The sequence below is a fragment of the Euleptes europaea genome, chromosome 6, assembly GCF_029931775.1.
Source record: "Euleptes europaea isolate rEulEur1 chromosome 6, rEulEur1.hap1, whole genome shotgun sequence".
Taxonomy (NCBI): Eukaryota; Metazoa; Chordata; class Lepidosauria; order Squamata; family Sphaerodactylidae; genus Euleptes; species Euleptes europaea.
In genome coordinates, this window is record NC_079317.1 from 35,129,082 (window position 1) to 35,254,940 (window position 125,859).

Genomic DNA, 125,859 nt, shown 5'->3' on the forward strand with positions numbered 1-125,859 from the left:
CAAGGTGCTGTGTAGTTCTCCCTCTTCTTTTTGTTCCATCTCCATGTACCTTCAATTGCAATAAAAAAAATAAAGCTCAAACACACTAACTGCTCATTACGAAGCTGTGCCAGCGGCCAGGACGAAAGTCCTTTGGAGGTCGGCGAAGGCCTGCACCAGCACAAGGGCCCACAGTGCCGACGTCCGGGCAGCGTACGCCAGCGTTTGTGGCCCCAATGCCAGCATGAAGGGCCGGACGCTGGTTGCTGGCCACTGCCGCAGCAGCATAATTCAGCTGTCATCATAATTCAGCTGCGGGCCAGGACACCTTCAGAGCCTTCTGCTGGCATCCGGAAGCCAGCAAAGGCCGCGTCAGCATCCCAGGAGGCGTTCCCGGGGCGTCACTTAGAGGAGGAGGAGGAACTGGAGGTCAGGAAGATATGAAAGGAAATAAGAGAAAGGAATGTAAATGTAGTTTACATTGCTGACCTGAAGTGATAATTCATTTGGTGGAAGGCTTAAAGTAAGCTACTTTTACATTCCCAACTTAAACAAGTTTCTGTTGTCATAGATTCATGAGAATTGTAGCTGTGTGGGGGTGGGCGTTGAGATTTGTATGGAAAAGGTGCACCTAGCCCCTTCACAGAACTACCCCCAGGTTTCCTTCATGCATCATGAAAACTTACACCGCAATAAATGTGTTAGTCTTTAAGGGGCCACATAACTCTCTTATTGAGGTTTCCCAGAAGTAAATCAGGAAACTAGTTCAATTGCTCATAATTTTTATTTATTTATATATTTATTTATACCCTGCCTTTCTCCCCAGCGGGGACCCAAGCGGCTTACATCACCCTCCTCTCCTCCATTTTATGCTCACCACAACTCTATGAGGTAGGTTAAGGTGAGAATGTGTGACAGGCCCAAGGTCCCCCAGCGAGCTTCCATGACAGAGTGGAGATTCAAACCTGGTGTTTCCCAGATCCCAGTCCAACACTTTAACCACTAAACCTCACTAGCTCTCAAATTGTGCCTTTCTTGAGAAAGGCCTTTTCTTGCAAGTCAGGCTTGTGCATAAAACTTTTACTCTGTCCCTGGTTTCCTTTACTTTAAAAAAATTGCTACAGGTGCTTCTTCCAGATATCTGCCGGTCCACCAATCACATCTCAGCCTGTATCCATGTTTACGATATGTGTGAAGCTGCCAAGTTCTAAGTGCTAGGTTATAAGGACCATAAGTTGGGTGCTCTATGTTCAGATTTTAAAAAGATGATTTGAAGACAACTTCTTACCAATCAGCCCTCTTGAGCCAGAGTGTATGGATAGATCAAGGGAGTCTGTATTGGCATGAACATGTAGGGACAAGAGAGGCCTTGTTGGCCATTCTAGTAGCTTTGTCATGAAAGGTGGGGAAGAACTATGGTGTCGGTCCTCTGCAAGAACCCCTGATGCTTTTCAGCAAAACCTTTCAGGGGTTAAAAAGAAAGATGGAAGGGACAAGAGACAAAGGGAGGAATAAAGTTAAAAAAAATGTGCCATGAAGCTTCTTGCAGCAAAATGCAGAGAAAGTCATTTCCAACTTCTTTCATCTCGGAGATGAAGCCACTAAATAAAAGGGCAGTGCAGAACACAAGGGCTTTTAATCTGTCTCATCTCCTTCATAATAACTGCAAATTTTCCCTGGGCTCCTGGGAGTGAGCCTCTTTCCTCTGTCTTTGCCTTATCTCCCCCCTCCATATTTCACAGCCGGCTCAGCTCCCCTCACTCTGCTGCCCCCGGCCTAGTCTCTGCAAGGCCTGTGGGAGCCGCCAGCTCCTAGGGCCTTATTGTTCCCGGCTTGGGAGGAAGCTCAGAGAGGGAATTGAAGGCAAGTCAAAGGGAAACGGCATCATTGCTGCTTCATTAATAGGAGCCTTTCAGCGGCAAACATATCAGAGAGAGGTCTTTTCAGAGGCAGTAATTAGCAATTTGGAGCCTTCCCCCCTCAGGAGATGCAGCTGTGATCTAACGAGCAGGAGCAGCACTCGCCTCCTTTTACACTTCATATTTATTGTTTTTCATTTTCTCCATCTTTCTCCCATTGTCCAGACTCCTCCTCGTTACCAGATAAGGCCCTTTTATTAATCGCTCCCTTTTAATTCTTCATTAATGATAATAACTTTCTCTGGCGCACGGAGAGGAGTTAATCTTTCCTGGGTATTGAGAAGGACAGAGCTGAAAGAGAGGGAGAGGGAGAAGGAATGAGTGAGCACTGGACAAAGCAACAATTGCATTTCTGGTTTCTTCCTCAACACCCTAAAGAAGTTTCCAAAGTCTTTGGATACTGAATGGCAAGTGGCCTGTCAGAAACTCATGGACAGACTGCCTGGCAAAGTTTTGGATTTGATGGACCATGCTAGACTCCTGAAGTGGATGGTCCAAAAGGCATCTTAGCAGAAGGGGGGCATTTGGAGGAAGAGATGTTTTGGGAAAATTCATAAGAATGTTTTGGTTTGTCAGCAACAGCTCAATCTGATTCCCACAGATATACAGGTATTGAGCAATGCAAACAGCCAAGCTGTGACAAATGAGTCGCTGTTCTTCACAGGGCTTTGTAATGGCATCGTGACATGATCCAATCAGCATGGTCATGAATCGATGGCTGCATGTACCCTGAAATATAGTGCATCATTTTCTTATTAAATGCTCTGGGTGCATCTTGGTCATGTTTCTACACCATAGAACTTAGATAGTTCTTCTAATCAGACTTGGATGATGTTTACCCTTTGTATCCCTGCCTCTTTTTAATCAGAGGTGGCACTCAACATTCCTGGTGCCACTTAAAGCCTGGCGTGGTCTGTGTGGAGCTAACCCCATCTGCACCTTGAAAAAAATCCTGCTACTTCTTTCCCGTCTGGTTTGTGCTCAGGAAGCAGTGAGGCAAAAAGGCATATTTGCTCATTTCTCATATGTGTGCCTGTATGTTCATCCGTTGTGTGAATGGTTCATTGGCCACTATTACAGCAAAACCCCATGTAGGCAATAGAGAGCTCTGTGGCAAAGAGGAGGCATTAACTGAGCAGCGGCAGGATGGAGCTACTGTGGGAGGGGAAGAGAGCAGTTTGACAATCTCTTTCGAATTATAAACATATCCTCTTTAAATACATTTCTAAGGATAACATTTGTATTACGGCGTCCTGTGGTTGCTGATAGGGCCCCGCTTATCGCCTTGGTCTCTCCTCTTTTCTCTGGGCCCTGCTGGGAAAGGTTCCTATCTGGATCTGAGCTGGCAATCCTCCACTAGGCAATTGTTTCAGTCCCGGGGAAAAATTAATTTCTGCCTATCGTTAATTGAGAGAATTGTGCGGAAGGCTGGGAGGGGGCTGGAGAAGGAGGGAGATCGTGTTATTAACAGTGTCCCTTTCATAACCAAATACCCTGATTTCCATCAGCAAGATGAGAGACTCATTACAGCAGGAAGGTGATTAGAGAACTTGAAAGAACTATCGGGCTGAGCAGCAGAGTGGCAAGGAGGAATTTGGGATGGACTCCCCGTACCAGCCATTGCACTTAAGGTTAGCTACCATCTCCCTCTTAACCGAGTCTAGGAGACCCCTCTGGAGTCACCATCCAAACTTTCAGTACAGGTTGAAGTGGGAAGATGCCGTTGGGAAATCAAACAATGGGCAGGCTGCAAGAATGCATGTGAAGCCTGCGCATTCATGGTCCCAGAGAGTACTCGGAATAAATAGTAGTGCAGAGACAATGTATTTTTTTGGGGGAGGGGGCAAAGTGGAAAGTAGGGTGTGTCTTTGCTTTTATGCCTAGATAAATCCAGGGGAGCTTGGCTCAGTGGTAGAGTGTCTGTTTGGCATGCAGAAGGTCCCAGGTTCAATCCCCGGCATCTCCAGTTAAAGGGACTAGGCAAGTAGGTGATGTGAAAGACCTCTGCCTGAGACCCTGGAGAGCCGCTGCCAGTCTGAATAGACAATACTGAATTGGATGGACCAAGGGTCTGATTCAGTATAAGGCAGCTTCATGTGTGTTCATGTGTGATCACAGGTTAATAGGTTTGTGAGTCTAGTAGTGCCATCCTATGCAGAGTTGCACCCTTCCAAGTCTATTGAAGCTTAGGATGGCACTGTAACAAACCAAGCCCTACATTTAACCCAGGTTGAAATATGGAAGAGAAACAATGCTGTTCCAGAATGCATCCAGAGATCTACAAGTGCAATAGAGAGTTGTTTCACAACAGACATCTAGTGGTCAGGTTTGGCACTGCCCAAATCCAGGCCCATCCCTTCTATCTTCCTTCCCATTGGGATGGGAGTACCTGTGTGTTACTTCGGAGAGTTTGCATATGCCACTAAAAATGCTTTCCAATCCTGGTGTCATCTGTGAAAGAAATGAAGTTTTAGTTGCACATATCCAATACTAGTGGTATTTAATATTATTGTTATTGGAATAAAACTACTGGTATATGTTGGTATGCCTTGACCTGGATAGCTCCAGGCTAGCCTGATCTTGTCAGATCTCAGAAACTAAGCAGGGTCGGACCTGGTTAGTATTTAGATAGGCAACCTCCAAGGAACACCATGGTCATGAAGCATAGGCAGGCAATGGAAAACCACCTTCCAACATCTCTTTCCTTGAAAACTCTATGAAGTAGCCTTAAGTCAGCTGTGACTTGACAGTACACACACACACACACACCACACATATGTTGGTATATGTTGACTCAATAAAGGATGCCACACACTTCAGTTTCAAGACTTCTGCTAGGCTGTTAATGATAGGATATTTTGGAGATCATTAATTCACGTGTGTGTGTGTGTGTGTGTGTGTGTGTGTGTGTGTGTGTGTGTGTAAAGTGCTGTCAAGTCACAGCCAACTTAAGGGAACCCTGGCAAGGGACTTTCAAGGCAAATGAGAAGCAGAGGTGGTTTGCCATTGCCTTCCTCTGCAGAGTATTCCTTGTTGGCCTCCCTTCCAAGTACCAACTCTGCTTAGTTTCCAAGAGCTGATGAGATTGGGCTGTACCATGCTGTCTTCCCTCCCCATTAATTCATAGGGTCGACATAAGTTAAAAGTGACTTGATGGCGCGTAACACACATATGTTGGTATACAAGAAAGTGGATTTACAACTGCATTTCACATTTCTAACATTTTACATTCTGCCTGTACAGAATTTTTTCCCCTCACAGTTAACAATTCCTTCATCTGGTTCCCCTGCTTTTCCACGATCCTCCGCAGCTGGGATAGGGCCATTTCCTTCCTCAGTCACCAATGAAGCTGCCATGGTCAGAAGAAAGCTGAGTCAATTTCATTAGCAGCATGATTCCCCCCATCATTTTCAAAAGGGCACGTGTGGTCACCAATGCTAGTGCACATACTAACATTTTAATTTTTAAAGATTAGTGAAACTGATAAAGTTTTTCCCTGTCTTGTCAGTTTTACCCAAGATTTAAAAAGAGAAGGGGAACAGAAAAAAATCCAAACAATCAAACCTTCCCCTCCCCCCAAAAAATATTAAAATGTTCTTTCGTCTGTAACTATTTCAAACATATGCTTTTCTTCCAGGGATATTTGCATATATAAAGTTATTGTTTATGCCTACAATAAACAACTTTCAACAATACCGAAGCAGTTAAATAAATGACTACTATCTTAGTTTCATTCCTATTTTAAAATACACTTTTACTTATATCTATGCATAATTTATTTATTTTTTATTTTATTGCATTTTTAGCTCGCCCTCCCCAACCCAAAGCTTAAACATGAATATAATTTTAAAATTAGTATCATTTTTCTGAAGACCAGGGAGGGGGCAGTGCCATTATGGTGGCTTCCCACACAGGGACAAGATTTTTTGGTTCCCCATTGCTGGTGAAGCTGCAGATGAAGCATAAAGCACAGCAGCAATGGGGCTGCCACATGTCAGGTTTCTCTGTCCCAGTGCCCAGACGTTTCTCTGTCCCAATGCCCTCCTCTACTGGGCCACCAAGACTTATGGAATTTTAAAAAAAGAACCAGAATTGCAACTTATAGGTGTAGCTGCGCAGGTTCTCTGAATCCCCAGCTTTGTTTTGGAAAAAAAGTGTCCAGCCCCTTCCTTTGTGAAGATCAGAGAAAAGCCAGAGAAACCTCTGGAGGTACACAAATGTCCCACACTGCTGTGGAGAAGCAGCAAAAAAGCCCATTTCCCAAAAGCATTGAACTCAGGGCACATAACCCATGTAGAAATAGCCCATGTGACGGTGGGCGTGGGCAGGGCAGATAATAAAGAAGTTAGAAACTATCTGTTTGTCATCAACCACACCACGATGATGGGATTTCCTCATTCTACTTGTGGGACAGCATGGGGCAGCCTCTGAATAGGGAAGCGAAAGTGTGCCGTCTCCCATATTAGATTACCTTAAAGTGGGGAACACTCAATTTGTGAGTAACAATGTGACTTAATTGAATTTACAGAACATTCATTGAGCCTTACTCTCATGAAAGTGTTCTTAGGAGGATACCATTACATTCTACTTTTCTTCCATCATGGAACTCAAGGTGACATACGGTACATAGAGTTCCCAAGAGGCCTCCTATCCAAGAACTGACCATAATCAGCCCTGCTTAGCATCTGCAAGAGCTTTTGTAACAGACGCCATTCAACTAAATCCAGGGACTGTCTAGTATACAGTACACATGGAGCCAGGGCTTCTCTTACTTCTTAACTTGGTACCAAATCAACTAGATAGTTCTCCTCTGTACAGACATCACTGAAATAAATTGGAGCAACACCCAAGATATCAGTGGTTTCTGCTAGTGGGTCAGATCTGCCCATCTCTCAATGGCACCCGAAATCTGTTTCTTCACCTTGTCTCACAGTTGAGTCAAATCTGTATTTAGCTCCTGTACCTTTTGCAGTTTTGCTTCTAATCTAGACTCTAGAAAGTAATTCTGCAGACGCAGGCAGGTGTTTAGGTATGACCCTATGCCATAGTCATATGACCCTGGCCAACAAGCACCAGCCAGCAGTGCCTTTTATGATACCCATGAAGCAAATTGCCCACTAATGGCACAGAACACAGAAAATGTATTTATACCCCACCTTCTTTCCCCATGGGGACCCAAAGCAGCTTACGTTGCTCTCCTCCATTTTACCTTCACTACAACCCTGTGAAATAGTTTAGTTTAGGGGTTTAGGCAAGTTCAACCAGCAAGCTCTCATGGCAGAGTAGGGATTCAAACCTCAGGCTCCCAGATCCTAGTCTGACACTCTTAACAACTATAGAACACTGGTTCTTCAGCTAAACTAAATAGCTATAATACTGCAGTTCTAATCAGAGTTACACTCTTCGAAGTACATTGGGCTAGTCACTGGGCTTGGAGAGTGTAGCCCTGCTTAGAATCATACTGTAAGGGAGCAAGCATAAGCAGGTCTACTTGGAAATAAGACACAGTCTATTCAATGGGGCTTACTCGTAGGAAACTATTCTTAGGATTTCAGCCTAATTGGAATGCCTGACAATGAATCTAAAAAAAAAAGAACCATAGCCAGCCCAACCTAAGTATAACTATAGGATGGTTATGTAATTCATTAAATAGTTTTATTCTTATCAAATATTAATACAATCAAAAACAATATAATAGTACAATATATAATAGATTATAATACAGTACAATATTAATACAATAACTGAAAAACGTGATCATGTTTATTCCTGTTTATTCAGCTAAAGTATTGCCTCCATATTTTCTCTGAGATCTTTCTAAGTTGTTATAAGTTCCTCACTTCCTCAAGCAGTGAAAAGTTCCAAGGGCAGTTTTACTAAGGTTTGATTTATTTTGGATGAGAGAGCGCTAGAGACTTATGAGGTTTTTTTTTGGGGGGGGAACATTTGCTTCATAGATAGAGGCAAAAAGGAGGCAAAAAAGAATAACCACAGGGATAACCTATCCCTAAGTATGCCAAGTGCCCGATTCAGGCAGGCATTCTTCTGCTGATGGACCCTCCCGTAGGCCTCTGGGGCCAGTAGGAGAAACAGCATGATGTCATGCCTCATGCCAACATCACATCCAGGCAAAAACCCAGACGTGACATCAAACGATGCCGAGAACAGGGGTCCCCAATGTAGTGTCTTTGGGTGCCAGGGCACCCACCAACACATTTCTTGGCGCCCACCAAATGTTTTGAGAGAGTGTGTGGGACCAGGTGAGTCTGTTAACTAGCAGAGCTTCTGATTTACCTCTCAAGATGTGGTTAACTATGCAGATTAAAATAACATTGTTTCAATGAGAGCTGTCACCACAGTGTTTGCTTTAGTCCCTCTCACCCCTCTTTCCCTGTATATTTGTACATTACCCCTCTTCTCCCCTACACTTCAGCTTCCTCTGTGTGTGTGGCTCTGCCTCCTGTGGCAATCATTTTTGTGGTTGGCTTCGCCTCCAGCAGCAGCCATTTTGTGGTTGCGCCCATCACCCTGTGTCACAACTCCAAAGGTGCCCACAGTTTCAAAAAGAATAGGGAACCCAGCTCTAGAAACTCATGTGATACCATATAGTTTCTAGAATGTTGGCTGATGCCCTGCCATCACCTCTGGGTTTTTGCCTGGATGTGACTTCAGCATGTAGCACAATGTAACATCTACCCCTTGCCCTACCCCGCCAAAGTTCCTACCCCACATCAGAACTCTAGAGACCCTACACCCTTAAGGTGCTTCACCTTCAGCTAACTCACAGTCCTTTTTGTCTTCTCTAAATTCAAACTATCCTTTCTTCTCCTGCATGTACACTATGCTCCCTTACCTCGGCTGAAAGCTCTGGCAGATCCCTGAAGAAGAGAATGAGATCGAAGGACTCTCGTCTGACAATTATCTCACATTAAGGGAACATCTACAACCATTAAGGAGCATTAATATTATTTTGTCAGAGGCCCTGGCTCCAGTTATAGACCCCTTCACTGTACTTAGTAATCTCAGAACAAAGTAAAATGCCAAGAAACCTATTTGTAAAATATAAAGAAGAAGAAGACTTAGAGGGGAAGCCTTCCTTTGCAAAGGAGGCTGAGGGTGTAAATGGTGTTGAGAGTTTGCCTGTCTGATTACCCTGCTATGAATGGATCTGTCACTATGATTTTGCCTAAAGTTACGTCCAATGGGAGTCAGGGAATTAACAAAAGAACTTGAATGTTCCTTTGATGGGTGTATATGTTTCCTGAATAGGCAATTTATCTGCAGGGGTGGCAATCAAAGACCAGTGCTCTGCAGGGTATGTTTGTGTGAAAGAGAAAGAAACAGCAGTGGGCGCTTTTTTAATGGACAGAAGCACAAAAGCAGCTAGACTAAGAGTTTCAGACTGTCTAGCTGGAGTTAGCTGAAAACTGCAGCAGCCCTGGTGGTGGTGGTGGAGAATTGCTCAAGTTATTCCCTGGGGATCTGCTCCCCGCTCTAGGAGTAACTATTTGTCTCCCCTAGTGCTGCACTTGTAAATAAAGGGAATATTACAAATACATCTCAAGTTATCACTGCTTTCATAAGCCAAGGAATGAAAATCTTACAGAAGGACAATTCTTACCACTTGGAAAGAGGCATGCCATGAACTTCACAGTGGGCAGGTTCATCAGGTAAACGTATCACCTTTGATAGCTGCAGCCACTCATGAACTGAGCCTCAGGTCTCCTCACCTTGCCACTGTCAAACCTGAGCAACTGCCGAACAGCTTTGTGGATGTATAGTAGCTGTGGTGATTTTGTTTCATTTTCTTCTGCCTTGCAAGCTGCTTTTTGCATCTGTGAAATAGGTGAAATCGATCCTTCCCCCAGGGTCATGAACGGTTGGGTCAGGTCAGTAAATGACATGAAGGAGTACTATGACTCCCATAAGGCTGTGCAAAAACATACATGTGCGAAAGAACCTCAGTGATAACATGCACTTAAATGAACAACAAACAGTAGGATGTAAAAGAAAAAGTATCATCAATATATCTGATTGTCAATGTGGTCCAGTTTGTGGATACTTAAACCCAGAGACTGGAACCATGAATAGACAATACAGATCTTTCTACAAATCTGAGGAAAAAATTAATAGAAGCAGTGCCTGAAACTTTAAGAAACAATGCTCTCTGTGGCCATTGCTATCCTTCTCGGTCGTGGCCCAGGCCTGGTGGAATGCTCTGCCTAGTAACATCAGAGTTCTGCTGCGCCTGTAAGACAGAGCTTTCCCACCATTTATATGCCTCCATCCCTCTCTGAGACTATCTCTAAACCCTTATGGGAACAACTAAATGGGTATTTGGTCACAATAATAGATAAATTCCCGGGGGCAACCCTTCTTAAGGTTTGTGATTTTAATGCAAGGCTAGGTACAAATAATAATGAGTTGGGGAAGGCTATGAACTGGTATGATGAAGACTCTATCCTGTTGCCACATGCACTGCCTGACCTCTCGCCCTGGTCATGGCAACCACACCAGAGACTCACTGTACTGTCTAAGCGTTAAAGCCTGCTGCTCTGGGCTAGTGCTCTGCTGCATTACCAGCTGTCCAGGACAAGAGACCGGGTCACCCCTGCAGAACCAGCCAAAGGGAAGCCATGATCCTGATTGTCTCCTAATCCAAAGGGAAGCCATATTGCCGAAGCGAGAGCATCACGTCGCTCTCTCCTGCTGCCCCCCCCCCCCGTATCCTGTGAGAAAAACATCCGCCACATCCCTGGAGTGTAAAGATTCATACCTTCCTGAGGTACTGTTGAACATGAGAAGATCGAGTCAAGACATCCCGGAGATATGTAAATCATTGGTGCCAGCTTAGTTTACAAATTGTCACTTTGCCCGATCTCTGCAGCCGAAGTCTTTGATCCCTATTGTTTTAGATAGGAGCCATATGGGGAATCTCAACCCCCCCACCCCAGAGAAGGGTATATTTTGCCCTCCCTGACAAAGCAAGTAGTTCTTCTTCTTCTGTCCTACCTCTCTTTTCTACCATGTGTGTGTGTTGAGTTTTGCGGAGCTCCACACCTCCCTCCCTCCCGGTGACTTGGCTGGCTCAAGGCTCCAATACATCCCTCTCCCATTCCCTGCTATATTTCATTTTGTACCTATATGCCACGGATTTTGGACACCCCCACTTCTAGATCGGTAACGTATTACCCAATCAACAACATCCTCTCCCTTGAGAAACGTCTCTAATCCTACCTCCTTTTTATTCTTAGTTTCTTGTATGTATGCATTTGCAACACTGAATGAATGAATATATAATCACTTTTAATCTGGAATTCCTTGGTCTGTCGTTATTCTGAGATTCACTGAAAACAACCTTGGTATACATTGGGTGATTCCGCTATATAAATAAATTAGTGACGCTGCTCGTGCTAATTTCCCCAATCAAAGAGCAGTTTTGGTAACAATCCTACTTCCCTTTTTAATATCAAGAGAATCAAAAGATCAGGTCATAAATCAGGCAGGACATCACCTAGCGGATCTTTGTTTTAATTTTAATATCTGTATTTTAAATGGTTCTCCCCAATTTGATCCCCACGGCGGATATACCTATGTATCTCCTCGCAGCTGTAGTGTGGTGGACTATGCAGTTACCTCAGTGGATTTGAGGGAACTTATTGTTGATTTTGAGATAGAAGACCAATCGGAAAGCGACCATCTGCCAATCTGATTGTCTTATAAGTTTAGTAGTGTCCTAGAAGCATCCCTTCTACCCGACACAAATAGCGAGGGCCTTCCCCATTTGAAGAGGATAAAGTGGACAATCGGTTCTCAGGAGCAGGTTCAACAGTGGAAGTAATATGGATAAATAATATTGACTGGAAGGGGTGCCATCTATATGGTGCCCACAGTTTAGCATCTTGTGCACCATCTTTGATACGGGGTTTTTAGGATTTTATTGGTTTTTTATTGTTTTATATGATTATTGAGTGTATGTTATGCTTTTAATTATGTTACCTACCCTGAGCCGGCCTGCTGGAGAGGGTGGGATACAAATGTGAAAAATAAATACCCCAACAGTATTGCCACCTGAAGCCTTGGTTTCTGCTAGTAAAAGGCAGGAGAAGGAGATGGGCCCTTTCGAAGGCTGTTTTGACCTTTGAGGGTGGACTCATTGGATCCAGTCCTGGCAGCAATCCCCAGGCAACTTGATCCTACACAACTTGCATGACTTGCCCAGGACTGGCTGCTTACTACTGTTCTACAGCAGCCACCCCACAAAAGCCAGCGTGGTGTAGTGGTTAGAGTTTCAGAGTAGGATCCGGGAGACCCAGGTTCAGGTTCCCACTCTGCCATGGAAGGTTGCTGGGTAACTTCAGGCCAGTCACACACTCTCAGCCTAACCTACCTTACAGAGTTGTTGTGAAGATAAAATGGAAGATAATGATGGAACCTGCTTTGGGTCCACATAGTGAAGAAACATCAGTAGGGAACCAAGCAAGGAAGGAAGCATCACTTTTGAGCTTGGATAAGCTTAGGCAGCTCAGTGGTATAAAGTCACTTGAACTGCAAGGGCAAAAAAATGCAAAAGTATCCTTGTCCTGTTTCTATTCCATGTGAGGATTTTAAAAAAACAGCTCCCTAATTATGCTAGTATTTCTAGTCTAACAGCTTTTAAAACCACTAAGATTATAGGGTATCTCACCTTGCCCCTATCATTTTACAACACTGCCGTGCAAAAAACAGCAAGTATACCCTTACAGATAAGGCTGACGACCATACCAGCACTCTTGCTAAGAGACTCCACCTCTGCCCCAGAATTTTTTTTGGGGGGGAGGGGGGGTTGCTAGAGGTTTCAGTAGATCTACACCCTATCTATTACAAAGGTATCTGAGCTTTACCTTTGTGTGTGGTGTAGAGAACTTTGTGTTTATTTGAGCAAGCAAAGTGTTGCTTTTATTATTATGAACAGTGATTTTGGGTATAGTCCAAAGACAGCTGAAGCTCTCTGGGCAGCTTTTGACCAGTCACTTTCTCTCAGCCTAATTTCCCTCACAGGGGTTGTTGTTAGGATAAAACGGAAGAGAGGGAAAGCATGTTTGCTGCTCTGAACTTCTCAAAGGAAAGGTGGGATAAAAATGTGCCAGAGAGATATTTTTAGATCCCATTGAAATCCAAGGGACACAAGGTTCTATTCTGAACATATTTACTTGGCAGCAAAGTCACATTAAGCTCAATGGCACTTGATTCCTGTTAAGTATATTTTGGACTGGAACCTGGAGTGCTCAAGAATGTACTTAGGTTCTGTTGAATTCAATGGCAGTTAAGTGTGTTTGACATTTTCTCAATTGTGCTCATTATTGAAAGCCCATTAAATGATGAAATATAGCACAGGAAAGGAGAACATCTATTAAGTCTGCCATTTACAGCCAGCTTTCTCCAAAACAGTTTTAATATACTTTGCTTTTAAAACTAAAAAATGGACTAAAATGCATAAACTAGTTCATTGTCCCGTCCCCCACCCCAAATCCAGACCCTGAAAATATAAGTAAACAATGTAAATAATAGCCTGATTACTATCTGAAGCATACTGAGTGGCAAATTCAATCGTACTTCAATGCAAACACAACAAATGATCTGAGAGCAAACTGAACAGCATTCTCGGCTGCTGCATTCACCACCATCAGAGGCACTTTTCTCTTAGCATCAAAGTTGCGCTCCTTTTCAGCATCAAGTCTAGCTGAGGAAAAAAAGAGTGTGGGCAATGGACTGTGGGGAGGTAAACCAAGGGAAGTTTCCATTCCCGCCAATTGCCCATAGAGAGTAGACCCCCCCCACACACACACACATTAGAATGAGAGAGGCCCATGTACAGACAACAAATACGGCTGCCGTCATCTTGTCAAGTTTGGAACTGAGGCTGAAGTTGGTTCCCAGTTCGTTCCCTGTTCCCAGTTCCTTATTCACATTTCCTATATTCTTGCAGGGAACAGTCTCTGGAGTGTGGGGATGTGTGATGTGGGGTGGTCCACTAGGGTTGCCAACCTCCAGGTACTAGTTGGAGATCTCCAGCTGATAGAGATCAGTTCACTTGGAGAAAATGACCGCTTCGGCAATTGGACTCTATGGCATTGAAGTCCCTCCCCTGCCCAAACCCTGTCCTCAGGCTCCGCCCCTAAAACCTCCCGACGGTTTCCAAGAGGGACCTGGCAACCCTATGGTCCACAGATTGTGTTGGGGTGCAGGTGAGCCTCAGTGTCTGTACATGCATTTGTCCTGGGGGCACCCCACTTGGGAACAGCTGGCACAAGAACTGGACTTTGGACTAGGACCCAGTATGCGCCCCCCCCCAGAGGGCACAGTGCCCTGAATGTGGGGGTGTATGATATGCACACCTTCTTTTGGTGTGCAGAGCTTTTAAATTGTCCTCAATATCATTTAAGTAAGGTAAAGGTAAAATGTAAGGTAAGAAGCTAAAATGACTAAACTGAGGCTGTCATATTTTGGTCACGTCATAAGATGACGTCACTGGAAAAGACAGTCATGCTAGGAAAAGCTGAGGGCAGCAGGAAAAGAGGAAGACACAACAAGAGATGGATTGACTCAATAAAGGAAGCCACAGCCTTCAATTTGCAAGATCTGAGCAAGGTTGTCAAAGATAGGACATTTTGGAGGACTTTCATTCATAGGGTCGCCATGAGTTGGAAGTGACTTGACGGCACTTAACACACACACACACACAAAGGTAAAGGTCCCTTGTGCAAGCACTGGGTCATTCCTGACCCATGGGGTGACAGTTTACAGGGTGGTTTGCCAGTGCCTTCCCCAGTCATCTCCTCTTTACCCCCAGCAAGCTGGGTACCCATTTTACCGACCTCGGAAGGCCTGAAGGTTGAGTCAACCTTGAGCTACCTGTAACCAACTTCCGTTGGGATCGAACTCAAGTCGTGGAGCAGAGCTTGGACCGCAGTATTGCACCTTACCACTCTGCGCCACCGGGCTCTTTCAATAACATTTAGGAAGTAGGGAAAAGTGAACGAGGATCTGGGAATAGGGAAGGAACCGGGAACCAACTTCCGCCTCCTGGTAGGGCAGGCAACGGGGTGCTTTCGGCTGCCTTGTCCACGCAAGGAAAGCACAAGTTTCCCCTGCAAGTGAACCAGGCGGACCTCTTGTGACCAAACCTGGCCTATTCCTGAGCTCTAACCGTTAAAGCCCCGGCGAGGATCCAGGCTCGGGCTTCCCCGCAGGCTGAGTTCCGTTCTGCAAATGCCCCAGTGGGCTCTTCCATTGAGCACGAAAGAGTGAGGAAGCAGAGCCAGAGGAAGAGAAACAGTGGTGAAGAGTAGTGACGGCGGGCGGGGGAATACAAAAGAAAGCCAGCGCAGATGAGACTGGGCGAAAACGCACGGTCGCCTGAGCCTCCTTTCTTCCCTGTTCCAGCCAGGATCGAACGCACGAACGTTCTTCCCTGTTCCAGCCGGGATTCAGCCAGGATCGAACGCACCGTGCGTTCGATCCTGGCTGAATCCCGGCTGGAACAGGGAAGAACGTTCGTGCGTTCGATCCTGGCTGGAACAGGGAAGAACGTTCGTGCGTTCGATCCAAGAACGTTCGTGCGTTCGATCCTGGCTGGAACAGGGAAGAAAGGAGGCTCAAGCGCCCGTGCGTTTTCGCCCAGAGATGGAAATACCGCGAGGGAGAGGGAGGCGTCGGAGGCGGGCGGGGGCAAGGTCCGTCCGAGGTCCTTGGTTGGCGGGCTCAGCGCAATCTCCATTCTCTACGGCACTTTCGGTTTCTAGAAAAAAAATAAAAAAATAAAAGGAATGATGGAGATGGGGAGAGAGTCAGACAAGTTTAATGATGTGTGTTCAAAGCTCAGATTGGAAAAATGACAGAGCAAAGCAGCCTGTTTCGGCTCTAATAAATTGTTCTTTGCTGTAAGAGGCGCCTGTCGCGGCATTAATACAGGCCCCTAATACACGGGTCAGGGTTAAGTAATTTTCTCCGGCAACTTAAGCGAATAATGAAGCTGGCAGCGGCTGGCGGTGCGGCGGGAGAGAGGGGCCCGGGCCGCCAGCACTTTGTCTTCATTTATTATGCCAGCTCTCATGATTTGGGTCCTGGCGGCGGCGGCGGGAAGCCTCCGCCGAGGAGATATCGCTTCATTTCGGCAAGGTAATGAAAGCCGAGATGGGGGGGAGGATAAACCAATTTGCCGGCTGACATGGGAAGGAGTGATTTGCGAACCGGCGAGGGGCGGTGGGGGTCCCAGGGAGAGGGCGCGCGAGGCCCTGCCTGAAACAATGGCGCGCGCGCGCGGAGGGTGTCTTCATTACCAGTAACCACCAAGTAACAACAAAGGGAAGTGCCTCTAAGCACATGCAGCGTGCACACCCTGCGTCACCCAGTTATTGCACCCTTGACGTTCATCTTCGGGGTGACTATGGTTGCCAGCTCCAGGTTGGGAAATACCTGGAGATTGGGGGGGGGGGGGCTGGAAAGGGTTTGGGAAGGGAAGGGACTTCAGTGGGGTATAGTGCCATAGAGTCCACCTTCCAAAGGGACCATTTTTCTGCAGGTAGGATTGCCAACCTCCAGGTACTCAATTATAAAGAACAGCACGCTGTGCAGAGGAAGGCACTGGCAAACCACCTCTGTTAGTCTCTAGCCATGAAAACCCCCAAAAAGGGGTCGCCAGAAGTTGGCTGCGACTTGACGGCACTTTACACACACACAGGATTGCCCACCTCCAGGTACTCAATAATAAAGAACAGCACGTAGTTCCAATTGCAAAGAATGAATTCTGCAATTCAGTCAACATACAGTACAGATAAGAATGACTAATCTAACCCTAGTGCTAAATATCATGGCGAATGATACATACACACTAACATCAATTACAAATACAAAAATGACAATAACGACAATGCTCATTCAATAATAGTCACACCCCTCTCTCAGAGTCCATAACCTGATCCGGTGACGTGCAACGCAGCTTGGTTATCGGTGACGTTTCAACAGAATCATCCGTGGTCACCTTGTCACGTCAGGAACTCCGTCTTGCAACACTTGTGAGCTTGTTCAGTTGATGCAAAAATCCAACCCTGTATATAAGTTGGTTTCACTGGGGTTGTGAGCCAGTAATGAGCAAAAAGATAGGCCCAGGTAGTTTGGCACGTTTCACCCAAAGGCTTCTTCAGCCTACCGCATTGTATATGACCAGAGTCGGTTCTCCCAGCCCAATGAATTATTGCTTCAGGAAAACCTCTGGGAGAACTCAGGATGGAGGACTGACAGCCCCCCCCCCTGCTGGGATCCAGCCGACAGCCAGGGCAGAAGGAGGCCAGGCTAGGGAGGCAGATGGCTGGAGGCATTGAGGCTCAGGGCCAGGGGAGCCAATGGAAGACAGCCTGGGTGAGTGGTGTTGGAACTGCTTCCTGGCAAGGTGGGGGGAAAGCTGGGAATAGATAGGTGGGAGTTGGGACAGGAGGAAGAGTGGAGACAATAAAAAGAGGGTCTAAGAATAGGCTGGGGAGGAAGTAGTTGCAACCCCTCCCATTCTGAGGCCTGTGGGAGCCTCCCTCCGGAGCGCATGCAAGACAGCGGACTATGGGCAGCACCATTCGGAGCAGGCGAAACCTCACATAAATCAATTACCTTCTGTTTAATGCTGCATTTGTTGATATGGATTACAGAACAACAGTGTTGCACAACGAGCTCCATATTAGAAGAACATCCTACTCAGCATGTTCTGAACTATTGTGGGACTTCAGGACTGTCCCTAGGGAAATTTGTGAGCATGGCTGGATTAGTTTCAGAGGGGAGTCATGTTGATCTGTGGTAGAAGATCTAGATTTGAGTCCAGTAGCACCTTAGAAACGAACAAGATTTTCAGGATATATGCTTTCAAGAGTCAAAGCTCCCCTTGTCAGACACAAGTTTGGATTAAGCCATCTTCCTATACCTAGGGACGCTTGAACATCCACCAGTTCAGTTTACATCCTGTTAACCAGTCACAAACAGGGAACTGATTTTCTTGATAGACTTCATGATCCTCGACCCGTTCATGGCAGCTCATCAGATTGCTTCACCATATTTCCTTGTAACAATGAAAAAGGCACATAAACATACTCACATAGCCCACCTGAGTTCTGCTGACCTCATCATTTTTTAAAATTTCATTTATTATATCCCTCCCTGCTCCCCAGAGGGGACCCAAGGTGGCCGACATTGATCTCCTGTCCTTGATTTTATCCTCACAACACACTCAGTGAGGTAAGTTAGGCTGAGAGAATGTGACTGGCCCAAAGTCACCCAGCAAGCTCCCATGGCATGAGTAGGGTTTTGAACCTGGTCACCCAGATCCTAATGTGATACTCTAACCACTACACCACACTGGCTTTCATCCTTGCAGTGCCACAACTCTGTTCAGCAGGTAACTGTTTGAACAGACAATTAAAATAGTCACAAATCATACAAATCAACCATAAATAAATGCTCTGTTTTTTAAAAATCTATCATTCAGTGTTCATCTAAGTAGTGCTTAGTGATATTAATTGCTGCTAGTTTGTTTGGATCTTGCAGCATTTAAATACATATGCAGGTTGGGGGGTGGTGATGCAAAAAATGATGCAAACCTGTTTGACAGGCATTTGAACCGTTCAGGGCTGAACCAAACAGACCTGAAGATTAGTTCATATCTGATCATCACAGATAAACATGGTAAGTTAAACTGTCGAACATATTTGCTGTGAAATTCATAGCAACCCTACATAAAACCTTCCTGAGAGTACACAAATTTCTGTCCTGCTCAGACATGCTGTGGAATATATTAATGTCTGTGAACCTAGAGATGCCATGATACTTTTCTTCCCAAAAAGCTTAAAATCACATACATCGTTCAGGAAAAACCGCACATGATTACCCTTTGGAAGAAGACACATCTCTGGCCATCTCAACAATTCTGCAAATTGAACAACTATTGTTATAACTAATAAAATGAGTCCATGCATTAAGTTTGTATATCAAAAGCACAAATCTCTTAGCTTTAAGGGGCGTGTGTAACATCTGTATTACTGACATGGCTATAGTTATGATGTATTAAAAATAAGCACAGTAAAAGCTATTAAAATATACTGCTTTTTGCAATTATATTTCATAATACACAGTAGTGGGATTTGTCAAGGAAAGTGTCTGTTTGCTAGCTACTCATTATGCATACATGTTTTCTAGGTTGCATAAACTTTTTGCAGAAGTTGCTAAAAATCTTCTGCAGGAGTGTGATTAAAAGCCAGGTGTGACACATCTGTATTCCTAGTTTTCTTGTAGCATGTTGCACTAAGAAGCTGTGTAAAACCCAAATGAGGGTCAGAGTCCCCTTACCAAATGTCCACTTTGGTTAAAGATTTCCAATAAGGATCAAGTATTGGAGGCTTAGCACTGCAGTCTCTAGAGAAGCAGGCCAATTTCACACTAATCTTTCCCATGAAGGGAAAGAGCATCAGAAGCGAGAATTACATCAAAGAGAAGTTAATGCCGAGAAGCGGAGGACATAAAAAGGAGCTGTTTTCAGTTTCAAATGAATGAACACAGCTGGATTAAGAGATCAGGCTGTTCAAAGCTTGTAACAGCAGCTTTGGTACCAGGATTTAGCCAGTAGGGAGAGTCCTGATCTGGAGGTACTTTTAAAAAGGGAGAGGATTTGAATTGTGGGAATTTGGGGAGGGGATAGTTACTTTTCAGTGTGGCATTGATTCCTCTCTTCTAATAAATAACAACTGCTCCCAGTAGTAGTGTGGTTAGTGCAGGACGGCACGGCAGAAGGCTAAGTCTGCTTAAGAACATCTGTCTTATTTCATGGTCCCCACTCAACAGTAGCCTAGAATAGTCCAGTTTTCATCTTCATAGATGTGAGCTGAGAAGAACCATTCAGGGTTTTCCTAATGCACTCTACTCCTCAGTCATTGGAGGCCTATTCTGTGTTTTCCCTTTAAGAGGTTATGGGGGGTAGAGATGTTCTCTTTTCGGAGACTTTAAGATGGTGTTGCAGAACCTTCATTGCTCACAGTAAATGTGATCACTCTTTAAAATTTTACCTGATATAGTCTTTCATGAGAGTTTGGGTATTTGTATAGTACTTCAAATAACATACCGAACCCTGGTTCAGCCCAGCCCATGAGGGCCAAATAAAAGGAGAGAGAAAATGTTTGTAGCGTGAGCAGTGAGGGCTCTATTATGGTGACTTCAAACTCTGAAATCAGAGATGGCCCACAACCATTTTGGCACTGAGGAAGAAAACTCAAATGCTGCCTCCTGTGGTAGAAAAAATATAGTATACTAATTTGTTGCTCTTTTACTCCCAAACCTACTGGCTGCCTTGCTTCAGTCTGCCTAGTATTTGGGTCGGCCCTACCTGAAACAGCACTGTTTATATTCTTGGGGATACAAAGTATGAACTTTGAGGGAGGAGGGCAAGTGCAGAACCACGTGTGCTTCAGGAAGGAAGGCATGTCACTGTTGTCCTATGTTAAGCGGTGCTGAAGTGAGTGCCATCACTCCCCCCTCTAGGAAGCTGACAGGTGTAAATCCCAGGATGAATGAAGGCGCTGAGCCCTATAAAGCTGGTGTCTTTCCACGCGTCTCTGCTCTGATTGACTTGTCGTCTTTCTGAGGCTGACTATCAGTTCCTCTCTGCCTCCAATTCCAGGTGTGATTTAGTTTAGAGATGAGAGGTGACAGTTAACATTGGTACTCGTCAGAGTAGATCAGACACAGTCACGCTGTCTTCCCTTCACCCATGCACTCACACCTCCCCTCCTTCACAATCTTACCCCCTCCCCACCCAGGAGCTCCCACTTCTGTCAATTGTTCTCATTTCCCCTGCCTGTTCTTATCCAATCCCTTTTTCCCATTGCCATGGCTCACCCCCCCCCCAATCCCTGATTTCCATTTCCAGAGGTTGTTGTCAACCATTTCCCTCCCTCCTGGCCTCTGTTGTTTCTCTCTTTTTTCCCTTTCATCCAGTTGCTAATGTATTTGCGTCAGTGAGCATCGCTTCTCAAAAGATTGGGAACAGCCACTTTAACTGTGTCTTTTCTCTTCAAGGGTTAAGCCAAACATTCCTGGTAAATATTTTGACAGAACAAACCTTTACTGTATGTGTTCTGGGATAATTTATAAGCTGTTTGTTTTGAGCCAAAGTGCCAAGTTCAGTTTTTGTTTTTTGATAATGGAAGTCTTCAACTGATTTAAAGGAATGAGTTGAGGCCTAGCTGTGGTTTAGTTATTGCTCAGAGAATTTGAAGTCAAATGCATATTTACTTTGACATGACTCAGCCACATGACACTATGTTTTGCATTGATTGGATCAATGTAATTTTAGAGATCGCTTTCCAGTGCCAAAATTAATTCCTACAAGTATATAATTTGGTGCTCTCTTGCTTTTAGAGCATTTCTACTCATATCCTTACTAACATCTAATATCCTTACCAGCAGTAGGCCTTCAATTAATGTATTTCATTCAATGAATCGAGAAACAGATAGCAAAGATCACGGAAATTTAACCTTTATGATTAGTCTTATTATACAACAATTTCCTCTGACTTTTTTCTCCTTTAACTTACAGTCCACAAGCAGATCCTGACAGTAGAAAATTGGTGAGATATAAATAAAAATACTTTCTATGATATTAGCCACTATTAAGCAACTTCTAGGTTTTGAAGGATCTATCCCGACTGGCCATATTAAAAAGACAAGCGTTAGCTGCAAAGAATTACATAAATCCAGTTACAGTTCACCAAAAATTAAGCATTGTACACATTCCACTGGCTTGCAGAAAATGTAGTTGTTTGTTATAAACATGTTCCTTGACTAGTATCCCCAAAACTATTTGAGGCCCATGTTCTACATCTGTGGCAAACTGAACTAATTCTATCTGAAGTTATAAATAATGGTCATACATGTGTGGAATATCTTATGAAAATTGACACTTTTTGTGATGGTGTTAGCCTGGAAGAGTGATAGCTGAAAAACAGATGTTGCCAATGTATTAATCTCCGACTAAAACACTGCATGGCATTACCAATCCCACAACATAAGAACAAGATAGAGCACCACTAACAGCTTTTGAAAAAATAGTACAAATCCAATAAGAGATTGGCCTCAAAAATCTGTAAATATCTAGTTGAAATTAGCTACAGTAATGCTAGTGAGGTACATCATGACTAGGAAACAGATCTTAAAATGGAATCCTATTCAGAAATCTTTCCTATTAAAATCTATTACTGCATCAATCAGGAAAGGCTGATTTAAAACTTTATATGGGAGACTGCCATTATCAGTACACATTCATCATATTTATTAATCCACCTCTACATAATGTTGAAGGAGCTTCCCTGCAAATGGATGTATGTCCATGTTTGGTAGAAATGTAGCATAATTGTCTTCTGGAATTTCATATTTTCAGAATTTAAAACATTCTCAAAAATAAAATTAGCACCAAACCCTCAATTAGGATTATGGGATTATTTTAGAGATAGTCAACAGTTGGCATATAAATCACTCATTATTATTTTTTGCCTGCGTACTCTGTTATGCTTGCTTACTTTTTTTGCTTGCTTACTCTGGAAATCTTCTGTACAATTGACAATGTGTGCTATGAATCAGTGTGGAAGATTGCTTATTTAGAGAAACTATCCCAGTAAATGAAATTCAAACAAGTGCAGAAGCCTTTTTTCTTCTGTGTTATTTTTCTTTTCCCCCCAAATTTGGAACCCATCCATTGAACATATTCATTTGGGCAATGGTGCCTCACCCACCACGAGGGGTTCGAACCCTCTGAAGTGATATGACAGTATCACTCCAGAGTATGCACAGAGTGGAGTTAATTAATTGTAAAAATGTGTTGTAAGATATTTATTATGTCTTTCTTGCTTTTTATGCTTCTCATGTCCCTGTTGATGTATTACATCATTCTGCCACTTCATCTTTTCTTCATATAATCAGTAATTCAGTCAAATACAAAGTTTTCTACTTTAAAAAACCACTACTAGTTGTACAATAGTGTCAATCACATTGCTTGGGTGACATCAACAAATCATTAGCAGTAAAGCTAATAGTGGCCCTGACCTGGATGGCCCAGGCTAGCCTGATCTCGTCAGATCTCAGAAGCTAAGCAGGGTCAGCCGTGGTTAGTATTTGGATCGGAGACCACCAAGGAATACCAGGGTTGCTGTGCAGAGGAAGGCACTGGCAAACCACCTCTGTTAGTCTCTTGCCATGAAAACCCCAAAAGGGGTCGCCATAAATCAGCTGCGACTTGACGGCACTTTACACACACAAAGCTAGTAGTAATCAGTGGCTTCATACAGTTGTTGAGTTCTGTGCAACTGTATAGGTCACTCCTTCACTTAACTATGAAAAGAATGAATGTGCATATCACTGAAAAGGTTCCATATGTTTAGTACAACACTTTTCCCTAATCAGTGTTACAGTATAATCCTGTGTAGAGTTAATCCAGTCTAAATGAATCCACTGGAGTCAAGCTTTTTGAATTCATATTAACCTAGGTTCAAAATATATCTTTCTAGAATAAATATTATCTGGTTGATATATATTGGTGTCTCAATTACTATGTACTCATGGTTTAGATGTTGCAACATCTTACACTCATAGAAAAATAAATCATTCAACCACTTACTTTACCGTGGTCCCCAACATGGTCCTACAAATTCTGCTCTTTGTGCCTTACTTTAACAGCACCTTGACACAGAAATTAGGTGGATGACGGTATTCATGGAGACAATGTGATGCCAAAGCTATACCTGCTAAATTTCTATGCATCAAGCTTGCTGGTTAAAGGTGCAGGAGCAAAGGTAAAGGTAAAAATGTTGTCAACCAAAACTCCAAGGTTTGAAAAGCAAATTGAAACTTAAAAATATAAAGGACACATGTACACAGACTGGGGATGGGATTTCTTTATTTTTATTATACTTTATTATACTTACTAGGATTCTTGATTTGATTCTTTATTTGTATCCATTGGTTTCAATAAAAACTCAGTTCCACCTACAGCTTTTTTGTTTTTCAGTTAACTGGAATGAAATTCTCCCAGATTTTATCCTCACCCAGAAAATTGTCCTTGCCTAATGTCAGGCAGAATAAGTTGTGCCTGTTTTATAACCAGAGAAGAAGAGTTGGTTTTTATATGCCGACTTTCTCTACAACTTAAGGGAGAATCAAACTGGCTTACAATCACCTTCCCTTCCCCACAACAGACACCTTGTGAGGTAGGCAGGGTTGAGTAAGAGAGCTGTGACTAGCCCAATGTCACCCAGCTGGCTTCATGTTTAGGAGTGGGGAAACCATCCCGGTTCACCAGATTAGCCTCCACCGCTCATGTGGAGAAGAGGGGTATCATACCAGTTCACCAGATTAGAGTCCACCATTCCAAACCACCACTCTTAACCACTATACCACGCTGGCTCTTAAATCCCTTTCTTGCAGTGCAGGCACAGGGAAGTGTGAATTGGAGTGCAATTGGGTTTCCCCCCTCCTTTCTAGGGTTCTTCAAGCCAGGGGCAGCCAAGGTCTGATTTTAAACAAAACTGAACTTGTGGGTTAGGGAAGCTAAACCCTTCTTGTGCCTTGCCTCTCTGCCCTGTAGTACTGGAAACATTCTTTTCCAGCCAGTAGTCTTTCACAGTGTTTAATGGCTGCTGATCAGTTGTTCAATGTTGAACCAAACAGACCCAGTGCACAACTTATATCTGATCAAACACGCTAAGCCAAACATCGTAGATGTAACTTTCAAACACATTCACTGCAAAATTCACAAGATCCCTAGTAGAAAGAGTGTGCACAGAAATGCATAGAGAAATTACCTTCTTCATCAGGAACATCTGCTATTCTCTCCCCTATCTGCCCCTCTATCTATGCTTTTCAAACAGCAAGGCATTAGAGTAATAGTCATTTTCAAAGATTTTTGGAGATTAATGAACACCACTATTATTTAGGGACTGGATAGTAACATTAAACAACTAGACCCCTTTTGCTGGCTCTACTCGCAAACCTAGGGTTACCAGGTCCCCCTGGCCACCAGCAGAAGGTGGGGGGCTAGGTTGCCAGCTCCAGGATGGAAAACTACTGGGGATTGAGGACAGGAGTCTGGGGAAAACAGGGAGTTCAATGGATACAGTGCCATAGATTGTACCCTCCAAAGCATCTATATTTTCCAGGGGAACTGATCTCAGTAGTCTGGAGATGAACTGTAATTCCAGGGGATTTCCAGATCCCACCTGGAGGCTGGCATCCCTACCAACCACATAGCGCAATGTGCTAGCAGTATTGCTTTATAGGGGCTGTTTCCCTGCATGCTGTCTGGGCTAACCCCCAAAATGGTGTTGACCATATGTTCTCCTGTAATTACAAGTATTTCAATACAGTTGCTTGCTTCTTTGCTGCTCCCTCTCAAGTATTATTCCAATATGTATCATGCTTAAGAACACCTATTCCTTTGCAAGTTGTCTGAAGGTTTCTTGTGTAAAAGAGGGCATATATTCTACCCTCTCTGTCTGTGCTGCCTCCACCTTCCTGGCTTCTTACATTCTGGCCCAGGTTATCTCCAGAAACACCTACCCTCTGGCTACCTGCAAGGGACTCGAGCTCAATTATTATAGATTTACATTTATACCCCACTGTTCTCACCAATGGAGACCCAAAGCAGCTTACAACATTCTCCCATTCACCATTTTATCCTCACAACATCCCTGTGAGGTAGGTTACACTTGGAGAAAGAGACTAGCCCGAAGTCACCCAGCAAGATTCCATGGCAAGGTGGGAATTTTAATGTGGGTCCCAAGATCATCCTGATGCTGGTGGCCAATTTTGAGACTCCCATATATATTTTCTGCTTTGTTATACCTGCCCGAAACAGGCACCCTTTACTTCCATTGCAAACAGCACAGGAAGGGTTTTCTGGATACATTGTGGCCCAGGATATTCTGATTCCTTTCATTTTTGGCATTGTAAATGACACAATCATCCTGAAGCCAATGAACAATTTTGCAATGCCTAGCTTTGTTTTGTGATGAATTGCATCAGACAACCTTAGCCTCGATTGCAAATGGGCATGTGTGATTGTGTGTAGAGATAACCCTGGCTAGGATGTTCCGATTTCCTTTTTTTTTTTTTTGGCACTGCAATTGCCATGATCATTCTGAAGATGGTAACCAATTTTGAAATGCCTAGCTTTGTTTTCTGACGAGTTATGCCTTCCACAGACAACCTTGATTTCCTTTGCAAATAACATTGAGGGGCTTCTGGAGATAACCTGGACCAGGATGCCCTGATTCTCTTCATTTTTGGCACTGCAACTCCCATCATTATTCTAAACTTCATGGTCAGTTTTGAGGTGCCTAGCTTTACATCCTTTTATTATTATAGATAAAGGGGATTCATTTCAGATTTTGATTAGTTAATATTCTAATGCACATCTCTGCACAATAACCTTAGCATAGTCGTGTTTGAATAAGCACAAGATCAAATAGGCATCATTGCTTATACAGATTTTTCTTCTTTTGGAGGAAAGCACTTTATCTTAAAGTCCAATTGGTAACATTCTAAAAATTATCTTTTCCCCTATGCTGTGAGAGAGAGAGAGAGAGAGAGAGAGAGAGAGAGAGAGAAATCAGCTGATAACCCTCAATGAGTCACTCTCTTGTAGTGACTCTTTTGGCCTTGAAAGATCCAGAGAAATTGTAGGTGAGTGTTTTGAAATGGTAATAAGCCTAGTCCATTCTTCTAGTGAGGCTGGGGTGACATAAGAGACCCATCTTGACATAATTCTGTCTTGATTTCCCCCTAATACTTCATAGCCCAGGAAATATAAAATAAATGGCTACTGATCCATCAGAGAAATTCTGAACAAATGTTAATGATAACACACAAAGATTCCAGACAGGAAACTGTCATTATCACAACAGAGCTTTCAGTAATTTCACTCATGGCCATAAGCAAAGACCTATAAACAGTTCTGGAAGTGATCAAACAAGATTTTTGAGTATACCATATTGGGATCAAGCTTTGATTTGTGCTTCATTCATTTACAGCACTCCATATTTTTAAAAATTGATTTTTCTTTGCAACAAGCCTGACAAAATGCAAAAGCAACATAAACAGTTTCTCTGTTTATATACAGTTTCTCGGAATATACAGATCGACTGATTGTCCCCAGCTGAGGTTGCCTCCTCACTTTGGATTGGGCAGTGCAGATCTCAAAGGAGTGCTGGGAAGTTCATGGCACATGTTTTTCTAGAGGTAGCCCCAGCTTCTCTAGAGGTAGCCCATTCCTACCCACCCATCTTCTCATCTCATATCCCATTCAAATGTCTGCTGTGCAACGTATCTAGTTTACTAGGCCAGGGGAGAGGATGGGAAAAGGACTGGGTGGTGGTGGTAGAAATAGGAGAAACAGCAACTACTTCATCTTCTGTTCCATTAGAGAATTTAAAATTATACTATCAATATTTAGTTTGCAACCCAGGAATCCCAATAAGCAGAAAAAGGTTTTCCCGTGAAGAGTGATGATCCCTAAAACTTCTCAGTTTTAAGGATCATCACTCTTCACAGGAAGACTTACACAAAAGCACTTTTTTTCTTTTTACAAAAATAAGAAACCCCTGGGAAAACCTTTTGTGGAACTTATGCCTATGCCCTTTGGTGGATAGGCTAATGAAATACTTGAGAGTATGTTCATACCGCCCTGACCTGGATGGCCCAGGCTAGCCTGATCTCGTCAGATCTCAGAAGCTAAGCAGGGTCAGCCCTGGTTAGTATTTGGATGGGAACACCAGGGTTGCTGTGCAGAGGAAGGCACTGGCAAACCACCTCTGTTAGTCTCTTGCCATGAAAACCCCAAAAGGGGTCGCCATAAGTCGGCTGCGACTTGAAGGCACTTTACACACACATGTTCATACCAGGGAGGTTTAAAAGCCATGGAATATGAGTATATTTTATAGTTAAAATAATCAAAAGCCATTTTGGTTAGAGAGGTCACCCTCTATGCAGATATTCTAATTAGCATCAAGAACTTTATTTTAAATTATCATTATGTCAATGTTTAAATCTGACTCCCAGATTCCAGGGACTCATTGATACTTCATGCTGTAAATAAGCCAGTCTTGGAGAAAGCCTACTATGGGCTGTACATTTTGAAATGGCAGGGCTAACTGGCGACAACAACCAGGCTATTTTAATCAATCCTATGAAAATCAGTGTTCATAGCAATGCATCTGTGATGGATTAATTACAGAAATGAGCCTTAGGGCCACCAAGACAAAGACATTCCAATGCAATGGGAAACTTCTTAGACTGTGTGATGCCTTCTGGGTTTGGGGCGGGGGGCGAGTAACCTGAGGGAGTTCCTTCCGTGTAAACATTACCATAAAACAATTCATATGAATTGCACCACCGCTGTCTAAAGCTTTTGCGCAAAGCCCATGATTATGAGACTAACACATACACTCCAATATTTCCCTTCGACCATATTCTTGCTGACAAACAGCAGACCCCAAAGGTTTTTCTTCAACCGTTTCCTGTGTCTGTCCATTTCTTAGACCCTCCTTCCCTACTCCCAAATGTGTGCTGATCCGTTAAAGCCCTCAGCAGTATGTCATAGGAATGATAATTACATTCCACACTCCCATCATGCCGTCTGCTGCTGACCTCTCACCCCTCCTCTCTTTTAATCACTTCTTGGCATCACTCACTCTGACAGAGCAGCAGCATAGCCCATGTGACCTGTCAGCCTGGGGACATGACTTATAGGGCCCAGCTAGTGGACAAAGGGAAGGGAGATAGGCAGCATAAATCTCTGGGGCAAATAAAAGAGAGTGAAAGGGTGCTGGGGCCAGGGCTTGCGCTAGCAGATTCTCCAGCCTCTTGTTATTCACCCTAGAGTTATGGTGATGAGGTAGTGGCCTAGAGTGACACATGCTGGTCCTCATCAACCTTGCACATCCTACGAAGGCCTAGAAGAGCCTTAATGTCATGCTTGGCTGACAAGAGTCCTAGCAGGGAGGGTGAGAGCCCGTGGAACCACGAAAGCAGTTTTTGGCTGAAAAGCCACAGACATATGACCACAAGATGTTTCTGTCAACAGGTCCAACAAGCAGCGGGCAAGAAAAACACAGCAAGGAAGTCAGATCCTTGGTTGCCACATTTTACTTCGGCACAAAAGGGAATAATTTTTTCAGTGGAAGATTATGTAGCCCATCTGGCCTCTAATGTAATCCAGGTCACAGGCCTCTCATCTTCTGAAAAGGAGGCTCATATGGGTAGCTAATAGGGTTGCCAACCTCCAGGTGGTAGCTGGAGATCTCCTGCTTTTACAACTGATCTCCAGCTGATAGAGATCAGTTCACCTGGAGAAAATGGCCACTTTGGCAATTGGACTCTATGGCATTAAAGTCCCTCCCCTATCCAAACCCCACCCTCCTCAGGTTCCACCCAAAAAATCTCCCACCAATTGCAAAGAGGGACCTGGCAACCCTAGTAGCTAACCACCCTAAAGTAGCTTAAATATCTGAGCCATCAGACTGGCTGGATTGCACTATAGTGATCAAGCCAAAAGTGCTAACTCTGTGGCATGCCCTGCCAAATATTTTCAAGAATCATCCTAACCTTTTAACTGTGGGTCTCCCTGTAAAACCTTTTTTCCCTTTTAGTTGTCAAAAAACGGCATCTTTTTGTCCTACGACATACCACTCCACAAGTACTCAAATATTCAAAGCTTGAATTCAAAACACAAAGAAAACTGAGAGATCCAAAAGGAGTCCAAATGTATGTTGCTAGTCATGGCAGAAATGTCAGTTACCATCCAGTAACATGTACTAATTCAGAATTACCAAAGAGTCATACCTATATCCATTTAACTCTACTATTTTATCTTACCATCTTCTAAGTGCTCCAAGTGCTTTAAAATGTGCAGCATTATTACAGAAGGGGAGGGAGCAGACAGTGACCTTGCCTACAGCCCCCTGAATGTTCATATCTGAGCTGAAATTTGAACTTGAATCTTTGAACTCTGTCTTGGGAAATTCCAGGAGCTTTGGAGGTTGGGCCTGGGGAAGGCAGAGTTTGGGGAGGGGAAGGAGGTCAGCAGGGATATGATTCTATACAGTCTTCCCTCTGAAGTTCCGGTCGTTTATACATGGGTACTTTCACTCAGGTTCGCACCCCCGGTCTGTCTCAGCTGTTCCTTGGAGTTATGCATGAGTTTTCCGTCCATTAGAGATGACCTAGTGGCCAGCCCTCACAAATCCAGGGACTTCCCGTTCCTCTAATAACCTGAGTCTTCGATCGCCCCTGAGATCAGCCTGGGTGAAATCCCCATGCATAAGGCAAAGTGCAGGACACAGAAGCTTGGGGGAGTAATGTTTCTCTCACAGAAAACGCTACAGCCAATTACAAAGCAGTGTGTCAAGGGGCGGGGATTCAAATGCTTCCTGCTTCCTTGGAGTTCTTTCTGAGCAGACTCACACTAGAAAGGGTTTTAAAAACAAGGCTTGGGTTTCTCCCCTCCCCTTCCTTTTAGAGAGCTCCTTTTTGTTTGTTTTTGTTTTAAAATGCTTTTTAACACTGCACTTGGGTTTCCACGGGGGGGGGGGGGGCTTTTTTCTCATAGTAAGCACTACAGCCAACTACAAAGCAGTTTTTCAAGGGGCGGGGACTCAAATGCTTCTTGATTTTAGCTTGGAGACTGCTGGTGCATAGATTCACAACAGGAAAGTGTCAGTCCAGTGAGCAACAAACCTCAGGTAAAACTCCTATGCATAAATGAACTCATCCCAGTAGCCAGGAGATCAGCTGTGATTCTTGGAGAATTCCTGGCCCCATCTGGATGATGGCAACCCTCAGCTCATGATTCTAATCATTATGCTTTTTCAGTTTTTCAGTTTTCAATAGATACAAATGAAAATTAGGCAGAAAGTTTAGGTAGCCAAAGCTGGCTGGAAGCTGTGAGCTATAAACTATAACTACCCCACCCCACAGAATTATAGTCAAGATGTGGGTTCGGCCCATCCAATTCAAATGGGTAAAATGTGCACAGCATATTTTTAAAAATCTGCTCAACAAAGGGGCTTCAAATTCTTCAGCTGTGGTGCAACTTTCCCTCAGTATTGCAACTGAAATGGCATGTAGGCCCGCCAATATCACAGCTGTCAGATTTGCCCCCTTTATGTTTTTTCCAGTTTTAAAAAGCATTAGATGAGCACAAGTGAAGCCCTGTGTATCTTGGTGTGTGTGTTTCTTGGTGACATCAGGAAGGCAGCCGGTAAGCACTGTACACAAACAACTTCTGTAGCAAGTTGGCAGCACACACACACACACTTTTTTAAAAAAAGATCTTGGCTTTGGAGTGGGAAAGTACCCTTGGACTGAAAGCAGTGAGGGCTTTGCTAGAATCCTCCCACTGCCCTGAAAACACCACATATATTTTCACCTGAAATCAAGCAGCTGCTCTTGGTTTTCTTCTTCCTGTGTATCACATCCTCCCTGTTGCCAGTGAAAGGGAAAAGAAGGCTGCCTAGCCAGTTGTGAAGATAATAAAAGGAATGTTGAACAGGCAAGAGGACAAAATTAGACAGTCTCTTAGTTTGCAGACTTAAAAATAAACAGATTAAAGAAGGCTCTCTCCCTTTTCTTTTGCATCCCTCGTAAACAACCTCCTTATGTTAACTCAACAATCAGCACACCTATTTTGCTTTAGGGCCAGGGAAAAAAGAATCCCTTGGAGTCCACGGCTTCTTGCAATTCCCATCCCCTGACCAGCAAGGCCCCATCCTTTGAGAGAACCGAGTACGCAGCTCCCTGCCCTCCTCCCCCCATCTGCCATTTAACGATGATGGAAGTTGCTGTCAGCACACAGCGACAGTAATAAACACTCTTCTTAATAACACAGGGTGTCCCTCTTATTAAAATGAATAGACTTCAGTGGCGGAGCCGGGGCCGCCAGCCTCGCAGCCTGTTGGGGACTGCAGCTCTCAAGCAGAGCAGTTTATCTGCTGTAATTGCTAGTATAATGCAGCAGCTCGGGTTCTTTACTGTTTTTACCCCCCATGGCACCACACCACGTTGGCAGAGGAAGCCATTTGCCATGCACTGGCAAGAGGCACATACTTGCGCAGATGTGAATGGACAAACACAAGGGGAAAAAAACTGGCAGGTCACCTGTGAATAGACAAACACATTTCATTTGTGTTTTGTAACAGTTGCTGAGATGTCTTTAAATAACCATTAGTAAACAGAGCCTTATAGAACCCCATAAAGCTCTGGCTACACATGCCCTATTGGTACCAAGCTCTTTTTTTAAATGTTTTTTTTATTTTCAAATTTATAATCCAACATATATAAACAGTACAATACAATACAAACAAAATTTCAATACAGATGATACATAAACACTACAGACTTGAAATCTCCTACATTTAATGACCTACATTCTCTAGATGAGCATAACCAATTTTAATACCAACTTATATTCTTCCCTTTATTGACTATAATATCTTAATCACATTGAATATATACTACTTAATATAATAACATTCCCTCACATAATTATATACCTTTCTCTAGCACAAATAATAGCATTTAATTAGCTGCATCTTTAATAATCACTGATTAGTTATTTATTAATAACTAAATTCCACTATTCACATTTTACTTAATATACCGGTAGTTTATAAATCCTTATAGCTAAAAACATTTTACCCAGCTATTTTTACTGGATTGGGGGGGGGGGGGCTTTGTGGTTTTATCTGAACTATAAAGCTGCCATATACTGAGCCAGACAGTTGGTCTTTCAAGTTCAGTATTGTCTGCTCTGACTGTCAGCAGTTCTCCAGGGTCATAGGTGGAATTCTTTCACATCACTAACTACCTGATCTCTTGTACGAAAATATGCCAGGACTGAACTTGGGATCTTCTGAATGCAAACAGGTGCTCTGCCACTGAGCCCCTCCCATATACCTTTTGTGTTTTTATTACTTTGTATTTTATTTTGATTTATTAGTGATCTGCCTTCAGCAGGATTGTTGTAATGATAAAATGGAGAAGAGGCGAATGATATAAGCCACGTTGGGTTCCCCACTGGAGACAAAGGCAGGGCATAAATCAACTAAGTGAATGTATTTATTTATAAGTAGAGCCTATAATCCATTGCTTTAAACATGGTTATAAAAGAGCTAGAGCCAGCATGGTGTAGTGGTTAAGAGCAGCAGACTCTAATCTGGAGGAACCAGGTTCAATTCCCCACTCCTCCACATGAAGCCTTCTGGGTGACCTTGAGCCAGTCACAGTTCTCTCAGAACTCTCTCAGCCCACGTGGAGGCAGGCAATGGCAAACCATCTCTGACCATCTCTTGCCTTGAAAACCCTACAGGGTCCCCATAAGTCAGCTGTGACTTGACAGCACTTTCCACCACATAAATAAGCTAAACCTTAAAATAGCTGCAGAGATCAATATAATGAGCAGTTTTACTTGTAATTTATTGGTACTTAACCCACCTCTTTTTACCCCCTATATACAACAGAGAAAGCTAGTTTGTTTCTTCCTGGGCCCAACGCATAACCATAAAGAAATTAGGAACAAGCCAATCAAATACAAAACCGTAGAGCATCTTCCCTTTGACAAGGTTGTTTTGCTTCTGGGCTCACTATCTTGCTCCTTGTACCTGATAATATGGAAGCTGCTTTCTGCACTACAAGCACTCTATGACTGCTTTGCTCTCTGTATCCAAAACAGACTCAGAGCCATTTTCTAAAACTCCAAACCATCTGTTTGTAAAAATAAACAGATAGCCCAGACCTGACAGGATGGCAGCAGCCTGTGGACTTAAACACAAATCGACCTCATTTAGAAAGAGTCAGGGGGAGGGGGGGGTCAATTTTTAATCATAAAAATGGCACAAGGGCAAAAAGTGTGGGCATGCGCACACCCTTCCCCAGTGGCTCTCTTCAACCACTTTTCTGCCAGTAAAGTTCGCTCCCAGGGATGAAACTCAGCCCTGACACTGGCAAGGCAAAAGCACTCACCTGTGACACTTTGCACTCGCACAGTCTCTCATTTAAATCGGCTGCTACCCATACAAAGTCCCAGAGGTAAGTTCTTTTACCTCAGCCAACATCACATTTAAAATCAGGACTCAACTGAGGAGAAAAGCGTTTAGAGAAAGACTGAGCCACAGGAAGAAGGAGGATTCTGCATTCCTCACCTGTACACCCCTTTCTTCCTTCATTCCAGGCAAAATGTCATACTAGTAATAATTTAACATCTTCTTCCAGTTTCCATCTGCTGGTGTTATCTTATTAACGGCATGGCACTACAAGCAGAAAAAAGTGACCCTTCCGTCTTTCCCTCCACTAGTATCAAGGCCTTTTGTGTGGTGGCACTCAGTTTGTAGAACTAGCTCTGGTAATATTATTGCTTCAAATAAGGTTCATCTTTTCACTGTATGTATAACTTTGTTTTATTGTGAGTTGCTTCTTTTTGTTGAGAAACAGTGTAAAATATATTAAATAAAGGGCAAGGGTGTTTTCTTGGATTACTTAGACATATAAATACATTTCTTTAAAAATTCAGTCCTAAATACATCTGTTTGGAAGGAAGTCCAGTTGATTTCAATACAACTTCCAAGCAGTGCTTTATTGTTTGGTTTGGTTTTTAAGTGCCAGTGTGCATATATAAGGTTGTGCTGATTTCCACCAATTCCCCCCTCAGGACTTGGCAGAGCCATGAAAATGGTGCCGGTGCTCAGTACTGGTGAATACCATCACAAATAAAGTCCTGTTTCCAACACGTTTTAGGATTGAAGCTACATTCCCCTCCATTCCTGTTCAGTCTAATTTGTCATTGCGTTTGTTAAAAAAAAGGATAACTTTTCCCTCGCAAAAGCAGAAAACTTGTTGACAAGAGCGTGCCTTCCCTTCAACTCCATTCTGTCGCATGAATCTCAGGAGTCTCCACCTCTCCTCCCATCCCTCTTGAACATGACAAGTTTCATTCTAGACTCCTCAATCTTCCCCATTAGGAGAGATTGCAGGTTCAGGGGACAGACATAGGCACCTGTCACAGCTGCTGCGTATCACCTCTCAGGCAAGCAATGGCCTCATCTTCTTCAATCTATCACCCCAGCTTCATGCCACGCTGGCTCTCATCAAGCGCTGCGAGGTTCCCCCGAGAGCCCCGAAAGATCTGCAAACAACTCACTCTTCTTTGGTCTTAGATTGATCCTCTCAAGCCTTGTGGCAGGCTGAATAGATTGATGATGATTGCAGGGGATTCAAATGGTGACTGAAGAAATTGCTGACTGGGTGGCATAAAGATGGTGGCACCAAGGTTTCACAAAAGATGATGGTGTAACTAAGTTCTTTATACAGGAAAGGACTTGTGAAAGCAGTCCTCAGAAAGTCCTGGGCAAACAGGTTTTCTTAGCACAATGACAATTTTGGGGCACTTAAACAAGCTGCTGGCTGCCAGGGCAGGAAATGTTGTTGTAGCATTTTTGATCCCCATACAAAAGGAGGACCTGTGCTGGTTCCTGCAAACCTGCAAGGCCGGTTCATCACTCATCTTTCAAGCGTCAAACGTCTGGCAGCAACTAGTATGGAGTCACAGGCTGCATCCACACTCCATTGAATACTGTGCTAACATTGCACTATAGCAGTCATTTGTAACTGGAGTGCCTCGTCCACACAGGAAAACCCAGTAGTAAATGATTACTAAAATGCAACAACAGCAAAATATCCAACAATGTGTGGATTCAACCCCAGTATGCATGGCTGGCTTCCTGAAGCAAGTAAAAGGAGGAACTAGAGTACATGATAACCGCCTTTCTTTGGAACACCTGTGGTTAAGTACTTCAAAGTCTCACATGGAGATTAGAAATCTGCCACCTGGATACACTTGGGGCAAACATAAATTCGTGATGGTTTAGTCAGTCAAAACATGTATCTCTAATTAGTTATACCAGAGTCATTTTGCATTCTGTAATCCGAAATCAGGCGAGGGTGTCAAGTACCTGTCAGAGTCTGTTCCTCCAGCCAGAGGCCTACTCAAAACAATCTTTGATATATACCTGCTCACAAGCCATCACTGTACTGAAGGCTCTTCCCTTCATGTGTTTTCTGCCGCCATTGTTAAACCTAGTTACTTGTGTAATTGAGTTGGCACCTGTAAGAAATGAGGTTGTTAACCTAAATAATCACTGGGAACCTTGGATAATAACCACCTCTGCTTCTCACTTGCCTTGAAAGCCTCTTGCTGGGGTTGCCATTAGTTGGTTGTGACTTGATGGCTCTTTGGTAATTGGCCTGAGGCGGCACTTTTTTGTGTGAGGTAACTGGCTGAGGAGCCTGATTGTTCATTGTATGAATGTTAGTTGATCCAGAATCTATGAAAAATCAAGACTCTACTTGGGACTGGTGTTGGTTTGTTACTCTAGGGAAAGACCCATTTCCCATTTGGGGGGCATATTTTCTGAGGTAACCGTACTCAAGAATCCTTATTTTATTATATTTTCTGTTTTTATGTATTTACTTCATTGGGGAACCAAAGTGGCTTATATTGTTCTCCTCTGCTCCATTTTAGCATAACAACCCTGTGATGCAGGCTCAGCTGGGAGTTTGTGTCTGTCCCAAAGTCACCCAGAATCCTGAATAATGCTTTTTGGGTTTAACAACTCGTGATCTGCAACAAAGGGTGAAAACGCATGGTCACTTTAGCCTCCTTTATTCCCTGTTTCAGCCAGGATCGAACGCATGCATTTTGCCAAACATGCGTTTGATCCTGGCTAAATCCTGGCTGAAACAGGGAATAAAGGAGGTTAAAGCGACCATGTGTTTTCGGCCAAAGTGTTGCTAATTATAATTTTCTTCTCATCTGTTCTTTAAATTTGGCTCTGTGTGCAAACTGGATTTTGAGACATGGCTTATGGAGTAGTAAGAAGCAAGCTAGAAACAATCGATAACAGCTCCCCACATGAAAGACTGGATTAATTTCAGAGTCTGGGGTTTAGAGAGCCAATGCCAGTTTTCTGATTTGAGTTGTGTGTTTCACAATCATGATGTGACAGAAAATATCCAGTTGGTGTACATGAGGCTGCTGCTGCCACCACCTTCCATAGAGTGATCACAGTAGCAGTAAACAAGTCCTTTCCCCAGCTACAAAACACTGTGCATTGAAAGCTGGGGAAATGTCTCCACAGTTGGCAGGCAAGATGTGAGAACTGAACTCAGCACACGAGAAATGCATATGTATTTATTCTGCGTTGAACCAACTCTACACTGAGGCTCTCGCTCACCTTGGACAGTGAGGTGTGCAAGGGAAGTTATGTAGCAATTACATGCAAAATGCAAGCCCCGAGATGGGGTCATTCCCTGTCAGTTTGCATCTGGCAAAGCACTGAACCACAGAAACACACCCCTCTAGGCAAGCTGGATTTGTGCTCTCCAGAAACCTGGGAGATGTCAAGTACCCAATGAAGAAGTTATTGAGAGCAAATGTATTTCTCTCCCTTTGCCCTCCAGACAAGAACTCACTGGTAAAGAGAGACCTCTAGTGATGCTGGAGGGAGTCTGCTTCTCCTCTTCAAATCAGTTCCTTCCTCAAGCCTGAGAAAACTCAGTACTACTCTATCAGAGCTGCCAGCCAAAGAGCTCCATAATAAGGGATGCTTTGTGAGCCTGTAAGAAAATGATGTATTATACAGGTCAGAACATTAGAATGCTTGAGAGGTATTAAAGTTGTTCTTTCTTTCTTTCTTTCTTTCTTTCTTTCTTTCTTTCTTTCTTTCTTTCTTTCTTTCTTTCTTTCTTTCTTTCTTTCTTTCTTTCTTTCTTATAAATAAGGAGCACTATATTGAAACAAAGACAGCTGGCAAACCTAAACTCTTTGCATATCAAAATGTCAACTGATAAAACCTGATGAGACAGATTTTTAACCCAGCAGGAGCAGGGAAAAACTGAACAAGTAATATAAAGTTGTTTCATATGTACTCTGAAAAGAAAGCTTAATCAGTATTTCCATGCACTGGATATCTAATCATTTGTACTGTTCAGAGGTCTCTATCTGAATGAAAAAGGAGTATAACTTTCATACCACTTGAGCAATGAATAGAGTGGCAGACAGGCTGAGCAGGGACTTGGTTAAAATCTTCATTAGGCAAAAAAGTTCAGAGGCTGATTTAGGGCCAGTCCACATCTCTCAGTTTAACCTATCTCACAAGGTTGTTGCGATGACAAACACCACATAGGTGTGTTATGACACACACAGCTACCAACTCCTTGCATGATAATTGCTAATTGGATACAATATGATTTCCAAGTATGCTTTGGGGGTGGAAATAAATTATGAATTTAATAAGTCTAAATTGTTACTATGAGAGGAAGAATGCCCCAGGGATGGACATAAGAAAAGCTGTGCTGGATCAGACCAAGGCCCATCAAGTCCAGCAGTCTGTTCACACAGTGACCAACCAGGTGCCTCCAGGAAGCCCACAAACAAGATGACTGCAGCAGCACCAGCCTGCCTGTGTTCCACAGCACCTAATATAATAGGCATGCTCCTCTGATACTAGAGAGAATAGGTATGCAGCATAACTAGTATCCATTTTGACTAGTAGCCATATCCTCCATTAACATGTCCACTCCCCTCTTAAAGCCTTCCAAGTTGGTAGCCATCACCACATCCTGGGGCAGGGAGTTCCACAATTTAACTACCGTATGCATTGTGTGAAGAAATACTTCCTTTTATCCATTTTGAATCTCTCACCCTCCACGTGATGATGACCCCACGTTCGAATATTATGAGAGGGGGGGGGATGCAAGTTGACATGGTGATGTGAAATGGTCACTGCAGAAAATTATACATATCCATTTGGGGAAAAGGCTTTCTGCTTGGGCTCCCATTATTGTGCTGGAATGTTTTATTTTTCTAAGGGGAATGAAGAGTAATAAGGGTGAAGGGAAGAGGGACTAAGCACGTGTGCCAGCAGCCAGGTGGATGACCTTGTCCCACAAGGTTACGGATCCATTTTAGCTTAATTAAAAAAAAAAATCCCTCATGGCAACTGGGGATTCATAAAACAAACAAGAACCAGCCCCCTTGCAGCAGCTGTCTGTAGTCTGAGAAGCGAGTCGGGCACATTGGATGAACTGTTTGTGAGCCACAGGGAGCGCTGGGGAGATGGGAGAGACACCTTGGGAAGGGGAGGGTGAAAAGAGAAAGTGGCCTGCAAACATACACAGAGGCTGCTTTCTACAGCTTTGTGCTGTTTTTTATGAGACTCAGCATCTGTGACTGGTATATCTGAAGGCAGAATTCTGGCAGTGTTCAGTTCCCAATATAAGAAGGGCTGAGGTCCAGGCATATGGGTAGAGCTGGCCAGAGAGTGGAACAATTGAGGCAATTTACCCTAGACCTCCACAAAGCCAAGAGGCCTATTACCTCAGTTCCTGTGCCTCCCATTGCCCTAGTCCCCGCCCTGCCACACTGCTCACCAGAATTTATTTTATTGTACTTCATTTATACCCTATTCTTTGCCCCAATGGTGACCCAAAGGGGTTTATATTGTTTTCCTGTCCTCCATGTTATCGTCACAACAGCGCTGTGAGGTAAATCAGGCTGACAGTGTATAATGGCCCCGAGGTTACCCAGCAAGCTTCCATGGATGATGAAGAAGAAGAATTGGTTTTTATACCCTGCTTTTCTCTACCTTTAGGAGTCTCAAAGCAGCTTACAATCACCTTCCCTACTCCCCTCACAACAGGCACCTTGTGGGTTAGGTGGGCCTGAGAGAGTTCTGAGAGAACTGTGACTGGCCCAAGGTCACCTGGCAGGCTTCATGTGGAGGAGTGGGGAATCAAACCTGGTTCACCATGGGCAAAAACACACGGTCGCTTTAGCCTCCTTTATTCCCTGTTTCAGCCAGGATTCAGCCAGGATTGAACGCATGCGTTTCGCCGAACGTACGTTCGATCCTGGCTGAATCTTGGCTGAAAACAGGGAATAAAGGAGGCTAAAGCGACCGTGCGTTTTCACCCCATGATTACAGTCTGCCACTCTTAACCACTATGCGACACTGGGGATTTGAGTGGGGATTTGAACCCATGTCTCCCAAATCCTAGTCTGATATTCTAACTACTGTGCTACACCGGCTCTCAGTTGTCATTAAAAAAAAAAGGGAATGGTTTATTTGAGTGTCAGAAGACACTGAATCTCTGACAAAATGGGACCGGTCCCCCACCATGACGCAGTAAAAATTGATCAGAGTTGTGTAAAAAACAGAAAATACGCTAATTTGAAGCTTAAGTCATTGTTTAAATTAACTTGATGTGCAGTAGATTCAGGACGGACAAAAGGAAACACTTCTTTACATAAAGAGTGATTAAAAAGGGGAATTCCCTGCCAGAGGATATAGTGATGGCCACAGGTACAGGCGACTTTAAAAGGGGATTAGACAGATTCATGGAGGATACTAGCCATGGGGACTAAAGGGAACCCCGATGTTCAGAGGCAGTAAACCTCTGAATACCAGTGCCAGGAAGCAACATCAGAGGAAGGCCTTGGCCTCCATTCCTTGTTGTCAGCCCACCAGAGTAACTGGTTGGCCACTGTGTTAAGCAGCATGCTGGACTAGATGGACCAGAACTGCTCTTTCTTATGCTTGAGGGAGAGTTGGTTGAAGCTGAATCCTTCTAAGACTGAAGTCATGTGACTAAGGGGGACTCTGTGTCTTTGGGCGGCCTGACTCTTTATGGGGTCCAGCTTCCTCCAGTGGATTCAGTGAGGAGCCTTGGGATTTGGTTTGATGCTTCGCTATCATGGGACAAGCAGCTGTCCATGGTGGCAAGATCTGCATTCTTCCATCTTTGCCAAGCACTTCTGCTGGCCTTGTGTTTGTCTCAGTTGGACATGGCCATAGTGATTCATGCTACAGTCACCTCCAGACTGGATTATTGCAACTCGCTGTACACAGGGCTGCTCTTAAAGATGATTTGGAAACTGCAGGTTGCCCAGAATGCAGCTACCAGACTTTTGACCAGTACTCCCTGGTCTATGCATATTCAACCTATCTGGAAGCAGCTGCACTGGCTTCCAGGTGGTTTCCAGATCAAATTCAAGGGACTGGTTCTCACCCTTAAGAGCCCTTAACGGTACGGAGCCATATTGTTTGAAGGACTGCCTCTCCTGCTGAGACCCCCCTCCCACGATGCCTGTGTTTGACACCTCATGGCTTGCTGGTGGTGTCTGACACTTGATTAACTCATCTCTCTGCCACTGGGTCCAGGGCTTTATCAGTGGTTGCCCTGTATTTGTGGAATGCCTTGATCAGAGGAGATTCATGCCCTGTGCGACCTAGTTAGGTTCCACATGGCATGTAATAGTGAACTTTTTTTTGTCAGGCTTTCACCTGATAGTGTTTATATCAGCCAGTCTCTGTTCAGCTGTGGTTATTTCTCCCCTCTAGTTTTCAGATTTTTTAGGTTTCAAACTTTTGATACTGATGTTTTTAGAATTTTATACTGATTTTATTGTTGTTTGATTATATTGGTTTTAAATTATGTTATTCCACATTGCTGTTAGCTGTTATATGGTATTTAACTTTTTTTAGATCATGTTATTCGACATTGTTAACCATCAATCCACATTTGTCGTGGCAGGGATGGGGTATAACTATTAAAGATAAATAAATAATAATAAAATTATGTTCTTACAGCCTGGTTAAGAGTGGTGGACTCTAATCTGGAGAACTGGGTTTGATTCCCCATTCCTCCACATGAGTGGCAGACTCTAATCTGGTGAGCCGGATTAGTTTCCCCACTCCTACACATGAAGCCAGTTTGGTGACCTTGGGCTAGTCACGGTTCTCTTAGAGCTCTCCCAGCCCCACCTACCAGCGTGGTGTAGCCAGCGTGGTGTAGTGGTTAAGAGCTGTGGTTTAGAGCAGTGGACTCTGATCTGGAGAACTGGGTTTGATTCCCCACTCCTCCACATGAGCGGCGGAGGCTAATCTGTGAACTGGATTTGTTTCCCTACTCCTACACACGAAGCCAGCTGGGTGACCTTAGGCTAGTCACAGCTCTGATAGAGCTCCTTCAGCCCCACTACCTTACAGGGTGTCTGTTGTGGGGAGGGGAAGGTGATTGTGAGCCGGTTTGATTCTGCCTTCAGTGGTAGAGAAAGTTGGCATATTAAAACCAACTCTTCTTCTTCTTACCTCACAAGGTGTCTGTTGTAGGGAGAGGTAGGGAAAGAGATTATAAGACAGTTTGATTCTCCTTAAAAGGTGGAGGAAAATGGCATATAAAAACGAACTCTTCTTCATGTTTGAAAATCCTCATGGCCGACTGCGGTACGAGGGGGTTAGGAAATACAAGCCAAGTATTGCAGGACACTGTTTAGGTAATTCTCCCCCACCAGTTTCCCAGGGGTTGCCAACATGCATGCGAAGGGAGAGAAGAGGCCATAGAACCTGTCATCGCTAGTCAGGAGCTCCTGGCAAAAGGCCGTGAAAAAATGGCAGCTCCCTAAGGTCTTGCCAGCCAGTAGGAGGGACTCTGCGCCCCATCTGTGGGCCCTGACTCATTGGTGAAAGACCACAGAACTAAAGCATAGCTGTTACTCTCCTGCAGTTGCACATAGCAGGGTAAGAGCAGTGACAGAAGGCAGAATGTCCTTCAGAGAACCTCCTTATGGATTTTTCTCTTGAGGAATCCCTGATAGGTTTCCAAGGCAATGCTGAGCATTATTGATCCTATGCTTATTCCTGACTTCAGGGAATGGCTGTTTTCCACTGAAAGGAATTTGCCTCTCTGTTCAGGGTGCAGAGAAATTCATTGAGACCACCCATTCTCCAGTTTCTGCAATATGCAGGCCCTTCCACTGGTTTTAGGGTTGCCAACCTCCAGGTAGTAGCTGGAGATCTCCTGCCATTACAACTGATCTCCAGCCAATAGAGATCACCTCACCTGGAGAAAATGGCCGCTTTGGCAATTGGACTCCAAGGCATTGAAGTCCCTCCCCTCCCCAAACCCCACCTTCCCCAGGCTCCGCCCCCAAAATATCCCACTGGTGGTGAAGAGGGACCTGACAAACCTAACTGGTTTCCATTATTAGAACAGCCATTTTGCTAGTGAACAACTCTTGACTCCTGTATGGGAAAACCCCTTGGTATCAATTTTATTCCCAAGAGCATGAATACAAAAATAACACTTAGCCCTTTTTTGTTTTTGTTTCACTGTTGCTCATTGGTCAACAGTTTTCTTTTTGCTCTTAACAATTTATTTATCTGGTGCAAAAGTTTGAGTTCCTCCCTTCCCCCATCTCCCATTGCCATCTGGCCATTCCTTTGGAAATCTGTTCCACTTGACCTCTAGCTGACCAAAGTTCCCCTCTTCTCTCCATCCTGCCACAGGCTCCTCCAGGCATTCCCAGCTCAGCTCTGGCACTTTTAGCTGAATATGCAAATATCCCCCCAGCCAGCTGGTGTCTGCCTCCCAGAAACACATGTTCACAAGCTCACCGAACTGCTGAGGAGAGGAGGGAGCAAATCTCTGCACCCAGACCTGGGGGCTGCAGAGAGAAAGTGACTTTAGCTAGGAATTATACAGAAAACAGATGGGAGGATAGGAAAAGAGCAGAAGCAAATTGGGGGGGGGGCAGATTGTGTGTATGTGTATACTGCTTTTATACTTTTAATATGTGTGAATTGGGCAGTCTGCACATCTGTAAGGGCTTTTATTTTTATTTTATTTTAAAAACTTTTATACCACCTTTCTCCACAACGTGCAGACTCTGCAAATCAGGGGTATCTATAAAAAGGCTATTTAATGATGCATAAGTTTGAGGGGGGAAAGAATCAGAGGAGCACAATACATAGACCATGGATAGTTTTCTCTCTAAATATAGGAAGAAGAATTGTGGTATCTGCTGGAATTTGACTATATTTTGGGTGGGGGGCAAACTATATGTGATTCTAAGGATCTGCAGTTGGATCCCCAGATATGTAATTTACAATGCAATTCTAAACAGTTACTCCAATTTGATCCTATTGAGATCAATGGGCTTAGTTATGTTGGAGTAATTCTGCATAGCACATTTTGGAGGACATTAATTCATAGGGATGCCATGAGTCAAAAGTGACTTGACAGCACTTAACACACACACACACACACTCCCATCCAAGTACTAACCAGGGCCAACCCTGCTTAGCTTCTGAGATCTGATGAGATCAGGCTAGTCTGGGCCATCCAGGTCAGGTCAAGAAAAGCTTAAGGGCCTGTAAAAATGTAAAATCAAAATAGAGGATTCTTAGGTTGATCGAGTTCATTCTTAGGTCAGTCTACGCTTAATCTATTGAGACAGTGTTTGTAGAGACTGGTCACTGAATGTACTGCCAGCTCAGAGTCATATCTGCTGAGAACTATTGTAAAAGTTTTCTTTTCCCCTCATTGTTACAGTATAGACTGGAAATTAAAGCAGATATTTCCTGCAATGTATAGCAAATGCTGGAAATGTGAATATATCAAAGGAGTCTTCCTAGGCATGTTTCAGATGTGTCCAAACATTAAGGGTCTTGGAGGGGGGGGGGCAAAGGATTTCAGTTTTTATTAATTGTATTATAAGCATTGTTATTCCCATGAATCTGATCATCATATTAATTAGTTGCACAAAGGCATTGAGGTCCAAGCATTGAGGTCCTGATCCCAAAAAGAGATTATTTTATTTGCTGGCCTGTACCAAATTACTAGTAGCTAAAACTTTGCTTTAAAAAATACTGCCAGTAGTAAGTCCTTTGCTATGTAAAGTTTGGGAAATGCTGAAGTCAGTTAATCATGCATATTTCCCTTATTTTGTTCAGAACAAATGTTTTTGGCATTTATTTACTACTATTTTTATTCTTATGTAGAAAATCATAACCCATCTTTCCAAAGGTGTTAAGTGGCTAATGATAAATAGCAGGTTATAATTACAATAAAGTAGCAACAAAATAATCAGGAGTCCAGCACTGTAAAGATTAGCAACATGTATTTCAGCATAAGCTTTTGTGAGCCAGAGCTTAATTCATGCATGCATCTGATGAAGTGAGCTCTGGTTGATGAAACCTTACAGTGGAATAAATTTCGTTAGTCTTTAAGGTGCCCCTGGACTCCTGCCTAATTTTGCTGCTACAGACTAACCCAGCTATCCATCTGGAATAAAGCAGCAAGGATCGATTCCCAACTCCTCCACGTGAAGCCTGGTGGGTGACCTTGGGCTAGTCACAGTTCTCTCAGAACTCTCTCAACCCCATCTACCTCACAAGGGGTCTGTTGTGGAAAGAGGAAGGGAAGGCAATTGTAAGCCAGTTCGACTCCTTAAAGGTAGAGAAATGTGGGGTATAAAAACCAACTCTTCTTCTAAATGTATGGAATTTTTTTTAAAAAAACATTAAAATATCATTAGAGTATCAGGCTATGATGTATGAACCTTGCTTATAGGTTAGAGATTACATAATTATTTTGTGTTGTATCCAACAGACTACTCACAAAATGGATCTTTACTGTGTGTGTTTGTGTCCCCAGCTGCATGTCATTGAACCCCCCCAAATTCACTCCTGGGGTTAGAGGGGTCTCCCAAAGATCACAGAGATCGAAGTAGAGCTGTGTAGACAGAGGGAATAATCCAAACAGTGCACTTGTGTTGGTAGGAACCCGCAGTGGATACAACTCATTTTTAAATTACTGTGGCCTTGTTAATACATATGTATGCAAAATGGAAAATATGTTATTTATTTTATTTATATGCAAAATTTATATCCTTCCTTTCTGCCCTCACCAGGGCCACCAAGGCAGCTAACTATGGTAGCCAGGTCCCTCTTTGCCACTGGCGGGAGATTTTTGGGGTGGAGCCTGAGGAGGGCGGGGTTTGGGGAGGGGAGGGACTTCAATACCATAGAGTTCAATTGACAAAGCGGCCATTTTTCTCTAGGTGATCTGATCTCTATCGGCTGGAGATCAATTGAATTAGCAGGAGATCTCCTGCTACTACCTGGCAGTTGGCAACCCTACAGCTAACAGATTATATATATATATACATATATATAGATATAGATAGATATAGATATATACATAGATATATACATAGATAGATATATATACATCTTAAAAACACATTAAAATATGGAATACAATAAAACACACATGCATAAAAACAACAAATAAAAGCAGGGCAGGAAGGAGGGATCAATGAGGGAAAACCAGATAAAACAAAAAAGGCTTCACCCGCTGGTGCAAGATGGCAACAGAATGGGACAGAGTCTCTCTGGAGAGAGAGTTTCAGTGCTGTGACCTGGGTTGACGCCTGCCTAATCTCAGAAAGGGGGCATCCAAAGTAGGGCCTTTCAAGATAACTGTAGCAGTCATGTTGGCTCGTAAAAGAATAAAGACAATCCCAGTCTAAAGTAAACTCATTAATAAGCATTTTACACACAAGGGGGACCAGGAATGGGATGAAAATCCAATGCCATATATACTGCAGAGTCAGAGTGTGGTTGTGGCTACATTGCTGGACATGGAGTATGGAAACCAAGCTTCAAGCCCCAGCCATTAAATTCATTGGTTAACCTTCTTTCACTTTCACAGAGTTGTGAGGGCAAAATCAGAAGTGGAGAGCTGTGAACATAATCCTGAGAAAGGGCAGGATACAAGTCTAATAATCTTTTTTAAAAAAAGAAGCAATGGAAACCAGATAATTGGATGGAACAATTTCAGTCCAGAAAGTATGGAAAAGGCAGTCTTTGACTCTATGAAAATTCTACCATCAACATGGCTACAGAATTAATTTACAGTCAAACATGTTTCCCATATCTATCCTGCTTTCAAGGTTTCTTACAGGAAGATGCAGAAATCCTGAATTCAGCAGGACTTTCCCCCTGATGTCACCACCAAAAAACTAGAAGCTGCATCTGCCATCCCACCCTACCTGTGTGACAGCTGGATGGTCCTTTTCACAGAGCCCTTTGGGCTTCATAAGCTTCATGGGAACATGGGCGGGAGGTTCAGATGTAGCTAACATATGCTGTCCTTCATTTTGGCCACAGGCAACTACTGTGGACTCAAATATCACTAACTATGTATATGATAGGAAGTGGGAAATGCAGATTAAGTAATGTAAACTGTAATTCGAGGGATCAGCAGATGCAACTTTCTTGTTCTGACAGAGAGTGTCGATAGATTGTTTTCCTTAGGCTACTATTAATTAAAGTGTAACAGCAAATAATGAACAGCATAGAAATATTAAGAAAGTTCCTTCTTCCTGGACAGTACCATTGGCACCATCATATTCTGAATTAAATGTGTCTCTGGAGGCTAACGGAGGGAAATCAGGACTGGTTTAAATAAACTGGGAACAGATGGCCTGTGAAGTCTTGTCTAGCTCAGGAATTCTCAGACTTCTCCTTAGTTAAGAGAGAAGGAAAAGGAAAGCTATACTACCTTCTGGCTTACTAGGTTGTGACTTAAAGTTGGAGAGGGTTCTCCCCCCCCCCCCACTTCTCTGTCCCAGTAGCTGTTGGTGCACCCTGAAACAGGATTGCACCCAACACCATGTAATCCAACTAAGTCTGAGACATATCCAATGTTCCATTTGAAAATCTAAAAGCTGCAGTCAGGGGCTTTTTTGCTATGCCCCAAACACTGCCCCAACACACACCCCTTTATTGTCTTGTACTGAACACCTGGCCTGATTAATAGTTCTAGGGAATGTGAAAGTATATACACACTTTTGTGATGTTTTGGCTAGTCCTAATGACAAACAAATCACGTGACTTCTGTTCTGTGGACCAAAATGGCTACTTACACGAAGGGACTTAAGTAAACCCACTGATTCTCCATAGCACACTTAATATTTCCACATCATACTTTGGAAGCCATGCACCAGCTTCGTTCTTCATAGCAGGCTCTTTTAAGACTTTTATGCATCGCTGTTTCCTTCGCAGTCACCCCTCTGACTACTTTGGGTCTGTGTTTTGATTATGCATGCTATTTCTGACCCCCCGTCGGAGGGGTGACTGTGAGGGAAGCAACCATGCATAAAAGGCCGTAGTGGTTTTGCACCTTGTTGAGATGCCATGGTTTCTTGCTTGTGGCATCAGACTGCCAGAAGAGGTACAGCGAATCTTCTCAGTGCCAGTCTTCAGCAGGGCTTGCTAAATAGACTGCTTTTGTAGAGCCTTTTAAACATGGTTATATTTTAACATTTTATCTGTGGGCACTGGGTATTTTTATTATGGGCTGCTTAACTAAATGTTTGTATGGCTTTATGGTTTTTGACTGATCTGCACTGTTTTTGATGATGATGATGAAGTCGCTCTTGAATGTTAAATAAAGCTCAGCATAAATTGTTAATAAATATAAATTCTACACTGAAGTCAGATCATTGGGTTGCACTATTGGGTTGTTTTTGATGATGATGATGAAGTCGCTCTTGAATGTTAAATAAAGCTCAGCATAAATTGTTAATAAATATAAATTCTACACTGAAGTCAGATCATTGGGTTGCACAGGAATCCTGCTGTCACGGTTATAATTTAGAATCATAGAATCATAGAGTAGGTAGGGCCAAACAGCCATCTAGTCCAACCCCCTGCTCAATGCAGGATCAGCCTAGCCCTAGAGCATCCCTGACAAGTGTTTGTCCAGCTGCTGTTGAAGACTGCCAGTGAGGGGGAGCTCACCACCTCCCTAGGCAGCCAATTCCTCCGCTGAACTACTCTTATTGTAAATAATTTTTTTCTAATATCCAGCCAGTACCTTCCTGTCTGTAATTTATACTCATATCCTCTGCTGCCAACAGGCTAAGTGTAATAACATTGCATACAGCTTTCTCCTGACGGTTTCAGGAGTCGACTACTCAGCTATGAGGGAGTGACTCTTCACATGTTGCGTAGTAGTAGCTCCTACAGCCAAACCAAGGAGGGCAAAATATTCAGCAACATTTCCAGGAGAAAAGGATCCATAAAAGCTGATAGGAGGGAGCTCATTTCAACTCTCAGTTCAATTAAAACCAGAAACCATATCAGCTGACACTCTTTAGGTATACCCACAGGAAAACAGGCTGCTTATGATTTTGGGAAGTCTTATAAGTACAAAACATGACTCAGAGGATAGCCACAGAAAGACTGGCGTGGGAGGTCCCGTTCCCTCATTGCAGCTGCCAGCACTACCTTGCCCCTCATCAGGGTAACTAATCCTCTGGAGCTGGCAGATCCAAATGTGGTCCCACCTCCCACATGAAAAGAGATTTCTCTTTCAGGCCCTCATAATTTCCACTGAAAGGGCTGTGAGGCAGGGGGAGGCAGGGAGAAGCTGGCCGGGTTGCTGCGTCTCATGTCTCTTCTCCCTTTGTATGTACCTCCTGGAACGATTATTAAACACAAATTACAAAAAAGAAGTGACCTGGACGATCTTTATTTCTTCTTTCAACAAGTGCTGCCTGCAGGGTCCTGATTCTGAATTCTGTTTCAATTATAGCTGCCATTTTAACACAAAGGGACTTGTGTCTGCAATTACTGGCACAGAAAGCAAGAGCAAAGATGGCTGTGGTAGCAGAACACAAAAGTCATCTGCTGCTTGGGAAACTTTCTTTTGCCGTGATTAAAGGCATAAACAGAGGTAGCGGCAGTAGTGCTACTACTCATATTAGCAGTGAGAGTCTCCCAAGGGTAAACATCCAGGAGAAACAAGCCCTCAGTGGTGAACATGCCAGAGCAATGACATCCCTCAGTTCTGTACACCCAGAGGCATGAATCAGAGGAACTGCTAACTGGTGGCTCAGGGCCAAAATACCCAATATGTGTGACATGAGTTGGGTCAAGGGTACTTGACCTGACTAGTAGTCCCAAGAATGATTGAGGGAACTCACCTTCAAAGTGCTCCATTGCTCTGTTTAGCTTCGGAGCACTGTGAATGGAACAATGGAATGCCTTGAAGGTGAGTTTCCCCTGATCATACTTGTGGCTAGCATGGTGTAGTGGTTAAGAGCGGCGGACTCTAATCTGGTGAACCGGATTTGATTCCCAACTCCTCCACATGAGCAGCAGACTCTGATCTGGAGGACCAGGTTAGTTTCCCCACTCCTCCACATTAAGTCTGCTGGGTGACCTTGGGCTAGTCACAGTTCTCTCAGAACTCTCTCACCCCCACCTACCTCACAAGGTGTCTGTTATGGTGAGGTGGGGAAGGAAGGTGATTGTAAGCAGCTTTGAGACTCCTTAAAGGTAAAGAAAAGTGGGGTATAAAAAACAACTCTTCTTCTTGTGCCTAAATTTGGGTTGGACACATATCAGTCATTTAGTCCTCAGACTAGGGTTGCCAACTTTGGGTTGGGAAATTCCTGGAGATTCAGGGATGGATCCTGGGGAGGGTGGGGTTTGGGGAGGAGAGGAACTTGAGCTGGGTTTAATACATAAACTCCATCCTCCAAAGCAGTCATTTCTCCAGGGGAACTGATCTATATCACCTGGAGATAAGCTGTAATTCTGGGAGATCCCCAGGCTGTACCTGGAGGTTGGCAACCCTACCTCAGATACTCCTTTGTCTGAGGATACAAATCATGCGCTTGCTCTCCAACAGTAAACTGCCAGCGCTTATCCAGCTTCCAACATCTTTTCTTGCAATGGTTCATTTTCAAATGAGGGGTGTCAGGACATACCTGGCAGCCATGCCCTCTAGCTTTAAAAACCTGCCTTTCCCAAGCAGCTTTGGCTGGAAATGACTTTGATTAGTAATGTTCATGGGTGAAGGAAAGACTGCCTTAGTGCACAAGCTGAGAGTTACTCTCTCAGTCACTTCGTATATTCCATGGCTGAACTGTGGGATGAAAAATAGCAATGGGTTTTGTGCACACACCTACCGGCCAGCTCTGGGTTGTTTATTGGGGCCTGATAATGTGATGAGGCTGTATTCATGCACCTGATCCATTCATGATATACCAGGGAATGGGTGTGTGTGTGTGTGTGTCTGGGTTTTTGTTTTTCACATAAAAAGGAGCTAAGGGGAATTAAAGCTTTCAGCTCCTCCATCTTACTTCACCACACTCCGTCATTTGAAGTACTTTTCTACCAGCCCAGCTCTGGTACATAAAGTGAGTCAGCGAACAGAATGCAGGGAATTATAGTGAAGGAAAGGGAGGCTTTAGCACCCCTTACCTCTAAGCATCATTTCAATCACAGAACACACAATTTTGTTTGTGTTTAATGAAATCTCCCTGCACAGCAATGCTGCTTGGTTGGTCGTAGCGTTAAACAACAAGATCTTCAAAGAAAGTTTTTTTTAAAGTATCTTGCTAGGGCCCTGTTGCGGAATGCCCCACTGACCTGTAAACACTATTCTCCTTTCAGCTCTCCAAGAGGTTGAGACACTCAGTAGCCATCCCAGGTTTCCACCCAGCAGCCCACTGCTTTCCCGAGCCCACCTGATTCCCAGAGGGTATCCTCACTTCTCTCTGGGACCCCATGTTGCCCCCAGCTGGTTGATTACAGTATTTCGCACTACGAGGGCCACCTAGTGCCTGGGTCTCCTGCTTATGCTCCAACTAGCCTTAGCAGGGATGGCTTACCACACTTGTGCACTCCTGGAGATCTAGCAATCTATTGACCAATTGTCTCCCTTCCCCTGGTGCCTGTAGAGTAATGTGTTTGAGTGGGGCTTATTGTGATTACAGAGAATAAACTTCCAACATTTAAATCAATAAGGCATTTATTAAAAGGAAAATGTCCACTCACGTACTGTGCCCAGCAATGGATCTAGCAAGGTTGCCAAAAGTAAAGGTGCATACATGAAATCCTCAGTCCCTTCTCTCTAAACATACCCTTGACTGTTGTTATTCTAGAGTAGGCACCTTACTCTAAAAGTTACAGCTTTCTGTCATCCATCACCAAGAATCTTTGTTTGGGCTGCCTGCCCTTTGTTAGCTCCATGTGGTCACGGTGGCCATCAAGATGGAATCTGCTGAGATGGACCTCAAAAAATGAACCCAGGAAAATGGACCTCATTCCCCTCGTATCCAGGGAATTTAACTCCTCTTCCCCCTCCCCCCCAATGCAGGTCAGTCCTTCTCTTCCTGTCCTTCCCAGGAAGAGATACCATCTAACATTTGGCCTCTCCGCTCCCCTCCCAGGTGTCACATTTCTACCAGTATGTGAGATCGCCCTTTGATTGATTTCTGATGGCTAGAAGCACTTGCATTACCAAGGGTGCTTATGAGAACCATCAATAGGATGGAGGTGCTTGAGAGCAATTAACTGCTCTCCTGTTTTCTGTCCTTGTACCAACAGAGAGACTTCCTGGAATGCATTGGGGGGGGGGGCATTGTAACCCAGAAACCCTCAATAGTCTGATGTAGCTCCAAGTGGTGTGTATTTCTTCACAGGCATGTGAAGAAATGACTGACTATACAAAGGGCAATGGGAAATGTCATCATGACCACCATATTAAAACTAAGAGATATGTCAGAGCTGTGGCGTATGCTCTCAGGTCTGGGCCTACCATGTCCTTGAATTAAGGGCCTGTGCTTCATAACAATGGACCTCTTGCAAAATTTTAATCATCTTCCAGGTATAACAATTCAAGGACACTGAATATGTAGTGTATACGTACCAGTATGGTAGTGGTTAAAGTGTCCGACTAGGATCTAGGAGTCTCAGGTTCCAATCCCCACTCTGCCATGAAAGCTTGCTGAGTGACCTTGGGCCAGTCACCCTCAGCCTAACCTAACTCATGGGCTTGTTGAATTATGTTGTAAGCTTAGGGTTGTCAGGTCCCCCCTGGCCACCAGTGGGGGATAGGGGATAGGGCTGCCAGATCCTGGTTGGGAAACTCCTGGAGATTTGGGGTGGAGCCTGGGGAGGACAGGGACCTCAGTATGGTACAATACTATAGAGTTCACCCTACAAAGCATCCATTTTCTCCAGGGGAACAGGTCTCTGTAGACTGGAGATGAGCTGTAATTCTGGGGGATCCCCAGGTCCCAGTTGGAGGCTAGCATCCCTATGCAAGCATGGGTCTCCAATGAGGAGAGGGTAAAGGGGAGAGGTTTTGGGGGAGAGGCCATGGCTCAGTAGTAAAAAAAATCTGCTTGGCATGCAGGACTCAGGAGGTTCCAGGTTCAATCCCCAGCATCTCCTGTTAAAAGGATCAGGTAGTAGGCGAGGTGAAAGACCTCCATCTGAGACCATGGAGAGATGCTGCTTGTCTGAGCAGACAGTACTGAATTTGATGGATCAATAGTCTAATTCAATATAAGGCAGCTTCTTATGTTTAAAATATCTGAAAATTAAAATAAATATACTTCTAGAAATCATATCAGTGAAAGACAGGATAGTGTAATACTTTTTATTGATTTAATTGGGCTGAGAATGTCCCCTCCCCTTTATCAACCCACTTTAGAGAAGTAGTCCCCTCCCCTGTTTCAGCCATTTCAGTTCTAAGCTGTTATTTAAGAGATCTTTGCTGGCACCCATTCCGGCAAATATGAACCATGTATGTACTGTAAAGAAGGGGAAAGTTTTAATCTTTGCCAGGAAGGAGAACCAAGAAACTAAAATTCTACAGCCAAATAATTCTTAGTGTGTGAAAGCCTGTTACCTAGTTTCAGTGTTGCTGTCTAACAGCCCTATTCTACAGACCCTTTTAAAGTTATTCATAAATGCTATGAAAATAACTGTGTGTGGCATTTGTTCGTGGTCATGGGCACTAATTGCTGGTTGCTGTTTGTTGGTGTGATAACAGCGCTGGATCTAGTTTCTCTAGGGTTGCCAACCTCCAGGTAGCACCTGGTGATCCCCTGCTATTACAATTGATCTCCAGACAACCCAGATCAGTTCCCCTGGATAAAATGGCTGCTTTGGAGGATGGACTCTATGGCATTATAATCTGCTGAGGTCCCTCCCCTCCCCAAACCCTCCCCTCTCCAGGCTCCACCTCCAAAATCTCCAGGTATTTCCCAACCCAGAGGTGAAAACCCTAGGTTTCTTGCACAAGAACATGCCCTCCTCACCCAGTTGTGCTCTTCCACCATCTCCGGGAACCTAAGAGCAATGCCTTCCTCCTGCACTGCCATGACCACCGACTTCCAGCTTGAAGAAGGTGAGCAGGGGGAGATTTACAGCCATGGTTATGGAGTGGTACATGAGCCATTTGTCACCCTGAGTCTTGGCACCCTGTCCTACCTATGTTGTGCGTATTTTATTGATGTTGAGCCAAAGGAGTCTAGAAGGAAAGCCACTCATGTGAAAAATGAACCAAGCCAAACAGGATTGAGAAAGAGAGACATGTAGTGGAAGGGGGTGAAAGGGCCAGATTATAAAACACAAGACAAATGTCCCCCCTGGCAGCAGAGGAGAGAAGAGATGGGTGAGGCAGACAGAAGAGAGATGTGGAGTCTGAATGGAATCAGAACTGTTGCTGGACTTAGAAAAAGAGCTCTCACTTGACCAAAGCAAGAAGGAAGGAGGAAGGGAGCATCCACACAGAAAGGGCCTGAGGGTGACTCATCTGCTGGGTTTTTAAGCAAAGCCCTTCTTGGCCCCTTCCTGTGCTCACCTGGGAGTATTCCCTCCCCTTGGCCCCCTTGCTCCACCATTGCCAGCAAAGGACAGACAAGATGAGAGAGAACAAATTCTGTTTAGAATTTTGCATGCCTTCCATCTCCCAGAATGCTAAACTTTTAAGGCAACCCTCCCCAACCCCAAATCAAGGGGCTTTGTGGTAAGGCAGATCCTGAGATTCCCTGTTAAGCAGAAGAAAGGAAAGAATGAGGGAGAAAGAGAGAGAAAGAAAGAGGGCGAGATGGAGGGCTTGCTTTGTGCTTGCAACAAGCCACTAAAGGTGCATTTTTAATTAAATTTATACAAAACGTGTCAGTTTTATCTCTGTGTTTCAAACCTGACTCTTTTCTATCAAAGTAAAGTATTGATCTTCACTGCCCTGAAGCTACCTGACTGAATTAAACAGAATAAATAGAAGGAGGACTGAAAGGGCTTCGAAACTGCTGCAGTGAGAGAGGCAAATGTTTAATGGCTTGGCAGTCATTTGCTGCAATTAAAAAACAAAACCATTTAGAGGGGGCTGTTAACACCTTGAAGTCTGGAAAATCCTCACTTCAAAAAAGAGAAAGCCCCCAAACAGCTCCCAGGCAAAACATTTTAATTGCCATAAATACTTCCAACCTCAGCCACGGCACCGGCACATATGCACACGGCGGAGACAGACAAGCAAATGAAGCAAGATCAAGATGGGCCCAGAGATGTGCAGGACCAACGGGAGAGGGAAACAATCATTTGTCTGATGCAATAGAGACAGAAGAAAGGTGTCCGATAGATGACAAACAGATGTATACAAAAATGTGGGTGATCAGCCTACTGTGTGGACACAGGAATCATATGTTGGATGCTGAGCGTAGATATATGCAGTAACAGTCAATGTAGGAACCCACATCCACCAGAGATCTCGAGAGTACAATCTGAAACAGAATTACACCCAACTAAGCCCATTGTACACACGAAGCTGCCTTATATTGAATCAGACTACTGGTCCATCGAAGTCAGTATCGTGTACTCAGATGGTGAAGAAGAAAAAGAGTTGGTTTTTATATGCCAACTTTCTCTACCACTTAAGGGAGAATCAAACCAGCTTACAATCACCTTCCCCTCCCCACAACAGAGACCCTGTGAGGTGGGTGGGGCTGAGAGAGTATGACTAGCCCAAGGTCACCCAGCTGGCTTCATGTGTAGGAGTGGGGAGACCAACCCGGTTCACCAGATTAGCGTCCGCCACTCATGTAGAGGAGTGGGGAATCAAACCTGGTTCTCCAGATTAAAGTCCACCACTCCAAACCATCGCTCCAAACTACACCACGCTGGCTCTCAGGTCTTTTGCATCACCTCAGGTCTCAGGTTTTTTGCATCACCTACCGCTTGATCCTTTTAACTGGAAATGCCCGGGATTGAACCTGGGACCTTCGGCATTGACTTAAATGGACCTTGATGGTTGTAATTCTGTTTAGGATTACACTGCTAATGATCTAACCTAGTTTAGAAGGGCTGATTCACGTATGCATTTATAATATTCAGGGACTTAATACTCAATGGCTGGCAATGGACTGTGTGAACAGCTTCCACAGTGGGAAAGTGTTGCAACATTAGCATTCTGGGAGATGGAAGGCATGTGGCATTTGAGGCAAAAGATAGTGACCGTGAGGTTCAGTCTGTGATAGGTGTTTTACACGTGCAAGTCAGCAGATGTGCTATTTAAAGAGGACTAGGGAAGGAGGGGGGGCTCTCTCCATCACACAATTCCTGATCACATGTGATGGTTTCTCAGGAACACCTTTATTTCTGGTGACTATGTGGTACAAAAACTACAGCAAATGTTCTTATACACTTTCATTTTAAATATAGTTCTTGGGACTTTGAATCTTGCTGTGAATCAGCCACTGTATCGTCTCCTAAAACATACACTGAATTTTCAGAGTTCGGCCCTAACAACTGCTGGCACCACTGAATAATAAAAAGGGACTCTGCGGCCCAACAGCACCCTTCGTCCACAGGACAAGGAGGGCCACGCAGCCAGATATGCCACATGGAAAGGAGTGGTCTCCATTTCTTTTCCTAATAACATACAAAACCATGCGATGATGGGGTTAAGAAGAGGCTCCATCTACCCTTTTGGGACTGTAGCAGGCCTTGGTTGAAGGTCCTGTCAACTTTACTGTGAAGAACAACAAGGACCATATAAATAGAAATAAATAAATAGGCAGCTCTAATTGTGTGTACGTGTATACACACACACAGGGATCATTCAGGCCCATGTATATGGTCTGACCATATACATTTGGCCTTCTTTTAATGTCCAAGTTATGTATCCGCCCTGCAGAACAAAATGTTGCCCACTGATTTGCCCTTTACCCTGCAAACCTCCCTACTTATCAAGAGAAGCAATCATCGTTATTTGTCCTTTGCATCGGGAAGAGTAGGCAGACCAGATTTTTTTAATTAAAAGAAATAGGATCAGGTTTATTTCAGATAAGCATGCCGGATTAAAAAAGACAGAAATAATAGACAAGGGGCAGCTGTCAGCACTCTGACCAACCCAGAATGATTATTAATAATGATAAGTGGAAGAAGAGGAATAAGAAAGGGATAATGAAGTGGTCCTGAAAGTGACAGGAGATGGGCCTCGAGACAAGACCCCGTAGCCCTGCCCCTGAGAGGCCTGTGCATCAGTGAAAGAGGAGAGAAAAGCGGGGTGGGGGGCTGAAAGGAGAGGAATTTCATATCTGGACATTCTGCCTATACCATTTTTTAAGAAAAAACAAAAACCTGAATCCTCTGCCTGTGACAGAAGCCAGACAGTCAGAACTTTAGCAGGCAACGCTTCTTCTGTCACAGAGAAAGTGGAAAGAGCTTGTAGGAGGCTGCATTGGTCCCAAGCAAAATCCTGCAACAAAACCCACATAATATATTTCATTGAGATCAATGAAAATAGCACAAAATAGTGTGCAAGCCTCCAAGTTAGCATAGTCAGAGTATCTCACATACATTTCTGTGTTGGAATTGAACTGGGGACCTCCAGATCCATGGTGACAGAGTTACCTTGGGCCAGTCTCTAGAGCCCTTTTTGATCATTACATCGGACTAGGCCGAATGTGTTTCTGTCTATGGTTACCGAAGGACGCTTTGCAGGCATTCCCTATTCAGATAGATGCTGCGTATGTGGGGATGGCCATATAAAGTTTATACCCTGAAACTCTTGTTGATCTCTAAGGAGCTTATGACCTGCTTATACCCTGCAACTCGGTTTCCAAGGTGCTGCTGAACTCGGGTCTAGCTGTTCTGCTACAGACCAACCCAGGTTCCCCCTGAAACTAAACCAACGTGGTGTAGTAGTTAAGAGCAGTGGACTCTAATCTGGTGAACTGGGATTTCCCCCCGCTCTGACACATGAAGCCTGCTGGGTGACCTTGGGCTAGTCACGGTTCTCTCTGAACTCTCTCAGCCCCACCTACCTCATAAGGTGTCTGTTGTGGGTCGCTGAAGGGAACGAGATTGTAAGCCAATTTGATTCTCCTTAAAAGGTAGAGAAAGTCGGCATATAAAAACCAACTCTTCTTCATGGAAGGGGACATTAGGCACCTCAAGGGATACTCATAATTATCTAAGAAGAAACACTTTTCAGTTTCCCTTTCAGTTCAGTGTCAGTTTCCTGCTCCCCCCCCCCGCCCCCCAATATGGTGTTGTGCTACACTGGCTGCACTGGACAAGCCTCAGGCCGCCCTACCCAGTTAGTGAGCAGAGGCTGCAAGCCAGCAGAAGAACAGATTTAGGGAAATGCCAAGTTTTGGCTCTCGCTCCTTTGCCCTGTGATCCTGCCACTCCAGGCCACCACAACAGCTGCTGGGAGCATATGCCATGAATTAATTCTGTTTCCCCTGAAATGCTCCAGCATGAGGAATCAGCAGAGTCTTTCCAACTTATTAACATAGGAAGCCCCCTAAGCTCCCATCACTTTGTCTCACTTAATGATGCAACCATTTATGAGGCTCCAAGCTGGCAAGAGACTTTCCTATGTAAATTGTGGGGAAATCTTTCTGAATTTTAGTCCTAATGATCAGATTTCTTGCTAACACTTCCAATGTATAGTTGGCATGTTATTACAAAATCTGTCCATTGCTGCTTAGGCTGTATTTGGAAGGACTGCTAGCATTAATAGTAGACACAAGTCAATTTCATACTTTCAAAGCGCCGTACAGCATCTCCCAGCCTGACTTCTAATGTATTTTGGGGTCATTTGATTGGGTTGGTAAACCAACTCCCAATGCAGTGATGGACTGAAATCAAAAGTTGCATGTTATCAAGTGATAATTTCATTTATCACATGATGATCATAACATGGGACCTCCATTCTCCATCTCCTCATGAACACATAACATTAGCTCACTGCTAGAAATGGAAACCAGAAACCTGCATTTTAGAGCTGGAATAATTTTAGGTTTGTACATCCCTCCCCTAACCTGGATAGCCCAGGCTGGTCCACTCTTGTCAGATCTTGGAAACTAAGCAGGACATTTGGATGGGAGACCACCAAGGAATACCTGGGTTGCTATGCAGAGGCAGGCAATGGCAAACCACCTCTGAACGTCTCTTGCCTTGAAAAGCCTATGGGGTCACCATAAGTTGGCTGCGAGTTGATACAAATCCCCCCCCATTTCTGTCCTAGCCACAAGAACACCATGGTGCATTCTAGCACATAGCTGAGAAGTTGTTTGGTCTTCCAACAGAACCTTGCTGTTTCCATTTGCTTATCCAGCAATAGCTCATCCTGGGACAGCAGGGGAAGAAGCAACTTCCAGCCACATTCCAAAGGTTGCAATGCAGCCCAAAACAGAACCCTGAAAGAAGGGACACATGTCAGAGAAATCTCAATTTTCTCCTGCAGTTAATTTTGGTTACTGGAGGACTGGAAGAACAGGGATGCATGGACTCAGCTGCAAACTGCAGGTGCCGTAACTCATAATGAATTATACAACTCATATATTTGTATGCTTGTATGTGACTTATTTGGATTATACCATTTGGTTTGGGCAGAACATTATGGTCAGACTGAGGTGGTAGAACTTTTCCTCTACCTGGTGCAGCCGACTGAAATATATTGTGGAAGACCAACAGAGGAAGAAGGTGCAGAAAAAGGTGTAGAACAGAATCGAAACAACCAGCAGGTCAGTACAGGGGTCAGATTTAAGGATTCTCTTTTTCTTGTATGGGATGAAGCAGCAGCAGCCCTTTGTCGCTTTAGTTTTTCTAACAGTTAGAGCGGTTCCTCAGGGAAACAGGCTTCCTCAGGAGGTAGTAAGCTCTCCTTCCCTGGAGGTTTTAAAGAAGAGGCTAGATGGCCATCTGTCAGCAATGCTGATTCTATGACCTTAGGCAGATTATGAGAGGGAAGGCACCTTGGTCATCTTCTGGGCATGGAGTATGGGTCACTGGGGGTGTGGGGGGGGATATAGTTTGAAATTTCCTGCATTGTGCAGGGGGTTGGACTAGATGACCCTGGTGACCCCTTCCAACTCTATGATTCTATGATTTCCCCTCCCTACCCGCACCAATTGGGAGCCCTAGTGAATGCAGCTCCCTTTCCCTTTCCAGTTGCTCCGTATCGGAATTCCTGTGTTTTTGTGCTGAAAATGAAACACAGGCGAGTGTGTGTGTGTGTGGGTGTGATATCACCAGAACATTCAGAATACTTTGTATAGAGTAGTCTGGGGGTCACCGCACTGGCTCACTCCAGAGGCTAAAAGAGCTTTCTGTCCTCATTCTCGAGGCAGAGATTCCCTTCAGGTTTCTGAATGCTAAGAGTTGGGAGTGACAAACAACAGCCAGCACAGCCGCAGCAGGATGCCAGCTAAACAGGAGTGTGGAGTACGCCTGAGCTTGACCCTAGTAAAAGAGAAAGGTAGCGTTCCACACCTGTAAGTCCCACAGCTTATAATTAAGAGCTGGAATACACATTTTTTCTCTGTGTAGAGCTCTGAGGTTTCCAGGTGCACATCTGAGGGACTCAGCCACTTTGTTTTTCTGAATTTTAATTAAAGGCTTTTCAAGTGGGGTATGGACGGGGGCCTATGTGGGTCTTGGTGGAAGAAGGGGGAAAGGCCTGTCAGTGAACAGCAGCCCGTGCAAAACAGCTTGCTGTGCTCAGAGACAGACTTGTTTTTCTACCACATTTTAAACTTTGTATATGCAAGTGGAGGATAGTTCAGATCTGATATCACCTCCCCCCTCAATGTTTTGAAGGGACAAATACCTTGATTAAAAAGTGACACTTCTAAGAATGGAGACTGTCAGAATGTACAGCCTAGACAATGGGACCTGGTCCATGGGGCGGGACACACTCTTAATGCACAATCCGATAGATATACCAAGCAAAACAAACCCAGAACACCTGGCAAGAAGTCTTGCTGAACCACAGCTCTTTCACAAATGCAACATTTATTCATTTATTTATTTATGTTATTTATAGTCCACCTTTCCCACTTGGACACAGAGTGAGTCAATACAATCGACAGGATAGGAACATTCAATGAACAATGCAATAGGAATAACTTGAGGGTTTTTTCCCCTTCACCAACCTTTTTCTTATTTTTCTCACAGACCACCAAGGGCTCTGGGTACAGGGCATGCATTTCTGCAGTTCCCTGGGGAACAGAGGCTATGCTGGCAGCTTCCAGAAGGAGCTCACTTGTTGTAACAATTGTAACCATCAAGACTCCACTTGTTGGAGTCTCTTTCTCCCATTCCATCTTAGTGATTATCTCCTTTCTGCCAGTCACGAGGCCCAGAATTCCCCCCACCATTCAAGCCTCTTATCCTATCACTAGAGCCAGAATCTGTCCCCAAGTTGTGTTCTGCCTGCTCTGTCTTGCCTTGTACCCTGAGTTGTGGCTGTGCTCAGTCCTGTTGTACTTTTACCTCCATAGATGACTTTTGCCTGCCCAAGACCATCATGGTTTTGTGACAGGGAAAATGCTCTTCCTGGCATATGTTACATGCCTTCTTGCTTCTCTTCCTCTCTGGATCTCTGCTTGGATTATAGCTTGGGTTGCTGTCGTGGACTCTGGCTTGTATACTTCTGGTCTGCTCCAACCCATCCTTGTCTGCCACAATGTTACAGGGATCTCACCCTCTGTCTTTGGATTTGCTGGCTGCCCAGATGCTTGGGACTCCTACCCAGAACTCACACCGGTGCCTGAAACCTGCTAGGATAGGTAGTTATAAGCCCCTGATTCACCCTCTGGTTTTACCTCTTTGGCTTTTTACCTTCACTTCTGAGTGATATACGTTACACAGTGTGTGTGTGTGGGGGGCATCTGGAATATCTATCTTATCATGGACAGGAAACTATAGTATAGATGTATACTATCACTTTATGCTTGATGTTGTGATACCCCAGTGTGCTAATTAATACCCTCAATAAAATCTTCTCCAATTTACCCTATTCAAGACGTTTTCTGAAAGTTTTGTTAGATCGCTTTGTCAGATCCCTTGAATGCCACTTGTGTTGGCCTTTGCCTAGATTGGGAACAGCCACTTAAACCAAAGCTAAGCCAGCAGCTCCTAAGAGTGTGCTTTTGAGCAAACCAGAAAGTGGTCTCCATGAGTGTGAGGGCATGTGTCCCCTGACTACACATGGTAGCACAGGCAGACAACTGGATCATTCATGATCAGCTGGGGATCATAACAACAGTGGGGGGTCATAACTCAAAAACATCTGCTACTGATTTTGGGTCTTAATGCACAACCAAAGCTGAGGAAGGACTCTGCCATGTGGTACAGCTTTTGTTGCATCCGCATTCCGGCTTCCTCTGATAAAGACTGTTCACAATCTGTGCATGGTCTGCACTTCCCGGCAAATACTTTATTTCATGTGTAATTTATTGTGTGCACTAAAAATTTTTTTAGAGAAAAATATATCAAGCACAAAATCCCTGACAAGTTCTATTAAACCAGCCTTTTGAGGAAGCCAGTGCTTCCCTTTATTATGTGGCCCAAAATAACACCTCAGACACAAAGCATATATTTTAAAAAGGTGCTTATATTCTGCAGTTGTGCCTTTGTACAGAGCCTAAGTGGGGGTGAGAGCCTCCTCCCTCTCAGCCTGCCCCATGTCCCACTCGCTCAGGAGCTCGGAAGACACCTCTGTGTAGAGATGATCCCAGTCCCAGCCGACGTCATCCTGTCAAAAGAGAAGAAATGCCGGATGGAGAAAAGTTTCCAAACAATGCTAAGCAGACCAAAGGGGCAGAAAGGAGGGCATGTCTTGTCAAAGAGGTGCAAGAACCCAAACTCGGCGAGAAGGCCTGAATACTGCACAGTGTGGGTTTCAGACTCAGCCATTTTCAGAAAATCCTGGCTGTTCAGCTTTTCGACTTCATATTTAAAATCCACTTTCTTGTTTTACACACTTCAGCTAGTTACATGCCACGACAGGCAATAATTAAGATGACTTCTTCCAAGCTTCTACAGGGTAAAGGAGTTGACTTCGGTATGTAATAAAATGGAGAGGTGTCATATCCATGATTGGAGTTTTACCACATTAATTTTATTTATTTTATTTAAACATTTATACCCTGCCTTTCCTTTTGGCTCAAGGCATTTTACAAAAACAATGTAAACATCACAACTTAAAACCAAATAGAATAAAAGACCCCAAATACCTCCCCCTCCCAAAGATGTCTGCTGGTCACAGCCCCTCAGAAGCCCTGGCAAACAGGTAAACCTTGCAGCGCCTCTGGAAGGTCGCCAATGAGAGGGCTCCCCTCACCTCCTGAGGAAGCCCATGCCACAGAGTGGGAGCCATGATGGAAAAGACCTGCGATCTGCTCAATGCAAGGTGGGCCACTCTAAGTGGGGGAACAGCTAGCAGGTGGCAGCATGCAGACCACAGTTGGTGCACAGAAACAGAGGGGGGAAGCCTGCCCATTGACAAATAACACCACCCCAATGCCCCCCCCCTCAATTGCCTCAACTGCTGAACACAACATAGGGGGCAAAGCAGGAGCCCTTCTTCTCACGCCAGTCACAATCAGAATTGGGCCCACCTACGCTTTTTACACTGGAGGTTTTTTTAAAATTTACTCAACTGGAAGAATTGCACACAATACCAGAAAAGGAAGTTTGTATGGGTAGGAAACATGCAAACAGCAATATAGAGACAACCAGGGAGAAAACAAAATAAATAAAACTGTGAATAACTGAAGCAAAGCAGCAGCAGCGGTAAACAAAAGTCTCCTGCCTTGGTCTAGAGCAAACTTACCTCTCGCACTTCCTGCTCTGGAGCCAAAACTTTAGTAAGGAGCTTTAGGTCAATATCTCCATCCTGTGAGTATATAAGAAACCAGAGTTCAGTTCCAACAGAAGGAAGGGATGGACCTAAGGGTACGCACGCTTATAACCATGAAAGCTTACACAGACAGTGGTGGAGTAGAACTGTTGAGATTCATTGCTGGGAAATCAGGAGAACAACTCCCATAGAAATCATGGCATGCTACTATTTGGAAAGCCCTTTTATGAAAGCTCTTTGGTTACAGTGGCAGGATAGCCTCTTATCTGCAAGTTATGGTGCCCAGCCTTTGCTCCTAAGTACAAACCTAAGGGTACTTAATCCCAGTATGAATGGGAGCTGTGGTTTAGTGGTAGAGCATCTGCTTGGCACACAAGTTCAATTCCCCACATCTCCAGTTAAAAGGATCAGGCGAAAGACCTCTACCTGAGACCCTGGAGAGCTGCTGCCAGCCTGAGTACATAATATTGACTTTGATGGACCAAGGGTCTGATTCAGTAGAAGGCAGTTTCAAGTGTTCATGCGAGCTCTGCTAGTGAACTGGAATAAGCACAACACTTTGGTGAAAGAAGGGTGGAGAGAAACACTCAAAGATGCCCCAACAGGCACTGCTGAGACTATAGCAAGCAGATAGGCCATATGGACACTTCTGTATAGCTTTCCAGGAAGACTGAGGGGCCGAACACAGGTATGGGCAACATATCCACATACTGCACTGGTACTGTTGCCCTACAAAAGAGTAACATCCTAGGGGTGCTTGGATGTCCAGCTTTGGGGACAACAGTTGTGTTCTTCAAGGAGGATTTAGTCAGAGTGTAGATTTCCATTTGGCTGCACTCACCAAGGTTTGGAAAGCAGCATATTTCATGAGGTCATTGTCCAGGTCACGGTAGGTAAGCACTCTATTCACTTGGATACTGCAATTGGGAAAGAGAGTAAGAAACCAGATTGAATGCTCCGTGTCTTCTCCTCCCCAGACCCACAATCCACAACTGAATTATGGACAGACCTTACCTTAATGAAAGGCCTCTTAATTTTTTATGCACACAAAACCCATGGCAGCTGTTCCCTCCATACAGGCAAAACAGTTATCACTTATAAAAGCCCCATCTACCTTCTCAAGAAGCCACAATGCATGGCACTACAACTGAATGGAGCAGAAACGGATACACTTAATAAATCTGGCTGAGGATTCCTGTGGCATCTGGGGCCTTGTTGTTACCTGGGTGGAGCCGCCACCTGCATGGCCAGTTCTTCCTCTTGAACGTCTTCCAAGTCAGGGATCACTGGAATATCTGCAAGGAACAGAAGAGTCATGAGAAAACAGAAAGACCTCTACTCTTTCTCTCTTCCTCTGTGGGGAAGAGGCATCTTCCTACGAAAATACCAAACAGCATTCTATCCCCCAGCAAGGCTACACGGTTGCTGGCACCTTTTTCTTCTTTTTCATAAAATGGACTGCTATGTGCTTCAGTGCTAGATGGGGAGACTACACAAACCCTAATAAATAGAAGATGTCCAAAGTGGCTGGATGGGGTGGGTGGAAGGTTAGCATTACTGGCTGGCACCCAGCAACATGTTTTAACAGTACCCACCCTGAAATGGTGTGGCAAAGTAGGTCAAAGCTTGGCCAGGAAAGAATGAGGAAGACAATAATGATATAAAAAAACTTAGTGGGGGTTAATATTGAGATTAACAGAAAGTTTCCTGTTAACAATGACACACTGTTAATATGTCTTCACACTGTTTTTGCAGAGCGCAACAAAGCATCACCACCAAATAGCCTTTTTAAAAAAAATTAAATACTTGGGGTCACACAACACGGCAAGGACGTGGTAAGAGAAAGCTGTGCTATTTGTTGATGGCCACACACTATAATCAACAGGGGGTTGCGACAGTTATAAAAACCACATTCCAGTCAGTAGAACTGAATGTGCTAATTGACGGGAAGAATCACATGTTCACAGTCATTTAAAACAAACAAACCTGGAGTCAACATACTGGCAAAACAAGGTATCGCTGAAAACAGACTTTTACAGTGTCAAAGGAAAACATGTGTGCTGTGCACTGTAAATGAAAACATAAACCTACAAATCCATATTTAGTTTGTAAATATGGATTATGTGGCACAGGCCCCAATACAGACAGCTAATCGTTTTATTGGTGTGTGCAGTTCAGTTTGTTCTACAATAATTTTGTTTTCTTTATTATATTGCAAACACCTCTATGTTTTTTATTCGAGACTGAATTAGTTTCCATTGGATTCTATGGGAAATACTTTCAACTGTAGATTCCCACCCACCCACCCAATTGAAATGACATCTTCGAGAACTGTGCCTGCTAAATTTCAGACAGACAGGAGAAAAGAACCATGTTTTATTGGCAATTATAGTTCTTACTTGCAGAACAAGCATGGAAAGGAATATGGCATGCCAAGCAGAGCCTGTGTGGTGTATTCGATCTGGACTGTTCACACATACTCCCCCCCCTTTAATTTGAGGATTTTAACTTTTGTTATTTTCTGCATGTTTTTTTCTTTCATTCCAGACATCATAAACTAGCTTAGGGCATCCTAATAACTATTTTCAACAAACCAAGTTTTGAGCAGCCATGTTCAGCTCCTCAGGTTTAAGAGGCAGACTATTCCTTGTCCAGTTCCATAATCCTACATTCCTCAGGAGGATAGGAAACCAGATGGGAGAGGTCTTCAGAGATCCTTTGCCCAGAAACCATGAGGCGGAGGTACTTCAGGCTGCTTCCAACTCCATTAGCAACTGCACTGTTTAAACAAAAAAAATTGGCTGTTTGTGGCTCTGCCCTGTCTGTAGCCCCTTCTGAAATTAATATTCAAGAGCTGGAAAGACGCCCTGCTTGTGGAGTTTGATGTCCAAGACTGGGTATTTTTTCCCCCCAAAGTGAATAAATTTGCTTTCCTTTATGGCACCAAAGTGCACAGTCCCATCTTTCCATCCACTCTGCCTCCCTATAGGCTCCTCTGACCCTGGTGGAGGCAGTGCTAGCCCATCTGCAACAGGTCAAGGGTTAGCCCAGACTTTGACAAGAGGGCTGTTTGGAGCAAACCACACAGTGGGATTTCTCTCTAATTGGCTGCCTGGTAAATGGGCTGAATCAAACAGAGGCTGAAGCAAGAGCCAAGCTACAGCAAAAGGCAGCATCAGCTTGGACTACCTCAGCAGAGCACTGCCTTCCAGGTCCCTAACAACCCAAGGAACTTCTGCCTACAATGGAGTGGCTTTCAGACAGCAGTTAATAAGAAGAGGCTGAAGCACCCATGGCTGGCTCCATTTTCAGCACAGAGGAAGCTCATGATATAGTCACCATATCTGTGCTCTACCCTAGAAAGGCCTGTCACCAATCATGGACTACCTGCATAAGTGCAGTTCCTAGTAGCTTCTGACTAAGCATCTCATGAAACAATTATTTAAGAAAGAGACCATGTTGGAAAATAGCCCAAGGAAGAATCTTAGAGCTGACTCACAGGAAGCAGCAGACCTGATGTTCAAGTCCTTCTCAACTGTTGCATATTTAAAATATTGTCGAAGGCTTTCACGGTCAGAGTTCATTGGTTCTTGTAGGTTATCCGGGCTGTGTAACCGTGGTCTTGGAATTTTCTTTCCTGACGTTTCGCCAGCAACTGTGGCAGGCATCTTCAGAGTAGTAACACTGAAGGACAGTGTCTCTCACTGTCAAGTGTGTAGGAAGATATAGTCAGAAAGGGGTTGGGTTTGAGCTGAGTCTCTATAGTCAACAATAGCCATGGAGATTAGCTTTGGACTTCACACATTAACAGATCACTTCAGGATACAATGGTTCCATATTAACATACCACACCGTCATTAGCACATTATCTTGATACTTACAGGACAATGATTAGCACATTACTTTTGCAGGACAATGACTCAGCTCAAACCCAACCCCTTTCTGACTATATCTTCCTACACACTTGACACTGAGAGACACTGTCCTTCAGTGTTACTACTCTGAAGATGCCTGCCACAGTTGCTGGCGAAACGTCAGGAAAGAAAATTCCAAGACCACGGTTACACAGCCCGGATAACCTACAAGAACCAATGTTGCATATTTACTTGGGCTTCTTTTAGGGCCAAGTTCTTGCACAGAGACACTTTGCTCTCCTGATAGACTATGAATGTGTTTCTACCGATGCTAGGCCTATAATTTGTAGAGGATGGATCCTACCAGCTTGTGCAAGAGGGAAGAGAGGCTATCTTGCATAATTCTGCTTGTCACTGCAGCCCTGTCCAATATGGCTTTTTGGCCATGACGATCATAGCAAAGGGAAGGGGGTTGAAGTTTAAATAATGTTGAAAAACAATAACCTAGCCATTTATTTTTACGAGTTCCTGGGAATTCTCCCAATCTTTATATTTTCACTTAGTCCTGCTAGGCTGGATAGTTTGGAAGGCTGACCCTGCCATATTCAGTGACCACTTAAGAATGGAAACTCCTACAATTATAACTACAATGCACACCTTTGATGCTGCACAGATACAAAACTGTAACAGTAGTATGTGCATTAGGTTGAATTTCAGAGGATGGAGAGATAGGGTTGCCACACTCCTCCATGAGTCTCTCTCCTTCCTTAGGTTCTCAGTGCAAAGTGTTGCAGGCCTTGATTGTACATTCTTCATACTTAGGCTCTTCACTGGTGTACAGTCCACCTAGTTCACCAGCAGAGGCGGTCTCAGGCTTGGAAATTCCCAGGCTAATTGTTCTGGGGGACTTCAACATCCATGCAGATACCTTTTTGTTGGACTATGATTACAAAAGACACATGCTGGATTTAATATTTTGTATCCAGTATCTGTCTGACAGTCTAGGATAGGGGCTAGATATTCAGCCTGTGCCACAGTCAGACCACTATCTGCTAGCAGCCCCACTCTGACAGAAGTTGTGAACCAATTAGAATGGCCCATCTCTGGAGACTGATTATCTGTACAGCTTCGAGAGGGTCTGGGGGAGCTTTAAAGTTGAAACAATAACTCTGAGGAAGCTTTAGCAGGCAATAGACAGGGCTGCTCCTTAATGACCTGTCCCATCACCTTACAATAGGCTTTGATCACCATGGTGTGCTGGAGAGACATCTAGAATGCCATTGGTGAAAAATCAGGCTGAATCCAACACAGCATACTCCAGAGGCTCATTTACAGGTCTATGAGGTGGTGGTGATAGTGGTGAAAAAGTGTACTTTCTCTATCACTGTATTAGCAAAATCACTTCTAGTGCAACTGATGACTCTAACTGTAGAGTCTCGAAAGAAAAAGAAATTGGTGATTGGTTGTGATATTTTTGTATGGTTCTTTGCTGATAAATGCTCAGACCTACTCTGATGCTTGTTTGCAAGAGAATCAAGCAGTGGTGGCGTCTATCTCTCACTAGAATAGGGTGACAGAGCCCTCCATGAAGATCACTTAATACTTCCTTGTCAAAGAGGATATTTCCTAGATATTTGAAGGAACTTATTTAAAGAAGGCCTCTGGGCAAGAAGGTAGTGGCCAGATTGTTTTCATGACTATTCTGTCTTCATTTTGTGGTCTGTCTTCACCTATTATCCTATTTTGGAGAAATCTTGCCCACCCTTGTCTAAAGGCTTATTTACCAAAAGAATTAGGTAAGCCTCACTTAGAGGGTGTGTGTGAAAAAGGAAATTTGATTGGCTAGGTGAAAGGCAGGAGCCCTGTGGCACAGAGTGGTAAGCTGCAGTACTGCAGTCCAAGCTCTGCTCACAACCTGAATTCGATCCCAACGGAAGTTGGTTTCAGGTAGCCGGCTCAAGGTTGACTCAGCCTTCCATCCTTCCAAGGTCGGTAAAATGAGTACCCAGCTTGCTGGGGGTAAAGGAAAGATGACTGGGGAAGGCACTGGCAAACCACCCCGTAAACAAAGTCTGCCTAGTAAACGTCGGGATGAGACGTCACCCTATGGGTTAGGAATGACCCGGTGCTTGCACAGGGGACCTTTACCTTTAGGTGAAATGCAGGAAAAGACTGTGCTTACATTACTGAAAATCAGTCGTAGAATATAATGACCAGGTAGTTTGGCTATGGAAATGTGAAGTCTTGGCACAAAAGGGCAAATCTAAAGAGATGAGTCGATCAGGATCAGTTTGGTCCATAGCTACTGTTCTAAGAAGTTTTGATCCAGTCAAAGCACCACGCCCAGTAACTTGGTCTGGATCTAGCCTAACAAAAAAATCTTTGGAAAAGCTCAATCTGTAACTAACAGAAGGTCACTCCCAATAGGTCCTAACTCTGGCATTCCATATTTGGAAGGGTCTGCTTTGGTAAACCTTCCTACACATACCTCCTTTCTACTTTAAGCCTGCTTCTTTTCTCCCCTCTCAGCCAATCCAGATGCTTACTTCAAATGCGTTCACCTTCTTCAAACCCCACAAAAATCAAAATTTTGTTTCTATTTGGGGCAGATTCCTTTCCTACTGGCTGTTAAAACATAAATCAGTAGCTCCTGCCAAGGCAGCAAGAGAGAGATGATGTAAGAGAGGCCTCTCTGTTATGCTTGGCTATTTTGTGGAACTCTGAGTTCTGTTTGGGAAGTCTAGGGCTCATTCACAGAAAACATATGTCAACTGACAGTCCTTAAATCCTCCATTTTTAAGGGTAAGTGATTGAAAGGGTTCAATTCAAGGAGCTGGTTTTCACCTTTAAACACCTACAACATGTCACACTTTGCAGGAGTGCCTCTTCCAAAGTGTGACACCTTTGGCTCAAGATCGGCTTTGTGTACCCTCCTATAGACAAGAGTGGACACTTGCAGATCACGCCCAAGCCTCTTTTATGATAGAACGTATATTATGGAGTAGGCTTCCTAAAATATGTCAGGAAGGCAACCATACCGTTGAAGTTTTAGGTAACTGCACAAGGCAGATGCGTTCAGGAAGGCTTTTGATCAATGGCTGCAACTGCGGTCTGTGTTGTGGTGATACCGATATTGCGTTTTGTAACAGCCACTTGAATGTCTATTAGTACTTAATGGTTATAATGTTTTTGAACCGATTTTGTAAATTGCCTTGAGTCTGCTTGCAGAGAAAGGCGATATAGAAATGTATTACATAAGTAACTGTCTGGCTCTTCTCCATATCCAGCACAGCACAATAAGGGACTTTAAAAGCAAAGGAATAAAACTCGAACCAGACACAATTCTAATTTCTCTGCTGCTGCAAAACTTTGTTTTACTGAATGCTGTTACCTTATGCACCACGTTTGGGGAATTTTAAACAGGCAAATGGAAGAAGGTCTGATTGAAGATGAAGTTAAGTGAAAGAAATTGGTTTCATTTAGCACATGACAGGATTCATCTGTGTTCTCGACTCCACTGAGGTAGCATCATGGGCGTTTCATATTCATGAGCTGCTGCGACACTGTGTCCCCGCATTTACAAAGCACCGTGTTCAGCAAATTCTGTCCCTGTGGACACCCCATGCATTTCATGGTCTTGTCAGAGAGACATCAAACACTCTAGTAACCAAATACCAGAAAATGGCTTTAATTAGTGCATCTCAATTTGATAATTTTCCCCTCTAACTAGAAAAAAGAGGAATAAAAATAGAGGGGTGGAAAGCAACAGGCTACAGACTTCAAAAATTGCAAGGAACAAGGGACAGAAGTAGCTTCTGTTGAACACACAAACAACATTGAGCGTTCTCCCCCTGTGACAGCCGTAAGCCAGCAGATCAGGCACAAGCACCCCAAGCTTCTCTGGACCACTAGCCATGCCTTACTAGGACACGTGGATGAGGGTTATAATTTGCTCTTCTAGGGTGTGGCCGATAGTCACTTGTGGTACCCTTTGGAGAAACTAGAAGTGTTTAAAAGATTTATTATGTGAACCAACTCTAAAAAGATGAAGAAAGAAATCAAAGTACAGCATAAGTATTATCCATATTCCTGAGACCCCTTATTAATTTATTTTATTTTTATCCCACCCTCAATCCCCAGCCAAGGCCAGGCTCAGGTTGGCTAACAACATAATAATCAATACATGAAATGCAGTAAAAGACACTAAAATCACATTATAAAAATAAAACAATTTAACCGCCCCATCATGTTAAAATAATAAGTATGTTATTAAAGGTTGGGAATGTGCCAGCATCATGAAGTGATTATCTAAGAAGCTGTAGAAGATCTCACGATTGTTCTTCGCACCCATTTTTTCCTCCATTTTCCTCCTAACCCAATCTTGACCAAACTTTACCAAATCTTTAGCAGCAGCTATGCTGCAAATGTGGTGCCTCTACCTTAAAAACAGTCCCCTGAGAGCCCCACAAAGATTCCCCATAGGCTTCAATGGAGGCATTTTGCCTCCACTGAAGCCTATGGAGAATCCTGAAAAGCCAAAAAAGCCAAATGTTTTTATCTTTTCTGGATTTGGCTTTTCCTGCTTCTGTTTAAAGGGGCCTTTTTTCAGCTGAAAAAAGCCCAAAAGGTATTTTTTGGCTTTTTTTGGTTCAGTAAAGCTGAATGCACACCCCTACTCCTGACCAATGCTGCCACCAAAAATCTAGCCCTGGATCCCAAGCTGGGAACTATTGTTTAAGGGGAGTATACAACCCCTCTCAGGACAAGCTGCACATCCAGTCCAGATCAGTTCTTCCTCCAACCAAGATAATTTTTGGCTTGGGTCCAGTGGTGCGCTTTTATGGGCAGTATGGTTTCCACCCATGAAGCATGACTATCACCTTTCCCCTCTTGTTGCAGCCCAAACTGGCCCCTGAAGTGCTGCAGAAGAGGCGAGGGGGCAGAAAGTGTTCCATCTGTGGAAATGGACCTTTGTCTTATCTGGATTAAGTTTCAGTTTGTTTACCCACATCCATCCATCACCAATCACATGTCTAAATTTGAATATATGGTATTAAATGAGGCCATTAACACAACACAGTTCTAAAACAGTAGAAAGGCAGCATCTACTGGCTGCTGTAGTGGTGGTACTATACCAAAAACGTAAGATGAAAACCATTTAAATGGATAAACAGCTTTTATTAAAGGCTCCTATTTTTGACCAAGGTAAATGTTTTAATAAATCAGTATGTCTTAGTATAGCAAAGTGTATGTAAAAATGTATTAATGCTCATTTTTTCCCATAAGGAAATGTTTTGGAGACTGGATATGTTAAAAAAGCAAGTACACAGAACAGCAAGAGATTTCAGCTGTTCTCATATCAATTGTATAAATGTTGCCTGAGGGCATGAGGAAAAGATTACATCTGGTGGTGCCATAAATTATTACTTCCTGGAGCAGCTAGTTATGGGCAGTATGCAACAGAAAGCAATCTCAGAGCTAGAACTAAGTGATGATCTTCACTAAGAGGAGAAAAATGCCTCTTTTTCGCTGGGTATTAGATGGCTTTGAGGTTGACCAAGTCAAAGAGTTTGTTTACCTTGGCATTCTGTTTTCCCATAACCTAAATTGGAATGCCCATCAAAAAGCAGTGTCCAACAAAATTAAACCTGGGGTTGGTGCTATTGTCAATTTTTTTCACACCAAAGGTGGCAAATATATTCCAGGGGCTATTCAGGTTTTTAACCTGAAAATTACCCCAATTATCCTCTTTGGTGTTGCCATCTGGATTACAGTCATCAATGAATCTATAGATCGTCCACTGCTTCAGTTCTTACGAAAACTCCTAAATGCCCCTTGATGTGTTGCTGGCGTTACTCTTTGTTCCGAGTTTGGCCAAATGTCACTTGAAGCTAGGGCGTGGTTGGCCGCCTTTAAACTCCACCTTAAACTGTGCTTTAGCACTGAGGGGTTCCTAGCTTCTCTGAAGCATGACCCTTTCAAATCCTCATGGCAAAAAATCTTAGATGAGAAACTGGCGTTGCTGGGCTTCTCGCAGGATATGATATCAGATCTTGGGAAAACTGAAGCTTTTGCCAAAATTAAAAAGCGCATTAAAGAGCTCAATTATAACAGCACTACTTTTCGTGCTCGTCGCGTCTGTTCATCCCAGTTCTTCGGAATACCCCCTCCACGTGGTCTGCCTGCCTATTATCTGACAACTCCTCGTCTCTGTAGAGCTTTTTGCTTGGCTAGACTGAATGCTAATCCTTCTATGGTAATGCAGGGTAGAATTCTGAATATACCATACTCAGACAGGATCTGCCCTTGCTCTTCTGGCTCTATTGACACATTACCCCATGCCCTTTTGGAATGCCGCTTTTACGAGGAACTTCGATCGCACTATATTTCCCCCCTTTTAATATACAAATCCAATGCCTCTGTGACTGACATAATGCCTTTTTTACTAAGCGACAGGGACCCCAAGGCTACATTGTCAGTGGCAAGATTTGTTTCAGTCCTTATATCCCTCCAACACTAGATATATGCTGCTCAAGATCAATTGATCAAGGAGCTTCTAAGGGATAAAAGGAAGGAAAGGAAGGAAGGAAGAACTAAGTGATACACACAAACTGGTTCCAAAAGTAAGCGCAGCTGGAACACTAGAGACTACTATCCCACAATTAGCATAATTAAATTCAACATTTCTGAAGGCAGAAAGATGTCAACTTTTCTCAGTGTTATTTAACACAATTTAGGGCACTCATCAGAACATAAATAAAGGAGGCTGCTATTTGGGTGCCTAAAAATGCCTTGATCACACATTCATACATCACAGAGTAAAGCTATACCCTCAAATTAAAACAGAGCAACAGAAACAAAGCACAAGAAAAACAGCAATATAGCAAAAAATAGTTTGTGTGTGTGGGGAGCAATTAATGACTAAAATACATTCTTTAAAAATAATTTGTGTTTAATAATATTATTAACAACTGTAGTTTATAGAGTGTTTCTGCAGCAACTGAATTGTACTATCACATCATATAAGACTTGAGTATGATGCTGCACAAAATGAGCAAGGCTGTCAAAGATAGGACATTTTGGAGGACTTTCATTCATAAGGTCGCCATGAGTCAGAAGCGACTTGACGGCACTTAACTCACACACACAGATGATGCTGCACAAAATTTAGCGGTAATTGCAGTAAATGAAGAGTACCATCCATTTCAGCTCTACGTTACACATTACAAAAAGCAATTTAAAAATCACATCTTTTATTTTTGTCAAATTTTTATATGTTTAGATATCTATGGCATGGGCTGTATCCAAATCAAGAAAGTAACAGCAGTAAAAGTTTAGTCCAAATGGGGAAAATATAATTTTGATACAGTGGATGTAAAGGACTACATTAGTGGCTTCTGGGAATTTCAGCCCCCCAAAAGTCAAGAAAAATAATTATCAAGGGAATGGCTTTGCATGTATCAGCAAATGTTTAAGAAACAGGAGACAAGTAAAGAGAGAAATAGCTGACCTTTAGTGTAGACCATGTTTACCTAAACATGGAGGGGGAAGAGTATGGAAATATTATAGAGGATACAAACAACTCTGAAACAGATTGTGAGTGAGGAGACAAACTTCATAGAACTGAATGACAAAGCAAGTGATGGAATCCATTCTTAAAAACAAGGAAGTGAAAAAAATAATCCAAATATACAAAATATTAGTTTCTAATGCAGGCATTAACCATTTAGAAAAAGAAAGCCAGGGATGACCTGGACATTTTCTGTGACTCATCAAACAGTAGGATAAACAAGCTGATGTTCATCCTAGTTGACTAGCACAACCTCATGAAGCATTCTCGCCATGTTCATGCTACACCCATCTAGGCTTATGGCCTAGAAGTTCAGCTTTTAACATGACAACAGAAAAGAGCGGGGTGAGGGGATATACAAAGACGTAAGATATATAAAGCAGTGGTGCATTCTAAAAAAAAGAAAGAAGCTTGTTCACCTGATCACTCTATAAGAAAATAAGAGCTCCTTTATAAAGTTAACATACTGTGGGTTTAAAGCAAACAAGTGCACAGTCTTCTCTATGATTGGAGTGTGCAGGGTACGTGAGCAGGGAAAGGAAACAAACTCTCCTTCCGTAATGCTACAGATCAGTGGTTTTTGCCATGTGTGGCAGCAAAAGAGATTCTCATATCCCGCCCCATTGAATTATATTAGGGAGCAGGTATACCTGGTTCTATTTAATCCTCTTCATGTGGAAAACAAGATGCAACTACATTTCTTTTATGTTAAAATCCTTCATTTAAAAAAAAATCTTATATTTATTAAAAAAACGATGCTTTGATCGGTAGCACTCATGACATTTCCACATCCATAAACTCCTCAGAAGCCCCCTCCCTGCCTGCACACAAGGCCACCAGAGCTGACAGCCAGCAAGGTTTGATCACAGCCACTCTGAATCAGATTTTCATAAGACAGATGAGGAGCCTAGCTGCTGCTTTCTTTCTCGCTCCTATCAGATGAGAAGCTGATGGGGAGGGGGTGGGACAGGTCCTGAGGGAACAACACTACAATCAAGGGCTATGCGGTCCCCTTGCTGTCCCTCTACAGCTGCAATTTTCAAAGGAGCTTGCCTTGGGCACTTTCAAATGATGGCGTCTCAATTCTGTAATCATATTTCAAGAGCTTTTTCTTAAAGGGTCTTTTAGGTAAACCTAGTCTGTCAACTACACTTATGGACTGAACAACACAGCCCAAGAATGACTGCATCTAGTTCGTTTCACAGGATTCTGGCAGGAAAGAGTTGCATGCCATAATCCACTAAGCTTATTTCCAAACACATGAACTTATTGCCGTGATTCAGTGGTAAACCATTTGCTTTGCATGCAGAAGATCTCAAGGTCCAATCTCTCATATCACCAGTGAAAAGGTTCAAGCAGCAGGTGATGTGAAAGTCCTCTACTTGAGACTAGAGAGCTGCTGCCTGTCCAAGCAGACAATGCCAACCTTGACAGACCAATGGTCTATATACATGTCTTCCTAGTGATGTGCTTTACATGACTTTGAGTCTTCCAATGCTCTTCTCTAAGCTTCTCTGCAAAGACTAAGAAAGAGTAGTACCAGAGTAATATCAGATGTCCAAGCACTGTGTCATTCTAAGTTTGACTGACCCCAGGTCAAGGGAGAAGCTAACAGCTCTCTTGTAAATAAAGGCTTGCCTCAGAGGTTGCCTCATTCTTTGGCTATGCCACAAAGCCATCACACTGTCCAGATGTGCAACCCTTGCTAAACAAAACCCCTCACAGCTGAGATCAACAGGCCTTGTTGCTTAACCAGTCTGCCTTCCATACTCAGCCACTGTGGCCTGTACAACTTTAAGGTATCCTGTCAGCTTTGACCTTCCAATTGTAAAAGCAGACAAAGAAACTTTAATACTTGAGGATTTTTAAAGGACAAAATTACTGTACCATAAGACAGACCCAAATCCTATATGTGCTTACTATTAATAAAGTACCTGGCATCATCAGGACAGGCTGTAGCTAGTTGCTTCTCTAGAAGACAGTGGGGGAAAGAATAAGGGACTGCTGTCAGGAACACAATTGAGGTTGGAAGGCAAAACCTGCCCTCAACACTGGAAAACTCTGTGTCAGGCGAGTGGGTTAAGTTTTGCCTGTGCTGAAAACCTTCCTCCTATTGTAGCTCACTGCCACTTGCCCAGCTCCTTCTGCTAGAGATTCTGAAGCTCCAAATTACAACATGTCTCCTTTAAAAAAAAAAAAAAAGCTATTTTGAGAGGTCAATTCTTCAAAAAGAGTACAAAGCTTGGGGCATTCATGAAAAGGAAGGTGAAGGGTATTGTGAGAATCAAATGAAAATGCCTGCTAGAAAGAAGTACAGTCTTCCCACCCAAGAACTGTAAGAATTTGCCTCTTATCTATAGCTAGAAATCAGAAAGAGAAACTGAAGCAAAATTCTGTTTCTTACCCACAAAAAAGGGTCGAAGACCATCCGTTTCAAAATGCTTGTGGGATAATTTCTCTTAAGTAGCTCTAACGAGACTTAGAAGAAACACCTAGCTGTGTGGAAGGGATGCTCAACAGACAGCACTTTTCTCTTTCCCCTGACAGCTTGGCATCTCTCATCTCATCCAGCTCTATTACTGTGCTGAGTTCAACCACTACTGCCCATTTCCCCTGTTGACATGGATAGAAAATTGAGCAATTACCCTTAAATGCCTCTGTCTCAGATCCTCCAGATTGCTACATACACAATATTAAGCCCTCAATTGCCCCTGGCCAAAAGTGGTTTAACCAGGCCTGTCCTTTAGGAATTAAACAATTTTTGTTGCTTGCAAGAGTTTATTATTCCTAAGGTTGTCACTATATTAAATCCTATTAAAGCAGGTTTCCCATGGTGCAGTAAGCCACAGACCTTCTCTTTGAGTCTCCGAGTGCAAGGGCTTGGATAGAAACATGACGAAAGAAATGGAGGAACACTGCCTGTTGACTCAGCCCATAGTCCTTGTGACATATAGTGACACGTATGCACATGCACATACAGAAGCAATGAACCGACAAGACTGCTGGTCAATAAACAAGTTTCATGGGTACAAACTTCCAGAGTGAATCTGATATCCATGGCAGAATTTGGATTTTTGAGAGTCTGAGATTTTTAGGAAGGCATGTTTTTAAGTCCTCTTAACTGTGGAAATACATTAAAAATGCAAAGGCAGTGCCTACATAAGGCTCCATTGTTCAGTGGGGGAGGATTTGGTGCCCTGTACAGTTATCTGTTCCTTTGCTATGTCTTTCAATCATGTTACTTCCATACTATCTCTCAATCATAGCTATTCTTTCACCATTATCTTGTTCACTAATAGGGTGTGCAGAAATGGAAATATACAGAATGCAGCAGGCAAACTGAGAATGTTCATTTTGGATAAAGTTGAACCATTTTAACTGTGTTGTAGATCCCAACGGGAGTCAGTTTCAGGTAGCCGGCTCAAGGTCAACTCAGCCTTCCATCCTTCCGAGGTCGGTGAAATGAGTACCCAGCTTGCTGGGGGTAAAGGGAAGATGACCGGGGAAGGCACTGGCAAACCACCCCGCAAACAAAGTCTGCCTAGTAAACATCAGGATGTGACGTCACCCCATGGGTCAAGAATGACCCGGTGCTTGCACAGCGGACCTTTACCTACCTTTTTTAGTCACACTTGTAGTCAAGTTTATTTACGGTCAAAGACCAGCAACAGTTAACATAGTTCCAGCCAACAGTTAACATAGTTTTTCTCAGTATTAAGGTATAGCTCAGCATACTATTATTATTTTCATGGCACAGCGTACTATTACTACCGCTCCTAAATGTTTTAAAGACATTTCTACAGTGCCAATAGCATGCTACACTCCAAGTGGGATGAACAAGACAAAAGTGCATCATGCAGGTGTGTGTGTGTGGGGGGTCTTGACTGAGAGGTGGTATAGAAATTGCTTAAATAAATAATGCCCCACTGCACAAACAGCAGTTTCACTTGTTGACTGTGTTAGCTGACCCTTTGCTCTCTTAAATGCTACCCCAGGACTTGATCTGAATGCAAGACGTGCAGGTCTTCAACCTTTCTAGGCCCAGAACTCACCTTTAACCCTAGGTAGAGGCATGGGATCCTTTGAGTTGCAAGTATGTGGCAGGAAGTCACGCGATATCATAATCATGTGACAGGAAAAGGAGGGGCCAGAGTCTCTGAACCTGCTTATGTTAAAAAGGAGAGCTCTCTACTGCTGGAAGACCTCATCTCACCATCCAGCTGCTCCTTTCAGCTTGCGTACAAAGAGAGGCAAGGCACACTAAAAGTAGGTCTTCTCAAAAAGCAACAAGAAATGGCAGTCAGCTCTAGAAGGACTCATAGCCTTGAAGGTGAGGTTCCACTACCCACAGGAGGGTCCTAACCTGTGGAATGAAGATGACTGAACTGGAGCAACCCCTCATTCCATGCCATATGTAGTATTGTCTTATCTTTTTAGGCACGTTTGGCCAGTCTTTGTTCCTGAGATTACAGTGACATTTTTGTGCCCCTTAATCTAGCACATTAGTTTTCCCTGTAGGCAAAACCCTAATCATTTCAAATTCGATGTAGCACCTACTTGGCAGGAGGCAAATGTTTTTGCCTGTCAGCTTTCCTATAGGCTTAGTTAATGTTTCTCTAGGCAAGTGTCTTGAATATTTTCCACTTGTTTCTCTTGGCTGATAAAACTGTTCCTAGGTGCTGGAAGCTCACAGCAATGGTGACACCAGGCATAGCAAAAGCCCAGCCAGAAAACTGGAAAACCACAGCTGGCAGCAGAAGATAGCCGGTCAGCCAAGGGAAAACCCAATGTTGCACATGCCCATCCTTTGCATGTAGGCATGCTGCCAAACAGGGCAGGTTGGATTTTCGAAAGATCATTTTCTACTGTTTCTCTGCATTGTTTCTGGGAATACTGAGACACTCGTGAACCAGGAAGCACGTCAGGGAAGACAAAAGCATCCACCAGGAGACATAGAAATGGGTAGTATTAGAGTTAAACTGGAAAGACAAAAAGTTTTCCACATATGTTATGGGCCACTTATCTCCCTCAAAGACAAGGCAAGTAATTTCCTGGCTTTTCCTTCCAGGTGCTACTGGTCTCCATTACATCTTCTCCAGTTTTGCAGGAGAAAATTTTGTTCCATACAAGTTTAATGAATTTATCAGCTCACTGGAAATTTCCACTTATCTCTGCTAGAGAGGCATCACAAGTGTGAACGTAACATGCCTTCACTAAGTCAAAAGAGAAGGGTCTTACCTTCTCCATCATCAGAGGCCTCCAGGCTCTGCTGCCTCAGGCGGTGACTGGAGGAAACCACACAGGGAAAACAGCTTTAGAGGTCAGACTGCAAAACAGCTGATTCTGAGACCCTGTTGATTACAACCTCCTCTAAAGAACAACAGAACGAGGCAAGAGGACCACTGCTTCCAGCACCCAGCTATACAGCATGTGAAATATTGAGAGAGAGGGTGTACTTTCTCTGTATCTCTTCCCAAATATGTTTCAAGTGAACTTCAAAGAAATGAACGGGGAAAAACAGTGATTAACTAATGGTAGCATCTATGACCCAGTCACTAGATGAGATGTGTATCATGTGCATTTCACTTTGTGAATTGTTAGCATCCCAAGGTGCACAATGAACAATGATATTTAAGCATGAAAGCTTTTGCCAACTTATAATGCCCATCTTCCTTAAATATATTTTTAAAAACTAACCTTTCACCCCCAATAGAACTTTGCAATATTCTCACCATAAGAGTAGCTAAAGGGAAACCCCCCCCCCATAAGAATGACAGTGATCTTGAAAAATTCAACCTGAGCCAAGAAGAATCCAACCAGAATGAGCAGACCTCTATCTAGAGCACTAGCATCTTCGGGAACACCAACCAATACTGGTTTTTTTAACAATCAGTTTTTAGGAAAATAGGCTCGCCACAAATTTAAAAGTTTTTTTTAAACAACAACAACATCTTAGGAGGCAAGCTAGTGCTCCAGGCGGCCCCACCCTGGCTACAGTTCTAAACTGCGGGAATTTCACAATTATGATACCATTGACTCTCTCCTCGGAAAGGAGTCCAGATAGATGATCATGCTTTTCATCTTCTCTTGTCATTAGGTTAAAAAAACAGCAAACATGACTTCATAATCTAAGAGCGCCATTCACCCTTTGAGGAGAATGAGGTGGCAGAAATGCACAGCTTCAGATTGCAGATGGAAGTTCACATTTTAGAAAGATACCTTATATTGAAAAGTCCCAGCAAGCAGAGAACTAGCACAGCAAGCAAAGCACAGGGGTAGAAGCCTTCTCTTTGTGGTGCTAGTCTTCCATTTGTATGAAATTCTGTATGAGAAGCAACATTTAAAGATAGAAAACACCACCACCACCACCACCTGCAGTCTCAAGAGTTGCAGTTCATCCTACCCCCTCAGATCTCTGCCACCTCATTCTCCTGGGTGAATAAGGCCTATATTCCTCCAAGAGCACCAAAGGCAGAATCTTACTAAACAAAGCCAAATCCTAATTTGTGCATTAGCAAAATATATACAGAGCCTCAACAGACATGGACTAAAAGAAAAAAGAGGCGTCACATTCAAAAACATGTACAGGTGGCATTTATGCAGGAAATTTGTGGGTGGGTGACAGGCTGGTGACAGTGAACTTACTCTTCAACTTCTTGCTCTGTATGTTTCTTTCCTGATCTGAAAGAGAAGAAAAAGGCCAAAGCTTTATGAAGTGAAGGATTCCCTGCAAAGCAGAAGAAAAGCTCCAAACAGCTCTCCCGAGATGTCTTTGGAGGCAAACATTTCAATATCACTCTCTGGTAAAAGTACATAACACAAGCCACAATTCACGGTGCTGATTTTAACTCCTAAAGCCCAAAGCAGGTTTGGCTCTAAACACCAGAGTGAGAGCAGCAGCGTGTCAGCAGAAGATTGCCTCTTGGTGTAAAACACAAGAAAAAAGTCCATGGTCCAACAAACCCCAAGACTGTGGGCAGTTTTGAATGCAAGAGGGAAGTAGCCATGTGTTGCCTTACTATGCCTTGGAGGTAGCATGCTTCATGGTAGTGAGGGGTAAACTAAATGTTGCTTTTTCTTTTTTATAAACTCTATCTGCTGAGGCTGTAATCTGAATGGGGAAACTGGTGTGGGAGAAAAGGGCTTTTTAACCCCTTTTTTTGGGGGGAAGGGTCTTGCTTAGCTTTTGCCCTGCATGGGAAAAGACACAGGTACCTCAGTGGTGGTAAAACAGTTTGGGTTGGGGAAGAGAGGATTTTTCAGGGGGGGGGGAGTTACATGGGGGAAACAGTTTAAAATTTCTCTCCCAATATTAAAGGCCCTAACTGAATGGAAAGGTGGTACACAAATGTTTTAAATAAATAAGGTCTCTGATGAAGGGAGCTTTGACATTCAAAAATTTATACCCTAAAAATCATGTTAATCTCTAAGGTGTTACTGTACTTGAATCTAGCTATTTAAGTAAATAAATAAAACATGCCCTCCTTCCAGTTAAAGCACAGCTTGAATAGTGAATTTTTTGTGGAAAAGTGCCCTTAAAAATTTATGGAACCAGACAGAGTGTAAAATTCCACCTCAAGTTGCAGAAATTCTACACACATTTGGAACACATACACTGTACCATGATGCAAACACACAATTTCTCATATCATACATTACACAGCAAGAGAATAACTCATGCTTCCACTCTTCCTGTTTTCTAATAGTGCCTACAACTGTGCTGGTTATGTACAAAAACATTCTTTTAAATATTGGTACCTGCTGTGAAGCAGGTAAGGTAAAGGTAAAGGTCCCCTGTGCAAGCAACGAGTCATTCCTGACCCATGGGGTGACGTCATATCCCGACATTTACTAGGCAGACTTTGTTTATGGGGTGGTTTGCCAGTGCCTTTCCCAGTCATCCATATTTTACCCCCAGCACGCTGGGTACTCATTTTACTGACCTTGGAAGAATGGAAGGCTGTGTCAACCTTGAGCCGGCTTCCTGAAACCGACTTCTGTTGGGATCAAACTCAGGTCGTGAGCAGAGATTGGACTGCAGTTCTGCAGCTTACCACTCTGCGCCACGGGGCTCCTGAAGCAAGTAAGACTGTTTTAGAAATCAAATGAAACATTTGCTGGCCCATTAAATAAAAAGGGGACAACACAGAGGAACAGGGAGTACTGGGTAGAAAAGAAGCAAAAAATACTTTCCATTTGGGGACTCAAATATTCTTTTGGCACACTGTTAATTTTAAAGTGGCATCTGAACACTAGCCAGAACCACCAGCAAAGGGCAGTGGGGTTTGGAATCTTCCACAATCAGAGGGAGACTGTCTTACTCACTAGTACATTCTTCCTGCCATCCTTAGCCATAAATATTTGCTCTTTAATGGAGCTGCCTTGAGTCAGACTGGAAGAGGCTCAGCCAGATGCCGCTTGGATCAAGGAAAACCTGTCTGAGTTATTTGGAGTTTATCATAATGTGCCGGTGGAGGGAGGAGGCCCAGTGGGGAGATATCAGGCGGCTCTCTCCCTCTGTCTCCACCCCAGCAAGCCCAGAACTAATTCAGATCCGATTAAGGATGCTTGTTCAATATTCAAAATGTAAAACATGGAGGTTGCTGAACCAGCACTTTGAAAAGTTAATTAAATGCCAGGTTTCTTTTTAGCAGATACTCCATCACTTGCTGATTGCTTTGACTATACCACAGGAAGAAGTTTTTAAATTGTGCATTGGGAAATATTCTTTTGGGGATCTTTAGAGTTGCAGGGTCGCTTACATGGACCACCACCTTGGGCTTCCTTTACTACCACATGCCCTGTCCAAGAGCTATTTTGTTCAGCAGACCAGAAGTTGTACAAATTTCTTTAAGTATGCCTTCCATCCAAGATGTCTCTGTCTCCCCACAGCTTGTAAGGAACAAGCACTGTCTCCAAGTTGCAGATGCTGACACCATCAAGCCTCAGCTACTACTACTTGTTAATGTGAGATGACTAGGTTACAAAAAGCTTTTTCTTCATGCACCATATGTAGATCCCTTCTGCACTTTTGAACAGGGTGCAAGACTGGGCTTTTTAGAAGGGCGCTGGGCTTGTAGCACTCAGTATTTCTAGCACTCAGGCTTTGAAGAAAAAATGATTAGACTTTCACTGCTTAATTATTTCTTTAAAAAATGTTAATGATTTTTTAAAAATTGTTTTTATCATGTACTGGCTTTATTATTGCTACCTGCCTTGGGTAAAAAGTTTTAAATAAATAAATCCATAACACATCAAAGTATTTGCTATATTAAGAATTTTAAGACTGGAAAAGGTATTGCGAAGTCATCCTTTGACTAGACAGGCCAATTGTACCTCAACCATACTTGACATAATTTTCAAAAAAATTCTGAAAACCTACATGAATCCTAACAAAATTGCATGGTTTACCATCACCTCTTTGTTGCTTGAACTGTTTTTCCTGGTGTTTAATGTCCTCTATCCATTTCAGTCCCATAATTTGTCTTTTTATTCTGAAAATGATCTTCAGTGTTGCCAATTACACAGACATTTTAAACTTAATGGGTTGCACCCTACCACTCCTCTTGCACTGGAGGAAGGATCCAGAGACCAATGGACGGTACTACTGTTAGCAATATGGTAGGATACAGCCTTATGTTTGCAGTGGTCTTTCGATTCTAACAAAAGGTATCGTTGGTATAACCATTTTAAAATTTCCTAGCTGTAATAGTCAAGTATCAAAGGCAAATTATGTATCTCTCCAGTCTCTTTTGCTGTACAAAGCACACACAGTCTCTCCTGCTACTTCACTGAAAAGGTATGTACGTGCCTTTAGCCTTGAGATAAACTTAATTCGACAACATATATTGGGGTTCTCCCCTCTCTTCTATATTCTCACACACAAACATGCAAGCACTTTAAAAAATCTCACTATTCTAGTCCCACGAAAGCTGGGCTGTTTTTCCATGAAGAAAGTATAGCATTCCTCCTTCCTGAATTAGAAGAAAACCAGGGAGCAAATGAACTAGAATTTAAATGGCCCAAAGGCCCGTTGAGTACTTTTGAAAGTATATTTGTTTAGCAAACGATGAAAACGGGGTTAAAAATAAAGAGGGCATATGGTAACCTGTCCTGAGACTTTGTGATATGGACGAAAAGAAACACTGACATATGTTATTCTACTGGTATACTACTTTACTTATGCTGTGTCAGAGGTATACTTTGGAAATAGAAACAGCGTTCTCTAGATACACTCATATATGCTAATGGTGCCCTCCCCACCCCTCATCTACCCCCAAAACAGTGTACCAGATTTGGGCCAGGCAGCAGTTCTACTCCTGTAAGCATTCCTGTCTCAGAGGTTAAGTGCTGAAGGGTGAAAGACAGCACTAATGTAGACATCATCTCTGTTAAAACATTTCTCTCTCGTTTAATGGAATACTGAGATAAAATGACGAGGCTCCAAGAAGAGCAACGATGCGATACTCATGCAGGATGACAATGTTTAGTGGTTAATTAGACACCGTTAACCTGTTTTAAAAGGGACATCAATGGGATAAATGGGGGCACATGCCCTTGAAATCCTTTAACGTTTGTAGATCATGGAGGACCCTGGTCATTCTTCCTTGCTGTAGGACAGTATACAGAGCTGAACACTGGGAGGTCAACCTCTTGCACAGTCATGTAAAAAGAAAGACTGTTAGCAATATGGTAGGATACAGCCCTATGTTTGTAGTGGTCTTTCGATTCTAACAAAAGGTATTGTTTGGTATAACCATTTTAAAATTTCCTAGCTGTAATAGTCAAGTATCAAAGGCAAATTATGTATCTCTCCAGTCTCTTTTGCAGAATGACACCCTTCTAAGCCCATTGACTTCATTAGACTCTGCCTAGGATGGCCCTGTTGATGTGTTACTTAAGGGGGAGTGGGAGCCAAGGAAACAATGGAAAGGGGGAGTACAGATGGGGATGTAGAGAAGATGCTCTCATGACTGTGAACAACAGAATGACTGAAAATAAGAAAGAAGAGTCTGATTACACCAAACAAGTTTCAAGATGCAACCTCCGTCTTCCAGAAACCATTTTAAACCATCTTTTTACTAGCCAGAGTTCTAAGTATGGGTGTGATATAAAATACCTGCTGGCTATTCAGCACCAGCAGCCCTCTACGAGAAAAATGTACTTGGCCAGTAAGTTTTTTAATGCCATTCTGTAATTTTATTGATCTGGGCACCACCACATCACCCTTTGCTACATATGCTCAAAAAACAAAGCTTGTGCCAAGGGCGAGAAGCACGTTCACATCTAACAGCCAAGGAAACGCAACTGACCTCTGAAGCTGCATCTCAAATGACCAACCTAGGAGAAGCTATGAGCAAACACTACATAACTGAGATGGTGTTTAGCTGAGCTCTGGCAGAAAGTCCTGCCCCCTTTCAGTGTTCCTGTTCAGTGTTCCCAGTCAGTGTTCCTTGGGCAGGGAGGCCATACCATTTCCCAACTCTGTCACAGCCCCAATGCACTTCACTTACCCCCTAGCACACAATTTGTCTTTAATATTACAACAAGAGTTGAATGAGTATTGACAGGGCAGGATTGCCTGTGGAACGCAAATAGAAGCTAGAACGGTACTGGAACTTGTGTACATTTATGTGTAAAGTGTGCTCCCTTCTGGCTAAACATGCAACAGCATTCCCATTTAATTTATCTCTACCACTATTCCATTATTGGATTGTGCGTGTGCGTTTTTAAAGCATCAGGTCATTGTTTTATCTATCAGCATGTAACATTTATGTCTCCCAGACATAAAAATGTGAAGAGATTTTCCATTTTTTGATTATTTCTATCAGATATTCTCCACACACAATCAAATAATTCCCCACACGTTCCATTCATAGACTCTTCTCAATAGTTATGATTTTCTTTTGTTGAACTTCATCTTTACAGATCTATTGTACATTTCAGGGGCTCTGCATTCGAGAAAGGCTTGGGTGGAACTAAAACTACTTTTTCTCCACTCCCCACTCAACATCTCTCATGCCAGACACCCAGCAACACATGTTTCTCAGGCAGGTACTAGAGTCCTGGCGCTTCCAAAATTTCTAACGGCAGAGAGCAAGCTGTGTACACACAAGTACATGGTTGGATTTTTCTCTTCTGGAGTGGTCTGCAGATCCTGAGGAGCTCAGTGATACAAACTGAGGGATGGGGGGTCCACAGAGCTCTGCAGGGAGCCAAGGACTGGAATATCAAATGTGGTGTAGGTGCAGATGCAGAAGCAGCATCACAGCTGAAGGGGATGTTTCAGCACAGTTGTGAACATCATTCCTGGCATGCCTAAGCTCTTTCTCTTTTATGAATGACCCATAAAACTCAAGCCCCTTGAAGATGCTCTCTTGCTAGGAGAACAAAAGGAAAAAGAGGAAAGGAAGGTAGTGATGTTCACAGACATTTTATTTTTGAAGAGGGGACTCATCAAAGGGAAAACAGAGCAATTTCTTGTTAGGTTTGCAGCATTCAAAATATCTCTGCTTCCAAACAAAACTATTTAAAAACATGGGGTATTTTCAAAAATTGCCACTGGCTCAAGAGACAAAGAAAGGACAAACTTTTACCTCAAAGACTGAAACAGAAGTCTGTTTTATCAGAAGTCTGAAAGCCCAACATTTCTCGCTCTCATAGTTTTAGTCAAATGGACAGTATCTGGTTAAGACTCAAACTAAGACTTGGGAGAGGATTTCCACTACTTATGTTCTTATGTACTTAAAATCAGTAGTTCTGTGCTTACCCCATTTTTGATCCTCACCAATAAAGATGTCGCCTCTCCTTATGTATGGATTCCCATTTCCAGCTATAAGGTTCCAAATTCTGCTAAAATGGAATTTTTTGATCCATGAAAAGTGAACTGACGTACTCTGTAATTTTGTTTACTTTACTGATGTAAAGTAGGGATTGTAGCACAGGCTTACAGACCTGCCACAACTACCTAAACTCCACAAGGTAGTTTCTAAAGCATGTTATTACCAGCATTTCAATTTAAGGAACTCAAACAGCAATTTTGGTATAGACGTTTCCCCTAAGATACTTTGTGCAAACATTCACTTTTTTAAAATCCTGCTTGATGCTATTGTTTCTCCATCTGCTACTGCTTCTGTACCACCACCAACTGTTGCTACTTTCTCCTTCCTGGACTAGGATGACACCAGCTAATCTGGGAGAACACAGTGAATGGAAGGAAATTATTGTGATTGCATTTAGAATGTAGAAATGGCTTTGTGATCACTTTGTTGAGTGAAAATGGACAGTGAGAGCAATGCTTCCTGAAGTAGCTATGTAGCTACACAAGGATAACACAATGGGATCATGCCACACAGCTATGTAGCTAGTCAGACCTGGCTACATAATGACATTATTGAGGATAAGTAAGGGCAATTAAGAATGAGAGTAAATGAAGGCAATGCCAATGAACAGGTGAACATTTTTGCAAGGAGTATCAAAAATAATTTTAAAAGGGAACTATTTTCTGGTATTGTTGAAAATATTCATGAAAAACAATGGGTCATTTCAGCTCAGTCTTATTACTATGGCTGTTACCGCACTAGGTATTCCCAGCAATGTATTCAGAGTTTGAAACTGTTATAAAAAATACTGTTCGCACTTTCTATGTATTCCCACCGATGTATTAAGAGTTTCAAACTGTTATAAAAAATACTGTTCGCGCTTTGTTTGGCCCCATTAGCTGTGAAGACGTCTTCCAACCATTTTTTCGCCGTGGCATCCAAAAACCCTTTTAAAGCGATGTTTTTTATAACATTTCCAAACTCTTGATACATCGCTGGGAATACCTAGTGCGGTAACAGCCTATGACAGTCTGTTATCCCTCTGAACCACACTTTATTTAGGAAAATCTCCAGTCTTAACTATAGGTCTGTTGAAGGAACTCTTGTACATGTATACTGCTGTGTGGTACCTTTGTCAGTGCTAGGAGGCTGGGTGTAGCAGAAAATTCAGTGAAGTCAAATGAGCCAGCTCTTATGAACATTACTGTCTTCATGTGGAATATGTTAAGAGGAGATTAAAAAAAAACCTATTCACACTATACACATAGAATGCTTATAGTGTATGAGTGACATCTATGGCTCCAGTAGTAGCATTTCTGCCACTGGGAAAAAAATATGATGACTTCCCTAAAGGGAACCCTAGGCCCTAGCCATACTGCTTTTGTAAAGTGGAAAAATTCTCAAAAAGTTACAATGCACAGAACTCCTTGTTTCTCATAATCAAAATATGACCAATACACTCTAAATGAATGAAGGACAAGGAGTAACATTTTTTCCTCAGAGTTCTCACCAAAAGATTTTACATCTGGTACAGGCTTGCTATTTCAGCTACCTAACAAATAAAAAATTCACACATATATAGAGAGAGCAAGCACAACTAAAATTCCCAGACCTTTTCAAGGTTTCAGGGTTCAGCCAGGTAAGACATTGACCAGGTTCTTTGCTAAGGCATGTCACATTGATGACTTCGCTCAGCATCCATGTGCTGATGCTCCCTCCTTCCCAGAATTCACTTTGTGCTGCCATGGCCCCAGGGCTGCCAGCCTGGAAACACTGCCAAGGAATCTTGACTTGAAAAACCCTGCATTAAACACATTAGCTATCCAAAAGAGCATTTAAAGAAAAGGATTTTTTTCTTAAACGGAACCAAGAACATTTACAAAAATCCTATGCTTTCAGGTCTACCTGACAAATGGCAGATAAGGGAACTGCCTGATTGTGATTATCCCTTTAAATTTAAAAAAACAAAACAAAACAGTTTACTTTGCAGTTTACTCTGGTGGAATTTAGTTAAGGAAAAGCTACAGTTCTGTCCCTTTTGCCTTATTGTTTTTGCCAGGTTGAACATAAGTACTTGCTGTGAAAAGACAAGGAGAGAACCACCCCAGCAATGACACTGAAGGAGAAGAGGACAGGAGCCTGTTAGCATTCCTGAAACATCCACTCTATAAAAAGAAAAAAAAAATCCAAACCCACACACACTGCAGCTCTACCGCCATCTTGATGTCCTTGATGCGTGCTGATGGCATGGAGGCGGCTGGCACCAGAACAGCCCAAGAGAAGGAACGAGAGGCCAATGGAGATTTATGTGAGGAGAGTGAGATGGACAAGGTAAAATTGTCAGGAGGAGTTGTTAGAAAGTAAAATATATTGTGACAATTCCACTCCTGCCGTTCATCAATAAACTGACAGATCATTTAGTGTCAATTAGGTGTGATAGATGGACAAGTCCCCATGATCCCGGGGCAAAATTAATGGCTGGGAGGGAGAGGGTGATTGAAAATGACAGCTGACATTGAGAAGAAAGTCCTGAAGGTCCCCAAGGGGCCATTACTTGCCTCATTCCCTTGCAGATCAATGCAGGGACAAACCCAAAAACAGACACTTTGAGACAAAACTTAATCAGACTTCCTTTCCTTCCTCCCAAGTTCGGCTCACTCCCATGACACTCTGCTTCCTGTGCCCTCCCCCTCTATCTCCAAGGACTGCCAACAGGTGGCAGTTTGAGGCAACACACCTTCAGCAATCGTTGTTTCGGTTCAGGGTCCATGTCTACATCCATAGCACAAAAGTATCACCCGCAAGTTCCCTTTTAGACAATGGGCTGGTTCAGACATGTAAATTGGTCACTGATATGCTCCACACAAGGCCTCACATGTATAGGACTGCGGAGGGGAGAGCCTTTGAGTGATCAGTGACAGCAGTTGTCAGCAGCAGTTTCTACCATATGAGCAGCCTAGAAAATGTCCCTGCAATGGGTGGAAATGGCTGCAGTAGGGTATGAACATGCACAACCCAGTTCAGATGGAGTTTTTTAGCTATCCTTAAGAGATGGTGTAGCAAACACAGGCAGTCAATTTGCAAATGTGAATTAACGCTTATTTTGGCACTAAAAGCTTCAGAAAAGTATTTTATTACTTTGCTTGCAATGTGGTAATTGGCCTAAGATTTTTGTAAACATTCAAGGTCACTTTATGCACAGAAAATATAAGAATATTAATAATTTGAATTGAGAACCCTCTTTTCACATTCATGGAATAGGCAACTATAAAAACCATTACAGCATCAATCCAGCTTGTTCCATCTTCTGTTAGCAGATTTTCACCAATCTCCATAAAGATAATTTCAGAGGGTAGCCATGTTGGTCTGCAGTAGAACAGTTAGCTTTGACTCCAGAAGCACCTGAGAGTCCAACAAGAGTTTCCGGGTATAAGCTTTCAAGAGTCAAAGCTCCTTCGTCAGACACAGTAGGTAGAAATGGAGATCTGAGTCCTCTTATCCTAGTCAGAAGGTGGGAGGGGTGTTGTAAAGAATGCTTGTAAAGGAAGCAAAGGTACAATGCACATTTTAATCAGCTTCATTAGAGCAGAGGTGGTCTTGGAAGATTCATGTGTTCAGCATAAAAACTGAACCCATTGCTGGGTGCAACAACGTGGTTACAGATGTCCTTTCTAGGAAGGACATAGACTTTTAAAGGGGGCTGGCTCCTATGTGGGATGATGTGCTGGATTACTTGCATATAGATTCTCTAATCTGTGCTATGTTTCTTGTAAGTTTCTTATAATTGACATTTTCGGATTTGCTACAGAGCTACTTTCTGTAAAAGGGTGTTCTTCCGCTTAAATCCTGGGAGGGGGAGGTGTGAAGAAATGCCATTTTTCTTTGGAGGTTTGAACTGAGCAAAACCTTCCCCTGTAGTTTTAAAAGGGTTTTATCTCTTGGCTGAGAACAGGCGATGGGGGGGGGGGAGTCAATTCAGCTGCTTTCCAGCCTCACTTCAGCCACCCTTTTGGAAATGCTAATAGGTCTAGCTAGAGGCAATGGGATGGCCCAGCTTCTCCCACCTACAGGTAGACAGGTGATATCTAGCCCTGGCTAGTCTCAACCTATTGCCAACTCCAGAACCCAAAACTACCAGGCCTCCCACTCCTATCATTATCTGTAAACAGATCATGTCAGCATATTACTTGCCCCAGCAACACACACATTCTTCTAGACATCCAAAGGATAAGTTTTGGATTCTACATACTTTAGCAACTTCAGGATTTTTTTCCTGCAAAAGCTACATTAAACTTTAGAGGGGTGGCACAAGAGGACACAACTGTTCTTGAACAGTTCCCGTTGATTTCTATTGAGCTTGCAAAAGAAAACTTCCTGATGATGGTTTGCGCCCCACAGCATCATCCTGATAAGCCCTGCTATGAGGCACATCAAAAACGTGCAAGCCCCAAGATATGCCTCGGTTGCCCCTCTTTCAAGATTAAATCACACTGCCAGAAGAGATGCAATGAGTGGTGAAGCCTGATCACCTGCACCAAAGCAGGGTTCTCTACATTAGCCCCCTACAAATAGCTATATCATTATCAGTTCTAGATTACTCAAGTCTTTCTAACACTGCCCTAGTTATTTTAAAGTACCCATCTTTTCTCTTAGAGCCCAAGTCAGCTAATTGTGTATCATAAAACATAACCAATTAAAATATAATGCAGTCTAAATACCAAAACAGTGTACATAAAAATCCACACACTGTCCCATCACAAAAACACCTCTTGTAATAACACAGTTTTGACTTTTTGTCTAAAGGCTGGCAGTGAAGAGATCATACAAGTTCCCATAGATAATTTGTTTCATACAGACAGAACTATCACTTAGAAGCCCCAGGAGCAGATTCATTCATTTAAACTATTTATTAACCACCTTTCTACCTAGAGGAGCTCAAGGTGGCTTACGATGTAAACACAATAAAATACGTTAAAAACCACAAATTAAAATTAATAATTTAAAACTGCCAGTAGGCAGAACAACAAAAATGAATTCAGTGCCTTTGTGAATAAAACTATCCCCAGCTGCCTCCTAAAGGTCAAGAGTGAGGAAGCCAGACAAACCTCCATAATCGTGGGGCTGTGTCTGAAAAGGCCCTTGTGTACCCATCAGACAAACCTCTTTGGTCGATGGGGCCTCTGGTCTGAGACAATTTGATGTAACCATTCATAACAGTCTCAATCTCTCTTGCACTTTTTATGCCAATGAACCTGCATACTAATCCTTGTGCAACACTGTATCATTTCTCTGGGTTAAACAATGTAATATTGTATACTGTATCCTCAAACCCAATTGCAACTTTACCACCAATTATTTTGTTGTAATCCCTGCAACAAGCCCATTCTCCCCATACAGCAGAAGGAGGAAACTGGTTGACAGCGTGGCTTCCTAAGACCGTTAATGACTTATAGAGGAGATGAGACTTGAATCAGAGATTCTGATTCATAGCTTACAGTTAGTATACAGCACTAGCTCTGCTTAGACCTAATAATTCATTGCTACCAAGGCTCCAGAACCAAAAAAGCAAGGTAAAAGGGTTTATAAGAACCAAACACATATTTTAAAAGTGTGCAAAAAGCATTTCACAATGAAATTAAATCTGTATTTCGACAAGGACCTTGCACAATCACTGGCTAAGCTGTTAGAGTGGGGGCTGATGAGGGCAATGCAGAGTACCGGACATTTATGAAGTGACCTTCAAACTTCTTCCAGCCTTTGATCCAAAAATACATTGATTCAAATCATACAACTGCCACAGACCCCTTGCCTCGCTTTGCCTGTGTGTAACATGGTAAATACAGCAACATTTTGCAAGATTTTTATGAAGATAAATACCCTTTTATTTGTTATGTGATGGAACTGAACAAAAGAAAGGGCTCTGGAAAGAGATATAAATCAGAAAATTATCTGAAAGTATCTCTCAGCCTTTAAGAACAAGAGACAGAAAAAGATGTCAATTGAGACAAATCCTATAAAGGAGAGCTGGGCAAAATAGGAGTGACTATATCCATTTTCAAAAAGGATCTTGCTGTATTCCCCCCCTCCCATTTAAACTTGCCAACATATGAGAATAAGCTGCCTTTGTCAGACACCAGGTATCCTGTTTGCTAAGCACATGCTCTTCCCCCTTTGTGTCTTATAAATATAATGCATGAGCCAACATAATGGGCCAGTTACCGTAAGTCTGTTTATCAAAAGGTAATGATGTCATGAAGGGTATTTGTGCAGCTTTCCTTATGGAACACAAGTGCCCTCTGCTGGCTGAACAGGTGTCTTTGCGGCAGAAATAATAGATGTTAGGGCTTCAACTACGCATTCTGTCACAGCTGGAAAAATGTGGGGGAGAGCAGATAGATAAGCACATAGAGAGTCCATAACCAGACTGTACTTAGTTGAATTTTCTGCTTTTCAGATGTGTCTGGCATTATTCCTCCTATTCAGTGTTCCTTGCTTTTGGCTCACTACAGGGTGGATGATGTTGGCTGCTTCGTTACAACCTGTCCTGTTACAAAAGATTCTGGCCCGAAAGGGAATTCAGTCATTCATGCTAGATTTAAGCCCAGCCTCCCGTTACTCTCTATCCATGTGCATGCACGTATGCTGATGGAGCTGCAGGCCAAACATATCCACCATCTAGAGCAATGCTCTTTTGCTCTCAGGTTGAACTTGCAGTTATTCCAACATGTACAGCTTATAACTTTTAAAATAAAGATGTTTTGGGAGCAGGCTGGAACTAGACGTGAACCTGAACACAAACCTGCCACAAAAGGCAGCAGACCCATGTCTTGCTCTCTTCTTCTCCCCATAACATTGGGGGTTGCTGAATATATGATGTGACCATCAGACTATGAGTTTCCCCGGGGCCTACTTCATTTCATTGGCTGCCACCTGCAAGGGTAGGGAAGCTCAGTGTAATAATATCTGCTCACACTCTGATCATTCCCAAATGTTATTGGGGGGGGGGAGAGAAGAGAAGAAGAAGAGTTGGTTTTTATATGCTGACTTTCTCTACCACTTAAGGCAGAATCAAACCTGCTCACAATCACCTTCCCTTCCCCTCCTCACAACAGACACCCTGTGAGGTAGGTAAGGCTGAGAGAGTGACTTGCCCAAGGTCACCCTGCTGGCTTCCTGTGTAGGAGTGGGGAAACAAATCCAGTTCACCAGATTGGCCTCCGCCGCTCATGTGGAGTGGGGAATCAAACCCGGTTCTCCAGATCAGACTCCACTGCTCCAAACCACTGCTCTTAACCACTACACCAAGAAAGAGACATGAGGCTTTTTTTTTTACAACAGCCTCCTGCGTGCCTATCAAGCTCCAGTTTGAATCAGACCAAAGGTTCTATGAAACTTTTAAAATTTTAATCCTCCTATACTGACCTGGATTGATCTGGTAAAGGATGTAATCTTGGCTACTTTGCACACCTTAGTGAACTAATTAACCAACTAGCACCTGTGAGCTACTAAATAATGGCTTGTTAAGAGGTAGGCTGTAATCCACAAAAAGCTTTTCGTTGTTGCTGTCGTTGCACTCAATTTATGGCAACCCCCTATGGGGTTCTTGAGGCAAGAGACTAACAGAGGTGGTTTGCCAGTGCCTTCCTCTGCAAAGCAACCCTGGTATTCCTTGGTGGTCTTCCATCCAAATACTAACCAGGCCCGACTCTGCTTAGCTTCTGAGATCTGACTAGATTGGGCTAGCCTGGGCTATCCAGGTCCGGGCTCACGAAAGCTGATGCTGAAACAAAATTTTGTTAGATTTCAAGGTGCCACCAGGCCTCTGTTGATTTTAGCTGCAACAGACTAAGAGAGCCACCCATCTGGAATTAGGCAATCAAGGTTAACATGATGTCCAATGTTTTGAAAAGTCCAGAAAGAAGTGAGAACAAAGGAAACAAGATGGAAGCAGTGGCAGTATTAGAAGTAGCACCACCCCAAGAACCAGTGGCATGCTTGCTGTCCAGAAATAGGTAGCTAATTCACAGCTGAAATTTGAGCATGCTTCTTTTTCTCTTGACAATTGCCTGAGAGAAGAAACAGATACGTATCTGTTCAGATTAATCTCTCTTCAGATTCTCTTTTTAAAAACTCCTCATTCAAACCAGTACTATCCAGACAGTGGGAAATGAGCAGCACCATTGGAAAGAGAAGTGGTTCTTTGCCATTGCGTGTCTCTGCCACACTTTCGCAGCCATTATTAAAGAGTCTGCTCCAGGCAGATAAAACACATTCAAACTTAACAGGGGCAGCTTCAAAATCCAGTGTTGCCAGGGATTCCAGGAACATTTGGCTGGAGATTTAAGCTACTCCAGTAATTCCCTGGCCCAGGGCCAAAGCTGAGGCATCTGTCCAAGGAGAGTAGAATGCAAGTCCTTAGCAAACGGGCAGCGTGGCAGCCTGACTGTAGCCCAGTTCGAGGGCTGGCAGGGACTCACCTGGGGGGGCCCTACTTGGAAAAGACCAGTGCAATGAGGGCTAAGGAGGAGGAGGCAGTGCTGCAGCTAAAGGAGGGATCTGGCCCACCAAACAGCTGGCTGGTGGGAGTGGAAATGCAACTTTCAGCCCCTGTGGCAGTGCAGGAGTGGTGCGCCATTGTCCAAGCATACATCCAGCTGTCAAGGCATGGCCAGGGTGCAAGGGGGTTCCTTGGGGGTGTGGCTGTAGTGCCAATGGCAGGCTGCGACTGCTCACAAAATAAGCTATTTGAGAACTTAATATGGATGCTGCAATCTCTTAGTGCATCCAATACCTTCCTACTACATCAGTTCAGCACTATAACTGCTTCCCAATTTCATTTTTTTGAAGGAGATTTTTAGATTTATGGTGTGAATTCTTTTCAGCATGTGATGATTTGGACAGAGAAGCTCACGGATGGTTTAAAAGCATGTGTCACAACATTGCGCACACTTTGGTAATCCACCCCCCGCATCAACATTGGATGGCACTGGAACCAGTATGGTGTAGTGGTTAAGCATGGCAGACTCTAATCTGGAGAACCAGGTTTGACTCCATGCTCCTCCACATGAGCAGCAGACTCTAATCTGGAGAATCAGATTGGATTCCCCACTCCTCCACCTGCAGCCTACTGGGTGACCTTGGGCTAGTCACAGTTTTTGCAGAACTCTCTTAGCCTCACCTACCTCACAAGGTGCCTACTGTGGGGGGTGGGAGGGAAGGGAAGGAATTTGTAAGTCACTCTGAGACTCCTTTCAGTAGAGAAAAGTGGGGTTTAAAACCAACTCTTCTTTCTGCATATTACATAGGCCGTAGGAGACCAAACTGGCAAAGAAGCCCAAGTTTGCCATAGATGCTTGGGTGCTGCATCCACCCCTTTCGTCAGAACCTTATTATGAATTCTGAGCCCTTCTGCAAGAGGTCCAGGTGATCTCTGCAGGAAGTCAGGAATGCAAAATAGAAGTGCCATTGGAGACCAGTTATCATCAGTGTGGAACCTATCCTGTGGGGTCCCACAGGACACATATTTCTCCCCATGCTTTTCCATCTTTATGGTCCTTAGGCCACATCATTTCTAGTTTTGGGGCTGGCTGTCATCAATATGCAGACAATACACAGTTATATGCTTATCCAAATCTCCTGGTGATTTGGTAGAGGTCCTAAATTGATGCCTGGCTGCTGTAATTAAATGGCTAAGAGTGAACGAACTGAAACTAAACCCTGGAAAGACAAAAGTAATGCTGGTTGGGAAGGCTAAGCTGGTCTTGAAGGATATTATGCTCCCCACTTTCAGTTGGGTTCAGCTGACCCTTGCAGACTTAGTTAATAGCCTCGGGGTTACACTGTACCCAACATTATTACTGGAGAAACAAGTCAATACAGTTACAAAAAAGTCTTTCTTCCAACAGATTGAAAAATGGCCCCTTACCTTGATACCACTGATCTAGCCAACTGGATCCATGCCATGGTGACATCGAGACTAGACTACTGTAATGCACTGTACACTGGTCTCCCCTCAAATCAATTTGGAAACTCCAGTTGCTATAGAATGCCAAAGCTCAGCTATTATCGGGAGCTAGATGGAGCATGCATATTACTCCCATTCTGCAGTTACTCCACTGGCTGGCCATCAGTTATATGGCTCAATTTAAAGTAATGGCTTTCACATACAAAGCCCTTCATGGTCTTGGACTTTCATATCTGCAAGACCATCTCTCCCCCTATGCTCTGCTATGACAGCTTCGCTCATTTGAGCAGGGCCTTCTGCAGGTGCCAACCTGAAAATGGGCAAAATCAACAACTTCCCCATACATGTGCCTTTTCCTTTGTGGCCCCCACCTTATGGAATGGCCTGCCTGATGAGGGTCAGGAAGGCTCCCACTCTCCTGGCTTTCCACAAACTATGCAAAACTGAATTATTCAAGAGGGCTTTCCTATGCAGGCAATAGGGTAGCACTGTACAAAAGGCTTCACAAAATTACTTGGATAAACTGTTAGGAACTATGATCTATACTGCTGTGTATCGTTTTCTGTAAGGTGGATTCTATTACGTAATTTTGCAGTATTTAATGTGTCATGTTAAACTCATGTTTTGTTTGTTTCTTAGACTTCTGGTTGGTTCTACATCCCAAATCCTATTTCATCATTTATGATTGTTCCACCTTGGTGATTGAATTGACTCACTCCACATAACTTGTCTTGAGTCCCAGTGAGAAAGTGGATTATAAATAACGTAAGTAAGTAAATAAATAAAAGTTCCTCTCTGCCTGCCTTGTTGCACTGACTGGAAGAGAAATGGGCTGGAAAGGGCATTTTCTCTGGAGTCTATGATGTCACAGGAAATTTACCTGAGGAAATAAATCAAGCAAGCACACTTGGAGGGTAATGGCCATGGAGATAGTGGCTATTCCAGGGAATTGCCCTGAGGAACACAGCAGCATGTCTTAAGCCATTCTTAAGAAAATAAAACTCTTCCACTCACTTGGAAGCACTTACAACAGCATCACTTGCCCATCCTCCTTGCCGCCGAGCAGGTACAGATGGAGGACCCTTAAAGAAAGCAACAAGCAATATGATGAACAGAAAAAAACAGACACATACACACACATCCAGTCTTAATTATACAGCTACATTTTTCTTGAAAACCAGCACAGATCTAAGATCTTGTTTACACTGATTCTAGAAACAAATAACTGGCAAGAAGCTTAAAATATAATGGAGGGTTAAACCAGACTTTATAGGAGACATGGGGTTGCCACCGCTGTATCTCTTCAATCCCTCTTTGTAGTATTGTAGTATGATGTCATCATTCTCAGTTTCTCTTCTTTCTCACCCTAGTTAACCACTGTTGTGAGGTGGGGACATGCAGATGAACACCATGTCATCATGTCACATGCTGGATACATCAGACATTACAGATAAGAGACAGTGGTGTCAGCTCTCTCTCTTTTACCATCTAGTCTGGCCTTAAGGTTCTCTATAAGAGGAGGAGGAAATCCAGAATAATGCAGAATTATTACCATAGACGTTCAGCAAACATACATTCACTAACTGCAGACTTGGCCTTTTCACAATCAATTCTGCATAAAAACAAAGGTGCCAGAACAGATGGAAGGTGGAGAGATAGAGAAAGCTGGAGAGGATACAAAAGCCAGGACTATGACTGCCCATTAAAGAGCTGAAATTGATCCTGAGTATAGAATTCTGCATCCTGAGAACCTTCAGCCAGCTCCCATTTTTTAATGCTAGAATGTGTTAACAGAAGTTTCTTTAGCCCAAAATGTTGGTTCTTTCTTGCTTTTTGGGGAATACTATCCCCAGTTAAAGCTTTGCACCATCTCCAGCTAAAACCCTCCTTCTGTTTGCGATTTTTGAATAGACAGATATTGACCAAGCATTTTTAGACTGAATGACTGACTTTAACAATCCAAATCCCATAACAGATTTCAGATTCTGTCCTGTTCACTCTACAGATCTATTGGATTAAATGTGAATCACACTTTGCTCCATTCTTGTCATCATGCATAACTTCTACAAATTATTAAATACCTTTTTACCACAGAAATAAATCTGTACATGATTTTTGGTGTGTGTTTTAATTTTCAGCTCACATGAGGCACTATACTTCATAGGAAAGTTAGATCTACATGTACAAGCAGAAATATCCCAGATGACAACCCCCTACGTATTATTTCATTTATTTATGTAAATAATGTATTATTTAACGTATTATTTCATTTATTTATTTAAATAATTTATCACCCATCTTTCTTTTCAAAGGAGCATCCAATGGATTACCATTGGTGGCATCAAATGAACATCAAGACTCAGCCTGGTATAGATATTGTGGTGAAAATAGACTGTAATTAGTGCTAACTAGAATGATTCAAATTTCTCTACTTGATTGCTTATCTTGAAACCATTGTTAAGAAGTACAAAATCTCATTTTAGAGTCAAAGACATAATTTGCCTGTTAACAGGAAGGGTTCACTACGTATACCATCTCACACCTATTGCCTGATGCTCTCCGCTGGCCGGTCTCTTTCCCCTCATCCCCTCATGACATCCGATTGGATCCATATTCTTTCGCTGGCAGAACGGAACTCCCTTTGTTGGACGGGGTGGATTTCTGTCCTTTCCTCAACCTCTGCAGACCCCTCCCCTTCTGTTCTTGAGGGTCTTCTGATCATCAGGAACCGAATGGTGGGGATCAATGTACTTCAACTGAATGAGAAGGGAAAGGTCCCATTCCACAAGCTTTGCTCTGCTTGCAGTACTATGGATCCAACCTTTTGTGTGTGGCGTTAACTTTTCCTCCAATCAGGAAGTGTTTTTATCACAAAAGAGGTAGAGCCAAAGTTAGTGTTGTTCAGTCAGCCAATATATGCCTAATTGGGAAACATGTTTCCTAAATCTGGCCCAGGTTTGGACAGCTGAGGGCCAGCTCCTTCTTTAACTCACAAAGGAGATTTTAGTAGGTATTCTATCAAATAGTCTTCCGAGTTGTTAATACTGTTACACCTTCTTGCTAAATAGTGCATTGTGCTGGCTAATATACCACTAAAGCAACTTTTTTCCCTATTTTGTAAGCTTAAGACTGAGCAGTGCTCCTTTTTTTAGAGCAAATTTATAAGGGGTTAAGATAAATAAATTTTGTGTTTAGGGATGTCTGCATGAAGAGCCCTCAAGAGATTGCCTTGGCTTCCTTCACATTTAAAAGGCACTTCATCCTTGGTTGGGCAAGCTGGGAGCCCACAGAGCCTAGAATAAAAGGTACTACAGAATCCTCGGCTTCTCCATGATTTGCTCCTGTTTTCAGCAACAGCCTAGATTGAATAGCTTTTTCTGGAAATGGCAGCATTTTTATACTAGCCACAGCAAAAGATTTAGACTTCCCCATTTGGACCAGAAGTCAATCCATGAAAGCAGTTCTCATGCGTTTTAAGAAGCACCATTTTGTGGCCATGATTCTGAAAGCCTCCTGTGGTGTTCTGCTAACAGTGGCTTTATGAAATCCAGCAGGAAGCCTGCTTGCAGATCAGGCATTAACATAACAACATCAACCCTCTACCACTTTAGCCAGTGTCCAGGTTTGTTTTGGGTTCCCAGTCTTAATACTCAAGCCTGTCTGCCGATTTAATGCCACGTTTGGCAAGGGACATTTGGCTGGAAATTGAAAGAAATCCCCCTTACCATTTTATAATCCTTCCTATGATTGCAAAAAAGGTACACTTCTACAGGAATGTGAGAAGTGTCTTGCTGAATTGGTTCAAGGCCTTTCTACTCCAGTACTTGTTTCTAGCCAGGTGCCTGGGGACACTCCCAAGCAGGGATGAAAGCGATAGTCTCCCCTCATTTGTTTCCAATAGCTGGTATTCAGAGGTACTGTACCTTTGTGCAGGGAGGTTCTAGTAAAATAACAGCTATTCAGAGACTTGTTAACCATGAAACTGGCCCATCCTTTGTATAAGCCCTCCTAAACGTCCATCTCCATTCCTTTCCCTGCATTTCATGTTCAGGGAGGGCTCCCAAAAAAAAAAAAAAAAACACATGACAAACATGATTCATACTGGGACAAAAAAAACCCCCAACTTCACAGATACACTGATGGATGTGAACTGGCTGTGACTCTGCAGGAAACACATTCTGGTGTCATGATGGATAGTTCAATCAAAGCATCAATTTAGGTATGCGGCAGAAGACGGGAAAAAAATTCCGTATTCGGGATTATCAGGAAAGGGACTGAAAATAAGATGGCCAGAGCCACTATACCCTTATATAAATTGATAGTGCAGCCACACTGGGAATACTGTGTGTAATTCTTGTCATCTCAGCTGAAAAAGGTTCAGAAAAAGGCAACCAAAGTGATTAAGATGTTGGAGCTCCTTCCCTGAGAATAAAGGGAAAAGCATTTCTGGCTTTGCAACGTAAAAAAATTTTTTTAATGGAAAACACGACAGAGTTTTATAAAATTATGCATATATATATATATATATATATATATATATATATATATATATATATATATATATATATATATATATATATATTTTCCTCCCTATCCCAGATCTCAGGATCATCTAATGAATCGAATTGGCTGTAAATTTAGGACAAAGAAAAGTACTTCTTCTCACAATACATCTTTAACTTATGAAACTCTCTACTGTGTAGTGATGGCATTAAATAAATGGATAACAGGTCTATCAGTGGCTTTAGCCATAAAAGCTAAATACAACCTCTATATTTAGAGACATTTTAACACCAAGTGTCAAATATAGGGGCAGGTATTGCCTTTATGTCTTGTTTATGAGCTTCCCTGAAAGATCTGGCTGCCTGCTGCTGGAAAAGGATGTTAGATTAGATGGTGTGATTTAGGTGCATTCTTCTAATGGCCGTAATGTTTGTTCTCCTACTTATAGCCCTGAGTGGTATGGGTAAAAATTATCACATGTTTTTAATCATGTTTTAACAGGCTCTCAAGAGCTCTAATGACACCATAGGATCTGCAGAGATTCATGGTATTCCTTAGATTTCTTCATCCCTGACCAATTAAGAAAAAGGAACATTTTACATTAGGATACAACAAGGGAATGGGCCTTCAAGATTTAACGCTCTTCTGAAAGACTTGGGGAGATGCACCGTAAGGGAATGGCCCAGGATCTCTTACAGGTGAAGAAGGAATTTGTTTTTTAACGTTACATTTGTGTGCGGGAAATGGACAGTACTTTTCATTGGGGGCTATTGCCTGCTGGAAGGAGGGGGCACGACCCAACATAGCTCCCTAAGAGGAACAAAAATAGTCACTCTCCAAAAATAAACAGGGAGAAGGAATGAGCAGAGCTGCAGTTCCAAAATACCAGCTTTCTTCAGCAAAGGGGGTGCGGAAGGGCAGAAGACAAACAGAGAGCCGAAAACGCAGGAAACAGACTCCTTATATGGGCTCATCCGCAAGCGACAGAGCTCAGCCGACTGGAATGACTGTGTCACAAAATGTGAAGCCTTCAGGGGTTGCAGCTAGTGGAGTTTTCTGATCTTTAAATGATTCGTCCAGATTCTTAAGATGCCAAACCCAAGAGTCTGCAGTGCCAAAAAAGGAGTATTTTGAATTGGGATGTTTCAGGAAAACACACCACATATGGCCATATGTGCACACAAACACAAGACCCTATACATTTTTTGCCACCCCATGATGAACCTCCAAATACCTTATTGTATTCTAAAACATTTTTATACAAGTTTTCCAACGTCCCTTAACTACGACCATAAGCGCTTTTGTACATACAATCACAACGCAAGTCATTCCCAGACAACACCCCAATCATTATTCACAGAAAAAGATACTAACAACGATCATCACCGCAGCTTAGCATTATAACAACTTTATCTCAAAGTAATGTCTGTGGCTCATACTGATCACAGAAGCAGCAAAGCAAAGCCACCCACCTTCAAAGGAGAGGTCCCTGTGTACTTGGGAGATACTCCAGGTATGCAGAAAAATAAGATTTTGTAAATTATCCAAAAGAAAAAAAAACCCTAAAATGGGTTGATGAGGACTGAGCATGTTCCAGGAAACAGTGAATGCTAAAAAAAATATTGAAAGTCAGTTAAAGGGGGAAATCAAAGGGCAGGAAATTGGAAAACTGGCCTGCTCAAAGTCTCTGAGGGTTTTACAGAATCTTGGTGGAAGAGATTTAGGTGTGGAGAAGAAAATTTCCAAATTGTTTATTACACAGTCATACATATATACCACAAAGCCTCACAGGACCCTAGCTTATTCCTTCCAATATTGAAGTTGATGGTCTAGTAGTTACTAGTAAGGTAGTAAAATGGAACCACCCACAGACTAGGTAGGGGTTTCTGCATACTTGCAGAAAAATACCAGTTTCTATTTTTTTTTTAAGAGAAAAAAGGAAACCTGGTTTGATAGGGCTAAGCATGCTCTTTGCTCTCCAGCAAACAGAGGAGGACAGGGATAGTGGGTGGCTGAAGCCCCCAACTGTTTATAATATTCTGGTAGGGAGTGGTTGGCGAGTACTGCTGAATAGGTTATCCCCATTCTGATCCCTTATGGTCCCCTTTTATCCAAACAACGACTGACAAAAGTGGTACCTCAGCCCAAAGAATGTGTTTTCATACATAAACATACATAAACAGCCAATCCATGCAAATAATCCTACAAGGCATCCTTTACATCATGAATATTTTAAGATCGCTTATTTATTTATCTGGGCAATTTATAAGCTACCTTTCCATGGACAAACACATTCAATGTAGCTCACAAAATCAAAACAAAGCACAAACTAAATACAGTGTATAATACAATAATACCCTAAAAACCCCTCAAAAACATGTAAAACCCAGAGCTAACACCAGAGTCTAAGCAAAGGTCTTCTGAAGGCCTGTAATAGGTTGTGGATAGGTTTGACAAAGTTTAGGTCATGAAAATAAGTTGATACTGGAATGGAACACAGTAGAGGTGTGCATTCAGATAGGATGAACCAAAAAAAGCAGCAATTCGAATAGAGCCAAAAGCCGAAAAATTTCCTCCTTTTTTCAGCTTTCCCACAGCCTATGTAAGGGCACAGGGGGAAATACTATTTAAAAAAAAAAATTAAAGCCCATTCGCAAGGCTGGTGATTGGGCTTTTTTTTAAACCCCAAACAGAGGAAAACTGTGTGCCCATAGAATTGGACCCCCAACCGAAACATCACCAAACTTGAAGATTCTTTTTAAGGAGAGTCATCAGCAACTGCTGCAAATTTGGTTCCTCTACCTTGAAAAACAGGTCCCCAGAGCTTTGAAAAGATCTCCCATTTAATGCAATTGGAGCAAAACAGTTACCCAGCCCCTCTTCCTTGAAGTCAGTGGTGGGAACGTTTCCCATGAGATGCTCAGGTGTGACACTGTCCCATTAAAATACATGGGGGATTTTGGGGGGGCTCTGGGGGGCTGTTTTTCAAGGTAGAGGAACCAAATTTGTAGCATAGCTGCAAGTGACTCTCCTCAGAAGAACCAAAGGTTTGGTAAAGTTAGGGTTGGGGTTTAATTTTAGGGGCCCCAAGGGGTGCCCCATTTTCCATTGGAAACAACTGGAAACTTCATTGGATAGATGGGGGCACCCCCTCTGGAGAGTTAACAGACTGGAAGAAAATGGTTCAAATAATGATAATTGTGGCTCAAGATTGCTGGAAATTTTGGTGATAGCAGTTCCAAAAAACTGGAATGGGCAAAAATATATTGGAGAATGTCAAACAGAAGTAGATCATGAGCTTGAAAAGTATGGCGATTAAAGAAAGGAAGAAGACATAGAAGTGACTGGAGGGAGTATCAAAAGTAGCTTTAAGGACATGGGAGATCTTAGCTCTTACAATCAAAACTTTACCTTTGTAATGCATCCTGAATCTGTGAAAAATATGGCTTACAAATGAAGTAATCAAACAAGCACACATATCTCAGATGGGATTAAATTAAAAATCTTTCAAACAATATTCTTCTGTCTGGTGGTTTCATTGACCAACTCCTGAGGGAGCAAAGATATCTTACTTTGCTGCTACTATTCCAGTGTCTAGAGAGCCAGCGTGGTGTAGTGGTTAAGAGCGGTGGTTTGGAGCAGAGGACTCTGATCTGGAGAACAGGGTTTGATTCCCCACTCCTCCACATGAGCGGCGGAGGCTAAACTGGTGAACTGGATTTGTTTCCTCATTCCTACACATGAAGCCAGCTGGGTGACCTTGGGCTAGTCACAGCTCTCTTCGAGCTATCTTAGCCTCACCTACCTCACAGGGTCTGTTGTGGGGAGGGGAAGGGAAGGTGATTGTAAACCAGTTTGATGCTTCCTTAAGTGGTAGAGAAAGTTGGCATATAAAAACCAACTCTTTTTCTTAAGCCCAGCACACCTGTTTAAAATAACTTGCCACTTGTTGACTCCACAATCTGTGTCTCTAAACTCTCACAAACTGAGAATTAGCTGTGATGTTTTTTGCGAGGTTCTTTGCTGAGAAAATCTCTTAAATACACTCTAACTGGGACAATGGCCACAGTACAGCTGAGACATTAGAAACGCCCAACACAATACCTAATCCCTTTAGGGATCACTTTGAGCCAGTTACTGCAATAGATGCCACCGGGATCCTGGAATCCATAAAGACCATCACTTGTTAGACCCTTGCCCATCCCAGATACTTAATGCACATGATTACATCAATAAACCTCTAATGTCCATTATAAATCAATCACTGACCCAGGTCATACTTTCTTGTGCCTCAAAACAGGTAGTATTTTCTATGATATGTGGAGCCAGAGAAAAAGGGTGAACCTTCCCGCCCCTTTTGCTGGTGAAAGTGGGTTGGGAAAGATATGGCAGCTCTTCCTTCCCCCTTGAAGTGTTCCCTCACAGCACCAAAAAAGGGCACTTTCTATGGTGAGTTCTTCCATGTACATCTGACTCCGAGTCCAGTCGCGAACCTGTGACCCGACACATATTGGGCATACCTCAGAAGGTTGCTGTAGGGGTCAAGTCTTCTGCCATGTGGCATCTGCCGTGTGAGTTCCCCAAGGTACAATCTTGCCCCTCATGCTATTCAATCTCTTTATGAAGCCCTTGGGAGAAGTCATTCGTTGTTTTGGAATACGATGCCTTTAATATGCTGATGACACTCAGCATATTGACTACATTTCTTTAATGCAAATCACCTGCTCTGAACGAATGCCTTGAATTGAGCTGAGAAACACATCAGCAGCCTGCGCAACTTTTGTAAAACTGGGATTATATGGGCACATAGCCCAACCCCACCAAAACATCAAACTACAGAATTTTGTACAAGTCAAAGTGTCTTCCAGGATAGCCCCATGTAAAGTGCATTACAGCAGTCCAATATTGAGAGTACAGAGACATGGATCAGTGAGGCCAGGTCAGTTCACCTGCCCTGATATAAGTCCATTTCATCTCTCCTAGAATTAAACCCCTCAAAAGCATGTGCTTTCCTAACCAATATCACTGCCATCTTATTTGGATTGAGAACCCCACAAATAGGGTGTGATAGCAACTGGTGTCTCTTACTGTTAGCTCCCCCAAGTGGGATTAGTGGTATATTGCCTCTGATCATAGGTATTCATGTATCCATTCCATTTAGCCATTGTGGCTGATAATTATATCTAGACCTACTCTCCATGAATTTGTCTAAGACTCTTTGAAAGCCAAACATACATCCTAAGGGCTATCCCTATCTATTCCATGAACAGAAGGCACTTTCAGCAACAGAACATCCCTGCCTCTTTCCTCCTATTGTAGCCCGCTGATTTCCCCAAAATGGTATCCTGGGTTTATAGCAGGAGAAGGGAACAGGCTGAAGTTGCTTCCCAGCTTTCTATTAGCTGAAAATTTAGTCTTGATGCAACCCTGCATCTTGAGGCTTAACTGTATTCCCATTCAAGTCATGCTCTCCCTTTCTTTGGTGGGCTTAAGTTGGAAAGTATTCAAAGAATGAAATAAATGTGCAGAAATAGAATTTTAATATAACTCTTTCCCATCAGTTTATGCTCAGCACTCAGCAACCATCAGCATAAACTGCTAAAATGAAAAGTGCTGGGAAATACAGATGCTTGAGAGAGTTATTTTGGTGGGAATGATGAAAAATGTTATTGAGGATCAGGAGATAACCCCAGCAGGCTGAAAATAACTAGGCATCTATTCAGGGTGCCAGGAGCTGAAGAGAAAGCCTCGGGGAGTTCCAGCGTGAATGAGGCAAGAGCTAATACTGGGGAAGCTGGCCTAATTAGGGAACATGAGTTCAACTACATTTTTCAGATTCCAACTGGAGAATTCGGCCTTATTCCAAAGGAACAGCTGGAAATCCAACACTTCTGCAGGCAACTGGGTGGCTTTACAGAGGAAACACATGAATCCATTCTACAGAAATGCAAGTGAAACATACAATGCTGGCCGCTGTCCTTACTATCCTCTGATGAAAGATGCCATCAAGGTCAACTAGGACACAGTAAGATATTTCAGTCTTAGGTCTCCTGAATGGATGTGAAAGATAATTTAGCACTCAAGACAGTCTCAAGAGCCTAGAACTGGCTCTGTGTATAGTATGGATGAACTACACCTTTCTGAATGCTGTGCTGTAAAGTCATATGGTAGTAAAGCATTCACATGATTTGCCACGTGTCTATGGCAAGTTCCACAGTGAAATCTTATGCTTCATAACACGCTCCTGATGATTTGCTAGTATGATTACACCAAGCTGAGAGCAGGAAGAACAGCTACATTGTAGCACTGCAGAGGTTGGACAGTTCCCACCATGGCAAGTCTCATAAGAAATTAACTTTATTCTATCCTATACCAAAGCAGACAGCAATTTTGAAACATGATAGCACTGTAGGAGTTGCTTTATGCATCACTTTCCCCAGGTGTAGCCCTATTTTTTAGCTTACATCTAAAATGTGGAGTGAGAATATGTGATAACAAATATTTATATCATGTACATTTATCTGTCTGTGGCTCTCTGTTGAATATATACTCACAGGGAAATCTGAATTTGCTGCCACACACTATTTGTGTAAAAGGCCCCATCAATCTATTCAAAACTGAATTTATCCCAGAGGGCTTTTCTATGCAGCCAATGGGGGTTGCACCGTACAGAATGATTTACAAAGTTACTTGGAAAAATTATTGAGTACTGTGGCCTATACTACTATGTATAGCTTGCTGTAAGAAGGATCCTACTACATAACCTTGCATCATTTAATTTGTCATGTTAATACTTAGGCCTTGCCTTCATGCTTAGAAACTAAAAACAGAAGACACGTATGGGAAGAGGAACTGAAGGACAAGAAGGAGGAGGGAGATTGTTTTGACAATGTCAAAAATAACTGATATCCAGTTGAAGCCAGGCTGATCTTCCCTTTTGCTTGGATGGAGGTGGTGCAATGTCTCAGCAGCCCACAGTCTTCTGGCGGGTGACAGAGGTCAAGATCACCTTCCTCTTGCTTCTGCAGTTTCAGGGCACGTTTTATTCACATTCTTCCAGCTAATGAACCAGGTTTGCTTCCTCACAAGACAACTCATAGAATCATAGAGTTGGGACGGGCCATAGTGGTCATCTAATCCAACCCCCTGCTTAATGCAGGATCAGATTACAGCATCCCTGACAAGTGTTTGTCCAGCCTCTGCTTAAAGACTGCCACTGAGGGGGAGCTCACCACCTCCCTAGGCAGCTGATTCTACTGTTGAACAACTCATATTGTAAATTTCCCCCCCAATATCTACTTTTCCACCTGCAATTTAAACCCATTATTGTGAGTCCTGTACTCTGCTGCCCACAGGAATAGTTCCCTGCCCTCTAAGTGACAGCCCTTCAAATATTTAAAGAGAGCAATCATGACCCCTCTCAACCTCCTCTTCTCCAGACTAAACATTCTCAGCCTCTCTTCATAGGGCTTGGTCTCCAGACCCTATCATTCTCGTTACTCTCCTCTGCACCCGGTCGATTCTGTCCACATCCTTTTTGAAGTGAGGCCTTCAGAACAGCACACAATACTCCAGATGCAGCCTAACCAATGCAATGTACAGTGGAACTATGACATCTTGCAATTCGGATGTTATGACTCTGTTGATACACCCCAAGATCACACTAGGTTTTTTTTTTTTTTTGGTCTCTGGCTGCTATTTAACTTATGGTCCACCCATACCTCAAGATCTTGTTCACACACACTGCTACCCAGTAGTGTATCCCCCATCCAATATGCATGCCCCTCAGTTTTGTTACCCAGATGTAGAACTCGGCACTTATCCTTGTTGAATTGCATCTTGTTCATATCCACCCACTTTTCCAGTGTGTTCAGATATCGTTGAATTCTATCTATCTTCTGATGTGTTGACTACTCCTCCCAATTTGGTGTAATCTTCAAATTTAATGAGTAGTCCCTCCACACCTTCATTCAGATCAAGTATAAAAATACTGAAAAGTACCAGGCCCAGAACTGAGCCCTGTGGCACCACATTGGACACCTCTCTCCATTCAGTTGAAATGCCATTGACAACTACTCTTTGAGTGTGGTTCTCCAACCAGTTCACTATCCATCTAACTAACCTAGAGTTCAGTCCACAGTCCTCTAGTTTACCCATTAGAACATCAAGGGGAACCCTGTCAAAAGCCTTACTTAAATCTAGGTAAACAACATCAACCATATTTCCTCAAACCAGTAAGCTCATCACTCGATCAAAGAAGGAAACGAGGTTGGTCTTGCAGGACCTGTTGGGGACAAATCCATGCTGACTCCCCCAGATCACCAAGTTGTCTTTCAGATGATTGCATATTGATCTCTTTAATATCTGCTCCAGTATCTTCCCTGGCACAGAGGTCAAACTGACTGGCCTTTAGTTTCCTGGGTCATCCCTCCTCCTTTTTTTGAAAACTAGGATAACATTCGCCCTCCTCCAGTCTAGTGGCACATCTCTCGCCTCCAAGAGGTCTGGAAGATGATGGACGAAGGCTCTGAAAGCTCTCTAGAAAGTTCTTTGATGCTCTCAGGTGCATACCATCTGGGCCAGGGGATTTGTACTCATCCAATGCAGCCAGGTGCTTCTCAACTACCTCTCTGTTCATGTCAACCAGCAGCCCGGACGCCATGCCTTGCCTACTACCATCTCTAGATGAGCCTGCTCTCTTCTTCAAGGAAAAAACTGGGGCAAAATAGGCTGAGCCTTTCTACTTTCTCTCTGTCCTCTGCCAGAGTTTCTCCATTTTCACCCAACCGTGGGCCTATGGCCTCTTTTCCCTTGCGTTTGCTCCTCACATACCTGAAGAAGCTTTTCTTGTTGTAGCAAGACTCTCTAGCCAGCATCAGCTCACTGGGAGCTTTGGCCTCTTTGATGGCTGACCTACAGTGCCTAGCAACCTGTAGATACTCTTCTTTAGAGGTATGTCCTTGCCTCCAGGTCAAGTTCTGCCAAAGGCCAGAGTGCAAGATGTCATGAGGTGCAGCAGTCCCCAGCACAGAATGTCTATTTATTATATTCAGTCAACCAGAGGCTACCTTTGTCTCCACAGATGAGAAATGCATGCCAAATATAGAAGAACTGGGATCCAAGCATCTGGCCCAAAGGGAGTTCAGAGAAAGAGCATGAAGAGTGACCAGGGAGTTGGGAAGGGCCAAGAAGGAGAAATGACTAAAGATTACAAATATTTCAAGCTTGGCTAAGCAGCAAGGAATTGCATAGGGCAAGTGTACAAGCTTTTAAAGTTTCGGGCACTGCATAGGCAAGGGTGGAGGAGGACTCTCAAAAATACTTCACAGAAGAGGTTCACATTGTAACAGAAAATCTTGTGTCAGGAACACCTCCCCTCCCTGTTGTCATTACAAAAAATCCCTCTAGCAACCACAGCAACAAATGTTCAAATCCAAAAAGAATCCTCTTCATTTATTTCCATGAGATTTAGCAGCTGGGAGTGAAGAGGAGTCAATACCACGTAAGAAGACAGCACTTCCAACAAGGGCTCTGGGGACCAGAGCTTTGGAACCCTTTGCAGGATACAAAAGGAGGAGAGCAGAACTACTAAGAGAAGTTTTTTTTAAACTTCCCCAGCTGCAAAAGTAATGGGCACATTCTAGTCAAAGTTAAGAACTTTTAAATCTCACTGATTTATGCATATGCTGGATGCTTTATCCAATAAGACTAAAGAATCATCTCCAATAGAGAAGTGCTATGCCTTGTAACTAGTCTAGCTTTCATTTCTCAGCAACTCATGCTGACAACTTTGACATGAACACAATCACCAGGGAAACTTACCTTGCTCAGACTTGCACAACTACATGTGCGGTGAGCACCTGATCAGATCAAGTTCTCTGGTGAAGTTCATCTGGAGCACACCACCATGCTGAGCAGCTTTGCATCTGCACAGTAGCCACTGCTGCTACAGGGCCAGGTGGCTGCTTTGACCGAAATTAAGAAATAATTCATGACATTTACCAGAGAAGAGTTGGATGTAAATGACCAGGATGCGATAGATTGCACTGTCTGCTTTTTGCACCTGTGCAAGCAGCATCACTTCCGAGAAGCAATCCAAGAACTGAGCGCAAGATTAGCTTGGCTCGTGGACAAACACCAAAGGCACAAAGAGACCTAACCTTTCTCATTTTCTTTTTGCTAGGTGCTTTCAAATATTGGAGGTGGCAGGCAGGAGGGCTGCTGTGAGAAATCAGTCTAGTTGTGCAAGACAGCTTTGCAATTGTGCAAATCAGATCCATCCAAATAGTCTGCCCAATGATCAGCTCCCTATTTGCAAAGGGTGAATGGGGTGTGAGCCAAACCAAGGAGTGATCAAACATAGGTAGTCACAACAATCTGGGCTTTAACAATCCAAGTTCCATTTACCCTGCCCCAGCTAATATTCCCCGATAAGTTTAACTTGTATGAATGTATCTAATCCTATTTAAAAACCGTCTCAACTAGTACCCATCACCACATATCTTGGCAATAAATTCTGTTAATTATACATTGAGGAAATATTTCCTTTTGCCTGGTCTGAAACATAATCTTGAAAGGAAAAGGATACAGTCTTGGCCTCATTTAAGTGTTTAGACTTTACTAATGACTACAGCAGCAGAAGGGGATAGAGTTAGTATATGATTACAAATGAAAAAAAATAAAAGCAAAACCCTTGATCACAATTGACTCTTACCTATACTGATAGGTGTGATACTGGAAAAGAAATGCCATTCAGGTACCCTAAGGCTTAATAGAGTAGCAGACACCAAAACTGTTTGGCAAACACGTTAGTAAAGAGACATCTACCCTACAAAGTCTCACAAGCATTTAACAGCTACATCTGCTTTTAGCTTATAGCTTGGAAATAACATAAGAACCCTGCTGGATCAGAGCAGTGGCCCATCTAGTACAGCATCCTGTCTCACACAGTGGCCAAGCAGTTGCTCTGGAGGTCCAACAACAGGGCATAGAGGCCAAGGCCTTCCCCTGACACTGGTATCCTGGCACTGGTATCCAGAGGTTTACTGCCTCTGAACAAGGAGCTTTCCCTTAGTCACCATGGCTAGTAGCAGGGGTGGGTAACCTTTTTTCCACCAAGGGCCATTTGGATATTTATAACATCATTTGCGGGCCATACAAAATTATCAACTTAAAAAGTAGTCGACCAAGCCCCAAGCAGGCAGCTGCCCCAGATGACCCTTCCAAGCGGGCAAGCAGGCAGGCATCGAAACAGTGGCGCACTCGCCCACCTAGTGGCACAGGATGGTCTGTTGCACCAACCAGGAGTAGCTGTCCAGCCGCACACTGGAGTTGCTCCTACTCTGCATGGTTGGGGCCGGATTCTACAGCCGGCTCCTGCTACCTCCATCTCCAGGGATGAAATGAAGACACACTGGCTAAGAACTCCCCTCATCCCCGCACATTTTGACTCTGCCTCCTTTAACCCCTCCATTGTCGCCACTTCCACCCCCAGCCCTCTTGTAGTACAGAGGGAATATGTTTCTCCATGGCCCAGGTGAGAAAGGGTTAACACAGTTTCTTGGGCGGTCCTAGCAGCTCCATAGCTAATGACTCTTCTGCAAGGGGGGGGGAAGGTTTCTTTTCTCGGCAAAACAAACTCACATCTACCTTGAATAGAGGCTATTCCTGTCCGCAGGAGGGGGCGGATCACCAGTCTTAGATCCTTCTTAGCTAGAGATTTGCCAAGACCCACGAAGGGCCAGACCAAATGATTTTGCGGGCCTTAAACAGCCCCTGGGCTTGACGTTCCCTACCCCTGGCTAGTAGCCATGAATCTATCCAATACCCTTTTAAAGTTGTCTATGCCTGTGGCGATCACCACATCCTTTGGCAGCAAATTCCACATTTTAATCACTTACTATATAAAAAAACTATTTCCTTTTGTCCATCCTGAATCTACTGCCCATCAGCTTCACTGGATGCCCTCACTTTCAGTCCTAGCCATGTTTGAATCCCTACCTGTATCCCTAACAAACGTGTTTCTTTCAACATTTCAACCTCTATAACCTCTCCACATACAGATTAGCAACCATTTCTTAATATTAAAATTTAATCTTGACAGTGCTGTGCACCACATGGTTCTCTGTGTTCTGCAGAGCTACCAAGGACCATAGCACAAAGGAGCATGTGACATGAAATTCAGTAGACCACTGAAAAGAAACAAACTAGTTGTATGACTAGCACATGCATTAAGTAGAACAGCCAGCAACAGACTAGTAAGTCACATAGAGAGAAATGGTGTTAGAAAAATATTCTACTGAAACTGGACATACATTTGCAGGTTTTTCTGCATGAGTAGAAAGACTCAGATTATACTCTGTTGTTGCTGTTTTTAAATTCTGAGACTACCAGCATCTTGCAGAAGCTGACATATTCTATATTCTAGTACTGGCATCAAGTATCAAATCTAAATTGCCTGACTCAATAGAAAAACTGGTAAAAGGAGCATTCCAAGGCAGAGAAAAGGTTACTGCTAATGTACAACTATGCACTACTGTTCCTATATCCTATAGGAAAGCAGCTGGACCCCATTTCAGTCACAAGAAAGCAAAATGAGGCCACCTACACACAAGATAAGGAAAGTTGCTACATATTCTGAAGACAGAATATTCTGAAGACAGAATACGTTCCAGGAATGTTAGCTTTAGTTGAGAGACAGTTATAGAAAGGAAAATCTGCTTGTTGAAGCCCCTAAGTACTTGTAAGATCTGTGGAGGGGGAAGGGTTTCCAAGTTGTTCCCCCCCTTCCAAGACTCCCTACAGCCCCTCCCATTCATCACCAACAAACTGTAACCCAGCAAAGCTGCTTTCCTCACATGAGGCTCCTGATGGACTGTATGGCATTTAAAGTGGTGCTTTCATACTGGAGGCTGCCAAATAAAAATACCAAACAGAAGACCAATTTGGGTTTAATACGTTTCTCACCCTTCTTGCAAATTACTATGCCTGCGCTTTGTGAGAGGGGCTAGGCATCCCCAAAACTTTTCAACTCTTGCCAGGCTGCCATCATTCTAGAAACAGCTATGGAGGGATAATAAACTGTGAACATCAATGTCTGTAACAGGAGGCAAAAAGTGCTTCTGCTGTAAGCTGTAATTGTTCAGTGCAAGATTAGCCCTGAAGGAAAACTTGCCGTTAAGGTAAGTTCTCGAAACTGCTCTCAGAAAAGTCAACGTTCTAACCATCTACTCAAGAACATTCTACCTTTTCTGATGTGTCTTCCTCCTAGAATGGAATCAGCAAAGAGAAAAGGACAGAAGAGAAAAAGTGTAATAAATGTGAACACGAGAAGTGACAGCATCCCATGCTGGATTATATTCATGCTAAGAACACCACGAGCCTATATTTTCTTGCTTCACACTTAGGGCTTACCAATGTTTATTCATTTACATTTGGCCACTGGTATGGGAAGATTACTTGGTCCTGTTCACACACTTGCAACATCTACACTGACAACGTTGAGACTTTGCTTTGAACAGACATGGTCAAAGACATGGTCAACAGACATTTACAACATTGCTTTGAACAGACATGGTCAGAAATTCTCCTTTCACTGTGGTGTGGCATTTATATCTTGGCTGAGATAGCCTGGCCTTGTGCCCTCCCTTACCTTTCCTCCTGTTACCATTCTTCCCCAGTGGCATCAAAATGATGCATGGATTCACGCAAGCCTGTAAGATTTCTTGGTCTTCTTGTGCAGCTGTCGATTTTTATATCATGAATCCAACTGCACAGTATGGTGGGAATTCCCAATTCTCCTCAACAAAAGGCAACCTACAAAATGGCAGATAAGCAAAACTCTTTCCCCCACAATCCAATGCAAGAAAATGTTACAGCGTTCTCAGATCCTTACTGAGTGTAATGCCTTGGCCAATTACATTGGCAACATTTTCTAATTGGTACAAACAGGACTGTAACTGACAGGGGCACTGTCAGACTGCACAAAGAGAAACAAAGCCAAGGAGAGACCAGGATTTGTCTACAGGCTTTCAAAGGTGGAAGTCAAGTCACAAATGACATCAAGAGAAAGCAGAAGCTAGGGAGGCAGGGAATTAGAGGCTGTGGTGTAGCCCATGTGTTGTTATTTGGTAATTACTATGACAGTCTCTTGCCTTGAAAACCCCATAAGGGGTCGCCATAGGTCGGCTGCGACTTGACGGCACTTTACACACACACACACATGACAGAATTACAAAATAAATTTTTGCCCCTCTCATCAAATAGCTATTAGAGGGGCAAAATTTTATTTTGTATTTCTGTTATAGTAATTAGTTATAGTAGCTGTTCAGAGGAAGATGTGGTTACCATGTTTCTTGCTGGAAATGTTTATCCAACTGAAAGAATGGCCTTTAAAACAGTGTTGCCATTGAGACTAGATCATGGCTGTTGAAGGAATTTTATTGATTTATTTACCTACATATGTGTACGTACTTTAATCTACTGGTTGTATTACACAGCTGAACAAGGTCAGTTGGACCATACGATAAAGTGATTGAGTGACTGGGGGAAAAAGGAAACTTTAGTTTCAAAGGTGAAAAATCTGTAGTGAGAGGGAAAGACGGTTCTATGAATTATACAGCAAGTCTGTTACATCTTGCCAAGAGAAGAGAAGTTTATGACACATTTGCATCCAACCTGAAATCCAGGGAAGCAGTAAACTTCCCCTCAACAGGAAAATAAAAACAATCAATTTACCAAGCGGTTATGTGTACCCTATGGTAAATTATCACCTGCAAAAAGCTCATCTGTGCTTGCAAGCAATGGATTCTGCTACTTACGTATGGACCGCTCGGTGGCACATCAATACAGAGCTATCAGTGAAGGTCAATGCAGCAGCAGGTTCTAGAGAACATGCTCTTGGCAGGACAAGAGAAACAAAAGGAGCCTGTCTCATGCACAGTTAGGGTCCCCATTGTTAACCAAGGTTTAGACTTCTATCCTGGATGAAAATTCAACATGTTCCAATTTCTCAGCTGAAAATTAAGCCCCAGAGCTGCAAGCAAGTTGACTAAGCTGGTTGCACCCACCTCTCCTGCTGAAGAGTAGGTCTGGCTAAGATGATTTTCCTCTGAGTAGGAATCTTGCTGAGCTCGTCGGCCCATCTTCACCTGCACAGAATGGAAAGGAGAACTTCAGAACTACACATAATCTATACCATACTGTTGCCTCCACCATTATCAAACTTTGACCAAGGAATCTACATGAGTTTCAGAAACAATTCATGCATGGCACTGAAAGCCATGTTATCAGAAATGAATGAGAGCCTTATCCTCTTCCCTGGAATTTAGGAGGCAGTGACAACAACAGATTGGGAAGGATGGAGTAAACATCTGGCACTAGGTGGGGGGGAAAGAGATTGCAAGGAAGAAACAAATTATCAGTAGGAGAAGTAGCTACAAGGGAAGGACAAAAAAAGGCAGCTGAAGGTGATAGGGGAAAACAAGGGGGAGTCTTAGATGGGAAAGCATTTAGTATTAGGGCTGTTGGGAAGGAACAAAAATCTCTAGGGATTCCTGGGACTAGCCACCTCAAGAATATTTTATTAACAGTGCAAGTGTAAATAGTTTATTAAAGAAATATAATAAAGGAATAAATATTTATCTGGGGTAGAAAAATAATTGAAGAAGAATCTCATGATCACTATTAGCAAGCTTGCACAACTTGTAACATATCAGTCAAAAACAGCCACCAGTTTTTGTGGTCCTAAGTTGGCAATAAAACCAGAAAATAGGTCCAGTTCCTAGGGGGAAGGGGGAATATTCAACCTGGTGGCCTGTAAATTGTGCAGGCTCAAACTATATGCTTCAAAACATACAGAATACAAGCCTAGTTAAAGAGGTCAATATAAATAGTACGTATGGAGTTTCAGTACAAAATTAATTCACAGCATTGGGCTTTGCTGAGGGAAAAGGCCATTTCATGGGATACATTTTATTATGACACGCAAAGCACTTACAGCTACACTAGACAGCCACACCCATCTTCTTCCTAATGGGTCTAAGCCCTGCAGCAGCTTTTACAAAATGAAGCTCAGCAAACTAAGCCTAGAGGTACTTACACAAAAACTCCAACCACCACCCCCGACAGAAAAGAGGAATAATCAAAACATTAATGGACCGTGCAAGATGGATCTGTGAACCACAGTTTCTCAAGGAAGAAATTAATCATCTAAATCACGCACTGCTAGCAAACGGCTATTCCAGAAATGAAATCAGAAGGGCCATTAAACTAAATAAAACTCAGAAAACTCAGGAAAAACAGTCTCCCATAGGAAAGGTATTCTTGTCATTTATTAAAGGAGTCACTGATAGGATGGAGAAACTTTTGAAAAAACATAACCTACAAACAGTGTTTAAACCCACCAAGAAAATACAACAGATTCTACGATCAGCAAAAGACAAAAGAGACCCCCTCACCTCTGCAGGAGTATATCGTATACCTTGCAGTTGTGGACAAGTTTACATCGGGACCACACAACGCAGCATACAAAGAAGGATAAAAGAACATGAAAGATACTGCAGACTTGGCCAACCTGAGAAATCAGCAGTGGCTGAACATGGACTGACCCAAACAGGACACAGGGTCTTATTCCAAGACACTGAAAGACTGGACAATTCTACCAACTATTTTGTCAGATTGCACAGAGAAGCCATTGAAATTCATAAACATCAGCACAACTTTAACAGAAAAGAAGAGAGTTTAAGAATGAACAAGGCTTGGCTTCCTGTCCTGAAAACCTCCAGACTAACAAAGACTACAGTCCACAATAGCCGTGCAGATTAGCTTTGGATTCCACATGTTAACAGATCACTTCAGGATACAATGGTTCCACATTAACATACCACACCCTCATTAGCACATTATCTTGATACTTACAGGACAATGATTAGCACATTACCTTTAATACTTTACAGGACAATGACTCCGCTCAAACCCAACCCCCTTTCTGACTATATATTATTCTTCCTACACACTTGACACTGAGAGACACTGTCCTTCAGTGTTACTCGTCTGAAGATGCCGGCCACAGCTGCTGGCGAAACGTCAGGAAAGAAAATACCAAGACTACGGTCACACAGCCCGGATAGCCTACAAGAACCAATAAGCCTAGAGGCTCAACCACAAAGGGGGAAACCGAAGTACTTAATGAAGGGGGGGGGGAGAGATCCTTATTCAACCCTGCAGGTACACAAGGCACAGGTACAATACTTCATTAGAAAGCAAAACAGTTCTTTCACAAAGTCATTTCCCAAGTTCACGGTGGAGAGGTCTATCAGTGGCTACTAGCCATGATAACTAAAAGGTACCTCCCCATCCAGAGGCAGTAAAACTCTGGCTATCAGTGCTAGGTGGCGTGGGTGAATTTTAACTTGTCATAAGTGCAGCCATCTTTATTTTCTGCTAGGTTCCTCTCTGACTAAAAAATGAACCTTTGTAACCTGACAAGTTTTCCTGCTGGCTTTGCTATTCTAAAAAGACTGTCTAAGAAGAAAAGGCGTCCAGCCTTGAGTGCTGATAAGATGGTATAGAGTAGAATTTTGAATTCACTCTCCCTGTAGCTACAAGAAGCTAGATACATTTTTTAAGCTGCATGAATGCGTCAATACTTGCTTATGTCTACTTGGATGGGATCATTTTTCTTTTTCTAGTTTTTCCCTAGTAATGCTGTGATGTCATTAAAACTATAAAAGTTGTATGTGTAATGAGGTCAGTAGAACTTCCCTGTCTTTAAGTGACTTAGACTAGGTGAACTTCTCAGCTCGAGCTTTTAATAAAGAATTACTTTAACGGTTCTGTTTTGTTTGGGATGCATAATTGGGCAACCCTCGTAAATCCCCCGTCAGTAGCAACATTGGGGAAGGCCTTTGCACCCTGTTGTTGGACTTCCAGAAGAACCATGTGAGGAAGGATGCTGGACTAGAAGGGCCACTGGCCTGCTCCAGCCAGACTCTTCTCATGCTCTTAACTCTCTATCAACCTTCCACTCAAGGTGGGCCCTGGGACCTTTGTGTGTGTGAAGTGCCTTCAAGTCGCAGCCGACTTATGGCGACCCCTTTTTGGGGGGTTTTCATGGCAAGAGACTAACAGAGGTGGTTTGCCAGTGCCTTCCTCTGCACAGCAACCCTGGTATTCCTTGTGGTCTCCCATCCAAATACTAACCAGGGCTGACCCTGCTTAGCTTCTGAGATCTGACGAGATCAGGCTAGCCTGGGCCATCCAGGTCAGGGCCTGGGACCTTTAGGCAGAATGAAAAGGCTTGAGCCCCGCTGCCCCTCAGAGTGCTCCTGAACCTTTCAGAGCTACTTCAAAATCAAATCACATCCCATAGGGGTTCCCCTCATCACAACCCTATAAGGGATGGGAGACGCGGTAGGGTTGCCAGGTCCGTCTTCGCCACTAGCGGGAGGTTTTGGGGGTCGAGCCTGAGGAGGGCGGGGTTTGGGGAGGGACTTCAATGCCATAGAGTCCAATTGCCAAAGCCGACATTTTTCTCCAGGTGAACTGGCCTCTATCGGCTGGAGATCATTTGTAATAGCAGGAGCTCTCCAGCTACTAGTAACTGGAGGTTGGCAACCCTAGCTACGGCTGGGCAGGAACGCCCCCCCCCCGCTCCCCCAGGCTACGAAGCGAGGGTGGACCACGACTTCCGCATCCCTTCCAGGTAGATTAGAGGCATCTTCCAAGCCGGGGGCTCTCCACAGTAAGAATGCTTTCTTCACAGTTACACTTTGCCCGATCAGAGTGACGAGTTTTTAGAAAACTTGCCCGGCGGGGGCCTAAAAACGAGGACTCGTTCGCCATGACACCCCTCGGAGACCTGGCCCTGGGGAAGGAAGGGCTAAAGGCGGGGTGGGGGCGGGGGGGTCCCGTCTTAGCAGGCGGAGAAAACGCGTCGGCGGGCGGCTGAACTGGAACAGGCCCCTGCGTCGCCATGGCAACGCGGCCTGGGCGGGCGGGCGGCGCAGGCCAGGCCTCTCCGCCCGAACGGCACCAACTCTCCTTACCGCGCCTCCCCCCTTCCGCGGCTCTTCGCCCATCTGCTGCTCGGCGTCCATCCCGCGGGCCCCGCAGCATGCAGGATGGGGCGGGGGTTCGTGGGAGCCGCCTCCGACTTCCGGGCCGAAGCCCGCGCGTCCTTAGCAACCCTTAAAGGGAGCGCCGTCTCCGCCGGACGGAGATGCAGCCGCTCGAGGACAGGCCGGAGGGTCCTGTAAAGTACACGGAGTGTAACTTTTATCAGGATCTGCAATACGAAACAAAGAAAGCAGCCCGAGAGCCCTTCGTGGCTCCCGGCCAAGGTCCAGTTTGTCCAGGGACACAGGTCAAACCTGGTCTGGAGCTGCTTTACATTCTGGTGTCCTGGAACTATAATAAGACACGGAATAAACTTTTGATTATTACAAGGGGAGCCCTCTTTACTTTGAGGCTCACCCTTTGTCAGTCTCCTCCGTTTCATCTCAGTCCAGGAACAGATCTGGGGTTCCTCACCTTCCCCAAAAACTTAGCAACATTTAGTGTTTATATAGCACAGTCAGTTTTAAAAATGCACCATATACGTTATCCTCCTGTAATCCTCACAACAACCCTGAAAGTATTATTCCAATATTGCAGATGAGCTAAGAGGCTTGAGTTAGGCCACCTAATGATTCCCCAAATCACTTCTTCACTTAACACCAGCTTCCAGGCACAGCAATCCAGGGCTGCATATGCACAATGCTGTATACTGAACTGTTGTTAAGCTATAGTGATCGTTTGCAACTGGTTTGGCTTACCTACACAGGAAAATCAAATTTTGAATAATTGCTCTTGTACAATAATAGTGCAGTATTCAACAATGTGTGGCTGTAGCCCTGGTCACAGCAATCTAACTCTTTTTTTGATGAGATGCTATTTAAAATAAACCAGATTTGACAAGCTGGAAACTCTGAATAGGCCTTTCCCAAGGAGGCTGGAATAGGGAACGAACTGGGAATAAGGAACCAACTTCAAGAACCAGACTTTGGACCAGGACCCAGCATGCGCCATCTCGAAGAGCACAGTCCCCTGAATGTGGGGGTGTATGATATGTGGTGGTCCAATCCATATTTTGGGGTGCAGAGCTTGTGAATTGTCCTCAAAATCATTCAGGAACTAGGAAATGTGAATAAGGAACTGGGAATAGGGAACGAACTGGGAATAAGGAACCAACTTCAGCCTCCTCCTTTCCCACACCTAGGGAGTTATTCATCAAACCCCTTCCACTAACTCTGTTGCCCCCTTAGTCCTCAAGAATTCTTGGTTAGAGCCCCAAGACCATTTTTTTAAATGCCACAGCTTGGTCTTGGGAAAGTGCAGTGAAGTTAAGGGAGCCTCTAAACGAGCACAGAGTGCCTTCTCATCAATGCAGGTGAGCAACTACAAATAGCTATCAATCCACACAAAAGAAAGGCTTTCTGAACAGAATGTATGATACTGATTTCTTTTACAAAATTTATATCTCACCTGTCTGCCCTCACAAGGGCCACCAGACAGAACAAATTAAAATATACATAATAAAATCACATTCTAAAACCATTAAAACTGACTCTAACCCCCCGCCAGCCATGCATCACAACAACAATTAAAAACAGATCTAAAATACAAAGACTTAAAAACCATTAAAACACTGGTCAGGAATAGGGTTGCTAACCTCCAGGTGGTGGCTGGAGATCTGAGATTACAACTGATCTCCAGGTGACGGAGATCAGTGCACCTGGAGGAAAAGGCCACTTTGGAAGGTGGAGTCCAGGACATTATACCCGTTGAAGTCACTCACTTTCCCAAGCCGCACCTTCCTCAGGCTCCACTCTCAAACTCTTCAGGTATTTCCTAATCTGAAGGAGCTGGTAACCCTAATCAGGAAGGAGGAAACCCCCACTTTCTCATTTTAGGGACAAAACATTGTAATTGCCTGTTTCAAATGACTTTTGCTTCCTCCTTTTCCATCCCTTATTGATTAATAAAATTTTAAGCTTGCTTTTTTCACAAACAATCAAAGAGGTGAACATTAATGAATATATACAGAATAATTCAAATGAAATGTTTATGCTTTAAAGGGATGCCCCCAAACTCTCCATAGTCTCATTGTTTCTTCTCTCCAGGGTTCTCCTGCCAGCTTCATGGGGATCACTCGCTTTCAGAGATGATCCTCTAGGCAATTATCCACCAACATGTTAGTTAAGGTAGTGGGCAAAGCCAGGGCTAGCGAAGACCTGGCAGTAGGTCAGATCCAGACTGGTCTGTTCCCTTTCTCTGGTACACCGCACTTGAAGTGGCTAGAAAAGGAGAGGTAGATAGATGGGTGTCTCTTCCCTGTACTTTTTCTGCAAAAAAAGTCAAATAATTTTAAAGTAAGGATTACTATGGGGCTTGTCTGCTCTACAGAAGAAGAGTTGGTTTTTATAAGCTGACTTTCTCTACCACTTAAGGAAGAATCAAACCGTCTTACAATCACCTTCCCTTCCCCTCCCCACAACAGACCCCTGTGAGGTAGGTGGGGCTGAGAGACTCTAAGAGAGCTATGACTAGCCCAGGGTCACCCAGCTGGCATCATATGTAGGAGTGGGGAAACAAATCCAGTTCACCAGATTAGAGTCCACTGCTCATGTTGAGGAGTGGGGAATCAAACCCGGTTCTCCAGATTAGAGACCACCGCTCCAAACCACCGCTCTTAACTACTACACCATGCTGGCTATAGATTATGTAGGAAACAATGCTATGTAAACACAAAACAATAGCTAAGCCCTTTCTGCGTCATTATCTAGTTCCTGTCCCTACAAGTCTAAGGACTGGTTTATCCTCTCCACTCTCCAAAATTTTTCTCAACTCTTTTGCACATAGAAACATAGAGCTGGAAGGGACTTCAAGGGTCATCTAGTCCAACCCCCTGCACAATGCAGGAAATTCACAACTAACTCCCCCCCACTCTCCCAGTGACCACCACCCGCTCTATGCTCTATGAATCAAAGTAGTTCCATTTGCTTTTATTCATAGCCTACTCCCCAGGCAATGTTCTGGGATCATCCTGGAATGCTTCTGTGACTACTCCTATGTCAAATGTATCATGCATTGAGGGCCAATTTTCATCAGATGACTCATGTCTTTTATTATGGACGTATCTTGAGATGGGGAGGACAGATGCTTTTTTCAGTGGTGGATAAGACAGTGATGAGAAGGGAGGAAACCAGCTTCCAACCAGCCATCTTATAACAGGTATCCCATTTATGCAGCGATTATGGAGACTACTCCCATGATGGGGAAAGGTCACATTAGGGGAGCTTTAGCTTTCAAGATGCGGTTCAGCAGCTGTGAATAAATAAGAGGGGAAGGTACAATGCCAAGTGCCCAACCCACTCTTTTTTTTCTTCAACTCAGGGGCATGCTTTCTTGGAAACTAGTCCTATATATAAACAAGAACGCCTCCAGGGAGCTAATGCGCCGGCGTATCGTGCCCGCCAGAGGGCGCCATCGGATTTCCTTCGCCACCCTTGCCTCCTAGGCTCGTGCGGTTTTTTTTGGGGGGGGGGTAAAATAATTGAGGCGGGGCCGGCCTCAATCACGAGCGAGGTGGGCACGAGCCTCAGCCTCCCCACGGCTTCTCTGAACAATAGGCACAGCGTCCGGGTCCCGTCCCCCCCCCCCCACGGCTGTCCAACAACGACCAAAGCGTTTAGGGAGGCAGGCGTGGCTACTCAGCCCACCTTTTCGGCTCGGCCCTTGGCTTTGACCCAGCTAGACCCTTGGCAGCGTCTGGCCTCGGCAGGACCCGAAGCAGAGGCTGAGCGACCAACGCCATGAGACGAAGGAGACCACCCCTGCGTTCGATCCTGGCTGAATCCTGGCTGGAACAGGGAAGAACGTTTGTGCGTTCGAACGTTCGTGCGTTCGATCCTGGCTGGAACAGGGAAGAACGTTCGTGCGTTCGATCCAAGAACGTTCGTGCGTTTGATCCTGGTTGGAACAGGGAAGAACGTTCGTGCGTTCGATCCCGGCTGAATCCTGGCTGGAACAGGGAAGAAAGGAGGCTCAGGCGCCCGTGCGTTTTCGCCCACTGTGCTCGCCCTTGTGGGCACGGGCACGGCCGCCGTTAGTGACAAACCCCCTCCCTCTATTGAGAAACAGAGATGTGTTTGCGGGGGGGTGCGGGGGTATCTCATCCACGCCGAGCAATAGTTCAGAGGAGGCAGACCAGAGGGGGGGGGAGTCACTGGGGATCATTTATCCCCACCCCCGTCAATGTGACCTCGCGCGCCCCGCGCCCAAACCCTCCAGC

At 43.5% G+C, this 125,859-nt stretch overlaps 1 protein-coding gene across 1 annotated transcript; it reads right to left on the reverse strand.

Annotated features, from left to right (window-relative positions):
* Nucleotides 1–62,597: 62,597 nt before the first annotated feature.
* Nucleotides 62,598–121,623, reverse strand: IFT43 (intraflagellar transport 43). The gene is made up of 9 exons (XM_056851072.1): nucleotides 121,574–121,623; nucleotides 117,596–117,676; nucleotides 99,039–99,106; nucleotides 81,885–81,920; nucleotides 80,478–80,524; nucleotides 65,038–65,110; nucleotides 64,657–64,732; nucleotides 63,789–63,851; nucleotides 62,598–62,708 (listed from the first exon to the last, which is right to left on the reverse strand). The coding sequence occupies exons 1-9, from the start codon at nucleotides 121,604–121,606 to the stop codon at nucleotides 62,598–62,600; spliced, it is 588 nt and encodes a 195-aa protein (XP_056707050.1). The 5' UTR covers nucleotides 121,607–121,623.
* Between the last annotated feature and the right edge of the window lie 4,236 nt (nucleotides 121,624–125,859).

Coding starts and splice junctions, on each gene's coding strand:
- IFT43 (XM_056851072.1), bottom strand. CDS start 121,606: ATGGGCGAAGAGCCGCGGAAGGGGGGAGGCGCG. Junction 81,921..99,038: donor GCTGTTGTAAGTGCTTCCAA/GTGAGTGGAAGA, acceptor CTTCTCTTTCAG/ATCAGGAAAGAAACATACAG. Junction 80,525..81,884: donor ACAGAGCAAGAAGTTGAAGA/GTAAGTTCACTG, acceptor GGTTTCCTCCAG/TCACCGCCTGAGGCAGCAGA.